Source organism: Enhydra lutris, unplaced genomic scaffold, assembly GCF_002288905.1.
Source record: "Enhydra lutris kenyoni isolate GAN:26980312 unplaced genomic scaffold, ASM228890v2 scaffoldscaffold5, whole genome shotgun sequence".
Classification (NCBI taxonomy): Eukaryota; Metazoa; Chordata; class Mammalia; order Carnivora; family Mustelidae; genus Enhydra; species Enhydra lutris.
The window spans coordinates 36,173,501-36,317,679 of record NW_019154089.1 but is presented as its reverse complement, the minus strand read 5'-3'; the positions used below and the strand labels follow the sequence as shown (position 1 = coordinate 36,317,679).

General features: G+C 39.7%; 3 protein-coding genes across 6 annotated transcripts in view; 2 read left to right on the top strand and 1 right to left on the bottom strand.

Annotated features, from left to right (window-relative positions):
• Window positions 1–10,998, top strand: part of LOC111141137 (small integral membrane protein 3) — a 17,879-nt gene extending 6,881 nt beyond the window's left edge. Inside the window, exon 2 of the mRNA XM_022493485.1 lies at window positions 9,642–10,998. Within this exon, the coding sequence (XP_022349193.1) occupies window positions 9,653–9,835 (183 nt within the window). The 5' untranslated portion in view covers window positions 9,642–9,652 and the 3' untranslated portion in view covers window positions 9,836–10,998. The remainder of the gene's footprint in view (window positions 1–9,641) is intronic.
• Window positions 10,999–64,227: 53,229 nt separating this feature from the next.
• On the bottom strand, window positions 64,228–97,163 carry LOC111141015 (zinc finger protein 300). Of its 4 annotated transcripts, XM_022493332.1 has the most exons (7): window positions 97,149–97,163; window positions 95,619–95,745; window positions 95,147–95,242; window positions 88,104–89,620; window positions 87,468–87,473; window positions 81,892–81,905; window positions 64,228–66,161 (listed from the first exon to the last, which is right to left on the bottom strand). In XM_022493332.1, exons 1-7 carry the CDS (start codon window positions 97,161–97,163, stop codon window positions 64,982–64,984), a joined length of 2,955 nt encoding a protein of 984 aa, XP_022349040.1. In that variant the 3' UTR covers window positions 64,228–64,981. The 4 variants fall into 4 exon arrangements, with proteins under 4 accessions (XP_022349040.1, XP_022349042.1, XP_022349041.1 ...); XM_022493334.1 differs by lacking the exons at window positions 81,892–81,905; window positions 87,468–87,473; window positions 88,104–89,620; ... (1 more) ...; window positions 95,619–95,745; window positions 97,149–97,163 and adding exons at window positions 67,614–67,736; window positions 67,964–68,090; window positions 72,770–72,810; window positions 73,469–73,595; window positions 74,312–74,463 and having other exon boundaries at window positions 64,228–66,540; XM_022493333.1 differs by lacking the exons at window positions 81,892–81,905; window positions 87,468–87,473; window positions 88,104–89,620; ... (1 more) ...; window positions 95,619–95,745; window positions 97,149–97,163 and adding exons at window positions 67,610–67,736; window positions 67,964–68,090; window positions 72,770–72,810; window positions 73,469–73,582 and having other exon boundaries at window positions 64,228–66,536.
• A 1,235-nt stretch (window positions 97,164–98,398) lies between these two features.
• On the top strand, window positions 98,399–119,069 carry LOC111140761 (zinc finger protein 300-like). Its single transcript, XM_022492955.1, has 4 exons — window positions 98,399–98,437; window positions 114,907–115,033; window positions 115,324–115,419; window positions 118,174–119,069. The coding sequence occupies exons 1-4, from the start codon at window positions 98,399–98,401 to the stop codon at window positions 119,067–119,069; spliced, it is 1,158 nt and encodes a 385-aa protein (XP_022348663.1).
• The last annotated feature ends 25,110 nt before the right edge of the window (window positions 119,070–144,179 follow it).

Genomic DNA, 144,179 nt, shown 5'->3' with positions numbered 1-144,179 from the left:
CGTCTTACCTGCAGTCTTTCTCTTTCTCTTTCCACTTCCTTCCTCTTCTCCAAGAGCGTGTGCTTTACACCTTCAAAGTCGGAGTGTTCTGCCTTGTATGGCAACCAGCAGTTTACCAGCGGTGTCTTTTCCCTGCAGAAGAGGGTGAGCTTCTTAGGGACAAACATCTCCATCTCTGCCCCCACTCCTCGATGCCCAGCGTGAATCACGGCACCGTCCGTGTTTACTGAATTGCTGCGCCCTCTGTTTCCTGCTCGGACTGGAGGAATCTGTCAGGTTGATCAAGCACGTCATTGGTTGATTTTTAAAAATCCATTAATACGGACATTAATGGTTGATAAAGGGAAGACATGCACCGAACTGCATTCACCAGAGATTCTGACAGGACTTATTTTTGGTTGAGGGGCGTGTGTGTGTGTGTGTGTGTGTGTGTGTGTGTGTGTCCCTGAAAAACCATCTCACCCGTCCCACCTACTGTGATGTGGCCTAGGGCTCAGGGCATCAAGGCTCCCATGGCTTTTACGCAGTAAAGAGGTAGAATCAAGAAGCCTGGCTGGCTGTCATTCTGCTATCAGTTTGTTCCCTCCTGTTGCTTTCTCCACCTGGACTCCTTACTTTCTCCCAGTAAACATCCTAAACAGGAGAGTGATAGCATTTGAAAAGAGCATGCTGGGGTGCCTGGGTGGCTCAGTTGGTTAAGCAACTGCCTTCAGCTCAGGTGGTGATCCTGGAGTCCCAGGATTGAGTCCCACATTGGACTCCCTGCTCACCGGGGAGTCTGCTTCTCCCCTCTCATGAGTGCGCTCTCTGTTTCATTCTCTCACATATATGAGTAAAATCTTAAAAAAAAAAAAAAAAAAAGAGCATACAGACCAGGAGGCCTGAGTTTTCCCCTCAGTTCTGCCCTTAACTTGCTGTGTGACCTTGGGCAAGTCATTTCCTTCACCTATAAAATGGAAGGGAGGCTGTGTGGTTTAAGCTAGGTAGTATCTAAATTCTATGTAGATTTCTAGAATGCTATGACTCTATAGAGATTTCTTCTCCACAGAATAAACCCATTATGAAATAGTATTGCTGTGTTAGTTTTCTGTTACTGCCATAACAAATTAACACCAATTTGGTGGCTTAAAAATACATTCATGACCTCACAGTTTCCTTGGTGGGTCCTTACAAAACTTCAGTCAAGGTATCAGCCAAGTTGTATTTCCCTCTGGAAGATGAATTAGGAAAGACTCTGCCTGCAGGCTCACTCAGATTGTTGGCAGATTTGTTTCTTATAACTCAAGGCCAGCCGAGCAGTGTCTTTGACCTCAGGGAAAGCTTCAGTCCTTGGCTGAAGGCCGCTCACCTGATTAAGTCAGGCCCACCCAGGATGATCTTTCTGTTTACTTTAAAGTCAGGGGATCTGGAACTTTAACTACATCTGCAAAATCCCTTCATGCTTGTTATGTGACCTAACCCAATCTGAGGGGTGGCACCAGGGAACAGAGATTATGGGGCTCATCTTAGAGTTCTACTTACCACAATCACTTTATAGAAATATCCTCTTTACAGTTCTGAGCATACTAGAACCAACTTTCTGTTTTGTGAGTTAGGTCAAATGACTTAGCATATGAAATCAGTTCTAAAAACCTCTTGTTCTTACACTAAAATTATTCTGCTTTCAACTTGTTTTTTAATGCAGTATTTTGTCCTTCCCTTTTTTCTCATGTACTTATCCTCAAAGTTATTTTCTTCCAATACCATTAAATGAATTTATATTACTACATAATTGGGAATTTTATATACATAAATATAGTATAATGTATATTCCCATTATATATTTTAAATATTAAATTTAATATTATAGTAAATACGTTAATACATAAAAATTATTCCCAAAGATAAAAATTTAAATGTTAACTATTTATATTTAATTAGTTTTAGTACTTTATATTGGAAATCATATATTATAGAAAACTATTAATTTAAGAACTCTTCTCTGTGCTTAGCTGATTTAAAAAAACTTTTTATTCTATCAGTATTCAGAAGAGTTGTGTTGAACTCCCCCAGTGTCACTGTGGCTTAATCTGTTTCTCCTTAGAATTCTGAAATTAGGTACAGAAAAATTAAAAATCATTTTATTTTTTGGTGTCCCTAGTTATACTATTTGCCTAAAACTCTTTCTCTGACAGTAAGATAATTCTACTAGCTTAAACAACTCGTGAATAGATGGTATTTGAGTCCTTTAACTTTTTTTTTTTTTAGATTTTATTTATTTATTTGACAGACAGAGATCACAAGTAGGCAGAGAGGCAGAGAGAGGAAGGGAAGCAGGCTCCCTGCTGAGCAGAGAGCCAATGCAGGGCTTGAGCCCATGCGGGGCTTGATCCCAGGACCCTGGGATCATGACCCGAGCCGAAGGCAGAGAGAGGCCTCAACCCACTGAGCCACCCAGGCACCCCTATAGTCCTTTAACTTTTAATCTTTCTGAATCCCCATGTGTCTCTTATAAAAAATGTGTATTTGTATATATTTTAAAGTTATATATATATGCCAGTGGTTTTTGTTGGTTTAAGTTTAAATCTACTATCTTTCTTTGTGTTTTCTCTTTGTTCAATGTGTTCTATTTTTCCCTCTTTCCCTTTTCTCTGGAAGTTATGTACTCTTTTACTATTTTTTAAATGACTATCCTAGAGATTACAGTATATATCCCTGATTTAACAAAGTCTAATATTATTTGGTTCTTCTGCCCTTTCCAGACAATGCAAGAAATCTGGAAAACTTTAATTCTATTTCTTTTACTATTTATTTACTATTTTAATTCTGTTTTGTCTGAAAATGTCTTATTTCATCTTAACCCTTGCCAGTTATTTTTGTTCAGCGCTTTAAAGATATCATTCTGCTCTTTTCCAGATTCCATTCTGTTGAGAAGTTAGATGTCAGTCTAATTGGTTTTCTTTTTTTTCTTTTTTTCAAAGATTTTATTTATTTATTTGACAGAGAGATCACAAGCAGGCAGAGAGGCAGGCAGAGAGAGGAGGAAGCAGGCTCCCTGCTGAGCAGAGAGCCCGATGCGGGGCTCGATCCCAGGACTCTGAGACCATGACCTGAGCTGAAGGCAGCGGCTTAACCCACTGAGCCACCCAGGCGCCCCTAATTGGTTTTCATTTGAAGATCCTGTTTTTTCTCTTTATGGTTCCCAGCAGACTTACAGTAATGTGCTCTTCTTTCCCTCTGCTTCATTCTAAGTGTTTTTTTTTTTCTTTTTAGTTCACTAATTCTTCTTTCTTCTATGTTGCATCTGCTGTTAAGCCCATTTGTTGAATTTTTATTTCTATTTGTATTTTTCAGTTCTAGAATTTCTATTTGATTCTTTAAAAAAAAAAAATCTGTCATGTTCTTTCTTATTGTTTCCAATTCTCTGTCAAAATTCTCAGTCTCCTTGAACATAGTAAGCAAGGTTATTTAAAGGGTGTGCCTGAGGGACAGCTCCAATATCTGGAGGCCCTGTAGATCTTTTTCTTTTTTCTTTTTTTTTTTTTTAAATATTTTATTTAATTATTTGTCAGAGAGAGAGAGGGAGAGAGAGCAAGCACAGGCAGACAGAATGGCAGGCAGAGGCAGAGGGAGAAGCAGGCTCCCTGATGAGCAAAGAGCCCGATGTGGGACTCGATCCCAGGACGCTGGGATCATGACCTGAGCCTAAGGCAGCTGCTTAACCAACTGAGCCACCCAGGCATCCCTGTAGATCTTTTTCTATTGTCTGTTGTTTCTGATGGTTCTGTTCTTGTCATCTTGTCTTTTTTCAGTCCTGATTATTCTCGGTTTTGCATTAGACATTACGTTTCAATAAAAAAATTTTGAAGCCGACTGTGACGTGCCCTCCTCTGGAGAGGATGCAGGTTTGCTGCTGCCTGGCCCCGGGGAGGAACTGGCAGTGTGAGACAACCTTAATTCAGTTCCAGGGACTGTGAGGATTCAAACCTGGGTCGCAGTCTCTGGGGTTGGAAAGCTTCTAGTTCTCTCTTAGCACTGAGTGCCCTTTGAAGTCCCACCTCAGAATGCAGAGGTTTTATTCTCCCTGTCTTGGCAGTTCTTAGATCCCTGAGTCTGTCAGAAACTCTGCTTAGTCTCCATCCTCCACTAGGGGAAATGCTGCTTCAAATGCCAGGCTCATCTCCCTGGATTTCTGTCTGTTTCTAGATCTTAGCCTGGCAAGTCCTTGTTATTTTATTACTTCTTAGTGCCTTCAGGCAGTTTTTTAGGTTTGTTTGTTTGGTTGGTTGGTTGGTTTTTTTGGGGGGGAGGGGGTCCAATTTTTCCAGTTGTCCTCAGTAGGAGGTTTGGTCAAAATGGCCTAGTTTGCCATCACCAGAAGTGAAAGTCCTGATTTTTGTAGACTGCGTGTCTTTTCTTAATTCTCTAAATTCAGAATGCATTTGGCCAAAAGCAATGCGTCTGACTGAGACTTAGGAAAAAGAGCTGTGGATCTGGCATCTTCGTAGTCCATGCTCTTACTCCTGGGTCTGTGTGGAGGCTGTGGAGATGAATATAGGGACAGGAGACCTGAGTGTGAATGTCACTTTGCTTAGCTTTATGATCACTAGCTGCTTAACCTCTCCTGGCTTTCATTTCCACATCTGTAAAATAATGTATCCAACACAGGATTATTGTGAAGTTTAAGTAAGTTAATGTGTGGGATGAGGCCTTGCACAGTACTTAGCACTTGGTATTTGTTAAATGCTAGCTTTTTTGATCCTGTATTTAAGAAGAGGGGTACTTAACTTCTCTGTGCTTCCTGGAAGTGAGTCATATCTTCTGAGTAAATAACGGTAGTTCCTAAGAGAGTACCTAGTATATAGCAAGTATTTGAATGAATGAATGAATGAATGAATGAATGAACAAACGAACAAACAGACATCCTGGACAGAGTTACTTGTCCTCATGGGGCTTAACCAAAACCAATATTACTTCGTCAGAGGGTGAGAGCTGCTTGCTAGGGAGTGAGTCTCATGATGGAAAGGTGGGTAGATAGCACAGAGTAGTCATCCTGCATTCAGTTATTCTAAAACTATGGACTGCAGGAAATTTTAATATATGAAATTTATATATCTTTTGTCGGCGCTAGAAAATTTGCCATATGGTAGAATTGGCCGGAATGATGATTTTTGTTTTTCCTGCAAAAGATTTTCACTTGCTTATAAAAACTGGCCTCTCACAGGGCTCGTGGTGAAGGGCCCAGATGGCATCAGTGGCTGGTGATGCCAGTGGCCTATTTGCTTGTCAGCGCAGAGTGGTGTTAACACAGCTTCTTAGACAAACTTATATTGAACATATGTCAGTGCTTACTTATTCACTTAATGACGTCATTAGGAGATAAAGTATGCTGGCTTAAATTGACAGGAGTTTAGTCCTAACTGCTGTTTTACCTCCCATGGTCATAAAAACATCACATTTTTATCTGATACGGTTAAATTTGTGATACGAATTGTTTGGGCCACAGTCTGACGTGACCCATTCATCAGAAATAACAAGCAGTGTATCTGCAAAGCAAATGATAAGCAGATTGATCTGTGGTTATTAATTAGATGTGCCAAGAAACAGGGTTTTATGCACTCACAAGGAACCACGCACCCGGATGCCAGATAGAGGTCAAACAGAAGTCAGCTAGCAGAAGCCTAGAGTCCTGCTTTTTCTCAAGGAAAACTTTCCAGTGTGCCATTAAAGATGCTGGGCATCTGCTTTACGTAGTTCTTATTTTGGGGACAAAACTTGTCTTTCACTGTGGGGAGAGGTGTTCCATGGGAAGAAACAGCCCGTTGGAGGGCACGTTTGAAGACTGAGAAGGTTGAAACAAGGAGTGAGAACTCCCTGTGTGCTCGGACACCTGGCCACAGTCATGGCCAGTCTTGGAACCCTGGAACAGTAATGGCCCTGGGAGGGCCGTTGGAGAACATCACAACCTGTGGTTTTCAGACTGTGTTCTGAGGAGCCCAGGGGCTTAAGGGGAAGCCGAACAGCTGTGCTGTACCAAGCAAACAGGCTGTGCTGTAAGCAGGGACACCAAAATAACACCTGGGAAAATTAGTTTTAGGTGTTATGGTTTGGTATTGCTTTTAGTTTGAATTGTATGTGGGAAAGGGGTGAGCAACCTAATCTTCTCTATTGCTTATGGCTCTAAGGATGTTTATCCAGCCCTAAAGGCTGGAACCCCAAACCCCTCCTTTGCCTCCTTCCTGTCATTCTACAGCAGCTCTGCTTTTTTTTTTTTTTAATATATATATATATTTATTTATTTGACAGAGAGATCTCAAGTAGGCAGGGAGGCATGAAGAGAGAGGCGGGGGGGGGGGGGGGGGGAAGCAGGCTCCCTGCTGAGCAGAGAGCCCAATGCGGGGCTCGATCCCAGGACCCTGAGATCATGACCTGAGCCGAAGGCAGAGGCTTAACCCACTGAGCCACCCAGGAGCCCCTAGAGCAGCTCTGCTTTTGTTCTTGTGATCAGGGTTCTAAATAACGCCATGTGCAAAAGAGTATAATCTAGCGTACAGGTGACAGAAAATGTTTCATTTATTTATCTACTTGTTCTCTTCTGCTTTGTGTTGCTCAGGCAGTGATTTGATCGGATTTATGTCTTTGAATGATTATTCTGGAAGAAGGTGGGGTTAAGGCGGGGAAAGACCTCCAGACCTCCGTTTTAGCCTTCTGTGAAATATGGCTGGCTGTAGCTGCTGTGATTCGTGGTGGTGAATGAGCCCTGAAGGCTGAGTTCCTGTAAATGACAGGTTTTCCATATGAAAGTCAGCCAAGGAAATTATTCCTGGCATTTGGAGTCACGGAAACTGTTTGATGTTAATGGGTTTACCAGAAAGGGCTTTTGTGGGGTTCTTTTGGCCCAGGGCAAGCTAGCTGTTGATGTAATCAGGAGACCACAAAGAATGATTTCTGCCGCCTCTGTCCTTCCTTAGTGCACGGCTCCTGTGACTCATGCTTCTGTGTCTTGGACTTGGGAGTAAGTGATCACATTTCTAAGGCTGAGGTATGGCTAGCCTCTGCCTCTCCCTCCTGGGCAGGCCCCAGCCTGATGATAATCCTGGTCTCCCAGGCTTGCCAGAGGCTTCTCCTTCATCCTGGACCTCGCCTACATTTGACTGGCTACAGAGCACCTGGGAATCAGTTGCCAAATCACAGTTCTGAAGAGAGTCACAGCAGCCTTAGAGATCCATGGGTCTAGGGGTTCCCAAAGCTGGCTGCATATTGGGGAAAATGGCCCCCTCCTGTCCCCTCTTGAGTCAAATTCAGTAAGTCTGTAATGAGACCCAGAAATTAGTGTTTTGTTTTGTTTTTTAAATCCTGTCCTAAGATGGTTCTTACTTGACACAGTATAGGACATTTGGTGAGCACTGATCTAGGCTCATACTTGAATTTTTTGGACCATTTTACCCTCAGTCTTGACTTAAGAAAATTAAATGTAAGACATGCTCATGATTAGAAATTTCAAACAGCATGAAAACACGAAGAATAGAAAGCAAAAGCTTCTCCCACTCCTAGTTCAGCCCCCAGGTAAGCATTATCGAACACTTTCTTTAGATTCTGCTCATAAATGATTTTACATTTATGTATCATTCCCTATCTGTCTACTTAATTCTACAAAATCTGAGCCAGAGGAATAACCCTATCCACATTATTCTGCACTGTATCTCCCCCATTCCCTGCTTAAAATATTCAGAACTCACTGTAGATCATTCTTTTTAATAACAACCATTAAATATGTAAACATTTGTGACACACTTGGAACAATACTTGGTGAGTAGTAAGCACTATATATTTGTCAAATGAGTGAATGGGGGCAGCTGCATGGCATACCAATACGTGGATATACGCTGTTTTACTCTTGTGGACACTTGTTGCATTGGTTGCTATAACAAACAAGGTAGAAATGAACATCCTTGTGTGTATATCTTGGGGGCTTTGCCTTGGATATGGCTATTAGCACCTTACTTAGCGGGGCAACAGCAGGCATGGAGCCAAAGGCATTAGAAGGAAAAGGTACTAATTAGAACAAAGCAGGGCATTGGACTGGAATTGGAATTTTGTCTGGACCTAGAATCACAGAAATACAGATCTCAGATCTAGAAGGAACCACAGGAGAATGTTTGGTTCACCCTTGTGCCCTCTGGGTAGGGAATGGGTTCCATCTGTGGTTCCTAGGTTGTACCCTGAGCCCTGGGAGCCACAGTGAACTCACTGGAAAAGTGTGTGTATGGGGGCTGCGGGATCTGTAACATGTTTGCAAAGACACTGTGCAAACAACTAGCTCAAGAAAGTTGACGGTTGTAACGTTAACTTTACTAAGGTCCCTTTGGCGATGCTCTATTTCGTGAAGCTGTTTCTGGAGGGTGCCAGGATACAGCAGCTGGTGTGCATAAATGAACGTGCGACGGGAAGTGGGCGTGGTGTTGTCAAGTCTGACTCCAGAGTCTGCAAAGTTGTGCAGTTCGTAACCACTGCCCACGTCCCATTAGCAAGTAACTGGTGAAGAATGAAATAAAAATATTTTCTTCTTTCAACTTGTGTGCACTATTTTTTTTTTAACAGCTACAAATCTTTAGGACATAAATACTTAGTTGTTTGAAGCTAACTCCGCAAGAAATGGAACTGCTAGGTATTTCTTTGGGCCCACAGAGCTGTGAAAAAATTTCTAAGATACTAAGGGTGCTGTGAATTGGAAAAAGTTTGTGAACAACAGATTTACAGCCTGTCCAGAACTCCTAACTGTTAAGTGGGAGATGCCACGCTGACTTGGTTTAAAGGCAGGGAATTATTCACTTCTGTGTCTGGGTGTCCGGCGTTGCACTTGGCATCAGACTGTGTGGGGTTCAGGTCCTGAAGCCTCCATTTCTCCTTCCATCTCTAAGATGGGCTGTCTGTATGTGGGTGAGACAGCTCCCTGCCCATCCTTTCCAGACTCCCCTCCTTTTGGTTTAGCAATCCGCAGCAGAAAGAATCATCTTTCCCAATAGCTTGTGCATAAAATCTCTGGGAGGACTTTGGCTGCCCCGGCCTGGGTCCCTTGCCCAGCCCCAGAACTGAGGCTTTGATTAGTGATGGCCACGCCTAGAGCACACACCCCGCCGTGCTCAAGTGAGCACCCTCAGTAAACAGCACGGGATGGGTAGGTTCTCCACAGAAAAGAGCAGGTTTTGTTACCAGGAGAATGGGAGAAGGGACCCAGGACCAAAAACAGTCTTCCATTTTAACAGACGAGAGGCCGGACTCGTAATGTGGTAGTGGGAGGGTTAGGCATGAAGGCTCTGGAGTCGCACCCATCTGGCTTCACTTCCTTGGGCAGATTCACTACATCTGTAAAGGCTTTGGAGTCCTTGTCTGTAAAATAGAAATAACTGAAGATAAAGTTCAAGAATACAAAAGGCTGGCAGTAATAGTCCTCACCTCATGGAGGTGGTGCTTGGAAGGCTAAGTGAGTTAATACACAGAAAGTGCCTAGCACTGGGCCTGGCACGTAGGAAGCGCTCTGTAAGTGAGCTCATTATTCTTACTGGTCAGGTAACCTTAAGAGCACAGGTAGTAAGTGACCCAAGCTTCGGGCTCCCGGAGAGGGTGCTAGATAGTGACGTCCTCTTCCCTGTCTGTCACAGAGTGAAGCAGCATGGACGCCGTCAGCCAGGTCCCGATGGAAGCCGCGCTCCCCAAGCACATCCTGGATATCTGGGTCATTGTCCTCATCATCCTGGCCACTATTGTCATCATGACCTCCCTGTTGCTGTGCCCTGCAACGGCAGTCATTATCTATCGCATGCGGACTCATCCTGTCCTCAACGGGGCCGTCTGAGATCAGTCTCCCAAGAGTGATGTGGACGATGTCCCCTCCCCCAACCTCTTCCTTCTCCAGAAAGCAGCAAGAGGGGCTTTGGAGTGTGGACTCTGGAGCCTGCCCTGTGAGAGGAGACCGGGGTTCTTGTTTGGATTCTGCCACCGGCCAGCTGTGTGAGTCCAAGCAAGGGACCTAATTCTGTGGGTTCCAGGTTCCTTCTCTTTTAAATGGGGATCATGATCCCTGCCCTTCCTACCTCATAGGGTTGCAAGGACCAATGACTCGGTGGAGATGAAAGCTGTTTGCGATTGTGAGCAGTAAGGCCGCCACTGTGAGGTGTTACTGCTCAATGCTGAGAAGCTTCGAAGAACCAAAGCACCTAATTGCTGACAATGGCCTTCAAGGAGGTGAAGAAGACGCTGGGGGCAGAACAGCCTTCACCAGCGCCCCCAAGGTCAAACAAAGCAAAGGCATCCTGTCCTCATTCCAAAGGGCCAGCAGCACCTTGGCTCAAAGACATTTTCTTTGTGGTGCCACTCCCTCAAGTTATGTAATTTGGAGGGAATTGAGCGTATTAGGGGGAGGGAGTTGGGTGGAGCTTCCCAGGACCTCCTCTGTGCCAGAACATCTACCCCTGTAACAACCTAAAGGAGGCTCCGCTATTTCTTGGCAATGCCAAGGGATCTGGGGTGATGGGCTTCTTTCTGCATTGGGAGTCTCCTCGCTTTGACACTCAAGCAATGTTGGGAAACACAGGGTGGCTGAGTGGCCTGGGCAGCCTTCAGGATCTCCAGCCCCCCCCCCACTTGTGTGCCCCACATTTGAGGAGCTCTGTACCCCCACCCCGAGCACCCTCTGTAACCAGCTCCATGGTGTAAAGTGTCCACCCTTCATTCCCTCCCACCAGCACTGCAGCCAGTCTAAGCTACAGATTTTAAGAGATGTTCCCAGGATTTTTGGAACTAACTCAAAACAATGGTTATTTTAGATGGTATGATCTATATTTATAGAGAGAGATTTCTGGACCACTCAAGCTTCTTGACCAAAATCAGGAACATCTTGGGATGTATTAAATTATGTAAAAAGATAGCACAGATGTCAGAATATTGTGTGAACTGATGCTTTTATGTGGTCTGATTTCATTGATGTATACAACCAATTTCCAATAAAGTGCTAGAATGAACATGTCTGAGGTCTTTCTTTAGAGAGCACTTATTAAATAAAGCTCAGGAACTCAGGTAAATGATTCCACTGAATTTATGGGCCTTAGAGACAGTTTGAATGTAAGAACTGAAAGGGAAAGAGAAGAATCCAGTCCACTTCTGGGTAGTTGCACAGTTTACATTTACATGGACATAGGATGCAGAGGGAAGGACATGTTTTATAAGTAAGCGATAAGTTTCGTATTAGACATGTCAAGTTCAAGGTGATTGTGATCTTCAGGCAGACATTTTCAGGATGCAACTGGAAACCTGGGGGTGTTCTTTGGCAAAGATTTTATGGCTGGAGTTATGCTTTGGGAGATTATCTGCAGACGGTAGACATGCCCCACAAGTGGACAGGACCACCCAGGCAGAGCACTCAGACTGAGGCGGTAAGGTGCTAAGTGTAGAACTTGGCAAAACTGGTACATAGAAGTGGAAGAGGGATGGATGGGGTGGGGGAGAGAAAAACCAAGGAGATGGAAAAGGTCATGTGCTAAGAGGTGATATGAGGGGGATGCAATCATATTGTGTGAGTTAAGGAATGAGTTGGAGGAGAGGAAGTGGAGACAGAACGGACACCGCATTCCAGGAATAGGACTGTGGTATAGAGGTAAGGGAGGAGGGTTTGGGTCAAGGGGGAATAGGTATATGTGAAAAGATTCTGATTGTTTGCTCAGCATCTCTCCCAACTTTTGCTTTTCTTTTCTTTTCCCTTAATATGCCTTCCTGGGGGACAAAGGCTAGAAAGTGAAAACCTACAATGAACGTGAACAGTGCATTTCCCTAACTAAACTATAGCCAGAGGTTCAGACGTGATTTAGGTTTTGCTAATCATATGCACACACGTGAGGCTTCCGTGTGGGACCTAGTTGGGCGGGGACAGAGACCATAGGGTGCCAAGCATCCACGGTTCCATTGTCAGTCCATAGCTATGGGCATAAGACAGAGCCAAGAATTCTGCGTTTTTAACGGAGCGCCCTGTCCTTTGAGAAGCATAGTACTGAAGTTCCTGGGAACTTTTTCACTGTGACAGCTGTCCAGAACTTACACCTCCTAATTGCTTGCTGGAGAGAAAACTTGGAACATTTGTAACTGATAAGCATAGATCAGTCTCCTGTAGTTCAAGCCTACGAGAAGCAGCTCACTGGGAATTGCTGGACGTGGGATGTAGGCTGTGTGTGCGCTACTTAGCCCTTCCGAGTCTGATTCTGGGTCTGTAAAGTGGAAGGTAACAGAATTAAATGAGAAAATCTTTCTGATTTTAGGGTGGAGTGTAAATAGGCAGTCCACCAGGGTGGCGATACTGCTCTCTCTCGCTTGCTCTCTCTTTTTTTTTTTTTTTCCCAAGTGGAGTAGTTAGCTCACAAGTTTCAGCCATCCTATCACATTCCTAGCAGCTCAGCATTTCATTTTTCTGGTTCTAGTTTCTGAAGGTAACTTAGGATCATCCAGTCCAACCCCCTCTAAAATAAAGTAATCCCCTCTCTAATGAGAGGGTTGCCCCGTGTGGCCTGTTCAGTAATTTCCAGTGTTGTTTTAGATCACCTGCGACAGGTTCGCCCAGGAGAATTCATTTATAAGTGTGGCTCCCAGGGGCAGGCTTTACGCTTACTGAGAATCCCTGGGAAAAGGCCTTGCGTATCCGTTTTGTAACAAGCTCCCTGGGTGATCCGTGAGCAGGTTAAACATGGTGGAGAACCCCATGCTGGTGGAAAGGAATCCACGTCTTGCTGAAACCACCCCTCGACCGCTGTGGTATTAAATTTCTTCCTTCAGTAAGAGAGAAGTCAGGCCTTGGGATGCTAGCTCTGCCCTCTTGGGGCCACCCTGAAGAGATCAACTTCCTTTTCCTGGGGACAACTTCTGAGCATTTTTAAAATATATATATATATTATTTTATTTTAGAGAGAGTGGGGCGGGGAGAGGAAGAGAGAGAGAGACTTAAGCAGACTCCTGCTGAGCGCAGAACCCACCATGGGCCTCCATCTCACAACTCTGAGATCGTGACCTGAGCAGAAATCAAGAGTCTGTCACATAACCGACTGAGCCAGCCAGGTGCCCACTTCTGAGATTCTGAATAAGATCGTTGTCATGACTGACCTCACCCCACCACCTTGCCTAGGTGGGAAATTCACACTTTGCAGTACACGGTGGCTGTCATCCTTCTTTGGCAGGACAGCAAGGGCCTGAAGAATCTTGGCTTCACCATGCATTGGCTTTCTGATTGTGGGCAAATTAACAAACTCCTTGAGTCTTAGCTTCCTCTTCTGTAAACTAGGCATCAAAGTAACTCTAGCTGCCTCACAGGTTTGTTACGAGGATGAAATGTGGCCACAGCTGCAAGGTGAAATGGTAGAATACAGCAAGTGCTCAGTACCCGTGATCTGTTGCTGATGAGTCCCAGTTTCCTCATCTGTAAAATGGTGATAACAATTTCTTCTGAGTGTGGAGAGGATTAAATGAGATCAGAAAGTAGAGAATTTAGCCAGGGCCTGACTCATGGGAGTCTCTCAATACGGGTAGCCAATAACACAAAAATACAAAAAGCCTAATTGGGTTAGATCCTTAAATCGCCAGTTAAAGTAGTGAGATCAGCAGAAAACTTTCTCGCTGACATGCTGTAGGATTGGCACTAAATTCACAGAGGGCCTCAAACAAGTATAAAAGTCCTACCTTTTGTATACTAATCTCCCTTTAGAAATTTTTTTTTTTTTTAAGATTGTATTTATTTGAGAGACAGAGCCCAGAGGGAGAGGCAGAAGGAGAGGGAGAAGCAGACTCACCCCTGAGCAGAGACCATGATATGGGACTTGATCCTGGGATCATGACCTGAGCCAAAGGCAGATTCTTACAGAGCCACCCAGGCACCCCTAGAAATTATTTCATAACTTATTCACCATTATTTAATAAAACACAAAGTTTTCCACTTTTAAGTTTTAACCCTCACAGAAGTTGTTTTCTACAATTTTAAGTGTAAAAAAAAAAAAATTAAAAACCTTTCAGTAAGATAAAACTTTCATCAGGTCTTTATGTAATTCTTGCTAAAGAGAGAGTGGAAAGAGGATTGGGATATGAAATGATGATGATAATAAAATTTCGAAATCCTTAATTCCCAAAGTCAATGCAACTTCTAAATTGTGCAGCTCACACAAAGAATTTAATTGAGGTATACGAGAGGCTCCTCAATTCCCATAGATATTTACATGCTAGAAAAAAGTTTTTGGGGTGCCTGGGTGGCTCACTTGGTTAAGCATCTGCCTTTGGCTCAGGTCATGGTCCCAGGGGTCCTGGGGTGGAGTCCCATATCAGGCTCCTGGCTGGCTCAGCGGGGAGTCTGCTTCTCCCTCTTCCTCGGCACGCAGCCCGCAATGCTTTCTCTCTCGCTCACTCTCTATCTCAAATAAATAAAAGCTTTTTAAAAAAAAGTTTGTGTTAGCAGGTTTCTAATAACATTATTTGTCAACATCCAAAAAGTTCTTATATATATTTAAAGTTGGACGACTACTGTTACATAGTGAATTGTTTATATGTACGAACTTCCGGTCAAGACGACTGAATTCCATGTGGCGCCACCAGCATGTTCTGTTGAAAACAACTGTCTCTGTGAGCCTGGGTGGCTCAGTCATTATGCGGCTACCTGCCTTTGGCCCAGGTCATGATCCTGGGGTCCTGGGATCAAGACCCACATCAGGCTCCCTGCTCGTCGGGAGGCCTGCTTCTCCCTCTCCCACTCCCCCTGCTTGTGTTCCCTTTCTTGCTGTATCTCTCTTTACCAAAACAAGACAAAACAAAAAACCAGCTGTCTCAAAGTCTCACTGCCCTCATTTGTAAAAAGGGAGATCATGCTTATCTCTGTGGTGCCGTTGAGCTTAAGCAAGACCCTGTATCCCAATATTTACAGAGACCCTGGCTTGCAGTAAATACTCAGTGCTTCTATGTTACCTAAAAATGGAGGCTCATGAACTCTATCTTTTCTCTACAGATATGGGTGGGGCAAGTCTGTTGGATTGGTTTCCCTTCTGACACTCTCCACCCAGAGAGAGCATCAGATCCCAGAGGTAAAGGGTTCAGTCCCACAGGACTGATCTCCACTTCACAAGCCAGTCCCAAGCCCCCATTGTTACCTGTGCATCTGACCTGGGGCTACAAATCGGAGGCTCCAACAACCCCTCTCCAACTGCGGGCACCAGTGTCAAGTCCAGGTTGCTACCTGTACTTCTGACTGGCCATAAATCAGAGGTCCCACAACCTCCTCCTTGGCTTCCATTAATTGGCTAGAGCGGCTCACGGAACTCAGACAAACCTGTTTACTCCTTAAGGTACTGACTGATTACAAGGGATATTGTTGGAAATGAATCAATAGCCAGATGGAGGGATCCACAGGGTGAGGTTCAGAGCAGAGGAGCTTTATCCTTCTGGAGGCTGGGCCTGGCACGGGGGGGGGGGCACATGGAAACTCCCTGAACCCCTCCTTTCAGGTTTTTATGAAGGCTTCATTACATAGGCATGACTGATTCAATCACTGGCCATTGGTGATTGATTCAACCTCCAGCCTCTCCCCGACCCCCGCCCTCCGGCGGAAATCAGGGGCGGGGACTGAAAGGTCCGCCCCTGTATTCATGGTTGGTTTCCCTACCCAGCCACGGGGCAACCAGCCCCATCCTCACATGCCTTTCACAAGTCACCTCACTAACTTAAATCCATTTGTGGTAGAAAAGAGCTTGTTATGAATAGCAAGACCTTCATCTCACCTTTATGGCTTTGAAGCAATTTCAGGAGCTGAAGCCAAGAGACCAAATATGATGACAAAAGATGCTCCCATTTCTCTTATCATTCAGGACATTCCAAGGAGCTGTGAGGCAGAAACTGTGGACAATGAACAAATATATATGAGAAATATATGTTGGTTGTCTGACCAAATCTATATATTTTTTTATAAATCACAATATCACAACAACTAAACAGTCTAAGGAGAAATTAGTAAATAACATATAAAGCTAATTCAAATAACAATTATCCTCATATTCTATTTACATATTTTCCTTAAAATTATTTTAATGATCAAGTTTTCCTGCTCAGATTTGTGCCTTAGTGACATTAAAAAAAAAAAAAAACAAACCAAAATTATAATATGACTGTACAGTGAAAATTTAGCAGTGGTCGGAACTCAGTGTTAATGAAATGAAGACACAGATAAAGGCAGAGAGAAAAAAAAAACCAGATAGTTTTCACCAAAAAAATAGTTTTTATAATTTTTCATTTCAACAACAAATTTCATAACAAAACATGAAGAATATATTCATTATGAACTTCAGAATTTCTACCAGTGACTTTAGAATTTCCCCTACTGGAGTTCTGTATACTTCTATTTGCCTTCACTCAAGACTTGTACCTCAGAAAATGTATTTAAAATTTTGTTGTTGTTGTTGTTAGAAAAAAAAAAAAACGAGGCATATTCCTGTCTCATTGTACATAGCAAATGTTTGTGTTGTGTGTAATAATTGCTATTTATTCTAAAAATGAAGACAGTTGTGTTCTAGGAATTGAACAGCAATTGGCCAAAGAATGATTTGTGGACTCTCTGGACATCAGTGTGGTAGATTACTCTTAAGTTTTTTCTTTTTTTCATACTTAGTACTAAATTATTTTAAATTTATGGGAAGCTAAGGTAAATGAGCCATAACTTCTCATTTTGTTGCAAGGGGCCTGACAGTTAAAAGGGACTAATTTCGGGGTGCCTGGGTAGTTCAGTGGGTTGGGGCCTCTGCCTTCGGCTCAGGTCATGATCCCAGGGTCCTGGGATAAAGCCCCGAATCAGGCTCTCTGCTCGGCAGGGACCCTCCCTCCCCCTCTCTCTTTGCCTGCCTCTCTGCCTACTTGTGATTTCTGTCTGTCAAATATATAAGTAAAATCTTAAAAAAAAAAAAAAAGGGACTAATTTGAATGGTGGCCCTGAAAAGATTCCTGCAACCTGTGAATGTGCATTTATTTGAGGAAAAGGTCTTTATTGATGTCACTAAGTTAGGGACTTTGATATGAGAAAAGATCATCTTGGATTATCTGGGTGGATCATAACCCTGAGTTCCAAGGACCCTGGGATCATGACCTGAGCCAAAGGCAGACGCTTAACTGACTGAGCCACCCAGGTGCTCCTTCACTTGAATTTTTAAAATGAAATAGTAATTAACTAGATGGAGACAAGAGGGAGGGACATTCTAGGCAAAAGCAGCAGCAAGGCCGAAGGCACTGAGGTATCCTATATCATGTGTGCTTGAACAAAAAGTTCTTGGTACCTTCAGGCTGAGTTGAAAGAAAGCATGTGAAATGTGTGAGCAGTAAGGATAGAATGTTAGGTAGCATTCATAGTATTGAGTACTCTGTTTCCTAAGTCCCAGAGCTCTGCTTTTAGTCTTTACATCAGAGACCATTTATTAAGTAACATACAAGCTCAGTGAAATCTGGGCTGCCACTCATCAGTCCAGCCCAACGTTGTCATGGAGCAATGAGAGGGCCAGCATGGCCAGGCTACCCAGGTTGTCAAGAGGTGCTTAAATCTCAGACGTAAGTAAACTATAATTTTTAAATATTGGTAACTAATTAAGGAAACATGTCAATTATCAAGAGATCTAAACCAAACTCCATTTCTGTTAGGCGGTAGGGGCCATTGAAAAGCTTAAGTTTTTAGATAATTAATTCTCTAATTATGGGGTACAGCATGGAAGGTACAGTTCTGGGGTGGTCATTGTGGCTGGAGGTCAGTCCGTGAGGAAACTATGCTGTCATGCTGGGAGGCAGTCGGAGCAGTGGGAATGGGGAGGTGGAGACAGTGTATGCCTGGAGATAACTTGTTGGTTTATTGTCCTGAACTGGAGAGAAAAGGGGGCATGTAGAATAGATCCTGGATTATTTAATTAGCTGGGTATAAAGGTATGATAGATACCCTGAGATGAGGAATAAAAGCAGAGTTTGGTGGAAAATAAGTTCAGTTGGGGAAATTTTGAATCTTTAGTGGCTTTCACTAATTTGATTGGAGATGTCCAGGGCAACTTAAGATATATGTGTGAATCTTATAAAAAAGACCTAGACTAAGAATAATATGTTATGTTATATTTTATGTTGTATTATATTTTTAAAAATTTCAACAGGAACTACATATACTTAAGTGTTTATTGGATGAAAAGAAAAGAGAGCCTAGGCCAGAGCTATGTAAAACTTGACTTTTTTGGAGCATGTAGGGTTCCAGAAGCACTACGAGAAACAAAAAAGTGACTAAAAATCATGCATGAAAATCAGGTGAGAGCTGATATACAAAATCCAATGAGGGATTGATCTTTAAGGAGGTATAAATGTCAAATATCTAATAAAGATTAAGCAAATGATTAAGCAAAAGATTAAAGAAAATGACCATTTTTTTTTTTAATTTTATTTGACAGAGAGAGAGATTACAAGTAGGCACAGAGCCAGGCAGAGAGAGGGGGAAGCAGGCTCCCTGCTGAGCAGAGAGCCCGATGCGGGGCTCAATCCCAGGACCTTGAGATCATGACCTGAGCTGAAGGCAGAGGCTTAACCCACTGAGCCACCCAGGTGCCCCTTGACCATTGGTTTTGACACTACTAAGATAATTGGTGAAATTAGAATATTTTTAAGTATTTCAGTTAGGAATGTAAAAGAGTTTTAGGAAATGTGGAATGCTCTAAATCCATAGAACAATGTGAAAATTGCACTTTGAGGAGAAGGGAAATTATCCTAGAAGGATATATGGTCTACAAGAACAGTACATTGGTAAATACGTAGACACATCTAACTGAAAGCTCTGTATGTAACAGTGGTAATATCATCTAAGTACAAGAAACTGAATCTACAGAATGGAAAGGGAAGGGAAACATGGCCAAGTACTGTCCTTAAATTAAATATCTTAAGAATGCGTGTCAAGATTTCAAGCATAACCAGTCAAAATTAGGGTGTATAAATTACAAATCAGAAAGAGAAAGATGTGGGGCACCTGGGTGGTTCAGTGGGTTAAGCCTCTGCCTTCAGCTCAGGTCATGATCTGAGGGTCCTGGGATCGAGCCCTGCATCGGGCTGTCTGCTGGGTAGGGAGCCTGCTTCCCCCCAACCCACTGTCTCTGCCTACTTGTGATCTGTCTCTCTCTCTCTCTGTCAAATAAATAAATAAATAAAAACTTAAAAAAAAGAAAAAGAAAGAGAAAGATGTGAAGTAAGAGAATAAACTAATACAATAAAAAAGAAGTGTACTCACAGCAATAAATGAGAAATGGTTAAATGGTAAAAACTTCAAATATTTAAAAGATACCAAAAGGCCAGTGTATTAAAATTAGTAAGACATGAATGGTCAGATTGGACTTTTAAAACTTGAACTTTATGCCATTTACCATAATGACACCCAAAACATATAGACATAGACAGCTCGAAAATAGGAGGAAATATATGTGTCAGCAAAAAACTAGCCTAAACCAAAATACTGGCGTGATTATATTATATTGTAAAAAAGATTTTAAGATGAAACACATCATTAAGCAGAGGAGGGTAAGTATATAATGAAAAAAATTCAATTCCTTTAGAAGACACAGCACTTCTAAACATATATGTCCCTGACAAAATTGCTCTAAAGTTGATGATGAGCAAAATAACAGAACCACAGAGAGAAACGGAAAAACCCACCATCAAAATGGGATATTTAAGCATGTCTTCCAATTATTGACAAAAGCCAAGAAGATTGGAACTACACAATTGTATTTGAGTCTAGTTAGACATAGAGACAGACCTTGTACCCAGCACAAGAAAAGCTATACAGCACATCCACAAAAATTGCTTCTGTACTAACTAGGTCATGAACTTGTCTTCACACATCTCAAAGAACAGGTATCATTATAGATCATGCTTGTTGGCCGCAACACAATTAGAAGTTGTGTTAGAAGAAAGACAGGTAAAATCCCTAGTATATTTGCAAATTAAAGTCACATTTATAAATAACCCATGAATCAAAGAAAAAGTCATATCCATTAAAATATTAATAAGTGAATGATGGTGAATAAACCATGTACCAAAAGTTTTTGGTTTTGTATGTTTTGATTTATACTTAGAGGTTCTTATATTAGGAATGGAGACTGCAGGATAATAGCAAGTCCAAATAAAGAAGGTAAGAAACAAATAACAAAATTATGCCAGAAAAATTAGTGGGAAGGCACTAACTACAAGAAGAATTGTTAAATTAGAAAACAAAAGTAAAATGGAAAGAACCAAGAAAGTCAAAGGATGGTTCTGGGAAAAGAGAATTAAAATAAGCTCATAAGGGACGCCTGGGTGGCTCAGTGGGTTAAGCCTCTGCCTTTGGCTCAGATCGTGATCTCAGGGTCTTGGGATTGAGCCTCGAATCAGGCTCTCTGCCTGCTTCCCCCCCTCTCTCTGCCTACTGCTCTGCCTACTTGTGATTTTTCTCTCTGTCAAATAAATAAATAAAATCTTTAAATAAAATAAATAAAATAAAATAAGTTCATAACTACCAATAGATTGAAACATAGTAAGAGGATACCATGAAATCATTTATATCAAACACTTGACAGCTTAGATGAAATCAGTGTTTCTAGGAAAATATAACCTACTAAAATCATAAAAAATATAACCTACTAAAATATGTCAAAATACTAAAATATAACCTACGTAAAATACATTATGGGAAATCTACATAATCCCATAATAATTAATGCAATTACGAAAATAGTTATTATTTTCCCTTACAGGAAACACCAAGTAAAGAGAGTTTTATAGGCAATTCTCCAACAATTCCAGCCCTCCTGAAAAATCTCTGAATATTGAAAGAGTAGGAGCTACATCCCAATTTATTCTGTGAAGCTAATTTAACTTGATAACAAAGTCAGATGAAGACAGGATAAGAAAGGCACATTGGAGCATCTTTTTACCCGTGAATGGGGGTATTAAGAATTTAAAACAAAATATTGGCACTATGAATCCAGCAGTCATTAGATTATTTTTTCCTTAGAAAATGTATAAAAGTTTCTCATTACATTAACTAATTAAAGAAGAACAAAATGGGGACGCCTGGGTGGCTCAGTTGGTTAAGCAGCTGCCTTCGGCTCAGGTCATGATCCCAGTGTCCTGGGATCGAGTCCCACATCGGGCTCCCTGCTCGGCAGGGAACCTGCTTCTCCCTCTGCCTCTGCCTGCCACTCTGTCTGCCTGTGCTCACTCTCTCTGACAAATAAATAAATAAAATCTTTAAAAAAAAAAAAAAAGAAGAACAAAATGCATGGACATCTCAATAAATACAGAAAAAGTGTTTGGTAAATTCAGTATCCACTCTAAACAAGAAACCAAAAAATAACTTTTTTAAAAAACTTTTTATTTTTATTTTTTTAATTTTTTATAAACATATAATATATTTTTATCCACAGGGGTACAGGTCTGTGAATCGCCAGGTTTACACACTTCACAGCACTCACCATAGCACATACCCTCCCCAATGTCCATAACCTCACCCCCCCCCCCCACCCTCCTCCCCCCATCAACCCTCAGTTTGTTTTGTGAGATTGAGAGTCACTTATGGTTTGTCTCCCTCCCAATCCCATCTTGTTTCATTTCAAAAAATAACTTTTAATCATTGGAAATGGAAGAGAATAGAATCTCCTTGATCTGTAGATATAATAATATCTACAGAAAAACTTAAGAATCAACGGTATTCAAAATAGGGGAACGATGAAAGCTTTTATTATGAGAGAAATACAAGGGAAAGGATTTGTACTATTTTTTTTCTATTTGACATTTATACTAGAGGTCAAGCCTATTCTACTGGAGACGTAAGGCAAAGATCAGGACAATCGGAAATGCAATTGTCATTATATAGGGATAATGGTGTTCATATAAAACACAAGATAATCTTCATAAAAATTGTTAGAAATATGAATTAGCTATTAAAAAGATTTTATTTATTTTAGAGAGAGAGCGCAAACACAAGTGGAGGAGGGGCAGGGAGGGAGGGAGAGGGACAAGCAGACCCTATGCTGAGCGGGGAGCCCTATGCCAGCTCCATCTCAGCACTCTGAGATCATGACCTGAGCTGAAACCAAGAGCCAGACACTCCACCAACTGAGCCACCCAGGCGCCCCTTATCTAGCTACTTTTTAAAAATCTTCTTTTGTCAACCATGCAGAAAAGGCATGTAATAAATGCACAGTAATTAACTAATATACTGTATATTATATGCATATAAACCATAATTTGCATCTCATAGATACATACCAAGTCAAAACACAGATCAATGTCAGCATCCCAGGATCCCCCTCTCAGCTCCGCCCTTTTCTGAAGACCGCCAGATTTAACAAGAGTATGCACGATCATACAGATGAAGGAAAATCCCTGAAGCAAAATACGAGATTATGAACTATGTTTCCAATATTGAAGCACGGAGAAGGGTGGGGCAGTTCATCCTGAAAGAATCATTAGGTCAAGAATTTATCATTTGTGATGAGGTGATATAGCGGATACTGATTTACAAGAAAAAGGTCAGAATTGATATAAATTGCCATAGCAAGAAGAGTGAGAGAGAACACCAATAATTCTCAGCATCTTTAGCTAAACCTGCACACCGTCCACATGAATAAAATTACTTTATTTCAAAGGAAGCCACTTGCATGAAAAGAAAAAAGGTATTGAAGAAAGTTGTTCAAAATTTTGGAATATGTGGCACCTTACACTATTATAAAACGTAAGACCAGTATAAGCAGATATCAGAGATGATGTCTGTATGCATGCCAAGAAGTTAACTCCTTACTGTTTGTTATAAAAATCACAATATACATATTAACTTTTTTAAGATTTTATTTTATTTTTTTAGCGAACACGTAACTTTTTTCTCCATCAGCTTTTTCGAGATATAATTGACATACAACAATGGGTAAGTTTAGGGGTACAGTGTGATGATTTGATGCGTGTGTATAATGAGAAATGATTCCCGCAATAAGGTTAGGTAACCCTTCCTTTACCTCACATAATTGCCATTTTTGCTGCTGTTATGGTGAGAACATTTAAGATCTACTCTCTCTGTGGCTTTCAAGTACACAACACACCATTGTTAACTATAGTCACCATGCTGTATGTTAGATCTCTGGAACTTATTCCTGTATGGACGGGATGTTTGTACCCGTTGGTTAATACCTCCTCATTTCCTGTCCTCTCAAGCCCTTGGCAATCAGCAATCTACTCTTTGTTTCTAGGAGTTCGGCTTTCTTCGACTCCACATGTAAGTGAGAGCATGTTTTTCTTTCTCTGACTTACTTCACTTAGCATAATGCCCTCAAGGTCCATCCTTGTTGTTGAATATGGCAGGACTTTCTTTTCTTTTTTTTTAATGACTGACTAATTTTCCATTGCATCTCTGTGTATGTGCATGTGTGTATATATAATCACATTTTCTTTTTTCCATAGAAAAGCAATTTTGTTAATAAAGAAAGGATAAATCACAATATTCTAAAACAACAGACCACAAATACTGAAAAGTCACGAAATGCCATACAAAATAACGCTCCCCTGTTTAAGTGTAGACCATATTGATGACACTGTTGAGTCTGTTCCTTTCCTTTGATGTATTTAATATGATCTTCTGAAGAATCATGTTTTCTTTATCCACTCATTTATCGATGAACATGTAGGTCATTTCCATGTCTTGGTTTTTGTGAGTAACACTGCATGAATATGAGGTTGCAAATATTTCTATGAGATGGTGATTTCATTTCCTTTGGATAAATACCCAGAAGTGGGATGGCTGGTAGTTCTATTTTTTATTTTTTTGAATTTCAAAAAATATATATTTTTAAAAATTTGTCCAGGAATCTTCATACTGTTTTCCACAGTGAAAATCCTTCGCATTCCCAGCAACAGTGCGCAAGGGTCCTTCCCTTTGTCTCCCCACCAGCACTTGTTAGTTCTTGCCCTTTTGATGACAACCATTCTACCAGGTATGGGGTGATAGCTCGCTGTGGTTTTGATTTGCATTTCCCTGATGATGAGTGATGTTGAGCAACTGTTCTTGTATCTATTGGCCATTTGTATATTTTCTTGGGGGAAAATGTCTATTCAGTTCCTCTGCCCATTTTTCAATCAAATTATCTGTGCTTTTTTGCCTTTGAGTTCTAGGAGTTCCATATATATTTTGGAAATAAACTCCTTATCAGATATATGGTTTGCAAATATTGCCCCTTTCCATAGGTTTTGCCTTTTCTCTTTGTTGATTATGGTAACTTTTTTCTTTATGTATTGTATACAGTTTCACATTTTTTCTAGTCCATTCTTTACTCCCTCATCTGAAATTAATATTCAGATCCTTCCTGAACACTACTCTCTAAATTCTGTCCAGACTCCTGTCTCTCACTGTTCTTAGAGCTGTGGTCCTGGGTTCAGAAAAACTGTCCCAGAAGGGGAGACCTTCTTCTGCTGCTTTGTGTCCCATGTCCACTGAGGAGTTTTCCAATGAGACAAGTAAGGTTCTGGAGAAATCTGATCCTTTGGTCACCAATATAATAGAACTAGAGTGGGTGAAGAGTCATCTTTTGTTTATTGGTTCAACTGTCCCTGGCAATAAAACAGCTCAGGGGAGAGAGTGACAACCAGGGATATTGAACTTGAGAAATATAAGATATGTGATATGAGTAGATAGAATTAAGTCTTACTCTTTGGCATCATTTACACCAGGACGATCTTGAATGTGAGGAAATTGTTGGGGTGCCTGAGTGGCTGGGTCGGTTGAGCATCCAACTATATTTTGGCTCAGGTCATGATCTCAGGATCCTGAGATCAAGTCTCCTGGGGCTCTGCACTGGGCTTGTAGCCTGCTTAAGATTCTCTCTCTCCCTCTCCTTCTGCCCTTCTCCCACTTGTGCAGGCACATGTGCACACACACTTTCTTTCTTTCAAACAAACAAAAATACTCCCAATGAATGGACTAATAATATTCTACCAAATCAGTTAGATAAATCTTATGTTGAAGGGATAACTTTATAAAAAATTAGGACTCTCTCTTGTGACAATTACCCTAAAAATCATTACAGATTAAAGGACTTTAAATGGAATGGAAGATCTAAGGGTGGGTTTAGATAGGAAACTGGGGGAGAAAATAAGATAACAACTCCCTGAAAATAGAAGGCATTCTCAGATAACTATGAAGTAGAAAAAGTACATAACACCAAAAATTGTAGCCTGGGGACACCAAAGATGATCTTCTTTTCCCTCAACATTTTTGGTGAGATGAACTCTCCTGGTCGCTTTGGGTTCTACCTAAAGTGTATCTAGTCAGGGCTGGGAGTGGAAGAGAAGAGGTAAACTTGGGTAATTACGACATTCAATGTCATTTCGTCAGTTGACAACAAATGTACCTCACTGGCAGGGAAGGTGGAAAATGGCAGAGGCTATGCATGTGTGGGAGCGGGGAGAAATTTCTCTATCTTCCTTTAAATTTTGCTTTGGACATAGAACTACTCTAAAGAACTAAAGTCTCACAAACGACAAATGAAAAACCAAACTACCACTCTTTCCCTCATTTATGTGTTGAGAAGTCTTGAGTCACTGAGGCCTCAGGCACCCCTGCACAGTGGCTCCCCCATGCAGTGTTTGTGAGTGCGAGGCACTGTGGGAGCCAGTTTACTGACATTCTGATGAGGTTCCCACAATGACTTAGGAGCTGAGTGTTATTTTACAGAAAACAGAAGTTTAGTTCTTGCTCACACAAACTGAAAAGCACTTATGTGCCAGGCATGGTGCCATTTGCTTTTCACACTGTGTTATTCAATCCTCGCTACCACTTACGAGGTCATGTAGTCTACTATTTCCCTCACTCGTTGTTGAAAAATTTGAAACTCAGAGTATATAAAGAATGCGCCTAAGTTCATACAACTAGAAAGGAGTGGTATCAGGGTCGCAAAGCCCGAGGCTCTAAGCACCAGCTACAAGCTTGCTTGGAAAATGTGGGAATGGCAGCAAAATACCAAGAGAAAACCAAAACAAGGCAGAAAATGGTACAAGAACAGAAAACTGGAAAAGATAGTAAGATTAAATATGGGAAAAGAGTGCTAGTTATCTTTACCTTTTTTTGAGGTCTGGGCGGGAGAGGAGACATGTTCTATGTGGCACCAGAGAGCACAGTTAGCTGGGGTGAAGGTAAGTAAATATTTGTTTAAATAACTTTTATGTATTTATTTATTTAAGATTTTGTTTTTAAGTGATCTCTGCATTCAACATGAGGGGTCGAACTTACAAGTCTGAGATCAAGAGTTGTATGCTTCACCAACTGAGACAACCGGGCACCCCTTAAGTACTTTAAAGTACAGAGATCCCTAACATCTCTAAGGCGGCTGGGGTAAGAAGAGGTGTTTCAATGTGCAGGGGTTAGCCCTAGTGGATAACGCTCTAGTTAGGTGTGGAAAGGATGTGAGGAGTCAGAACTAGGTAAGTTATCGAATTCCCTTGCAACTCTCAGTTTTGATTCCAGAACTCTGATCATGGAAACCTGAATGCATTTGCTAAGAAAGTTCTAAGGGCAAACCTGGAGCAAATGAGAAAATGTTCCATTTGAGAAAAAGAGCCATATTGCCACCTGGTGATCATAACAATTATTGTCTTTTACTCGCTGGTTTTTGAGTGTTTGAAATAAATCCTCCTAATATCCAGCAGTAATTAAGATAAAAGTTTCCTTAATTTGTTGACAACGTTTTTTCCTCTAGTGCATTTACCTTTATTTATCCAAGTGACAATGTTTTTGTATCTGCATCCTCATAAAATTATCTGGTAATTTCTTTGCAGTAATTTCCTAAGAAAGGAGATGTTGTGTCCCAGAGTATTGTTTGGTTTTTAAGTTTTCAATATGCATTTTCCAGTAGTCCTTCCCAGAAACATTGTGCCAGAACGCCAGTCCACCAGCATTTTCTTTTTTTTTAATTTATTTATTTGACAGAGATCACAAGTAGGCAGAGAGGCAGGCGGGGCGGAGGGGGAAGCAGTCTCCCTGCTGAGCAGAGAGCCCGATACGGGACTCGATCTCAGGACCGTGAGATCATGACCTGAGCTGAAGGCAGAGGCTTAACCCACTGAGCCACCCAGGCACCACCCCCCACCATCATTTTCTAAGGGCATCTTATTCTGTAACCTCACCAACTCTGCAGAAAATCTTTAAGCCATTTCTTTGCCTATTTGAGTTTGTCTGTATGTGGGTTTATATCCTCTTCTGTAAGTTTGTAGTTTTTGAATACTAGTTATGTTGAATATTCAAATATGCATTTCGCAAACTTGGTTTTTCTTTTCTGATTGTCTTTTAGCCTGCCCATCTTTATTTGTGAATTTGTACGTGCTGTTTACAAAATACAAAAGTAATACTCTATTTTAAAAACAATGAACATCCTTATAGGCCAGGCATAGTGCTAGTTAAGCATATATGTAAAAATAGCTCAGATTCTGTAGGGAGTGTTCTTCTCTACCTCTCCTCGACATGCGGTCACTAAAAAATATTAACTCCCTATGTGTTAGGCACTACTCCGGGCTGGTGATGTGTCCGTGCCTTATCACTTGACCGTGCCCTCTTATATACTACAGGAAAGAGCTCTGGTGCCTTTATCAAACTGTGACATTTCATAGTGGTTCCACGAATTGGAGGGACAAGATTTGTACTGGAAGATCAGGACTTCAGTTCAGACTCTCAGACAAAAACTATCTATTTTGGACCCATTATATGCCCATTATTGACCACAGTGAGAAATTCACTTAGGTGAATGAAGAGTCACCCATCTCATTATGGGCTGCCGTCCCTGTGCACGTTGGCAGGTCGAACACAGAAGGCAATAATGGTAGCTCCCACATATGATACAACTGTGAATCAAGTACTGTGCTTGTTCCTTCTTTACTGCAACTCCAAGTTGTGGTTTTTGTTGCCATTTAAGGAATGTAAGGCTGGAGTAGCTCCCAGTGAACTAGGACAGTTTTTGCTAGTAGTGGAGGGGTTCAATTTGGACACAGTAGGGAGGTTTGGTGAGCGTAATAAAAAGAAAATTAAGCCCGAGATGAGTTCTGGCTCCAAAAAAGAGTCTTGAGTGTGACTCTCTCTCCAATGCAAGATGGGGGAGAAAAGTCCAGAATGAGAGCTTCAGAAAATTTCCCTTCAAAAGCCATCAAAGGTGATTTATAGCCTTTATGAAAGACAATCTCTTTGAGGAATTTTTCAATTTTTTCTGCTCAAATTCAGACTAGTTTTAAATAGAACTTATAATTAAATAGGGTACAATAAGCCAATGTTCACCTCTTTTCATGTTCAAAATACCACTGATATGAAATAAATTAAAAAAAGGAATAAATCTTTAGAAGAATAAGAAAACATAGAAAGTGTCCCATAAAGATTACAAAGTTCATATGAAGATATTATGAACTACTTTATGACAATATATTTGACAACTTAGATGAAATGTACTAATATCTAGAAAACACAATTTGCTGAAACTGATCCATGAAGAAACAGAAAATCTGAGCAGATGTATTTACTAAAGTAATTGAGGGGTGCCTGGGTGGCTCAGTCAGTTAAGCATCTGTCTTCGGCTCAGATTATGATCCCAGGGTCCTGAGATCTAGCCCCACATCAGGCTCCCTGCTCAGTGGGGAGCCTTCTTCTCCCTCTCTTTCTCCCCTCCTCCCTGCTCATGCTCTCCCTCTCTCTCTCTCTCTCAAATAAATAAATAAAATAAAATCTTTAGAAAAATAAAGTAATTGAATAAAGAATTTAAAACCATCCCATAAAGAAAGCTACAGGTCCAGATGATTTTCATGAGGAATTCTAAACATTTAAGGAAGAAATAAAATTCCCACAAATTCTTCCAAAGAATATAAAAAGATGGTATACTCCCCACCTCATTTTATAAGGGCTGCATAACTTTGATGCCCAAACCTGGTAAGGACATTATAAGAAATGAAAATTATAGTATACCATGTTAACAAATAGAGTCTTGAACTATGAGAGACTATGGACTCTGAAAAAGAATCTGAGGGTATTGGAGGGGTGGGGGGGGTGGGAGGTTGGGTGAGCCTGGTGGTGGGTATTATGGTGGGCACATATTGCATGGAGCACTGGGTGTGGTACATAAACAATGAATTCTGGAACACTGAAAAGAAATTTTAAAAATAAATAATTTTTAAAAAACCAAAAACAAATAGAGCCTCTTTTCTTTTCTTTTTTTTCCTTTCTTCCTTCCTTCCTCCCTCCCTCCCTTCCTTCCTTCCTCTCTTTCTTTCTTCCTTTCTTTCTTTCTTATCTATCTATCTATCTATCTATCTATCCATCCATCCGTCTATCTACCGAACTTATCTCATCTCACCTTATCTATCTAATGGTATATCACAACTGTATTAACTTTATTTTCAGAAAGCAATGTTAACTAGCTTTTGAAAACAAATTATTGAAAACCACCACACTGTAAGACACAAAGGAGAAAAGGCACATGATAATCTCAGTATGTATAGAAAGCACATTTGAAGGAGTCTGAGTGCATGTATTTACTTGGAAGATGAGCCCAGGAAACACAAGTGAGAATAGCAGGCCAGTAAGACAAGGGTGGAAGGAAAGCTAAGAGGACTGCACTAGTGAGCAGGCTGCCATGAGAAATTGGACAAGCTCGCCAAGGACTCGGAACGATGGGGAGAAAAATGCCTAAGAATCACAAGCAGAGGACAGAGGTGCTAGGACATTGATCCCCTGACTGTCCCTGCCTGCATTTCTGGGATGCTTCTCCCAGCAGCGCAGCAAGCTCCCAGGTGCTTGAGAAAGCTCGCAGACAGGAGAGAGAGATCCAGGCTCGAGGTAGAAAGCTTCCAGGGAAAATATCTATCATGGTTACTACTGAACTCAGGAGGGGGAAGGGGGGTATGGGGCAGGGCATCAAAACCCACGCTACACAATCCAAGAAGATAATGTAAGAGATGGAAAAAAGGCATGCACAAAAATTTGGTTAAAAATTTTAAGACTTGGGGTGCCTGGGTGGCTCAGTCCTTAAGCGTCTGCCTTCTGCTCAGGTCATGATCCCAGGGTCCTGGGATGGAGCCCCACATCAGGCTCCCTGCTTGGCCAGAAGCCTGCTTCTTCCTCTCCCACTCCCCCTGCTTGTGTTCCTGCTTTTGCTGTCTCTTTCTGTCAAATAAGTAAATAAAATCTTTAAAAAAATTTAAGAGTTAACTAATTTTTCCTTGTCAAAAACATGTACAAATGTCAATCTCAATTATTAGAAAACATGGATTTGAAAGGTGGCAAGGGGTAGCAGATGCAGCTCCTACTTTTTGGGTCAGATATGGAAATATATTAGCTTTAGAAATCATGATTTTGTTAATAAAATAGTGGTTAAGATGGATACAAAGCATATTGTATAATATGCTTTTTTTTAACCTGTGATTTTTAAAAACTAATTCTCACAACAGCCCAATCGAATGGTTATGGTTGCTATTATCTTCCCATTTTACAGTTAATGAAACTTAAAAATGTTCAGAAACATGCCCAAGTCATGCCTAGTAAGTAGCGGAACTAGGAAATGCTCCCACACAGCCTGACTCCAGAACTGGTCCTCTTATCCACAATGCTATACTACGGTTTAATGTTCCAAATTAAAACCACAAACAGCTAAGTGAAACAGAAAACAAATATTAAGATAATAGAGCTAAACCAAAATACACCATTGAGTCCACTGACTGTAAACAGATATTCTAATCAGAAGTCAAGAGTGTTGGGGCACGGGGGTTAAATGTCTGACTTTTGATTTGGCTCAGATCATGATCTTATGTGTCTGATCTCAGGGTCGTGAGATCAAGTTCCCATATCAGGCTCCATGCTGGGTGTGGAGCCTGCTTAAGATTTTCACTCTCTCCCTCTGCCCCTCCCTCCCCTTTGGGCTCTCTCTCCTTCTCTATAAAAAGAAGGAAGGAAGGAAGGAAGGAAGGCAGGTAGGTAGGTGTGGAGGCCGAGAAAAATCAAGGCCATCCCACCTCAGGTTTAGCCTTAGCATAAGTACAGCCATCTTAGCTCTGGCAGCCATCTCAGAACCCTGTGCCCAAGGGCTGAACTTTCCCCCACCCTGCTTTAGTAACAGGAATCCCCACCCTGCTTTAGTAAGCCCCACTCTGCTTTAGTTCCAGAGACCCCTACCCTGCTTTGGTTCCAGAAACCCCCACCATGCTTTAGTTACAGGAATCCCCACCCTGCTTTAGTAACAGGAACCCATAAATACCCTCGCCTTAACTAAGCTCAGGGTCCAAGTCCCTACTCCGCTGGCTTTGTCGGGTATACTTGGGCCCAAGCTTCAGCTTGTCAAATAAACCCTCATGTGATTGCATCAGTGCTTGGCTCCTTGGTGGCCTCTCAGACCGGGAAAACTGGGGCATAACAGGAGGGAGGGAGGGAGGAAGGAAGGAAAAGAAGAAAGAAAGAAATCAAGAGTGTTCGACTGGATAGAATACTGAACTACATGCATGTAGTTTAGATTTGACACCAGAAGCAAAGGCAACTCAAGCAAAAATAAACAAGCAGGACTACATCAATTAAAAAGCTTCTGCAGAGCAGAGACCACCAACAAAACAAAAAGGCAATCTACTGACTGGGAGAAAATATTTGCATGTCATGTATCTGATAAGGAGTTAATATGCTACTCACACTTTGTCCTTCTTCTCTCAGGAAACTTTTATCCATGGTTTCTAGTGCAAACTTCCAGAAAATTCTGTTTATGTACTGGTTCATCTGATTCACATCACAGGAAGCAGCATAGTGCAGGGGGAGCATAGGCTCTGCAGTGACATTGCCTGACTTGGAATCCTGACCCTACTACTAATTGTATGAACTTTGGTAAGTACTAGCCCCTCTGGACCTCTCTGTTCCTGTGGTGGACGGGCTCTAAAATGGCCCCCCGTGATTACTACCTCCTGCTCTTCACAGATTATATAATCCCATCCTTTTGTGTAACTTGCTTCTAACCAGCAGAAACAATGATATGGGGAATATCACTTCCATGACTTTTATCTTGCTGGAAAACTAACTCTCTCTCTCTCTCTCTCTCTCTCTCTGGCTTTGATGAAGAGAGTTGATGTGTTGGAGAGGCTCATGTGGCCAGGAACAGAGTGTGTCAGTGGCCAACAGCCAGCAAGGGATAGAGGCCCTCAGTCCAGCAACCCTTAGGGAACAAAATCCACATTAGGTAGACCCTTCCCCAGTCCAATCTTCAGACAAGTCCTTGGAACTGGCTGACGCCTTGATGGCAGCCCTGTGAGAGACCATGAGCCACACCCAGATTCCTGATCCCCTCAACTGGGAAGTAATAAATGTGTCTAAAGCTGGGAAGTTTTGGTAATTTGCCACAGAGCAGTAGATGACTAATACATTTCCCTCTTATGTAGAAAGGAGGCAGCAGTACTCACCTGCCTCATAAACTTATTATAAAGACTAAAGCGTATTTTAGAGGACTTCAAAGGATAAAGAACAGTGTGACCAAAATATAGCAAGCATTATGTTCTTGTTAAATAAATAATTTATATTGACACCAAAAAGAGTAAATAAAAATATGATTTTTCCCCCCTTCATCCAATTCCATGGATTCCCTGAGTTCTACCCACAGACTGCCAAGGGCTCTGTGGGCCCCAGGGTAAAAATTCCTATGTCTAGAACAAATGGAGGACATTAGGTGGAGGCTTCCTCTCTTGTTCTCCCCAAATTGTTTCTGCCCACCCCACCCTTTCCCTCCTCTATCAGAGGAGAAAAGTCCTCTTTGGACCTCACTTTCTCTCTGTTCTGGTTCCCAGGCCATCCCACTTCCCTGGGGACTTTGTGCCTTTGAGCAGTCCCTAATTTCTGTCATACATCTGTGTTCCAACATATAGAGCCATCAAAACCTTTGCAAACAAGAGACACCCAACAGTTTGTGCGTGGACATCACGGAGATACAAGCACTAACGGTGAGCTGAGGGGCGATGGCAGGGGCATCACGCCAGAAGCAACCAACATTACTGAACGATACTGCAGTGGCCTCATCCAGGAAAGAGAGGAAAACAAGGTGGTCCCAAACCCAGGGAGGTAAACCCTGCAACAAGATAACCTATTTTTGTCACTGGTGGATGCCTGCACCCACCTTTGCCCTGGCTCATGCTGACTCTGAGGTGACAGTGGTGAATAGAAAGAGTGAATATGGAAAACATTCCTTGAGCATCCATAATTTCAGTCAACTAGGACACCAGCAAATAGAACAGTTTAAACTTTGAAGAGAGAGGGGAAATATGAGAATGACTCTGGGTAATTACCTAAATGGAAACCATTTGAATAAAAGCATTTGGCATCTGGATGATGCTGTGTGATATGATCCTGGGGTCATTGTGACTTTGGCATTGCCCAAAGGGAAGCCAATTTTTCCAGCCTTTGTATAATCATAACTTTCTTGCTGTACTTATAGGCTGATCACTTCTTCCATCTAGAAACTCCTCCTAGGCTCCATGACAATGTGCACTCCTGGTTTCCCTCACACTTCCTTGACTGTTCCTTCTCTGCCTCCTTCCTGGGTTCCATTTCTTCTCCCACCTCTGGTGAACTCATCCATCTGTGGTTTCACCTGTCTCTGTGCTGAGGACTTCCCAGTTTCTGCCACCAGCCCAGCTTCTCCTTAGAGCTTTAGAATCATCTGCACAGCTGACCACCTCTATGCAATGCACCTTAGCACCACTGACTCAACCTATCCTCTCCTGAACTTGGCCATTGCCCCACAAACCTACTCTTCCACATTGTCTGCCTTGGTTCTTAGTAATACCATCTTCTAAGAGCCCACGCTCTAAGATCCATGTTCTCATTACCCCATCTCATTCACCACCACGTCTTGTTGACTTAATCCCTTCCTGATTCCTGAATCTAGCATCTCAAATCAAGTCACCATCTCTTGCCCAGAGTGTTGGAAAAGCCTCCTAACTGATTCCTCAGATACTCATCTTAAAGTCATCTGCCAAGAAATTTTTGGATACTTTCCCTAAAACCTAAATATCACTTGTCATCACAGACTTGCTTTAAAATGTTTCCAGGGTGCCCTCTGGCCTTTAAAACCCTCTGTGGCTTGACACTTGCTAACTCCATCCTCAACACATCCTCCAGCCTATGAACAATGGTCATTTCTAGGAAAAGCATATAACTTTAGTTTTCCCTCTGATTATACTTTAATTATGTTTATGACTTTGCTTCAGATCCTGGTGGATTTTTAGCTAAACATGTATAATACACATTTTTAACATACCATAGTTATTATTATACTAATAGCAGTTTAAAAACCATACAGAAAATATACTTTCAACGAAACTAGAAGCTGTTTTTTTGAAAAAATCAGTAAGATTGATAAACCACTGGTCAAACTAATCTGAGAGAGAGAGAGAGAGAGGACCCAAATTAATAAAATTATGAAGGAAAAGGGAGCGATCATGACTAACACCAAGGAAATAGAAGCAATCATCGGAAATTATTATCAACAGTTATATGCCAATAAGTTAAGCAACGTAGATGAAATGGATGCATTTCTGGAAACCTATAAACTTCCAAAACTGAATCAGTAAGAAATTGACAACCTGAATAGACCAATATCTAGTAACAAGATTGAACCAGTGATCAAAAACCTCCCCAAAAACAAGAGCCCAGGATGTGACGGATTCCCTGGAGAATTCTACCAAACATTTAAAGAAGAAATAAGCTGTTTCTTCTGAAGCTGTTTCAAAAAATAGAAACAGAAGGAAAACTTGCAGATTCTTTTTATGAAGCCAGCATTACCCTGATCCCCAAACCAGGCAAAGATCCCATCAAAAAGGAGAATTTCAGACCAATATCACTGATGAATATGGATGCCATGATTCTTAACAAGATCCTAGCTAATATGATCCAACAGTACATTAAAAAGATTATCCACCATGACCAGGTGGGATTTATTCATGGGATGCAAGAGTGGTTCAACATTTGCACATCAATCAATATGATAGGACAAATCAATAAGAGAAGAGAGAAGAACCACATGGTCCTCTCAATTGATGCAGAAAAAGCATTTGACAAGATACAGCATCCTTTCCTGATTAAAACCCTTCAAAGTATAGGGATAGAGGGACATTCCTCAACTTCACAAAATCTATCTAGGAAAAACCCACAGCAAATATCATCCTCAATAGGGAAAACCTGACAGCCTTCCCTTTGAGATCAGGAACATGACAAAGATGTCCACTCTCGCCACTGTTAGTACTGGAAGTCCTAGCAACAGCAACCAGACAACAAAAAGAAATAAAATGTATTCAAATTGGCAGAGAAGTCAAACTCTCTCTCTTCACAGATGACATGATACTTTATATGGAAAACCCAAAAGACTCCACTTCCAAACTACTAGAGCTTGTACAGCAATTCAGTAATGTGGCAGGATACAAAATCAAAGTACAGAAATCAGCTGCTTTCTTATACACTAACAATGAAAATATAGAAAGGGAAATTAGAGAATGGATTCCATTTACTATAGTACCAAGAACCATAAGATACCTGGGAATAAACCTAACCAAAGAGGTAAAGGATCTGTACTTGAGGAACTACTCCATGCCCATGGATCAGAAGAATAGACATTAAAATGTCTATACTGCCTAGAGCAATCTATACTTTCGATGCCATCCCAATCAAAACTCCACCAGCATTTTTCAAAGAGCTGAAACAAACAATCCTAAAATGTGTATGGAACCAGAGGAGACCCCGAATTGCTAAGGAAATGTTGAAAAAGAAAAAACTGGGGGCATCACGTTGTCTGATTTCAAGCTTTACTACAAAGCTGTGATCACCAAGACAGCATGCTACTGGCACAGAAACAGACAAATAGACCAGTGGAACAGAGTAGAGAGCCCCGATATGGACCCTCAACTCTATTGTCAAATAATCTTCAACAAAACAGGAAAAAATATACAGTGGAAAAAAGACATTCTCTTCAATAAATGGTGCTGGGAAAATTGGACAGCTATGTATAGAAGAAAGAAACTCGACCATTCTCTTACAACCATACACAAAGATAAACTTGAAATGGATAAAAGACCTCAATGTGAGGCAGGAATCTATCAAAATCCTAGAAAAATACACTTTCAATTACCCCATCCTTGCTTGGTGCCCGTCTTGTCACCCATTTTACTTCTACGTATGTTATAAAACCTACAAATAAAATCTTATTTTATTTTTGCTTTTAGCAGTCAATCATCTTCTTAAGATACTTAAATATTAAGGGATGAAACTCTTACATTTGTCTCTATATTTATCATTTTTCAGATTTCCACCTGCTATCGCTTCCTTGTAATTACAGGACTTCCTTGAACATTTGCAGTGCAGCTCTGTTGGTAATGAATCCCTTCAGCTTTTGTAGGTGAAAGTAATAAGTGAATAATTAAAAATAATAATTTTGCTTCTAAAATTTATTTTTGATGGGTAAATTATAGATTGACAGTTAAAAAAATTTAATGTTTTAAAAATGTACTCTCTTCTATTGCATTTTTTCCCTCTGACAAGTCTGCTGTAATTCTTATTCTTATTATACAATAAGAATAATGTATCTTTTTTTCTTTCTGCTTTTTATATTTTCCCTTTATCACTGGATTTAAACAATTTGATTATGGTGTGACTTTGTATAGTTTTCTTCATGATTCTTATACCTTGGGTTCACTGAGCTTCTTAGACCCGTTGAGTTTGTACTATTCATCACATTTGGGAAATTTTCAACCAGAACTTTTTCACAAAAAATGTTAGCATTTAAAATATCACTTAGATAAATGATAATTTATCTCAATACAATGCATAGTAGTTAATCTACAAGAAAGTCAGAGGTGGATGGGTAATGCTCATGACTACGATGCAATTAATTTACACCCTTAAGTTGGATCACTCAGACTGATGCAACAAGGGATAATTTGTTCCTATGAACTGTAAATTGAGACTACTAACGTCAGGGCTCAAGAGAGTGGCAGTGACTCGAGTGGAAGTGACTAAAGATGGCAGCTAATTTATGTTGTACTCATTTGATGTTAAAATGAGTGTTCTTCAGACCTATTTTTGAGGACTGCTATGTTGGCTTCAGAGTATTCCTCAAAACTTCTGCACCCATTACAGAAAACTGGGAGTTTTTGTATCATGAAAAGGGGTTCCATGGGACACATAACTTTCATAACTAAGCTGGTCTAGTCCCAAACAAATCTGGATGATTTATTACCCTAGGGTCAACATGGTAGAAACTTATTGTACTAAAGTGTCTATAATTTTCCTCTAGTTAAAAAAAAGCACATTCCACAGATTGATGAAGAATAAGAAGACAAAGTTTCTGATCTTCAAACTAAGGTCAACTGTGATGAAAACAGTTTTAGTAAAGACCATGGAATTTCAGAAGACATAAAGAAGGAACGGATGGAAAAAATTCAGCACACAAGTATGAATAATTACTATGTGTCTGCCACTATAATTAACAAAGAAAATGGAACATATGCTTTGAATTCCAGGAAGTGTTCCCAGTCAGTTCCACAGAGAAATTTATTTTGACCATGTCTTAAAAATTATGAGATTGTGAATACAGGTCAAAATGGTGACACTGTTCATGAGGAACAGATGGTTAGGCCATAAATGGTATGTGATGTTTATCCAACTGAGTATGAAGTTGGCTTTTTCATATTCACCCCAGGCTGTGATACCAGAGATGGCTACAGATGACAGGCAGGTTAGAAGAGGAAAGACAAAGAGGGTGGGAGGGAGGGAATGGTTGTTTAATTAGAAACTAACTTTTATATGCACTGGGATACCAAAAAATTCATTTGACTTGCTTTATTGCAGTGGTCTGGAACTGAACATGCAGTATCTCTGAGGTATGTTTGTATTGAACTTTTGGCTTATTGAACTCCACTTTTTATTTTCTATAGTATTTAAAAGACAAATGCATAAAAATTATATATAATAGGTTCACAAAATATAAAGTTTAATTTATAACATCAATAACAAAGGAGAGATAGACCTATAAAGACAAAGAGTTTTTGGATATGACTGAAAGTAAATTGGTATAAATTCAAAACAGATTGTTATAACTTTAGGATGTTTTATGTAATCCCCATGGTAACCACAAAAAAAAGTATGGATAAAATATACACCAAAGGAAGTGAGAAGGGAATAAAAACACATAAATACAAAAAAATTAACTAAATACAAAGAAAAGTAGTAATGAAGGAAGTGAGGTACAAAAGCTATAAGACACAGAAAAAACAAATGACAAGATGGCAGAAGTAAGTCCTATCTTATCAGCAATTACTTTAAATGTAAATGGATTAAAATCCACAATCAAAAGGTAGAGACTGACAAAATGATTTAAAAATGATCCAACTATATGCTGTCTATAAGAGGACTCTCTTTAGATCTAAGGACACCATAATGTTTAAGTGAAAGGATAGGAAAAAGATATTCATGCACATAGCTAAAAGAGAGCAGGGTGGTTACACTAATATCAGATAAAATAGACTTTAAATCAGAAACTGTTATAAGAGGCAAAGAAGGGCATTATATATTGATAAAAGAATCAGTTCACCAAGAAGATATAACAATTATACACATATATGAACCAAACATATCTCCAAACTGTGTGAAGCTAACATGGTTAGAACTGGAGACAGAAATAGATCTACAACAATACTACGACACTTTGATACCCCACTTTCAATAACGTCAGAAACAACCAGACTGGATATCAATAAGGAAAGAGGACTTGAATACCACCAAAGGACCAAATGTACCTAACAGACACATACAAAACATTCCTCCCAACAACAACAGAAAATATTTTTCTTAAGTGCACATGGAACATTCTTCAGGATAGCCATGTGTTAGACCACAAAACAACTGTTAATAAGTTTTAAAAGACTAAAATCACACAAAGTATCTTTCCAATCACAATGGAATGAAAATAAAAATAGCAGAGGGGAAACCAAAAAATTCATAAGTATGTGGAAATTAAACACCACACTTCTAAGCAACTAATAGGCCAAAGAAATTACAAGGGATATTAGAAAATATTTTTTAAAAGATTTTATTTATTTATTTGACAGAAAGAGATCATGAGTAGGCAGAGAGGCAGGCAGAGAGAGTGGAGGAAGCAGACTTCCTGTTGAGCAGAGAGCCCGATGCGGGGCTCCATCCCAGGACCCTGAGATCATGACCTGAGCCGAAGGCAGAGGCTTTAACCCACTGAGCCACACAGGTGCCCCAGAAAATATTTTGGTACAAATGAAAACAAAGCACAACATGCTAAAAATTTATAGAATAGAATAAAAGCAGTACTAAAGAGACAATTTATAGCTGTAAACCTTTACATTAAAAAAGAAAGATTTCTGGGGCACCTGGGTGGCTCAGTGGGGTTAAAGCCTCTGCCTTCGGCTCAGGTCATGATCTCAGGGTCCTGGGATGAAGCCCCGCATTGGGCTCTCTGCTCAACAGGAAGCCTGCTTCCTCCTCTCTCTCTGCCTGCCTCTCTGCCTACTTGTGATCTCTGTCTGTCAAATAAATAAATAAAATCTAAAAAAAGAAAGAAAGAAAGATTTCAATTCAACAACCTAACCGTACACCTTAGAGAACTAGAAAAAACAGCAACATAAACTCAAAGCTGGCAAAAAGAAGAAAATAGTAAAGATCAGAGAATGATATAGTATATTTGGTAAGGTTGCCTAAAAAGTTCAGTATAGGAACTTAGTATCATTTTCCTTTCTGTTAGAAATTCAACAGTATGCATTCAGTTTTAAAACACTCCTACAGCCAATGGGATATAATTATAGACACTAACCTGAAACAGAAATAGTTGTCTCCTTTTGCTGGTTGAGCCTGGAGTTGAGGATGGAACAGAGCACAGTCTTTTTGGGTTCAGTTACCAGGACTGAAGATTCATTGGAGAATAGGCTTTTCCTATTTGGGGTGTCATTTTCAGAGTCTGGCTTTAAGTTATGTCCTTAGAGCTTTCCAGCTTGTCTCAGGCTCTGGGTACCACCCTGCAGCCTTACACACCAGAAGGACTACTTTGACATCAGCGTTCTTGATGAGAACATGAGAGGAATTTGCTATTCCTGCAAAATGAGAGGGGAACAAGCAGCTCAACTAAGAAATCAAGTGTTTTGATTCTAGTTTGAGTGTTTTGAATATGATGAACCAAACAGAAGGACTGTGATCTCTTGTACAACTTAGGGAGGAAACAATGATTTTATGAATAATTATATCAAAATTAATGATTACCCCCAAGGAATCAAACGTAGCAGAAAAAGACAAGAACAAGAACATTTAAAGACCTGAAATAATAAAAAATTGTGAAGAAAGTAAGATAATAATGAGAAGCTGAGCATAAGAATTTATAGCAATTGCAGAAGTACACTAAAAGCTGGTAGAATGGAGCAGTTCCAATTAAAAGTCCTTACACTCTACCCACAGAGGTCAAATTGTCAAAGCAGAGCCTTGTAAAGAATGCACTTTACTTAATAGCTTGTCATCCTCATGCAGGGGCCATGCTAATCTTCTCTGTATTGTTCCAATTTTAGTATATGTGTTGCCCAAGTGAGTTCTGTACTTAAAAGCAAATCTTACTAATAATTAGTGAACGATACAAGCAAAAACTAAGCACAAAGATAGCAATATCTGTCTCTGGAAGGGTCTAAACTATCATCTGTACCTCCAAAAAAATAGGTTTTTGCACTGGGATATATTTTATTTTCAGGCGAAGAGATGAGTGTTCACGGTGTGTGTTGCACATGTTGCCCTAGGAAACTAAGTAAGTTCAGAGCTTTGTTTTTACATCCCATCAGTTACACAGGGAACCTACCTGACTGACTTCTGTTCTCTCAATTGTGCCCCCTGCTCCATAAATTCCAGATTCATTTATAATAAGCAAAGCAAAAATTCTGCTAAGAACATTCTCAGATAAGAACTTCTTTGGTGATCTTCCTACTTGTAAATTCCAACAGAATGTTTACCTGGAGGAGGGAGTTACAGAGCCTTTGTTAATTCTTTTCTTTTTGCAGGGACCTGCAGGAATCACAGTACAAAGCGTGGCAGGGGGTACGAGAGTGAATTAGCATATGCTAGTTTCATCCTGCGCTCCCCAGACACCATACTGTGCATTGTGAAATGTGGCTTCTCCTAAGGCACCTGGTGGAAGACAGTGACCTATTTCTGAGCATGCATGAAAAGGACATTGGGCTCCAAGGAGAATGTTTCTGACCCCCACCTCTCTTAGCCATCCTCTGGGTTCATAATTCTTCATAGTCTAACAATTCTTTTGATAGATTTTCCAGCTTTCCGTCTTTGTCCACAGTGAGGATCCGTGGGGCAGGCCATGGAAAGCAGGGAGCAAGGCTAAAGACAGTAGGATGACAGATGGAATGAATATACTTAGAATAAATTAGAAATAGAAATGGTACATTGATCAGTTTGCATCTGATGAAGTTCAAGCATGTCTCAACACGTGCAGTACATCAGACTTCAGTGAGGCTAGAAGAGCAGGAACAATGGAGATGATTAGAGGAAGGATTCAGAGATATGCAGATGTTCCAAAGGTTCTTGAGATCCAAATTTCCAAACTTGGGTTTTGTATATTACCTTCTCTAAAGAACAAAGCAATAAGCTCCATCGTATACATAAATTTTAAATGTTATAAAGTTGGTGATTAGTATCAGCATAAAAAAAATTGGCCAAAACCATCAAGTAATTATGAACCTTCTTTTCCTCTTCTGTTCATTTCAGGAAATCCCATTATTTACTCAACACTCAAAGTCCGAACAGCCTATGTGTCGAGTATTCTCGGGGTCTGTGTGGTGCCTGGGAAAGATGGGAGTCAAAACTCCTGGTACTTGTTGAATCCAGTATAACTGGAGAGAGGATCAACTGATATTTCCACATTACCACATTACCACATCTCCACATTACCATATGTCAAGCTTCTTTTCCAGTAGCTAGAGCGTAGAAAACATTGTTTTTTAAAAGATTTTATTGATTGATTGATTGATTGATTGATTGATAGAGAGAGAGACACAGAGAGAGAGAGAGAGAGAGAGAGAGAGAGAGAGAGAGAGAGCTTGTTTGAGTGGGAACATGGCCTGGGAGGAGTAGAGAGGGAGGGAGAGACAGTCCTAAGCAGCCTCCACCCTGAGCTCAGAGCCTGAGGTGGGGTGCAGAGCCTGAGCCGGCTGCATCTCAGGACCCTGAAATTACCACCTGAGCCAAAACCAAGAGTCAGAGACTGAACCCACTGGGCCACCCAGGTGCCCCATTTTTAATTTTTGAATCCATGTTTACACAGCTCCAAACATTCAGCTGGACTGGAGTAAACCTAGTAATTATAATGCACACTAAACTTTGAGGATTCTATGTCTAAATGATAATCTCAGCTTTGCAATAACTAGAAGACAAAAATTACTCCATATTATGATTAATCTGGCTCTTGTTTATGAGCCAGATATTTTATTATGAAGCCCATGATACTTGACTTAATTTTCCATGGGGATATAACTTATGCATCAAATATGCTGTGATATTGTTTAGGTTTTGCATTTAAAATCTGAGGGGATTCAGCATTAGAAAGAAAACTATTTGGGATAAAGAAAATAATTCAGTTAGAATGAACCATCTCTATCTACATATACTATACATAATTACAGTGAGTTTGCAAGCATTTTAGATAAATAAATTGTATATTTCTATCCTATGTGAATACTTTAAAAAAAACACATATCCAGAAAATTAACCCAAATGTAGAAGAAAGAGTTGTCAAGTAGGTCACTTATACTGTTACTTAAATGTTTCCTTCCAGTCTTTAACTTTAAGCCACAGGGTTTAAGTGATGATTTTGAGAGCTTTGATGTTTCTTTGTTTTTCAAAGCATTTCCCAGTGTCTTAATCATGGCAATGGCAACTTAAGAACTTATCTGGACTTTTCTCTACAGACTCTGTCATTTGAATCAGATGCCGAAAATATACTGCGACCAATGTCACAAAAGCCACCATGCTCAGGCCAGAAATAGCAGATGTAATTCATGGACCTTCCTGGTCCATAAGGGGTGTAGGTACCATGAACACAAAGAAGTCATCATCCATATGAAGTAACCTGTCCTAATTACTGAGTGATTTAGTCTTTAACCAATTGCTGCTAGCTTATCATAGAGTCTACCTCATTTCTCACAATCTCAGCTGATGCTCACTGACTCTTACATTATCATCTCTAAGCTCCCAGGGCTACCCTTCCTCCAACAACCACATTTTCAGCTAAAGGCAATCCTAGGTCATATGTTCTCTATCCCTACAAAATATGTATTAAATAACACTTAGTAAGCTAAAGAGATGCAGTTACTTAAGCCTCTATTTTCCCATGCACAGAGTCAAGAAATTTTTTATTCAGCTCACTGAGCAAATATTTACGGGATACCTACTCTGTGACAGACCTTGTTCTAAGCTTTTTCCAGGATATTTCCAGGAAGAGCAATGAGGCCAGAGTAGCTGGAGCTGTGGGATCAAAACTAGGCTAGTGATTGGTACTTCTACTACTTTTCCTTCATATAACAAAAATTACTATTTGTGTTCTTTGAAGTACAGATGAGACACAACTGCAGGGCGCTCTGAGCATCATGTTAAATATCAAAATTCTCTTAAGGAAATACGATTTCATAAAATGCATCAACATAAAAACTAACTGAAAGACTATCAAAGAAAATCATATTTGTCCTACAAATGAAAAATTCTTATCATAAAACAAAAATAATTGAGTAAATAGGAGTGTGTACAACATATATTGTATTATGTGAGGGCCCACTACAAAATGAACATACAGGGACCCTTGTTCAAAAATCTAAAAGAGGGACGCCTGGGTGGCTCAGTTGGTTAGGCAGCTGCCTTCGGCTCAGGTCATGATCCCAGCATCCTGGGATCGAGTCCCACATCGGGCTCCTTGTTCATCAGGGAGCCTGCTTCTCCCTCTGCCTCTGCCTGCCACTCTGTCTGCATGTACTCACTCTCTCTGACAAATAAATAAGTAAAAATCTTTTAAAAAAAAAAAAATCTAAAAGAAAGGACTACTAAGGATACTAAAATATATAGATATTATCTTTAAAAATATTTTACTACTTATAAATATAATAGAGATAGTAGTGATATATCAGAATATAAATTTTAAAATTGTGAAAAATATTTTGGCATCGTGATTTATATAAAATAAGGGATAAAACCCTTTATTATTGTGATAACTTGATTGATCAGATATTTTTGGCTTGCCTTTATGTCTTCAAAATTCATACTTCTAGTAACTTCATTATCAAATTAATATAACTGAAAGCAAAATGAGTTGCTCTTGGCAAACCCAAAACTGCAACTAATTTTTAATAATTTTTAATTTTGAGAAGACTATTTCCATTGATGAACAACATGTTACTGGAGCTGTTAAGAGTATTTTATAGACTGTGACAATACTGGGACGTATTTCTGATAAGTTATCTTGAAGTATAAATTATAGTACATTTACAGTTGATGAGTTTTACAACACCTTTTCTAAAAAGATTTAGCTCTTCATATACCTGAGTTTCCTGTCTGAATTTAACTTTAAAGGTTATGCAATGGCAACTTAATGTTTGCTATAACATTTTCTGTAATTTGTGGTCACGCAAGAAACCAAAAGTGCCTTCATGAAATAGTACAAAACACCTATTTATGTACTGTCTCTCCGTATGTTCAATTAAAAGGAAACATTAATTTTCCAATTGTCTTGTTGATAACTGGTTTATGCAAAGCTTCATATAAAAACCAGTGGAGTTTTTTTCTGTCAAATTGGGTGGTCTTTAAATGTAATTGGTATTTCTAAGCTTGTGGGTATTTGCATTGACCCAGCAATTTTCAAATTTTCAGAGACTCTGAACTCTGAAGAATTCTAACAACTTTTTATATGCTTTATTGCAATGTTCATGGGTATGCTGTTATTTTATAATAATTTGCTGACAAAGTTTACTGCCTGGGCATCTACAGTAACTGTCCTAGTCTCAGGCCAGAGAGTTAACAATTATAGTCACTATAGTGGTGGGGTCTGGGAATGGTCAGGAAGCCAGTCAGGTCCCTATGCTTGCTGTTCCATGCAGAGCCCCTCTTCTCTCCTGGGGCTGTACCCACTATTGTCACCACTATCGCTTCTGTGGCTCCCACCTTAGTGATCCCTGTGCACATTCAGACACAGCCATGAGGCCTGTTGCTCAGGGCCTGGACCACATGCCTTCTTACTGGTTTCACTCAACAGCAATGATCGCTGCTCACAGTCTGTGGGGTAGCTGGGTTCACCTGGGTAGTTCTCTAAGTGGTACGTACTGTGACAGCAGTCATCTGAAGGGTCAGTAGGTTCAGGATGTCCAAGATGGTTCACTGGAGGTTCAGCTGATTCAGAATGTCCACAATGGTGGCAGCTGGGCCTTTGCTGAAGGCTGAGATCTCCCGTGGGGCTATCATCTAGAGCACTTTGGTTCTCCTCCATGGGGCCTCTCCAGCTGGCTCACTTAGGCTTCCTTAAAAGCCTATCGTGGTTTCATTGATAATCACACTCTTCTCTAGGGTGGTTGGATCCTTGGAGTACAAAATTGGAAGCTCCTTCCAATTTGTGTAACTCCTTCTTATGTGGCAAGACCTGTGACTTACCTCTAACCTACAGACTATGACAAAGGTGTCACCTCTGTTATTACATAACAAAAGATGAAAAGGCAGTACTAGTGGATGTTCTTCCTTATAAAATAATATACATATACAAATACAGAAACATGAGAACATAAATTGGAAGGGAGTAAATAGAGTCAAATTGTTCTAAGTATCTGCATTTGACTAGAAAGTGGTAGCAGTATTGATATATATTAGATCTGAATAAATATAAATTACATGTTCTTTTGTGTAGGGTAACCAGAAAAGGATCAGTAGAGGAATGCATAACTAATGAGATAAGAGGAAGGAAAAATAGAATATTAAAAAATATTCAGGCTATTTAAATGTATATAAAAATTAAAGTGTATAAAAATATATACAAAACAGAAACAGGAGAAATGGACAACATATTGTAAGATGTTACATGTATACCCAAATATATCAAAATCTAATTAATTGTAACTAGAATACATATTATGCAAAAAGGCAAAGATGAATAGAGTGAGTTTTTTTAAGGAACTACATGCTCCTATTAGACATATTTTAAGATACAGAGATATTGAAGGCATAGGAATGAAGAAATGTGTATCATTCAAACACTAATAAAGAGAAAGCTGCTATATCACTCTACACTGGACAAAACAGACTTCCTTAAAAGGGAGGGGAGGTTACTAGCAATAAAGAGGGGAAATTGATCAGAATATATAACAATTATTTCAATTTAAATATGAGCAACCAAGATATATTAGCATGTTTGTTATCTACATGAAATGGTGAGATGTACATTACTCTCCGTTTTCTAAACTAAGGGTCTGTGTAAGGCAAAATATTCTCCGTTATCGGAAAAGGATGTCTTTTCAACCTCAAAGTAAGAAATTACACCATGTGAGCTCTCTTGTGCACTCAGTTCCAAGATTATCTGTTTCAAAAAAAAAAAAAAAAAGATTATCTGTTTCAATGATTCTGAGTTTCCATGGTCTTATCTTATGGAGAAGATAAAGCCATTTTCACTGTTCTAAATGGAAAATCCTGTGGCAGGTGTTTTGGTTAGACTGGTATGGGGCATGGCAGAGAAAAGAATGTGACTTCAAAGTAGCAAGCAGCATACCTAAAAGGTATTAAAGTGACCAAATTTAGGAAAAACAGAAAAGCCAATGCAATTGTTTAGTTCAGCCATCAGCACATTCTAATTTAAAACTGAATTGAAACAGCCTGTGGGAAGTTACTGGACATGGGGGAGTTCATCTGCTGGTTGACTTTTTTTTTTTTTTTTTAAGTGTGGTTGATACCCAAGGTTACGTTAGTCTCAGGTATACAGCATAGCTATTCAACAATTCTATACACTATGCCATGCTCACCACAAGTAGAGCTCCCAAGTGTCCCCATACATCACTGGTACAGTACAACTGACTACTGTTCTCTACGCTGTAACTTTTATTCCCACGACTGTAGTGATCTTATCTTGAATGAGAATGTCATTGTTGAAGAGTATCAATAAAGATGGATGAGACAATCTGAAATTATGAAGACAGGGGAAAAACCATTGTCTTTCTTGGTAATGATATATAATTCAAAGAACCTCTCTGATGCAAACTAATAAAAAGGGGACTATAAATTTGAAAACATAAGTCAAAATTGTATACAGGAGAAAAATAGAAATATCTGCATAAATATATTAAAGCAAGATATAACCCCACCAGCTATTATTTCCAAATAATTCTGTTGCTTTGAACTATAATCGTTAATATGAATCATCATTAATCACATTCTTTTATCATTTTCTAAGAGGAAGCATATTAGGGGGAACACTTTGAACTGTCCTTTAGAAATATGGAATAGTTGAGCCTTTCTATTATCTTTTCTCACTGGAATAATTTCCATTACTGGTGATACTTTTAAAATTTTTGCTTTTTCTCTATAATATGATTTTTGTTGCTTCTTATTTCTCTCACTGACATATAATTAACACACAGTGAAATATGAAAATCTTACGTGTACTCATTTGAGGCACTAATATTTCACTTTGGAGTAATATATTTTTACAAAATAGAACTATGATCAGAATATGAAATTATTCTTCTCCAGTGTAATAGTCCTTTTCTAAATAGCCATAAACTAAAGAATAATAAATGGTCCTCACTAATAGTTTTCTTCTTTCCCTTCCTGGAGGATTATTTCTCTGGGGCACTTGTCTTCTGTGCGGGATTCCCAGATGACAGAACCATGGAAAGCTGCACGTACTCTTAGACCCTGTTCTCTGCCTGGCCTGTGGCCCAGCAACGTACTCTCTGCTGAGGGGCCCTGTCTGCCTTCCTGCAGGAGTCCATACACTGCGCCCAAACTGGCCCAAATTGTTCATCAACAATTGGAACTTCCGGTTCCCATCTCATGGGAGATTTGAATCAGGAATCAAGAAAATTTAGAAGACTCTTCTCCCACAGGCCCCCAGGAGTATTTCTAGCACTAAACAATCAGTCCATCCTCTTCCGGTAAGAGAAGCCTGAGTCTGGAAAACTGCTTGGAGTTCTCTGCATGATGGCTCCTCTCCTCCGCTCTCATGTCTAAAATTAGCACCTGGGTTTACTTCCAGCATGAAAGGAATCTATTCAAAGAACCACCGCTCCCCAGTCACTTTCATACAAAACTCACAAGTGTCTTTACTTGGCCCTATCTCTTTGTTTTTCTAACCCCAGCCACAAAACCTTTTCTTTTCTAGCCTGACTACAACCCACATCCCAGACGAGCCCCAGACAGAGTCCTGTCAAAAAACCTGCTGCCTTCTGGTTGACCTGGCCAAACATTGACCCCCACCCCACACCTAGCCATGGGTGCAGCTGTAACCCTCTCCCACCCTTAAAACCCTTTAAACCCCTTAAAAGGCCCAGCTTGGGGCAGACATTTCTCTAGATGTCTGGTCCCCCTCCTCCATGGAAAGTGAACTCTCTCCTGCTTGTGGCTCTACTCTTTGCAATTCTTTGCCCCCAATCTCACGGGGCCACCCTAACCCAGCAGAAAACCCATCCCTTCCTTGGGCCCATGATTGAGAAGGGGGAGATAGAGAAGGCTACATATTGAGAATGTGATTCTCTAGAAATGGAGATTTTTCTCATTCTAAGCTAATCCTAACCAGAGGTTAGCTCAAGTGGTAAGTCCAAATTTTATCTCTGAACTCTTTAAAGCCCATCCTGAACCATGGTTTTTACTACTAATTCTCAGACTTTGATGATCTTGATTCCAGAAGTTCTGATTTTAATTTCTAGGTCAGGCCCAGAAATCAATTTTTTTCCTCAAGGACTCTTAGTGATTTTGCTTAGGAAATAGCAGGAGCACACAGTTGGAAAATACTACTTTAAACTCAACTCACTTCTTTGAAGCTTTTAATTTCCTTAAACATAAATCTTTTAACCATTCTACATACATCATCTACACATCATTATGCCATGTGAGTGAACACAAAGACAACCAGTTCTTCACCCCTTAAAACTCTCCAGAAAAGAAATATACAAGATCATTAGTAACATTTATTGTTTGGGGATTATTAGAAGTCTGGAGAAGGAATATCTCACTAGAGAAAGACAATGTTATATTCTGTATAAGTAATTCTATTTTGTAAAGATGAATTACTCCAAAGTGAGACATTAGTAACTCAGACAAGTAATAAATACCAAAAAGAAATTGAAAGTGTAAATATAGACATTGCTGTACCTGAAGAACCAGCTCTATGAATGGAATTTGATTAGAAAATTTAGAAAATAGTGTGTGCAAAAGGAATCCATACATTGCAGATAAATGTTAATATTTAACCAGTTAGCTTGAAAAATAGATTGTAAAGCCTTAAAATAAATAATTTAATTCAGTAATTTCTGGTATCATGGTTACTATAAAATTATCATTATAAAATGTATTTATTCAGGATGTATATTTGGGGGCATGTGAGTGGCTCAGTTGGTTAAATAATCTTGATCTCTTGATCTCAGCTCAGGTCTTGATCTCAAGGTCATGAGTTCAAGCCCCGTGTTGGACTCCACTCTGGGCATGGAGCCTACTTAAAAAAAAAAAAAAAGAATGTTTATTTGGGAAATAGTCTTTTTTTTTGAAGAGAGAATTCTAATAGATACAGAAAACAGCATATGTATTTTGCTTCACAATTTTTAATATAAGTTTTTTTTTCTGGTGTACAAAATTTGCATAGCTAGGTAGTCAGAAGAACATTTTAATACTTAACTTTCAAAATTCATTTTTATGATTTAATTGTACCTTTTAACCTGTATTGATAAGTTGTATGTAAAGATTACTTTTGGACAACAGATCAATGTCTTAATTCAAAGGACATTAAGAAAATATATATTGTGGGGTACCTGGGTGGCTTAGTTAAGTGTCCAACTCTTGGTTTCGGCTCAGGTCATGGTCTCATGGGTCATGAGATAGAGCCCCAGGCCGGGCTCCATGCTCAGTGGAGAGGCTGCTTGAGGATTCTCTCCCTCTGTTCTTCCTCCACTCATGCGCTCTCTAAAATAAGTATTCAAAAAAAGATAAAATACATACTGTGTCAATATAACTCCGTTGAACAGATGTGTCAACTTTTAAAAAATTCACATGAAACCACCATCTGAATTGCTTATCTTACATGAAATTATAATGTTGCTTAGTAGAATTGTGATAATTTGACTTAATATTTTAACTGTGGCTAAAATTCTCCTGAAATATATAACATAGGAAAAGAAAGAAGAAAATAATTGGTTCTGAGCAGGGTCAATGATGAAGGACAAGACACCAAAATAAATAGAGGAAGATGTGAAGTTAACAATCATTATTTAATATTATTGTTTTAGTACCTTTTTAAATTTCCTCTTTTGCCTCTTGGTTTGTTTTTTTTTTTTTTTTTTCCAGTAAGTTCATACTAATCAGGATACAAATAAGGTCCACACCTTATTTTTGGTTATGTCTCTTAATTTTATGGCACAAAATGTGATTTGTCTTTGTAAATGTTACATGCACACATGAGAAAAAATGGTATGTTGCCGTTGTTTGGTAGAGTGACCTGTCGATTAGGTCAAGATAGTTGAATGTTTTTAATTCTGCTACATTTTCACAGAATTTCTTTCTACTTGTTTTGTCAATTACTAAGAGATTGGTATTAAACTTTCTCACTGTAATTGTGGATTTGTCTATTTCTTCTTTCAGATCTATCAGTTTTACATCATGTATTTGGATGCTCTGTTATTTGGTGCATAAATATTCAGTATTGTTTTTTCTTCTCGATAAATTGGCCCCATTATCATTATGAAATGGCCCTTTTTATCCTTGGTTGTATTTTACACTCTAATCTAATTTGCCTGATAGTAACATAGCTACTCATGCTTTAAATTAGTTTTTGCATGGCATAATTTTTTTCATTTTGTTGCTTTTAGTCAATTTTTTCTTTTTTATATTTGTAATGTTGGGTGTGGTTTTTATATTCAATTTGGAAATCTCTGGCTTTTAATTCAGTCATTTGGACTGTTACTAATGATACATTTGTATTTAAATCTACCAGCCTGCTATATTTTTTTTGGCCTTTTTGGGAGGTCTTGTTTGGTCTTATTTTGGAATAATTCAGTAGGTTTCATAATTCTGTTTTATTTCTTGATGTATGCTTAGTCAAACATTTATAGTGTACATCTTTACTTGTTTCAAACTATATTTAAGAAATATACCATTTTAGGTACAGATTAAGAATCATACAGTAGTATACTTCCATTTAATAGCTCTTCCTTCCCTTTGTACTATTCTTGTTATGCATATTACTTACACATATGCTAAGAAACCCTCATACATCTTATGTTGTACTGACTTCATGTCATTATTTTTGCTACATGTTATTACTTTTGCCAATTATTATTTTTGCAATTATCTTCTGAAGAGATTTTTTTAAAGATTTTTATTTATTTATTTACTTGACAGATCACAAGTAGGCAGAGAGGCAGGCAGAGAGAGAGAGAGAGAGGAGGAAGCAGGCTCCCTGCTGAGCAGAGAGCCCGACGCAGGACTCAGTCCCAGGACCCTGAGATCATGACCTGAGCCGAAGGCAGAGGCTTTAACCCACTGAGCCACCCAGGCACCCTTCTGAAGAGATTTTTAAGTGAAAGGAGAAAGCATTATATTTATATGCTTTTCATTCCTCAAATAGATCCAGATTCGAATCTGCTGCATTTCCTTTGTGATCGTAAGACCTTTTCAGCCTTTCTTGTAGTGCACATCTGTTGGTGATAAAATCTTACAGCTTTTGTAGGTCTGAAGACATCTTCATCTCACTTTTGTTTCTTTTTTTTTTTTTTTTAAGATTTTATTTATTTATTTGAGAGCGAGACAGTGAGAGAGAGCATAAGCGAGGAGAAGGTCAGAGGGAGAAGCAGACTCCCCATGGAGCTGGGAGCCCGATGCGGGACTCGATCCCGGGACCCCAGGACCATGACCTGAGCCAAAGGCAGTCGTCCAACCAACTGAGCCACCCAGGTGTCCTTCACTTTTGTTTCTTAAATATTTTTTGCTGAATGAAGAATTCTAGATGAACAGTTCCTTTCTCGCGCTTTCTTTTCCTTCCTTCCTTCCTTCCTTCCTTCCTTCCTTCCTTCCTTCCCCTCCTTCCCTCCCTCTCTCTCTCCTTTCTTTCTATCTTTCTTTTCTTTCTCCTTCCCTCCTTCCCTCCCTCCCTTCCTTCCTTCTTTCTCTCCTTCCTCCCTTCCTTTCTTCCTTCCTTCCCATCTCTCCCTTTCCCCCTCCCTTTCTCCTTCCTTCCTTCCTCCCCTCCCTCCCTCCCTCTCTCTCTTCTTTTTTTCTTTTTCCTTCCTTCCTTCCTTCCTTCCTTCCTTCCTTCCTTCCTTCCTCCCCCCTCCTTTCCTTTATCCCTCCCTTCCTTCTTTCTTTCCTCCCTTCCTACCTTCCTTCCTTCCTTCCCATGTCTCCTTTCTTCCTCCCTTTTCCCCTTCCTTCCTCCCTTCCTTCCTCTTTCTTCCTTTTCTTTTCAAATTTCACTACTGTAAAGAAGTTACACCACTATCTTCTGGCTGGCATTATTTCCATTGACAAGTTTCCTGTCATTCTTTTCCTTGCTCAGCTGTACATAACACATCTTCTTCTCTTTCACAGTGTTCTCTGTATATCCAGTGTTTTTTTCTCCCCACTCAATATATCTAAATTAGGCCTTGTTGCCAGTCATTTCTAAGATTGATGAAAACACCCAACACTAAGAAGACATTAAAGATGGGGTACCAGGGTGACTCAATGGGTTGGGCATCTGACTCTTGGTTTCAGCTCAGGTCATGACCTGATGGGTTGTGAGATCGAGCTCCACATTGGGGTACGCACTCAGAAGGGGGTCTACTTGAAGATTTTCTTCTTCTGTCCCTCCCCCAATTCACACATGCACTCTCTCTTTCTAATAAGGAAATCTTAAAAAAGAAAAGACATTAAAGAAAGCCTTATTATTATCTCCAAACTCATCAAGTTGTATACATTAAATGTGTACAATTTTTGTACGTCAATCATACCTCAATAAAGTGGTCTTTAAAAAAAACAAACATTATTTTTCACTTCATTTCTCTTTTGCAAGGGAGTAAGATGTCATCAATACTTACCCTAAATCAGTATCAAGGGAAGAGAGTTCAACAAAGACAGGACATGGGGAAGAGAAACAAAATGTACTGATGGCATCTTTTGTGCCACCTATAAGGTAAATAACAGATGACCATATTTAATCCAACTGTCATGTTAGTGAGCAGTCATACTATCAACACTACTTTAAAAACGAAGAAAGCAGGACCCTGAGGTATGGAATGATCCATCCAGGATATACGACTAGTGACTTGCAGAGCTAGGATGTCAGTCCAGGTGTGCTGATGGAAACCCCAATGCCCCACAGCCTTAAGTAGTTACTGTTCACTCCTTTCCAAAAGTGGCTGTGGCTATAAAGACAGGCCAAGTGCCCGCAAGTCACTCCTACTGGATCCCCAAATTCACAGAGATGCTATGTCCTTCTCACCCTCTGCCTTCTTTATATCCCTAATTCTCCTTTCATCTTTCTGCAGTATCTGTGTGGACAGGGAGAAAAATCTATTATCTGCATAAATGCTGTCAAGAACCCAGATTTCCCCAATGGTCAAGCTTCATCTAAATATTCAGTACAGACACCAGGGCTAAGTAGGACTTTATACGAGTTTAGCAACAACCACATGCAGAGTGCTGAGCTGGACAAGTTAGAGACAGGGCACTATCACTCCTTCAACCTCTTTTGGCCTCAGTTTGCTCCTGTCCTCTGAGAAATGGAGAAGAAAATAATGCACCCTAGTCTATTGAGGGCTCAGATCTGTCCGCTCTTTAACAATTGTGACCCTTCGGCAAGTCCCTTTCTCAGAGTCTCATGTTTCCCACAGTATCCTGAGCCACAAGTCTAACTGTGTCAATTAAGAGTGTGTTTGAGGGGCACCCATGTGGCTCAGTAGGTTAAGCACTCGACTCTTCATTTTGACTTGGGTCATGATCTCAGGGTCGTGGAGCCCTGCACTGGGCTCCTTGCTCAGCGGGGAGTCTACTGGAGATTCTCTCTCACTCTCTCTCTGTCCCTCCCTTACCTCTCTCAGATAAATAAATCTTTTTTTTTAAGAGTGTGCCTGGCAAAAGTACTGGTTAATCTTTTTAAAAAAGAGTATGTTTGAAATCATGGGCTAGGTGCTAAATGGAGGTAAGTGGTAAATCTTCAACACATCCAATTACACTGATGTGGACTCTTGATCCCGCCTGCAGGATAGGTTACATGACACAGCTTGGTGGTAAAGAACTTGACCCTGGAGCCAGAGTTCCCAGATTAGATACTGACTCTGCTATTTACTACATGTGTAATCTTGGCAAATAGCTTAAATCCTATGCTCCCTAGTTTCCTCATATGTAATATGAGGACAATAATAATATTTAAATCCTATGGTTATTGTAAAGATTAGACGAGTAAATATACATGAAGGGCATAAGAGTGTGCCTGGCAAAAGTACTGGTTATGTTAGAATGCTCAGTAGGGGTCACCTTCAGCACACAAGAGGAGAGGTGAGAAAGGGAGCACAAGGGAGGATTTCAGGTCCTGAAAGAAAAAAATCTGTCTTTTAATATAGGTGCTAGTTTTACAGTATATTTAGTGTGTGAAGATTCATTGTACTGCCTGCTGAATATATTTTCAGTTTCTGTGCATTATATTTCTTAAAAATATATTTTTAAAAATAGAGCCTGGAAATTAGTAAAAAGTCCCAGGAGGTCTGCAGACCTCCAAAGGCTGTGGAATTAGTAAGGTCCAAGCCTATATGTCCAGGGAGGAAACAGAAACCACTAATATCTGGGTTAGAGACGGGAGTAAAGAGAAACTTGTTCTAAGGTGTATATAAACATACATAGGATATGCCAAATTTTAGGTAGAAAATAAAATTGTAGGTTGTAGGTAGAAAATGGAAAGAACCAGGAGGGATCTAGTGGCCAGGAAGGTTCTGCTGGATTGGATCTTGGGGGATAAGGATTAGGTTCACCTCCCACATTTCTGGCCCTCTCACATTCCAGAACACTTTGTCACTGTCACTAATGAGTCTTAAGAAATGCATACCCAATTATACTGGTATTGTGCATACCAGCACATTTTCATCAAATGGAAATGTTCCTTCATGTCCCTTCCCAGTTAATCTACTCACTGAGGTAACCCCTATGGTCACTTTTTTTTTTTTTTTTTTTGAATTCCAGTAAGGTTAACATACAGTGATCTATTAGTTTCAGATGTACAATTCTGATATCTTATACAATAGATTAACTTAGCCTATTCCACGGCCTTATTGAAGTGGGGTCATACATAGCTTACTAACTTTAAACTAGTACCATGCTGTCTTCATACTGTAATTTTGTAATTTTACACAAAGTATTGAACTTGTGTAGTAAGCTCTCCAAATTTATATTTCCTTTTCAATAATTTTTTGGCTATTTTAGGTTTTTCATGTTTCCATATGAATTTTAGAATCAGTCCATCAAATTCTACAAAAACGAACAAAAATTGCCTGTTAAGATATTGACATATCTTATATATGTCAATATATAGATCAATTAAAGGAGAATTGATATCTTGAGTCTACTGCCCAACCTACCAGATACGTTTTCCATTTATTTTGGTTCTTTTTCTTTCAGCAATGTTCTACAGTATTTGGTGTATAGATTTTGCATATATTTTATTAGATATATCTATGCTATTATTATTACTGTTTTTTAATTTCAGTTTTATGATTGTTGTTAGTATGTGGATGTACATTTGATTTTTGTATTTTGATCTTTCGAGGGAATTGTCCATTTAATCTAAGTTATCAAGTTTTCTGGCATTAAGATATCCATAATATTTTCTTATTATTATCTGGATGTCTGCAAATCCTGTAGTTATGTCATTTCTCTCATTCTGATTCTGATTATTTGTCTTCTCTCTTGTATCCTGATGAGACTGTGACTCACATCAGTCTCCCCAAAAAGCCTGCTTTTGTGTTCCGTTACAGGTGATCCTTTAACAGCATGGATTTGAACTGTGTGGGTCTCCTTATACATTTATTTTTTTCAATGAATGCAGTATAGCACTCTAGTTATATTTTCTGTTCCTTGTGATTTTCTTAATAATATTTCCTTTTCCCTAACTTACTTTATTGGAAGAATACAGTATATAATACATATACAAAATATGTGTTAAAAATATGTGTTAATTGACTACGTTATCAGTAAGGTTTTCAGTCAACAGCAGGCTATTAGTGGTTAAGTTTTGGGGGAGTCAAAAGTTATCTGCAGATTTTCAGCTGCATGGGGGATTGGCACCTCTGACCCCCATGATTTTCAACAGTCAACTATATATTCTCTATTTTTTTTCCATTTGCTTTCTTCTCTGAATGATTGTTTCCTTTCTTATGTTTACCATGAGTTTTTTTTTTCCTTTCCTTTTTCTAGTTTCTTAAGATGGAAAGTGAGTTATTGACTTATGGCCTTTCATCCTTTCCAATAAATTATTTAGTGCCTCATATTTCCCTCTAAGTACTATTTTAGAGGCAATCCACAAATTTAGGTATGTTATATTTTCATTTTCATTCAGTTCATAATACTTTATTTCCCTTTTGATTTTTTTCTTTGATCAGTGGATTATTTAAAGGATGTATTTCCAAATATTGGGGGATTGTCCAGATACTTTTGTTACTAATTTCTAATTTAGTGCTGTTGTGCTCAGAAAACACAACTTTATCTTTTAAATTTATTAAGACTTGTTTTATGACCCCTGAATATGACCTTCCTTGGTAAATATTTTGCATGCACTTAGAAAGAATATGTCCTGGGGCGCCTGGGTGGCTCAGTGGGTTAAGCCGCTGCCTTCGGCTCAGGTCATGATCTCAGGGTCCTGGGATCGAGTCCCGCATCGGGCTCTCTGCTCGGCCAGGAGCCTGCTTCTCTCTCTCTCTCTCTCTCTCTCTCTCTCTGTCTGCCTCTCTGCCTACTTGTGATCTCTGTCAAATAAATAAATAAAATATTAAAAAAAAAGAATATGTCCTGTCATCTTTGGGTGGAATGTTCTACAAATGCTAAATAGGTTAAGTTGGTTGGTAGTGATGATGTTCAAATCTATCTAGTATATCCTGGCTGATTGCTTATGTCCTTATTCAATTAATTACTAAGAGACAGGACTGAAATTTCCAACTACAATTGTGAATTTGTCTAGTTCTCCTTATAGTTCTATCAGTTTTTGCTTCATACATTTTGAAGTTCAGCTACTGGGTGTGTAAACTTTTAGGATTACATCCTCTTAATGACTCCTTTAGCATTATGAAGTGTTTTTCTTTATTCCTTGTAATTATTCTTAGTTCTGAAATATATTTTGTCTAATATTATTATAGTTCCTTCAGTTTCATTTTTAATTGTGTTAGCCTGCTATATCTTTTTTCATTCTCTTAACCTATTTATGTTTTTATATTTAAAGCATGTTTCTTGTAGGTAGTATAAAGTTGGGCTGTGCTTTTTTATCCAATATGACAACCTATTCTTTTAATTGGTGTTTAGATCATTTATAGTTAATATGATTGTTTACATTGTTAAATTAAGCCTATCATCTCAATTTTGTTTTCCATGTGTTCTATCTATTTTTTGTTATCTTTTCCCTTTTTCTGCTTTTAGTTGGGTTAATTGTATATTTGTTGTGATTCCATTTTATCCTTTTTTTGGACCATAAGTGAGAACTGTTTTGTTATTTTAGTGGTTTATTTAACATTTCTACTCTATACTTTTAGTTTGTCCCAATATACCTGCAAGTAATATAACACTTCATGTACAGTATGAGAGCCTTACAATATATTCATTATTATGAAAAATATTATTTTTAATATCTTAATATTATATTTTACTATTATAGTAATAATATTATATTTTAATATTATATATATTATATTTTAATATTTTAATATTATGCCTTATGGTCCTTCCAGTGACTGGCTTGGCCTACCTTTCACAAGTATAATTATGGATGGTATGACCTTCTTCAAACAGCCATATCCAGGAGCTCACCAAGGATTTCCTTAGATAAGGAATCTCAAAGCAATATAAGACATTTGATCAGGCTTCCTCTTGGTCACATCAACAAAATCCAGAGCCAGTGTCTGCTGGTAATTTTTTGGCACCCCCTGAAACAAAAAGAGTATCATTAATTAGGACATACCTCCCAAAGGACTATATTTCTATATGGTCCAGTCTTCAAAGCCCAAGCTTAAGGGGGTTCACTGAATATGCAGCATCAATGGCTTCCCCAATGTTCTTTACGCACTGATTCTCTTAGCTTATTTAAAAATCCAGCCTGATTTCCATGTTTATATGTTTCCAATCAGCTCTCATTGCCAGGACATAGGATAGGTCCTTTTGAACACCCAAACTTAAGGGTTAAGATAAAATTTTGATTTGTTTAAAATAGTGATTTAAAAAGTTAGCTTTTTTTTTTAGTGCAGACTTTTTTTTTTTTTTTTGGTCAAAAATGAACGTTGGCCCAATAGACGACAATGATATGCTGCCTTTGTGCAGGCATCACAAATCATGAACTAGCTCAAAGAACTGAGAAGAGAGAGCCAAGCAGGATGGGCAGCACAACACAGTGGTTTTAAGTGTGGACTCTGAAATCAGAATACCTGGGCTTGAGTTATGACTTCTGATGAACAAAAACTAAGTAGCTCTTTTGTTTGTTTGTTAGATATTTTGATTTTCTTTTAGGTATAAAAGAAAGGAGTTAAAAACACCTTTTTGTTTGTTTTGAGGATAGCAAAATGTGTGCTTCAAAATAGCTCTCCTGCTTTAAAATATTGATATCAGCCTTTATATGAAGATGCTGTCTTATTTAGTCAGTGAAAAGAGTCGAAGAGGGTGTGGTGACATGGCATGCATCGATGCGGTGAAGGTGTAAGTCATGACGGGTGTGTAGTCTATTGTCAACAAAATTATGAAACTCCTCGTGGAGTGAAAGAGGTATAGTCCTTCAGGAAACTGGAGAAGATTCCAGATAACCCTCTCAGGGATTACCTGAGATCTCTCACAAATCCAGATTTGCATGATAAGTGTTGGATGGTAACTGAATGAATTCCTAGAGAAATCTGTGATTTTTAGTCCCATCAACTCAGAAAAACATGATTTTCCTGTGGCAGAAAGTATTAGAACCTCTCTAATCCATTTAAAGCACAAGTTATCATTATAATGAACTCTAATTTACCAATTTTTAATTTAATGCCTTTTTGTGTCTTGCCTGAAAAACCTTTGCATAACGAAAATCAGTAATCTTCTGTTCCTTCTAGAACTTTATAGTTTCTACTTTTACATGTATGTCCATGACCTATTTCAAGTTGATTTTTGTATATGGTGTGAACTATGGATTAAAGTTGTTGTTGTTGTTTGCATATGGATTTCCAATTATTCCAGTTATTTGTTGAAAAGACTACCATTTGTCCATTGAGTTACCTTGACTTTGTTGAAAATCTGTTGCCCATATATGCATAGTTTGGTTTCTAGACTCTCTATCCTGTTCCGTTGACATATCTATTCCTATACCAATACCACAGGCTTGATTATTCTAACTTTATAAGCCTTGAAATAAGGTAATATGAATCTTCCTCTTCTTCTTTTCCCTAAAGGTTTTTTGTTTATTCTAGGTCTTTTGCATTTCCATATAAATTTTTGAGTCAGCTTGTCAATTTCTACAAAAATTCCTCCTGGAATTTTTTGTGGGTGATTAGATTGAATATACACATCAATTTGAGGGGAATTAATGTTTTAACACTGAATCTTTCCATCCATAAACACAGTGTCTCTTTCCATTTACTTAGATATTTTGCAAGAGCCACTTTTTAACAAGTTTTTTTTTTATTATTATTAATTCCAGTTAGTTAACATACAGTTTAACATTAGTTTCAAGTGTACAATATAGTGATTCGGCATTTCCATACATCACTTGGTGCTCATCACAAGTGCCCTCCTTAATCTCCATCACCCATTTCACCCATTTCCACCCCTCACCCCTCTTTGGGTTTATTTTTTCAGTTAGGAGTCTGTTTTTTAGTTTGCCTCTCTCTTTTTTTCATCCTTTGCTCATTTCTTAAATTCCCCACAAAGGCCACTTACAAAGTCTATTAGGTTTTCTGTAGTTTTTGAGATCTTATGTGTAAAAGACCATGTTGTCTGCAAATGAGACAATTCTATTTCTTCCTTTCCCAAATGTATGCACTACTCCCTCACCACTTCCTTTTTTGTTTTCCCTACTGCAGTAGCTAAGATCACCAGCAGGGCGTTCACTAGGAAGAACAAAGCATACAGCTTTGACTTTCAGAAAAAAGAAAAAATGCTTGGGGGCATTTAGTCTTTCACCATTAAATATGATGACTAGATTTTTTTTTTACAGACACCTTGTAGCAATAGGAGGAAGCTGTTCTTTATTTATAGCTTGCTGAGTTTTTGTTCTAAGTAGATGTGGAATTTTGTCAAATAATTTTCCTGGATCAATTGAAATGATCATATAGTTATTTATTTATTTATTTTTTTTAGGCTACTGACATGATGAAGTACACCAGTTGGTTTCATATATCGGACCAAACTTGCATTCTTGAATTAAACCCTACTTGGCTATGATGTACTTTCTTTTGACATATTGGTAAATTTGGTGCTGATATTCTGTTAAGGATGGCTGTGGTCTGTGTTCAAGAGAAACATTGGTCACCAATTGTTTTTCTGTATGTCACTGGCTTTAGCATCATGGTCATGCTAGCCTCATAATATATGACTGAGATCCTTGCTCTTCCCTTCTGGAATAGACACTGTAGAATTGGCATTATTTTTTAAATATTTAGTTGTATTCAAATCTTTTTAAGATCTTTCAATTATCTGTAGATTCTGAAGCGATGCTATTTCCTTTCATTGTTTATTACGGATATGTATGGCTTATTTTTCTTTGTTTTGCCATGGGATTAATGATCTTTTTCATCAACAATGTTGTTTTGTCCTTCCTATCTTATGGGTTTTTTTCCCCCTCTATTTTTTTTTTAAGATTTTGTTTATTTGACAGACAGAGATCACAAGTAGGTGGAGAGACAGGCAGAGAGAGAGAGGAGGAAGCAGGCTCCCTGCTGAGCAGAGAGCCCGATGTGGAGCTCAATCCTGGGACCCTGGGATCATGACCTGAGCCAAAGGCAGAGGCTTTAACCCACTGAGCCACCCAGGTGCCTCTCCCTCTCTATTTTTATCTTCTTTTTTTCACTTCCTTTTTTACTTTCTTGGAGTTTAGTTCACAATGTTTTTATTCTAACCTATTGAGTGGCTTTCTTCTTGCCTGATCTATACTTATTGTAATATATTTCCTTCTATCACTGGTTTGGGTGGAACTGATTTTGTGAATAGCATGCAGTAATTTAAGTTTTCATTTTTTGTTTTACCTGTATGAATAACTTAACCAGAAACATTTATTGAGGTACCACTTTTCTCTTACTATTCTACATTGCCACCTTTGTCCTAACTCAAGACCTACAGGTAACTGTCTGTTTCTGGATTCTCTTACCATTGGTCTATTTGACTACCCATTTGTAATACCACATTGTCTTAATTATTATTAGTTTATGGGAAGTCTTATTCTGGTAAATTCTCCAAATTTGCTCTTCAAAAGTATCTTGGCTATTCTGGCCTTTCAGCATCTCCACATGTGATTTTATAATTAAATTGTAAAACCTCCCAAAAAAGGTTTTGATATGAAATGCATTGAATATTGTGGGAAATTGATCTTTATTAAGTAATGCCAAAGGATACGAATAATCACATGTGCTACATCCAGTGCCATGGGCAACCAATAGGAAGAGGTACCATTAAAATTATGAAGAATAGACTATCAGAATAAGCCTGATACAGAATTGTAACTACTGGTAAAAATGGAATATCTGCCATTTACTAACAGTAGGATGATTCATAACAACTGTAGCTTTAATTCCATATAATAGAGCTAAAAATCCACACAGAAATTTGTAGCCAGTTGCTGGTTACCTGCATGCTATATGGTATATATTGCTGCTCAATGATAAAACAAGCTAACTCTGTGTTTATGATAGGCTTATTCCTTTGGATTTTAATTCTTTTCCTTGCCTCCCCAATATATAAAGCACTTTGAGGGAAAATAGACATCTTTAATATTGAGGCTTTCAGCCTTGATGAATCTCTCAATTGATTTAAGCCTTAATTTATTCAGTAATATTTTATAATTTGTATATAGTGGTCCTAGATCCTACACTACATTAGATTTCAGGTGTTTCACATTTTTGATGCTAGTGTAAAAGGTATCTTTAAATTTTCAGTCTGCTGCTAGTATGTAGAATTAGTTTATTTTTCAGTATTAAAACTGTATAAAGCAACTAAACTCCTTTATTTCTAATACTTAATCAATATATTTTTGCTTTTCTTATAATTCCATAACCTACAATGTCCATAGTACCATTTCCTTTCTAATCCTCATGCCCATTTTCCTATTCTTGCTTCATTGCACTGACCATCTCCTTTAATAAAATGCTCAAAAAAGAAGTGAAGTATCGGGTGCCTGGGTGGCTCAGTGGGTTAAGCCGCTGCCTTCAGCTCGGGTCATGATCTCGGGGTCCTGGGATCGAGTCCCGCATCGGGCTCTCTGCTCAGCGGAGAACCTGCTTCCCTCTCTGTCTCTCTCTGCCTGCCTCTCTGCCTACTTGTGATCTCTCTCTGTCAAATAAATAAATAAAATCTTTAAAAAAAAAAAAAAAGAAGTGAAGTATTAAATCAGTAGGTGATAAGTCTAAACTGGGATCCTTATAGAAGCCCATCATCAGATCAAGGTTGCCTGGAGGTTTGTGACAGTGGAAAACCAAATGGGAGGCCTGTAAAGTAGGAATTATGAATCTTTGTTATATCTACATTAGTTCCATAGCTGTCACTACATAGAACTCACTCTTCCCTAAATTTCTGTGTGTTCACACAATTATCTTTTTTTTTTCCTTTTCCTATTTGTCCTTCTCATACCTTCATCAGGATCAGTTGGGACATCTTCCATAAGAAAACCTCAGAGTAGCTCAACCTCAAAGATGTACACCTAGGCCTCCTTTCCCAGGTCTGAATGGTCAATTTACATCTGATGTCAGTGTTCTCAGCTCACTGTTCATAATGAAACCAAGAATTCGTCCACACAGGCTAAGAATTTCCCACATCCCTGTTAGGCATGCCCTCTCCCCTACAGAGGTTCTCACCAGAGGGTCCCCATCTTTTCACCAGAGACAGGTCAGCCATTCAGGAAGAGGATCCGGTGGGCAGGAAATGTGAAGGAACCAAGTGGGAACTATATGAAGAACTATGTGAACACAAGTATACAGACTCCCCCTCATTCTTGTCAAGTATTGCTCTTCTGCAGACACCTCCAACAAGGGTCCTCATCTAAAGCTGCTCATGGAGCAACAGGCAGAAGCACGGGAGGAGAGCAGGAGATATTTCAGCGATATCAAGTTCTCAAACCTGTGGCAGGCATAATTTCTCATGCCAGGAGTTTTGCTCTGCAAGTGTCCTTTGTTCCCAGGGAAAACAGTTGGGGCTACAGGGTGGGAGTCAGAAAAGAACTGAAGAAACATTAGACAGACTCTATATGTGTAATGACCACAGTTTATATAAATGTATGTAAAAAATAATAAAAGTATCATAAAATGTCACTTTAACATACCAAGAATCAAGGCCACCAGGGTCAAATGAAGTCGTGGGAATGGGATATCAAAAGCAGAGTATCTGAAATGCAAAGCAAGTTTAGATGCAGCTTTTACACATTAGTCTTAGCATCCAGTTGCAGGAGGATAGAAAGTTAAAAAGAACTAATATTAACTGAAAACGTGCTCTACATTGTACTTTTTTTTTTTTTAATAATAAGAAAAAAATATTCAGATGGGTGAAACAGGATTGCCTGAAGTCACACAATCTGTGAATAGCTGAGCCAGGATTAAAACACAAGGCCATCTGGCTCAGTACCTATTTAACATTAGTTTCACCATTTCCACAATACCAAACTCAGGGAGGAAGAATAAAACGGAGATCTGGTCAAGGCGCATCAATTTCAAGGTCCAGGATCCTTCCAGAGAGACAGGTCAACTTATATGCTTGAAATGGGAAAATGCATAAACATCACCTGTATTGAATCTGACCCACCCATATTTCCATCTTTGTACAAGAATTTTACATATATCTTTAGGGGTCATGCTAAGCCCCTCCTTATGATGTAGTTTCTAGGAATGGTTTGTTTTTGTTTTGTTTTTTAACTCAAGCTTTCTTCGTGTCCTTTGTTGGGACTTACTGTATGGCCAAAATTATGCCAAGCTAATATAAGCAATTTCACAATGTCTGGTTATTGTTAATGTGGTATAATAAAGAATATGTCACTTGACAATATACATAATTTGTCTATATACATAATTTGTTCTACAGACCATGACTTTAAAAATTTTTACATACCATATTGAAAATGTTCTTCATTTAAGATTATTTTCCATCATCTTTGCTGAGCTAGGTATCATCTCACTATAGACATGAATTCTCTTATTAAATTTTATCTATAAAGATGTCCCATAAGTATCAATCAGGTTCCTAGTATTTATTAAGGCTTGAGCTAATACTGAGAAGGCTTTTCTGTGTTCAGTTCATTATAATTTTACCACTGTTATGAATTCTCTGGTGTACAGTGAGTTGTGACTTCTGGATGAATGCTTTACCACATACAGCACACCGATAAGGTCTTTCCCCAGTATGAATTCTCCGATGTAAAACAAGGTCTGACTTCTGCGAAAAGCCCTTTCCACATTCAGCACACACGTAAGGTTTCTCTCCTGTATGAATGCGCTGATGCCCTGGGAGGTGGGACTTCTGAGAGAAGGCTTTCCCACATTCACTGCATATATAAGGTTTTTCACCTGTGTGAATTCTCTGATGTCCAATGAGATGTGATTTCTGACAGAAGGCTTTTCCGCATTCACTGCATTTATAGGGTTTCTCTCCAGTATGTGTTCTCTGGTGTATGATGAGCTGTGACTTCCGGGAGAAGGTCTTCCCACATTCAGTACATTCATAAGGTTTCTCCCCAGTATGAATTAACTGATGTGTAATGAGTTCTGTCTTCCTGCTGAAGGCTTCCTCACATTGAGCGCATTTGTAGGGTTTCTCCCCAGTGTGAATTCTTTTATGTATAATGAGGTGGGACTTCTCACAGAAGGCTTTCCCACATTCAGTACATTCATATGGCTTCTCTCCAGTATGAGCTCTATGATGTATAATCAGCTGTGACTTCTGGGAGAAGGCCTTCCCACACTCTCTACATTCGTAAGGTTTCTCTCCAGTGTGAATTCTCTGATGTATAATGAGGGGGGATTTCTGGGAGAAGGCTTTCCCACATTCACTACACTGATAGGGTTTTTCCCCAGTGTGAACTCTCTGATGTATAATGAGGGATGATTTTTGAGAGAAAGCTTTTCCACATTCAGAACATTCATAAGGTTTCTCCCCAGTATGAGTTCTCTGATGTACAACGAGATGAAACTTCTCACTGAAGGCTTTCCCACATGCACCACAATCATATGGTTTCTTTCCAGTATGAATTCGTTGATGTACAATGAGCTGTGACTTCTTAGCAAAGGCTTTTCCACAGGTAATACATACACAGGTTTTCTCCTTAGTTTCAACATTGTGATATTGAATAAGGGATTGTTTACTATTAAAAATGTTTCCACACTGATTATTATTACAGGGCATTACTCCATTGTGAATTATTTCAAGATTAGAATCAGATGCACCATGGCTAGATGATTTTCCACATCCAAAACTCTCATCAGGGTTTTTTCTTGAATTGCTCTTATTACAGCTGCGTAGGTCAACATTGTATTTCAAGTTCTTTTTAAATACATCATAGTTATGGGATCTTTGCCTTAAAGTATCTGGCTCTATGCACTCGTGAAATATTTTTCCCAGTGGATTATATTTATGGCCTGACTCCACAGTGTCGGTTTTGTTGTTGATGACTGCTACTTGCCTGAAAAGTCTGTCTTGGTTTTCCTGACATCTCTGCAGCTGGCCACCATCTTGACTGACTTTTAAGATGGAGTAAAATGAACCATCCTTTGTGACTCCTTTCAGGATATTATTACGGAAGGAAACAGACCCCAAAATACATGATTTGGGGTTGTCAAGGTTACTTTTCCTGTCTAAAAAAAAAGAAAGAAAAAAATAAAACAACTGTAAAGAACAATGAACAGAATGCAGAAGAACAGAACAAATGACTAATTCAATGTAGCTGATGAACTCAGAACACAGGGATGGTGACAGGCCATCTCGTAGGACAGTACAGCATAGAGTACGATCAGATGAATGGATGGGAAAGGATGTTAAAGAGAAAAAAATTCATGGGAAAATTAGAACTGAAGGACACAGAAAAGTATCTGTGTTACCACTCTAATCTGGATTATTCTTTTAGAATCTTTCCATTTTCTCTGCTTTCTAAATGGAAACCTTTTTGACCTTTTGAATTCATTTTTCTTATCCTTTTATCCTGCCACCAGTATCCACAGAAACAAGGTCCCTCTGTACTCAAAATATTTAAACTCTCCTCAGTCTAGTTTCCTAATTAAAAACTAATACAAGCAACAGAAAAATCCAAGATCCTGCTATGGATTCAGAATCAGATTCACACTTAGAACCCAAGATTATATTCCACTACTTGTCATAAATACCTTCTATATGAACCAAGGGAAACTAGCAAAGTTCTCTCAGAAAAGCCTTAATTCTCTAACTTCAGGTTTTGTTCACATATGCTCTCCCCACCACAATCTGCCTTTAACCTCCTCCTTCAGCATCATCAACATTTTATATACTTTCAAAGAAGCTACAGCTGCATGCTCTGGAAAATGCTTTCTCAAATTATTGTATCTTTAGATTCTCATTTTCTCTAATTTTTAAAACAGCAACTATATTTGACATATAATTGTGTAGAGCCATGTACCTGAAGGTCTTACTATCTAAAATATGACCTATGTTCTTGGAAGGAATTTGCCTTTCTATTGCCCTCTCATAAAAGGTGTTAAAGATATACATATATGCAGAGAGAAAGATCAATAAGAAATAGCTCCCCCTTATAAAAGCTCACAATTATTTAATTATTTGTTTAATGCCTACTAAATTCTCAGCACAGGGACAAAGAATAGAGATTTCAGTAGGAACAGAATGTAAACCTCAGGCATCAATCAATTAAGAAAACAAGACAAACTGATATTTCACTTCCCTTGTCTCCCATCTGCCTGATTTTCATCTGGATAGATCCAATTTGGTATGTCTCTCTTTATGATCCATGGATCTTCTCCTTGTTCCAACTTAGAGATGACATCTGGTTTGGAAACTGGATATCCTATTAAATGGAAATCACAGAGGAATTGGGAAAAAGTGGAGGTGTAGTTTCAGGAAGGCTACAAGGAAGCAATCCAGGTGGCCCTTAGCAAAAACAGTGACCTCCATATGGGAAGGTCTGAAGATCATTAAAGTCATTATATATGTCAGGAACTACAAGCCATAGCACCTGATGAGGAAAGGCGCTTGGATGAGCAAGTCTGAGTTAGGCAGGGAAGCCATCCTTACCCATTGAGACCAGGTGGCTGAAGTTCTCCAGCATCACATCCCTGTACAGGGTCCTCTGGGCAGGGTCCAGTTGCTGCCACTCCTCTTGGGTAAAATCCACAGCCACATCCTTGAATGATACTAAGGCCTGTAATAGTATATTCCTGTTCAATCTGAAGTGACCATTCTCATCATTTCTACTGCAGTATATAAAACTAAACTACACCTAGTTTTGCATCACGGTATTTGGGAGGAATAAAACAAAATCCTGGCTTTACAAGAAGAGCCAGACACAGATCAGGAAAACAGAAAATGCTTACTTGATGCAAATGGTAACTTAATAAATGATAAGGGCAGCATGCAAATAACTGAGAGGAAGACAGATTATTCAAAGAATAATACTGAAACAACTGGATAGTCAACAGAACAAGAATTAACATTGAATCCATATGTTAAAGGTAGAATTGTAATTCACATATTAAAGTGCTAACCACCAGTTTCTCAGAATGTGACCTTATTTGGAAACAGGGCCATTGCAGATGTAATTCTATGAGGTATAATCTCATGAGTCTACAATCCAAATGACTGATGTGTGCATCAAAAGGACAGATTTGAACAGACACACATAGAAGAAAGATGATACGAAGAGACACAAGATGGTCATCTACAAGCCAAGGAGAGAGGCCTAGAATCGACTGTTCCCTCACAGCCTTCAGAAGGAACCAACGCTGCTGACAACTTGAGTTTTGACTTCTAGCTTCCAGAACTATGAGACAATAAGTTTCTGTTGTTTAGTCCACCAAGTGTGTGGTACTTTACCACAGTAACCCTGGCAAACGAATACACCATATCTTACGTCTTGGATAACAGGAAACATACATTCTGGATGAGCAAAAATTTAAACTCTAAAAAGACAGCCAAGAGCATTAAAGTAACAAAACAAAACATGGGAAGACTTTTAGTAATAATTATAGAGCAGAGAAAGCAAAACATTAAAAAAATAATTATAGAGCAGAAAAAGTAAAACATTAAAAGATAAAATACACATATGGAGAATCACAGGATGTCAGAGTTCTGGAAAATCATAATCTAATCCCCTCATTTTATAGGAAAATAATCATAGCTTCTCCTCAATGAATAGTTTCCTTACATATGCAATACTTAATAACATAATGAAGTACATCAATTACAATACTGAAAACAGATATAATGACAAATACGCAGAAAAAGTGATGAAAAAAAAAGTAACAGATTATTGATGTGACATTAAAATAAGAGACGTGGGTAAGAGTAGTCATAAGGTATTTTTGGAGGGAAAAGTGACTATTTTAATTATGTCACCAGCATGTTCACAACAGTTGTCATCTAATAGCAGAACCTGAGTGATCTCTATTATTTTAAACTGTTTTTCAGCTTTTCCCCCTAAAAATTTCATTATTATCAAATGTTGCTTTCAGAAAAAGAAAAATTAAACACTGTTTCAAATAGCAACATTGCCCTGCTTAAAAGCATCCTTAGGTTCCAACCTTGCATACACAATCAGTCTCATCTCAGCCATCTCAACCTTAAGGGACCTCTGATCCCACACCAAGTCCCATATTCACACCATCAAGCTGCCAGGCATTTAGTTTGTCCTTTAAACAGCCTTCTTAATTTTCTCATTTTACATATATGAGAAAAACTGCAGATGAGTGGTTAAGTACTTGGCAGAGACTATATACACTGAATGTATGATTAACTCGCAGATTTAAAAGCAGGTGTTCTGAATCGAGAGCTTGAGTTCTTGACCACTGCACTCCACACTGCCTCCTTGATATTGTAAATAAGATCTTTTGTATCTTACTGTTTTAATAACACCCTTGGGCAAACTTCCCATGAAACACCCTATTTTTCAGTTTTCCTCAAATTCTCAGCCTTCCTAAAACCACTCTACTTTTTCTACTTTCGCAAATGTTTCTCATCCTTATCCTACTTCTCTCATGATCCAAAGTTCAATAATCTTCGATGCCTATTTTCTACTTCCTTGGAAAGCTGGTTGCTCCCCAGCTCTGCCTTAGCAGTTCCTGGCTCCCATGTCTATTACAGAACTTTTATTTGTCAAGACTGGTTTCCATATCTGTTTACCCAAGTTTCCTCTGCATTTCTCCCAGAAAAAAACCATACCTAAATCTTCTTGAGATACTCCACAACCAGCCAGTGCATATGACACACATTAGGTACTCAATAAACTGTTTGCTAAAAAGGAATGAATGACGATTATAGAGAATAAAAGGAAGTTCATGTTTAGTTAAAAATACTTTTGTGCATTAATCAGTTATAGTCTTTTGATCTGAAGAAAAGTGACATGAGGAAAAAAAATACATGTGGAATGTAGAGCAAAACCATTCTGACAGGAAGATTAATAGATGTAATTCTAATGTTCAGATTTTGCTTTATTAATTTTACTCAAATGCTTTGGGGTGCCTGGGTGGCTCAGTTGGTTAAGTGTCTGCCTTTGGCTCAGGTCATAATCTCAGGGTCCTGGGATCAAGCCCTGTGTGGGGTTCTCCTGCTCCCTTTCCCTTTGCTCCTACCCCCAACACTTGTGCATGCTCTCTCTCCCAAATAAATAAAGTCTTAAAAAAATTATACTCAAATGCGTCAATAAACTAAATATGTATAAATTTTGTGAATTGTGAGAAAAATATAGTACACAATCAGTGGAAAATTGTACTTTTATAATCTATAAACACTTTTTTGTGGCCTGGATGACTGGGAGAATGGAGTTGGAGGAGAGCAGGTGTTAGAAAGAGAAAAGAAGAATAGACATGTGTGCAAACAATGACTTCACTTCTGGACACTCTGGAAAAAATAAATCCCTCTTCCAACAGGGAGAGGATTATAATCAATTAATTAGCTCTGGCAGCTGGATGTATTAGGCTAATAACAAATCCATTTTCCTTCTCTAAAGCTGCTCTAACAGAAATACAAGACTAACCAGATAGGTGATTTTAAACTTTCCAGTAGCCACAATCAAAAACCAATTTTCAAATATATATATATGTATATCTCCCAATATATTCAAAATATCATTTCGAAGTGTAACCAATCTTTAAAAATTATTAGTGAGCTTTTTGGAACTAGATCTTTAAACTCAGTGTGTATTTTACACTTACGGCACAACTCAATTCAGACTAGCCAATTTCAAGTGTTTAGTGACCACATGTGGCTGGTGGCTCTGTGCTGGACAGCACGATCGGAAGCTGCTGACATCCAAAAGAAAACAACCCCATCTTTTTGCAATAGAAGTCACTTGGTAAGCTTTACCGTAAAATATACATGAGATTTCTAGATTTGACAATAACAGTGATGATGACACAATACTAAAAATAACAACAGCTAACACTTAATGTGGAACAAACCCTCCCCAGATACACTTCCAGGCATGGTTTGATTTGCGTAACTCTCACAACACCCTATAAGGATTCCAATCTCCATTTTAAAGAGAAAAAAAACAGTCCCAGTTCAACCAGGCTGCAAAGAAATATTATGCATCTGCCAAGAAAATAAGGAAACTTGGGTACTGTCATGGGAAGACATTCAAAAACCTTTACACGAGACAGTAAAATTAAAAAACCAGTTGCAGCATGGAATGTTTACTGTAACATTATTTTCCAAAGGAAAAACACAAAAAAGAGACACTCGGATATTTGTACTTTCATACATACACACTGATCACAGTTACACTCATACTGAAAATGTCTGGAAGATTACAAACAAATGGTGAACACTGATAATCCCAGGGGGATGAGAGTTTAAGTTAAAAAGTCAGTTTTTAAATTTTTATCATTTATATAGTTTAAAATTTATATACTCTGCATATAGCCAATGTTGGCAAGGAGAAAAAGTAAGACAGACTGTTAAAAATGGAAGCGCAGAGGAGGAACTGGTCTTGAGTTGGACAGTGATCCTACATAATCTGAAGTCACAGCAAAGGGTATGAGCACCAGGGGCCTGTGCTCTACAAAGCTTTGCCAGATAATTATAATTTAAGAACTGCCCTTTGGGAGGAAAATATATTTTGGAAGACCATTCAAAATGTACCCATTCTGTGTTATTTAGACAATAGGACAATAGGAAGCCTCTGTAATCAATTCGGTTCTCTAAACCAGAAATCTAACACATTTTTTCCATAAAGTTTGTATTTTCAGCACTGCAGGCCATACGGTCTCTGTTGTACTTACCCACGATGTCATTGTGGCAAGGCAACAGCCATAGACAACAATATGTGAACAAAGGTTATGGCTGTGCTGCCAGTGAAACTGTTCATAAAAATAGAGAACTGGATTTGGCCTACAGGCCGGAGTCTGATGAGCCTAGCTCTGAAGATTAAGGTTCAAGGCATTTGGCTATGGCATTATGATACCCTCCCTCTAAAAGAGATCATTTGATGATACAGCTATAAGAAAGCTACTGTTGCATTTACCCCAGGAGTGTTGGTGAGAACACTGTGTACTCCATCACCTACAGAAAGACCCAGAATGGAAATCTGTTTTAGTCTTATGCAGCAAGAAATAAAATGGAGAGAAATGTATCTGTTTTCTCTTTAGAAGACTGCAAATCAGGACACTGATGATGTCTGCAAGATCAGAAAACTTGTTACATCCATTTTAAAAAATGTTTTCAGGCCAGGTTATCCATATGTTACCTAGAAACCCTTTCTAGGTCTTGATCTTTATTTTGGCTACCTTTTCCCTACTCCAAATTTTAGCTGTCTGTACTTTCCCATTTGACTGGGAAAGAAAATGAAAGAGGAAATTTTAAAAATTAAAGATAAAAGCAACTCACCTGGGACTTCATTTTCTGCTCTCTTCTAAAAGGGCAGATGCCTGAAAGAGCAAAACTGGTGATGAAAAGGACATTTTCACAGACTAGACTTGGTCTGCAGCTTCCCCATTCACCAACCCAGAAACATTCACCACTAGACATCAGGTGGATGATGGACAACAAGGCACAAGGCTGTTTGGTCCTTGTAGAAGGGTCAGGAAGCACTAGGTGAAGGAGTCCTCTTATGACTACACTATAATAAACAGAACTTGATTAAGATGATTTAATTGTATAGATATGTTTCATATTGACTCACTAACAGCTTATTATTCCCCTATGAACCAGTAATTCTATTGGTAGAATATTTTTATAAGGCAATAAACATGAATAGATTTACAGTAAGATTAGCAGATGGACTTCCTTGGCAATAAGAATGGAAATGACCAAATGGAAAACTGAGAAATGTATTCCCTTATTCCCCGGAAAGAATCAACACTTGAATTCCAATAATCTACCAAAAGGTCTTTCATATTTTCCCTCAACTCAGGACAAATTCTCCTGCCAATCAATATTCATGGACTAAAATGTTAATTTTAAGATGTTTTCTGTTTAAACTGTAATTGCAGGTTTTCGACAGTGCAGTCATCTGCGTATAAAAATGGTGATAGGTTGGAACCACTTATACAAAGAGAATATACTGCAATGCAGGATGGTATATACCTGGTCGATTTTTCTCAGCCCCAGGAGGAGTCATGCAGACAAGACTGAACTGGTTCAGAGGCACTGAATGCTCCCATGACAGAGAGACTGTTTTACGTGTTGTTTTCTAGGCGTTGTCAAAACTGATCTGGAAGGAAACAACCAAAATAGCGATGCTCATGTCTGGGTACCCGGCAGGTGTTCAGTTAAGTGTTTCTTGAATAAAATATAAAATGACTTCAACAAGCTTAGGAAAAGGCCGAAAGTCACACTTTTGGTAATAATGCATCCTTTTTTATTTGTTCGGTCTTGTTTCAAACTGATCATGGGGGTGGGGGGGCGGGGAGGCACCAGGCTCTGGGTGCAATGGTGAACCGAGAAGGGGTCTGACATTTAAGAAATCAAGGGATGCCTAAAACCTGTGGCAATTTTAACTGTATGTAAAAGTCTTTCCCAGTAAATTGGGGCTGATCATCGTGACTGATCGCATTATTGCTCCGTCCAAATTTCTGAATCCTAGGGCCTAGCAATGACACACCCACAGAACTTCCCCATGACCACCACATCACCGACCACGAAAGGGATATCCCGGTCATTTAGTCCAAGCCCCCTCCCCACTCACTGATTCTCCAGAGTCCCCTAAATCACTGACCCCAGTCAGTCCCCTTACACACCATTTCTGATCCCACAGACAACCCCATCACTGACACATCATTGCCCAATTACTAATCTCATCCCTCACTCCAACCCTGACTCCCCCCAAAACCCGACACTGATGGCACAAACCTCCCCACCCCTGACTTCATAAACCTCCACTGATCCTCACGAACCCCTCCCCTCCTGTTACCAATTAAACGGACTCACCGCACATGCCCGCCTTCTGCCTTGCGGCTCTGTTATCATGCCCCGAGCCGCCCACGACCATTCTAGCAGGGACGGCTGTCACAGCCATACTGGCGAACTCTCCAGCTTCCTGTCTGGGAGAGTGCAGCGCGGGGCTCCCGAGCCTGCGCTGTTCCGTACTGGGCGGTTTTGCCCACTCGGCAGCCTCGGCCGCTTTGTTCAGGAGGCAAGATGGCGGCTCCCAGGCTTGTGCCTCATGGTGGGAGCCGCCACCTTGGGAGTCCGGTTGGGTCCGTACGGCGGAAGAATTCGATTTATTCCTAAATTTGGACTGTGCCACGAGAGCAGCGAAGGCAGGAGGCAAGATGACGGAAGGGAGGATAATACAAACCACTGAGGTGCGAAGTTTTGCAGAGAGCTTTTACAGGAGAATTGGGGAAGAAGTTTGAGTGCTCCGACCTCTATTAAAAGATTGTATTTGGTGAAGGAGGAGGAATTGGGGATGTTAAAGTACTCTCACTGACGACTCTGAACGTGTTTTTAAATGGTACAGCCGCACCCCCGGAGGTTGTACTTGCTGAGAGGGGTGAACCGTGGACTGGTACAGTCCCCTCCGCGGAGATGCTCGGTGGGAAAGAGGAGCCGAAATGGTGGAGGGGGTGGCTGGGGCGGGGCGGAGGAGGGGAATAAATCGCAGAAACAAACTTTAAAAACGGTTGTAAGGAATCCTCTAGGGGAAATTACTACTGGAGGAGGGAGGAAGAAAGGAAAACAGAGACAGGGAAGAGACTGAGGCCCCGAGCGATGGCGCCGAGAAGCGGGAGGAAATCGGGGCCGCGATAGAGGGGCAAAGGGGAGCCTGTGTGGGCGGCGATGGCAGCCTGGAAGGCTGCAGACGGGGCGCAGAGGAACCGAAGTGGGACGCTAAAGGACACAACGCGGGAGACTCCGAGGCAGAGGGAGATTGAGATAGGCAAAAGGGAGACTGAGAAACAAGGGGAAAAAATGGAGAGGAAGCGAGCGAGGTTAGATTTCAGGAAAACACCACGTGAAAAAATAACGAACCTACTGTAACGTTTAGGTCTTACGCCAGGCTTTTATATATTTATAAAATATAAATGAATATGTGTGTGTGTGTGTGTGTGTTCTGTGTGTTAACATGTTTCATGGGCTGAAATAGATCCGATTTTGAATCATAGTTTTCAAAGGAGCCATTATTTTTGGCTTATGTAATTAAATGAGCAGCAATTTTACATTGAGCACTTTAATTTTTCATGTCAAGTAAGAACAAATCTGGACTTAGGGAGAGATTTTATTCAGAAAGATGATTGCCGGGACACCTGGGTGGCTCAGGTCCTGATCTCTGGGTCCTGCATCTGGCTCCCTGCTGAGCGAGGACTCTGCTTCTCCCTCTCCCTTTCCGTGCTCTAGCTCTCAAATAAATAAAATCTTAAAAAAAATAAATATAAAAAGGTTGCAATAGGGAGAACACTTCAATCTGAGAAATCTGCAAGCATCTCAAAATCAAATTGACCCCGCCCTCTACTCCGGGTTTTTTTTTTGCCCCCCCCCCTTTTTTTAAACATAGGGTTAAGACAGGTTAGTAGGAACATTGAAGGGGTAGAAGTGTGCATGTGGCAAAAACAGGGCACTTTAAAATGTTTCTGGGAGTCCTCAGATTTTGAGAAAAAGCTGTTAAGGGAGGATGTTCTGCATATACATATTGCTTTGGTTTGTGTTTAAACTTAGGGAGGAGCCAAAGTTTAGATGACTGTGGGAAGAGAGAGGCCTAACTTTTGGTCAAGACAAAGAAGAGGATAAGAAGTGGGCAGCTGATTCCCTTCATTTTAAACTCCCAGTAACATCAATATTTATCGCATGCCTCAGGCTTAAGACACTGTAGCTACTGCGTTAGGCACTAAGGGTACAGTGATGATTAATTCAGGATCCCCAAGGAGTGATGCCAGTGGAAGCTGTAGATACCAGAAGGGGCCAAACCACGGAGAACCTTGTAGGAATTGTAAAAACTGCAGCTCTCCATCCAAAGGGTGATGAGAAGCCGTCCTTAATGTATCTCATTAAACAAGAAACTGAAGGAGAAGATTCCTTCATAATGAAATAAATACAAATTAAAGCTGCAGTAAGATACTAGTTCTCATTTATTAGCTTGTTTTTTAAAAAGTATTCTAATTCTGGAAATATATGGTGTTGATCAGGCCATAGGACTCAGAAATTCTCATGTATTATTGGTAGGACAGAAAAACGATACAACCCCTGTATAAGTGGTTTTGCAATAGCTAGCAAAAATACATGTATTAGTTATCTGTTGTTGTGTGATCAATTACCTGAAACTTAGCAGTTTGCAACCATAAATGTTTGTTGTCACACATTTCTGTGACTCAGTCTGGGAACCACTTAGCTGAATCGTTCAGATTCGGTCTCATGGGGTTTTACCGGGGCTGCAGTCATTTCAAGACTCAAATGGAGAAAGATATGCTTTCCGAGTCAATCAAATGGCTGATGATAAGTCTCAGAATATAATTTCCCAGCTCAGTTCCTTACTATGTGGACCTTCCTATAGGCTACTTGATTATCCTGACATGGTAGTGGTCTTCCCCCTCCTCATGCCTACCTCATAACGTGATAGCTGGCTTCTACCAAGCCCAAGTGAATCAAAGGAGAGAGAAAAAGAGAGCATACACGTGCACATAAGATAGAAGCCACAGTCTTTTTTTTTTTTTTTTTAAGATTTTATTTATTTATTTGACAGGGAGATAAAGAACACAAGTAGGCAGAGCGGCAGGCAGAGGGAGAGGGAGAAACAGGCTCTCTGCTGAGCAGGGAGCCCAAGGTGGGACTTGATCCCAGAACCCTGAGATCATGACCTGAGCCAAGGGCAGCTGATTAACCGACTAAGCCACCCAGTCACCCAGAAGCCACAGTCTTTCTAAAACCTAAATTGGAAATGATATCTCCTTACTGCTTCTGTATTCTGTTTGCTAAAAGTGATTCAGTAAGGCCTGCCCACTGACAATCAAATGGGAATTGAGCCCCACCTCTTAAGGGGAGAAGTGTCAAGTTATTGTCATAACTTTTACCCTTTGATTCAGAAACCCCACTTCCAAGAATATATTTCAAAGATGAATAAGCAAAAAAAAGGACCAAGAAAAGGTCAAAAGATTATTCAATACAATACTGTTTTTAATATTGTAATATTGTAAATACTAAAATAAGCTAAAAATACTATTTTTAGTATTGCAATGAGTAATCTTTTGGCCATGTTTTTAAAAGACAAACATCTACTAACAGAGGTCTGGTTGTATAAATAATGGTATACACATAAAACGTGTTATTCATCAGTAAGAAAAATCTCATAACTATATGGAGTGAAATTTAGGATATAATGTTATGGGGAAAAATAAAAATGGTTTATTACCACTTAGTTTTATAAAATATGAAAATGAATGAATATGTATACAGTCAAGTCCCATTATTCATTATAGTCATGTTCTATATAAAGTTGCTGCAAACAGAATTAGTGAATGCTGAAACATTGCTCCTAGGCAAAATATATAAATATATATTCACACACATATACATAAGACACATACACACATAATACATATGTATTACAGGGATTATAATCTTAAATTGCAATTTTGTAAATTTTACAACTTGTACAACTTTTACAACAACCTTAAAATCAATTCATCCTGGTAGATTCTACTTTCTTTATTTTACAAAAGAGAAAATGAAGTTCCGAAGTATTAAGTGACTTACCTGAGGTCACTCCACTTACAGGTGCCAGAATTGGATTTACCAGAGTGGCCCCAGCGCTGGAGTTTCTAACACTATATTACACTGCCCATGTTGTCTCCATCCTCTTGAAAGCTGGAACAAGAGAAGGAACATCCTCTCAGTTCAGCCTCACACGGAAATGTGTGCATGAGGCAACTCAAATGTTTCACTGTTCTGTGCATGTCTGCTATGACTACAAAAGTACCACATTGGTCTGGGGGTTATAGGTCAATTTTAGAAATTAGGTAAATTTGAAGATATGGCAAAATGAAGATCAACTGTATATATATTTACCCCAAAAATAAAAAGCAAATAATGGAAGAATAAATGATCAAAATAGTATCTGTAAAGAGTGCTGTTACTTATCTACTAATATGTGAACTTAACCCAAAACTTAGTGGCTTAAAACAATACATATTTTTTGTCTCTGTGTGTTGGGAATCTGGACATGGATTATCTGGGTCCTCTGCTTCAGGGTCTCCCATAAATCTATCATCAAGGTATTGGCCTAGGCTGGGGTCTCATCTGAAGGATCAAATGAGGAAAGATCCACTTCCAAGCTCAATGACATGATTGTTGGCAGAATGCACTGTCTCAAGGATTGTTGAATGAAGGGCATTCACATCCTTGCTGGCTGTTGGATGGAAGCTACACACAGTACTTTGCCATGCGTGACTCTCCAACCTGTGACTTATATATCTAATGAGGCAGGAGAAAGAGTCTGTAAGCAAGATGGAAGTCACAGTCTTTTAAAACCTAATCACAGAAGTAACACTCACCTTATGTTGCCATATTTTATTGGTTCAATGTTACTTATTCATATGGAGGGTATTGCAAAGGCTGTGAATATCAGGAGGTGGGAATCATTGCCCATAAAAGATACTGCCTACCACATGGAAGAAGAAAATAAGATAGAGGGGACAGAGATAGTATATAATATTCTTTGAATGTACATGTTCTGTTGATTTCACTTTAGAACCTCAAAAAAATTACAACATTCTGAAACAAAATTAGTTATAAAACAGCCCCAAAGTTCTACTTCTGGCCAAAGTGAAGTCACAAGGATTGGACTATACTTTCACCTGAAATAATGGAAAACCCAAATAAATGTATGAAACAATGGTTTTTAAGACATTGGATATCAGGCATTTAAGGACAGTGATCCTTAAAGATGGGAAACACATGAGGTAATCCCTTTTGATTGCTCAGTTTACTGCCTTGAGAAAATTTCTAGGACACAACACAGGGAAGGGGAGCACAGGCAAAGTTCAGCAGACTCTCAGAGTTGAGGAGAAAGAACCAACAGTAGAGACAGACCAAGGACGCTAGAGTCACAGAGTAGAAGACCAAAGAGAAAGCTGCCCCCAAAAGAAAACTCCAGAGACTTCCAGAGGGTCTACTTCTTATCAGAATATTGGTCAATGTATGTATATAAGGAAACTATCAAAGTTTGGGAAAATAAACACATGAAACGAAAGAGGAAACAGTAACTAGATCTCACAAAAAGACAAGATCAATGTCTGTTTCTACCAGCCAGACTGGAAAACTTTGCTATTCATGGAGCATTGGGAAGAGCACTCAAAATGTTCTGCCTCAGTACTGAAAGTAGTTAGCTCTACACTAAAATATTGCTCTGATGCCACCTAACAAATCAGATTTGAAAGAATCAAACTGTTTCCAAGCAACAATCATAGAGAAAGGTTTACAAAAAATGAGAATAAAAAGTAGCACCCAACATGGTAAAATTCACAATGTCTTGTGTCAAAACAATAATTATCAGACATGTAGGGATGCCTAGGTGGCTCAGTCAGTTAAGCATCTGCCTTCAGCTCAGGTCATGATCCTAGGGTTCTGGGATCGAGTCTCATATGGGACTCCCTGCTCAGAGGGGAGCCTGCTTCTCCCTCTGCCTTGCTACTCCCCCTGCTTGTGCTCTCTCTGACTCTCTCCCTCTGACAAATAAATAAATAAAACCTTAAAAAATAAATCAGACATGTATAGAAACTGGAAAATAATACTCATAATTAGGAAAAATTCCAAGGAAAAGAGATCAGAAATGAAAAACATATTGCAAATGTGTTAACAAGTTATTACAAGATCTTGCAGTCATTAAACGGATAATATTAAAATATTATTAACAACTTTAGCCTCATAAATCTGACCAGGTAGAAGAGATGGGCCACTTTCTCAGACACCAAAACTCAACCAAGATGAAATAGATAATCTGCATAGTCCAAATTAAAATTGACTCTTAAAGACCTTGCAAAAAGAAAAGACAGTTTTATTGGAGAATTCATCTAAATCTAAATAGCATCAATTTTACATAAACTCTTCCACAAAACAGAAGGGAATACAAGCCAAATCATTTTATCAGGAAATTATTACCAAAACCATACCAAGAGAGAAAACTACAGACCAATATGTCTCATGAACTTAGGCACAAAAATCCTTAACAAAATATTAGCAAACCAAATACAACAATCCATTAAAAGAATTATGCACTATGACAAAGTGGAATGTATTCCAGGTATGCAAAGCTGGCTCAAATTTGAAAATTAACCAATCACTGTAACCCATTTATCAACAAGATACAAAGAAAAAGTATGTAATTATATCAATCAACACAGAAAAATCATTTGACAAAAATCCAACACCATTCATAATAAACACTCAGCAAACTAATAACAGAAGGGAATTTCTTCAATTTGATAAAGAGCATGATAAAGAGCAACAAAAAAGAAGAAAAAAAACCCCACAGCAAATAATATTTAATGCACATTTCCCTTCTTAGATCAGGAACAAGGCAATAATGTTTCATCACACTACCCTAGTTCAACATAGTATTGGAAATTCTCCCCATTAAAATAACACAAGACAAAATTTGTAGTGATCAGAAAGAATAGAAATAAAACTGAAGTGAATGATGTTGGTCCTTTATAGAAAATCCAAAGGGATGTACCAAAATTAAGCCTAAAACTTAATATGTGAGTTCAGCAATAATAATATGTACAAGATACAAGAACATCAGTGTATAAAAATCAATCACATTTTGGGGGTGCCTGGGTGGCTCAGTCATTAAGTGCCTGCCTTCAGCTCAGGTCATGATCCCAGGGTCATGGGATCAAGTCCCACACTGGGCTCCCTGCTCAGCAAGGAGCTGAGCTCCCTCTCTAGCTGTCTCTGTCAAATAAATAAATAAAATCTTAAAAAAAAATCAATCACATTTCTATTCGCTAACAATAAGCATATGGAAATAGAAACATAGTATTTCAATCAGTACAAAGGGATCAAAATACTTGGTCTTGCACTTAACAAAACAAGTAAAGGATTTTTAGAAAGAAAATTACAAAATGTTGTTGAAAGAAATCAAATAAATGTAGAGATAAATTGTGTCCATTGAATTGAGGATTTATAAACTATAAAGAAGTTACTTCTTGGGGCGCCTGGGTGGCTCAGTGGGTTAAAGCCTCTGCCTTTGACTCAGGTCATGATCCCAGGGTCCTGGGATTGAGCCCCACATCAGGCTCTCTGCTCCCTGGGGAGCCTGCTTCCTCCTCTCTCTGCCTGCTTCTCTGCCTACTTGTGATCTCTGTCTGTCAAATAAATAAATAAATAAAAAAAAAAAAAAAAAAAAAGTTACTTCTCCAAACCGATGTATAGGTTTAATGCAATTTCTATTAAAATCACAGCAAGTTTTTGTTGTTTGTAAACTTAGACAAAGTTATTCTAAAATTTGATGGTAAAGAACAAGCTGTAGAATACTAAGACAATCTTAACAAAATAAAGAATAAAGTGGAAGGAACCATTCCCACAGTTTCTGTTCATCACTAGACTGGAAGTTTTAATCAGTGCAATAAAGCAAAAAGAAATGGAAGATGCCCAATTTGGAAAAGAAAAGGTAAACAATCTTTATTTATAGATGCATGATCTTTTATATAGAAAATCTGATGTATTTTACCACCAACAACAAAATGGCTACTATTACAATTAATTAGTAAGTTTAGAAATGTTGTAGTATACTAGATCAATAAACAGTGGTACTTCCATATACTATCAACAAATGATCAGACTAAAATTTAAAACATCTACAGAATTTCTTTTAAATAGGAAAGGCTTGGGGTAAGTCTGACAAAAAACATGAAACATCTGTACATTGAAAACAACTGAACATTGCAAATGGAAATGAAAGAATGATGTGCTTAAATAAAAGGACGATGTGCTCTTTATGTGTCATAACCCTCATTATTGTAAACCTCAAACTGACTTATAGATTCAGTGTAATCAATTTAAATAATGCAGCAAGCTTTTGAAAGGAAATTGACGAGATGATTCTTAAAATTCATATGGAAATGAAAAGGTCTAAGAATAGCCAAAATCCTTTACAAAACAAAAACAAAAACAAAAACTTGTCTGAAGATCTAATACTACCTGACCTCAAGATTTATTTTATACACAGCCACAATAATCAAGACAGTGTGGTGTTGCTGTAAAGATAGAAAAATAGATAGATGAAACAAAATGGACCAGAAATAGAGCCAACTGATATAATGACAAATTTCCAACAAAGGCATTTAGGTGGGAGGAAAAAGAGTGTTTTCAACAAATAATTAGGTATCTATATTTTATTTATTTTTAAAGATTTTATTTATTTAAACAACATACATTATAAAAATAATGAAAATCAATGAATCCAAGAATTGGTTCTTCAAAAAGCTCAACAAAATTGATAAACTTTAAGCTAGACTGACTTAGGAAAAAAGAGAAAAGATTCAAATAAAATCAGAAATTTTAAAAAGGCAATATAATGATTTTACAGAAATAAAAAAGATTATGAGAGTCCTATGAACAAATGTATACAAAAAAACTGGATAATCTAAATGAAATGGACAAATTCTTACAAACCCAAAACTTACCACTGCTGAATGAAAGAGAAGTAGAAAATCTGAATAGAACTAAAACTAGTAAGGAGATTGAATTAGTAATCAAAAACCTCCAAACAAATAACACTAACTATAACTACTGCTGGCACTGCTTCCCCCACATCAGAGGCCAAAGAGAGATATACATCATACCTCACTTGTCTTAAAGATAAAGAATTTGAATCCCAAAGAAAAGCAAGATCTAGAAAATCAAAACAGTCTAGAAGATCAATGCAGGGGGTGACACTGAAGAGGCTGAAAAACATTAAGAAGTTGTTCTACCAGAACCAGAGAACAAGAATGAAGAAAAACGGGATAAAGAGAATCAAGGAGAAAAGGAGTCAGGAAGGTCCAGAGAAGATGAATATAAACAAAGGTACTTCTGAACATATGAGGAGACTTATGCGTTACAGACCGGATTCAACTTCAAGTTCAACCATTCTGTCCTCTTCATAGTCTACCATGAACAGCTCACTCTGTGCTTCAAGTCAACTAAACAAGCCAAACAGTCCTGTAAGTGTAACTTCTGCTTACTCCAGAGTATTAATAAGGGAAAATTGAAAGAGAGGGAGAAAAAAAAAAAAAAAGGAAAAAGGAGAAGATAAATTACAACCTAAATCATTCACAGAATAATGGTGACAAGGAGAAATAAGATCTATGGAAGCTTCATATTGTAAATAAGACAGCAATGAAAATGAACAAGAACAATAATCATATAGAAAAGGGATCCAAATAAAAAAAAAACTGAGATTCCATTTGTAGATAAGAAACCCATCCCGCATCAGCTAGGTGATCAGTATGATGCCTTGCTGGGATGCTTTGGAGCAAACAGTTTCTCAAAAGAAAGAAAATCTTAGAGTAGCAGGTTAAAAAAGGATTGATTCCAGACTATAAGAACCCTTGTGAACAAATTCTAGCTGAAAAGAAAAAGCTTAAAACATAGCTACATGAGGCAAATATGGAATCTTGAATAGGATCAACGTGACAAGATGAAAAAAGATATTCCAAGCAAATGGAAACCAAAAGTGATCAAAAGTAGCTATACTTATATCAGACAAAATACACTTTTAAGTTAAAAACTGTAACAGAGCCCAAAAAAATCACTATGTATTGATAAAGGGATCAAGTCTTAAAGAATATATAACAGTTATATATATACATCCAATACCAGAGCACTTAAATGTATTAAGCAAATACAGGTCTGAAATACAATCATAACAGAAGACTTTGGCGCCCTATTTGCAACAACAGATTGATCAGGAAGACAGAAAAATCAATAAGGGACCACTACACTTTAGATCCATTGGACCTAGCAGACATATGCAAAACATTGCATCCAACAGCAGCAAAATACCCTTCTCAAGGGCACACAGAACATTCTCCAGGATAGATCATATGGTAGATCACAAACAAGTCTGAGCAAATTTAAGAACACTGAAATCATACCAAGTATGTTTTCTGACCACAATGGTATGAAACTAGAAAATAACAAAGAAAACTGAAAGCTCACAAATATGTGGAAATTTAACATATACCTGAACAACCAAGATATTTTAAAAGTACCTTGAAAACAAATGAAAATGGAAACACAACTTACCAAACCCTACTGGATGTAGCAAAAGCAGTTCTAAGCAGGTAGTTTACAGTGATAAATGCCTACACTAAGAAACAAAGATCTCAAATAAACAACCAAATTTACACCTCAAAGCCATAGAAAAAGAAAAATAAGCCAAAAGTTAGCAGAATAAAGAAAATAATAAAGATCAGAGCAGAAATAAATGAAATAGAGACCAGAAAAACAACAGAAAAAGGTAATGAAACTAAAAAGCTGTTTTTTTTTTTTTAAAAGATGAGCAAAATTAACACACCATCAGTCACACTAAGGAAAAAGGAGAGAGGAATCAAGTAAAATTAGAAATGAAAGAGGAGATATTACAACTGATACCACAGAAATACAATGATCATAACGTGACTTTGAACAATTATGCTAACAAACTGGATACTCGAGAAGAAATAAATTCCTAGAAACATACAACATATGAAACTGAAATCATTCATAGAAAATCTTTTTTTTTTAAGATTTTATTTATTTATTTGACAAACAGAGATCACAAGTAGGCAGAGAGGCAGACAGAGGGAGAGGGAGAGGAAGCAGGCTCCCCGCTGAGCAGAGAGCCCGACTCGGGGCTCGATCCCAGGACCCCGGGACCCCGGGACCACGACCCGAGCTGAAGGCAGAGGCTTCAACCCACTGAGCCACCCAGGCGCCCCCATTCATAGAAAATCTTAACAGACCAATAATGAGTAAGAGGCTGAATCAGTAATCAAAAACATCTCAACAAAGAAAAGCCCAGGATCAGATAGTTTGATTGGTGAATTCCACCAAGTATTTAAAGAATTAACAACAATCCTACTTAAACTCCAAAAATACTGAAGAAGGGAACACTCCAAATTCATTTTACAAGGCCAGCATTACTTTGACACCAAAGCCAGATAAGGGCACTACAGGAAAAGTCCAACATTATTGATGAATATAAATGCAAAATTCTCAAAAAAATGCAAGCCCACAGAATTCAACAGCACATTTAAAGGGTCATACACCATGACCACCTGGGATGCAAGGACGTTTCAACATATACAAATTAATAGGAGTAATTCACCATATTAACAGAATAAAGGATAAAAAAATCATCTCAACACATTGCAGAAAAATCAAGTATCAAAAATTCAATGCCCTTTCATGATAAAAATTCTCAACAAATTAGTCACAGAAAGAACGTACCTCCACATAATGAAGGCAACATATGGCACGCTCGCAGCTAACATCATAATCAGTGGTGAAGAAAGCTCTTCCTCTAAGATCAAGAACAATACAAGGATGCCCATTATTGCCCCTTCTCTTCAACACTGTACTGGAAATACATGTTTCTAGACATGATGTATTTTTCATGATACTGTAACTGATAGCTTTACATTTTCATTTTATATCTAATGCATAAACTTTATTTTTAAAAACTTTATTTTTAGAAACATTGCTACTTCCTATTTCTAATAATAACCTATACATTTTCATCTCTACGCATATAATTTTACCAACAAATAATGCGTTTTATTGCTTTCCAATCATTATACCAACTTTTTTTCTTCCCTGCTTTCCCTGACTAGGTCTTTCAATGCAATGTTGAATAAAACTGGTGAGAATGAACATTATCTTTTTTCCAGACTATAGAGGGAAATTTTCCGATACACTAATAGGTATTAAATTTTGCTATATTTTATGGCAATATATAGTACGTATTATATCCTATCAGATCAGTGAGGTTCCCTGGAAGGTGAAAAGGCAAAATGGAAGGCTCATGAGAAGATAAGAACTCTTGAATCTTTATTTTCCTCACACAATTTCCATAACTGTTACTATATTATCATTTCCTTCTCACAACATTTCTGTATGTTCCTGAGACCCTGATTTTCCAATGCTTCCGTAAGGGCCAGGTGGGACCAACAGCCATCAAGACCTCTCAAAGCAGATCACTCCATGGTACATGCCTGAATGTTTTATTTCCCAGGTCCAAATGGCCAATCATATCCAATATCAATCACTGTTATTTATAATGACACAGAGAATTTTCTCATACACATTCGCACATCTTTTTAAGCATGCCATGTCCTCTGCAGAGGTTCCCATACAGAGTCTTAAACTTCTCATAGTAAACACCGGGGTCCTGCGGAGAAAGAGCAGCTAAGCAGGACATATGAAGGAATCAAGTAGGAACTTTCTTGCAGAAATCATATTTAGCCACACATCCTTGCTACATAGGACTTTTCCTCATCAAGATGCTTTCCTAAAGATTCTTATGAGAGAAGAGTTGGGCCCACAACAAAGAATGAGAAACATTTTAGAGATAGCAGGTGGGATTTTTATGTCCTGATTCATACCTGCCCATGTAGGCTACCCCAGGCATGTCTTCCACATTCCCTGTGGATTTTTCCCTGAGGGCCATTCAATTCTTAGGAAAAAGAACGGTTGCTTCTGAGAAAGGGTAAAACAGGATCTGTGATGGTATCACACAGGATCTTTATGTGCAAACACCATAACTTACATGTATTTGCAAAATAAAATAAAAAGTGAGGTCTCTACAACAGTATGAGTTAGGCCACCAGACACAAGAGCAGTGTTAATGGAAAAAAGACGGAAAAAGAAATCAGGGAATCAAAAACACAGTGTCTGGAATGCAAATCAAATTTAAAGGTATATACCTGGGTATTAGCAACCTCCTGCAAAAGAACAGACAGGGAAGATAAGGGGACAAATACAAACTAAAAACATGTTCTCTGCCAGAATATTATACATAGATGAGGGAACGGATACTGCGGCTGAAAAAAGGTTTCCCTGAAGTTACACAATCGGTGAATAGTGGAATAAGCATTAAAACCCATGACCATCTATGTCTTTCCAACACGCCAAGCTCCTAGACAGGAAGAGTAAAAGAAAGAAATAGCAAGAAGTGTCAATTCCAAGATCCTGGGTCCATCCATGGACACAGATCAACTTATATTCTTGAAATGAAACAAACAACCAAAGAGACTACGTTTATTAGACCTTATCAACCCGTCTTTCCATCCATCTACAAGAATAATTTTACAGGTACCTTTAGAAATGACAATCAAATTCTTCCCCCAGGCTCAGTTTCAAGGTCATGGCTTCTTCTGACTCAAGCTTTCTTCATGTCCTCTGTGGGGAATTACTGCACAGCCATAATTATGCTAAGTTAACATTAACAATATTATCACATATCCAATTCTTATTATATAACATAAATACGTAACTTCAAAATAAACTATATATGTAACTTGTGATATTAATCATTCAGTTCACAAGTTCAAAAGTCTTCCATGTCATAGTGAAAATACCCATTATTTATATAACTGAGATGTCTGTATTATTGCTGATAAAAAAATTAAATACATTAGGAACTTTATCAGTAAAGATGTTCCCAAACTCATTGAAATCCATGGGTTTTGTGTCATTTTTAAGGCTTGAGAAAATACTGAAGAAGATTTTATCTGTGCTTAATACATTCTTATGATTTTACCACTGTATGAATTCTCTGGTGTACAGTGAGTTGTGACTTCTGGATGAATGCTTTACCACAGATAGTACACTGATAGGGTTTCTCCCCAGTATGAATTCTCCGATGTACAACAAGGTCTGATTTTTGGGAAAAGGCCTTTCCACACTCAGCACACACGTAAGGTTTCTCTCCCGTATGAATGCGCTGATGCCCCGGGAGGTGGGACTTCTGAGAGAAGGCTTTCCCACATTCACTGCATATATAAGGTTTTTCACCTGTGTGAATTCTCTGATGTCCAATGAGATGTGACTGCTGACAGAAGGCTTTTCCACACTCGCTGCATTTGTAGGGTTTCTCTCCAGTATGTGTTCTCTGATGTATAATGAGCTGTGACTTCCGGGAGAAGGTCTTCCCACATTCAGTACATTCATAAGGTTTCTCCCCAGTATGAATTATCTGATGTATAATGAGTTCTGACTTTCTGCTGAAGGCTTCCTCACATTGAGCACATTTGTAGGGTTTCTCCCCAGTGTGAATTCTTTTATGTATAATGAGGTGGGATTTCTCACAGAAGGCTTTCCCACATTCAGTACATTCATATGGCTTCTCTCCAGTATGAGCTCTATGATGTATAATCAGCTGTGACTTCTGGGAGAAGGCCTTCCCACATTGATTACATTCATAAGGTTTCTCTCCAGTGTGAATTCTCTGATGTATAATGAGGGGGGATTTCTGGGAGAAGGCTTTCCCACAGTCATTACATTCATATGGTTTTTCCCCAGAATGAACTCTCTGATGTATAATGAGGGATGATTTTTGAGAGAAAGCTTTTCCACATTCAGAACATTCATAAGGCTTCTCCCCAGTATGAGTTCTCTGATGTACAATGAGATGTGACTTCTCACTGAAGGCTTTCCCACATGCACCACAATCATATGGTTTCTCTCCAGTATGAATTCTTTGATGTATTATGAGTTGTGACTTTTTTAGAAAAGATTTTCCACATTCAATGCATACACAGGTCTTCTCTCCAGTTTCAACATTCAAATATTGAATAAGAGATTGTTTATTGCTGATAATCTTTCCACATTGACGATCTTCACAGTGTTTCACCCCATTATGAATTTTTTCATGCTTAGAATAGGAAGAAATAGGTGTACTCCCACACCCAAAATTCTCACTTGCATAACCCCTATTACAACTGAATAACTTTACATTAGGTTCCAAGCTCTTTTCAAATGAGTCACGGTCATACCGTCCTTGTCTTGAAGCATCTAGGTCTGCGTAGTCATGAAATATTTTTCCTAACGTCTTATATGAATAGCCTGACTCTTCAGAAACTGTTTTGTTTTTGATGACCATGACTTGCCTGAGAAGTCTGTCTTGATTTTCCGCATCTCTCTCCAGATGGTCATCACCCTGCCAGACCTTAAAAATGGAGTACAATGAATGCTCCCTTGTCACATTTGCCAATATCTCCTTATGGAAGGAAACACCTCCAGGTATATCCAACTGAGGATTTTCAAGTCTAGTCTCCCTCTCTGAAAGAATAAAAAAAAAAAAAAAATCAAACAGATAAAAAGATTTAGTAGAGGACAAAAGATGTAAAAACAAATGGATGATATATGATGGTCCAGAAGACAGAGAACTGGGAGGGCAATAGGCCATTTGAAAATGTAAATTTATCACTAGTAATTAAAGATGGACTTTACTTCCAGTAGTGATGGCTGAGGTAGTTGAGGAATTCTGCTCCCAAAAAAACCAAGTACAAAAACAAATAAAATAAAAAAGCAACTAATTTAGGGCACTGAAAAACTATTAGCAGGAGGTAATAAGCTGAAAAATGCTTACTCACCAGAAACTTCTACTTCATTATGTAAGAATGGGGAGCTAGCATTCTTTCTCAGGGTTTTCCCATCTCCCATCCCTAGTTTATGGGGCATTAAAAGATAGCACAAATCCACAGGATACAGCTTAATGCTGTTAGTAAGAGTAGCAAGAAATATAACAGGAATTTGGAACCAAAAGAGTCATAAAAGGTTGAGATAATACCATCCATATACCTCCACCTGACCACTAAAAGATCTGTAAAAAGATATTCTAGAGAGCCCAACAGTAATTGAAAATTTGGAGAGTCTTGCAAATTTGCTATACTTGTAAAGTGTTCTGAAACATGCACTACTCGGGCAGCAAACAGTGAAAGCCACGCTTGTGTTTGATGTCTCATACAACCTCTGCCCAAATCACTAGCTTACCTCTACCTTATCCAAAGGTGGAGGGGAGTCTCTTAGAGAGCCAGACTTAAACAACCAAGAACTAAAGAGAGCCATCAGCAATGACACTCTATAGGACAAAAAGATTTCAGTTTAAGCCTAAGCAAGTTAAATGCCTCTAAGACAAAACAGAAACCCTTAAAAGGATCAGAAGAATCCACACTACAACATATCATCTACAATGTAGCATTTTCAACCAAAAATTACTAGACATATAAAGAAACAGAAAACTGGTCTAAACTAAGGAATAAAATCAGTCAATAGAAAATGACTCTATGTGGGTACAAATGCTATATTTTGTAAATAAAGATCCCAAAGAAGCTATTATAAACATATTAAAGAACTTAAAGGAAAAGATTGCTAGGCAATGAGTGAACAAATATGTAATTTTAGAAGAGGAAAAAAGCATATAAAGAAACTAGTTTCTATAAAGAGTCAGGAAGAGGAAATTTTGACTATTAGAACTCTTTTGTATCATGATTGTGGTAGTAGTTAACTTACTCTATGCCCAACATTTATTTTGTGTAAGTTAAAACATAAAAGAACCAAATGAAAATTCTAAGGCTGAAATTAAAATTTCACCAGATGGGCTTATTAGATTTGAGAAAGCAGAAAGCAAAAAAAGAGAACTACAGGCCAATATCTCTGGTGAACATAGATGAGAAAATCCTCAACAAAATATTAGCAAACCAAATCCAACAATACATTAAAAAATTTATTCACTATGATCAAGTAGGATTTATTCCATATGCAAGATGGTTTAATATTTGCCAAAAAGTTAATTGATATGTCATATCAGTAAGAAAAAGGATAAAGCCAAGTGATCATTTCAATAGATGTAGAAAAAGCATTTGACAAAGTATAACATATATTCATGATAAAAACCCTCAAAAAATTAGGTGCAGAGGGCACATACCTCAATATAATAAAGTCCATATATGAAAAACCCATAGCTAACATCATACTCAATGAGCAAAAGCTCTCAGGTCAGGAACAAGACAAGGATGCCCGCTTTTATTCCATATTACTGGAAGTCCTAGCCACAGCAATAGGACAAGAAGAAATAAAAGGCATCCAAACTGGTAAGGAAGAAGTAAGACCTCCACTATTTGCAGATGACATGATACCACATTTAGAAAACCCTAAAGATGCCACCAAAAAACTGCTGGAACTGATAAATTAATTCAGCAAGGTCACAGAATACAACATCAATGTACAGAAATTTATTACATTTCTATACATTAATAATGAAGCAGCTAAAAGAAAAATTAACAATCTCATTTACAACTGTACCAAAAATAATAAAATACCTAAGAATAAACTTAACCAAAGAGGTAAAAGACCTGTATTCTGAAAACTATAAAACACTGATGAAAGAAATTATAGATAACACAAACAGAAAGACATTCCATGCTCATTGATTGGAAGAACAAATATTGTTAAAATGTCTATATTACCCAAAGCCATCCACTCATTTAAGGCAATCCCTACCAAAATGCCAACAGCATTTTTCACAGAACTAGAACAAATAATCCTAAAATTTGTATGGAACCACAAAAGATCCAGAATAGCCAAAGAAATCTTGAAAAAGAAAAACAAAACCAGAGGCATCACAATTCCAGACTTCATTTATACTACAAAACTGCAGTAATCAAAACAATATGGTCCTGGTACAAAAACAGACACATGGATCAAAAGAACAGAATAGGGAGCTCAGATATAAACCCACAGTTCTACGGTCAATTAATCTTCAACAAAAGAGGCAAGAATATGCAATGGGAAAGACATCATTCCAACAAATGGTGTTGGGAAAACTGGACACCTATATGCAAAAGAATGAAAAAGGACCACTTTCTTACACCTTACGTAAAAGTAAACTCAAAATGGATTAAGGACCTAAATGAGAACTGAAACCATAAAAATCCTAAAAGAGAGTATAGGGAATAATTTCTCTGACATCAGCCCTAACAACATCTTTTTAGATGTGTCTCTTGAGGCAAGGCAATCAAAAAGCAAAAATAAACTATTGAGACTGCATCAAAATAAAAAGCTTTTGCACAGCAAAGAAAACCAGTAAAACTAAAAGACCACCTTGGAATGGGAGAAGATATTTGCAAATGACACATCTGGTAGATGGTTAGTATCCAAAATATATAAGGAACTTATACAACTCAATACCCAAAAATCAAATAATATAATTAAAAATGGGCAGAAGACATGAACAGACATATCTCCAAAGAAGACATCCAGATGGCCAATAGACACAGAAAACATGCTCAACATCACTCATCATCAGGGAAATGCAAATCAAAACCAAAATGAGATAGCACCTCACACATGTCACAATGGCTAAAATCAAAAACTCAAGAAACAACAAGTGTTGGTGAGGATGTGGAGAAAAGAGAGCACTTGCGCACTGTTGGTGGGAATGCAAACTGGTGCAGCCACTGTGGAAGTCAGTATGGAGGTTCCTCAAAAAATTAAAAGCAGAACTACCCAATGATCCAGTAATCATATTACTGGGTATTTACCCCCAAAATACAAAAACACTAACTCAAAGGGATACATGCACCCCTATGTTTATTGCAGCATTATTTACAATAGCCAAATTATGGAAGTGTCCATCAACAGATGAATGGATAAAGATGTGGTATACATATACACATATATTATTCGGCCATCAGAATATTGAATTCTTAGGAATTTTATCATTCATCCATAAGAAAGAATGAAATCTTGCCATTTGCAACAACAAGGATGGATCTAGAGAGTAGAATACTAAATGAAATAAGCCAGTCAGAGAAATACCATTTGATTTCACTCCTATGTAGAATTTAAGAAACAAAACAAATGAACAAAGGAAGAAACTAACAAAAAAGAGACAAACCAAAAAACAGACTCAACTACAGAGAACAAACAGAGGGGAGGTGGGTGAGGGGGTAGGTGAGGGGATGGGTGACTCAGGTGAAGGGGATTAAGAGCTCACTTATCTTGATGAGCACTGAGAAATATACAGAATTGCTGAACTGCTATACTGTACACCTGAAACTAATACAACACTGTATTTACATATAGTGGTATTAAAGAAAATAAATTAAAACTCATGTCCTAATCAAAATAAAAGTCAATCAATAGTGCTGGAACACATGGACTGCCACAAGCAAAAGAAGGGAGTTGGACACTTACTTCACACCATGTGCAAAAATTAACTCAAAGACCTAAATGTAAGAGCACTGACAGTATAAAACTTCTCGAAAACAAACTTGGGGTAAATCTTCATGACCTTGGATTTGGCAACAGATTCTTGGATACGATACCAAAGCACAGGAAAACAAAAGAAAAATAGAAAAACCGGACTTTCTGGAGTTCCATGTAAGTTCTGCGTAAGAATTTTACCTCTATAAAGAATTCTTACAATTCTATAATAAAAAGACAAATAATTCAAAATAGACAAAGTCTCTCAATAGACTATTTTCTGAAGAAGATACATAATGGCCAACAAGCAGATAAAAATACACTCAACATAATTAGTCATTACAGATGATTTTAGTTAAACCCAGAGTTCCCATATGACCCAGCAGTTCCACTTCTACCAAAGAAGAAGTAAAACATACACCTACACAAGAACTTGCACATGAATGCTTATAGCAGCATTATTCATGTTTCCAAAAGGTGGACACAAGCCAAATATCCACTAACTGATGAATGGATACTAAATGTAGTGTATCCACACAATGGAGTATTATTCAGCCAAAAAAGAAACAAAGTATGGATACATACTATAACGTGATAACCCTCAGAAACAGCATGCTAACTGAAAGAAGCCAGTCACAAAAGATCACAAAGATCACATATTTTACAATTTCGTTTAAATAAAATATCAAGAGTAGGTAAATCAATAGTGAAAGCAGATTAGTGGTTGCTTAGGGCTGGAGATGCGGAGCAGGGGTGTGGTAGCAAAAGGGTACGGGATTTCTTTTGTAGGTGATAAAATGTTTTAAAATTGACTGTAGCAATCGTTTCACATATCTGCAAATATGATAAAACCACTACATTGTTAACTTTGAATGGGTGAATTGTAAGGCATGTGAGTTAGATCTCAAAGTTGTATAAATAAAATAGTAGAAAATTCAGAGTACAGCTACAGTATGGACTTTAACTATCCATATTCACACTGTGTATCCATGCTTATATCCCTTTAGTCCCCAAATAAATAGTTTTTATTGAAGGCAAGCCTAGCAAATTTCTGCAGAAAAGCCACAATGATTCCTAACTCCAAGAATTTGTACACACCATTGCCTGAGCTTGCCTTCACCCTCCTCTTGCCTAACCCACACTTCAAATATACTTCAGAGTAGCTGGTTCTTGTTTGGAAAACATGCCTTCTTAAGTTATGCCACATCTCTTTAGGCTATAATTTTCAGGAAATCCTAAAACATTAATTATATTGGTGGTACGATTTTATGCAGCCATGAACTCTGATGTCTTGTCTTTCCATGTAAAACCTGTGGTCCTGAAAAGCATCTGACTTCTATTGCCTTTGAATTTCTTCCAGAAAGCCACTAAAGATATAATTGTTGAGTGAATCAGAAAGAAATTTTTCTTCTCTTTATGGCTCACTATTACTTAATTAATAAGTTGTTGAATACTTACTACATACTCAGCACAGGAGCAAGAAGGAACAGGAGCAGCCAATCTGGTTGGAAGCATAAATCTCAGCCACCCACCAATTAAAATCAAAAACAAAGAAACTGAGATTTCACTTCCCTTGACTCCTACCTGCCAGCTTTTTACCTGGATAGATCCAACTTGGTATATCTCTTTTTACAATCCATGGCTCTTGTCCTTGTTCCAACTTGGAGATGACATCTGGTTTGGACATTGGATGCCCTATTATGGAGAAATCAGAGAGGAACTCGGTTGACTACACGGAAGAAAAAAAAGAAAGGGCTCTAGGCACCTGGGTGGTTCAGTCGGTCAATGTGCCCGACTCTGGATCTCAGCTCAGCTCAGCTCAGCTCTTGATCTCAGGGTCCTGAGTCAAGCCCTACATTTAAAAAAAAAAAAAAAAAAGTGCTATTTTAGGAGCCCCACAATGAAGCTGTCCAGCTGGCTCTCGGCGGCAGAGCACAGACCTTCTGCTGGAGAAAAAAAGAGAGCACAAAGTCAGTCATTACCTATGCCAGGAACCCACCCAACTTGATCAAAGGAGAAGAGAGAGGCACTGGATTGGGAATTGTTGTGATATGGGGGAAGCCATCCTTACCCAATGAGACCAGGTGGCTGAAGTTCTCCAGCATCACATCTCTATACAGGGTCCTCTGAGCGCGGTCCAGTTGCTGCCACTCCTCCTTGGTGAAAGCGATAGCCACATCCTCAAATGACAACGGACCCTATAACAGCACGTTCCTGTTCAATCTGAAGTGATCGTTCTTATTTTTACTATAGCATGCCAAATCATATGCCCAGTTCTACACCATGCCTATTCAGAAAAATGACGTAAAATTCTGTCTTTAGCAAGAGGAATCAAACACATTTGAAGAATAGAAGAGCAAAGAGGCTTAATCACAAATGGGAATTCAATAAAGGCAGCATTTCAAATAAATGTATTCAACAAGTGGTTCTGGGAACACTGGACAGTCAATCAGTTCAGTAATAAAGTTGAAACTTCATGTTTTAAAAACAAGAGAATCAATGACTTCCAGAGGGAGAAAAAAAAATCTAAGCATCACAAATTATTAATACTGGTTATCCCAGGAGAAAGGGAATGCTGAGGGTTCCTTTCACTTTATAATTTTTATTTTTTGTATTTTTCAATGTTTTTTTTTAATGCTTTTACCAAGTAGGGATAATTCAAGCCAAGACAAAATATAGCAAAATGATTTTATAAATTGAAAAAAATGAACCAAACTGGCATTCAGTTGCGGAGTACCTTCACAAACCGTGGGACCATAGCAAAGGCTACACAGAATCAGAGACCCCGGCACTCCCAAGTGTTTGCCACTGAATTTTAAGTAAAGAACTGACTACTTGAAAGAAAGAAATCATTCCCCCTTTTCTAGGTTTTATCTCTGGATAAACTATACGTTAGTTCCCCCAAAGAATAATGCTTATAGAATTCAGCTCTAACTTTATGCTGACTGCCTTCTAAAAAAAATTTTTTTTAAAGACACAACCACAAAAAATCTGACACACTTATGCAGAAGTATAGGTCAGGACATCATCTACAGAAGATCCCCCAAAATAAATTTCTTTTTGTCTTAATGGCAAGAAATATTTTCATTGAAAATTCAGTTGATTTTATTTGTGGAGAATGCCAAATCATGTATATGATATCCTCTATCTCTCCACTGTGGCTGCTACATAAGACTGAATAAATTTGACTTTATTTTTTTCAAATTTGCACTTTAATTTTTACACACTTATATAAAATACATAATATAGATATGGATTATATTTATATAAAACATACATATAACAAACATATACATGAACTATAATAGTTGCTTTATGTGGCTTAAAACCACATAAATGTACATAGTACATAGCAACTCATTCCAAGTCTTTGCTCTACCTTTTCCCTAATTCTGATTTCTAGCTTTCTGCACTTTTCCATTTGACTATATGGAAATCAAGTACAAAATAAGCAAGCAACTTACGTGAGACTTGGTCATTTTCTGCTTCTCTTCCAAAAAAGCAGAGGTCTGAGGAATCAGGATTGAAAGACTAAGTCTCCAGGAGCCATTTACCAGTCTAGAAACAACCACCACCAGAAGTCAGATGGAAATCAGGTCACCTTGTAGAAGGTCATTTGATCCTTATAGAAGGGTCTATAAGCACCACGTGAAAAAGTCCTCTTGTAATATGATTACATAGATCTTGTACAAGGTGTATTTTTTTTTAATTTTTTATTTTTTAAAAGATTTTATTTATTTATTTAACAGACAGAGATCACAAGTAGGCAGAGCAGCAGGCAGAGAGAGACGGGGAAGCAGGCTCCCCACTGAGCAGAGAGCCCGATGCGGGGCTCAATTCCAGGACACTGAGACCATGACCTAAGCCAAAGGCAGAGGCTTAACCCACTGAGCTACCCAGGCTTCCCTACAAGGTGTATTTTTAATTGGATGAATGCAGATATTTCTGTTAATACACAAACACCTTATTGTTCCCCTTTGAACCAGCAGTTCTATTTGTAATTCTATCTGTAAGACTCTACCATAAGACAATAATCATGTATACATATGTATGGAAGATTTAACTACAGATGGGGCAGTTCCCTGACAATAAGAATAGGAATGATCAAGTAGAAAACTGAGAACCATATTCCCTAGACACAAGCAGCTGGCAAAATCCTAAGAGCTCTTTTACATTTTCCCCTAATCTAGCAAATTCTCTTGCTAAGTCAATATTCATAGATTAAAACTGTTGACTTTGTTGATTTTAACATGTTTTTGTTTAAGTTTGTATTGCTGATATTCAACAGTGCAGTCATCTATGTAAGAAAATAGTGTCACAGAACCATAGATGAACAGGAATATACGACAATGCAGAAAGATACTTACCTGGTAAATTCTTCTCAGTCCCAGAATGGGTCATGCAGAGAAGGCTGAACTCATTCACAGGAAGTGAGTACTCCCATGAAAGGCAGACCGTTTCCTATGGGGTTATCCCAGGCTGTGTCAAAATAAACCTGGAAGGAAACAATCCAATAGTCATACTCCTCTTTGGACACCAAGCTCTGAAACAAGTAAAAAGCAGGGGTTTAATAAATGTCTGCAGAACACTTTCAATAAACAGGAAGACACGGGACTGAAATTACACCTCATATAAGAAAAGAGGAAGAAAAAAAGCAGCCCTCACATTTCAGAGCTGGCCTGACCCTCAAATTTTCCTCTTTAAGTTAATTACACAGAACATCAGACAAGGTCACTCTGTGACCGTGATAGAATAAGACAAAAACAAGACCTCCCTGAAATCATGTCTGAACACAGACAGACGAAGCATCAACATTGTCCAATACACAGAACAACCCCTCTCCGAGTTAATATGAGTGACTACGACTTCCTCACCTATTACAGCTTTACCGTCAGGATAGTCTCCTCACCCTAGATATTTGAAATCCCCCATCACTGAATTACCCCACTTCTCTCAATATCTAATTCAGAGCAAGGTCCACCCCCTTAGGCCCTCCTCAAAATCACCTAACACAAGGATAAGTCCTATAAGAAGTTCTAACGCTGTCTTACCAGAAGCTCCCCTCCCCCGCCCCGCCCCGCCGTTTTCTCCATGGTGTACCGGTTCCCAGCTAGGTGCTAGAGCCATAAACCCAACTTAATCAACTACAGGGTGTTCCGAGGGAATTGACAATAATAAGGTTAATCCTTTAGATTTGTTTGGTCTTATATCTAAAGAATGTTTTCTTCTATAAGGACGTGAGTGATGGAGGGAGATGGAGGTTTGAGAAAACATCTGAGGAGGTGCTTCAACGTGGGGGCGGCCTCTGACCTGCAGAAATTGTAAAGTGAGGTGTTTCCTACTAAACTAGAGCTGACCCTTACCAGTCTCTGGCTGCATTATCGACTCCCAACAAATCACTGAATCACCAGGTGCAGAAATCACAAATCCCAAAGAGCACCTCCACGGAACCCCGATCACAAGACTGGCCATACAGGTCCACAAATCACTGGCACACGGGATACTCCAACACCTGCATCCCCGACCCACAGATCATACTGCTCTCCCTATTACTGACCCCTTGTACGTACCCAACATTCACCCCACAGACTTCACATCAGTCTGCATAGACCTCCAATTACAGACCCTCACAGACCCCCGCCCAACCCCGACTTCCTAATGACTTAATCCATAAATCCCCCTTCTGACCCCCAGCTCGATTATCAGGTCCCGAAACGTCAGTCCCAGCATAACCCCCGACAGCTGTCACAGATTAACATGGATCGAAGAACTCTCCCGCTTCCTGTCTGGGAGAGGGCGGCACGGGATCCCGAGCATGCGCCGAGTCCAGTAGAGCGATTTTGCCCACTTGGCGTCCTCGGTGGCTTTGTTCAGGAAGCAAGATGGCGACTCCCACGCGCTGTGTCTCCTAGTGGGAGTCGCCATATTGAGAGTCCTGTAGGGTCCGTACACGAGGAGGAATTCGGTTTATTCTTTTTTTTTTTTAAAGATTTTATTTATTATTTATTTGACAGACAGAGATCACAAGTAGGCAGAGAGGCAGACAGATAGAGAGAGAGGTGGAAGCAGGCTCCCTGCAGAGCAGAGAGCCCGGTGTGGGGCTCGATCCCAGGACACTGGGACCAAGACCTGAGCGGAAGGCAGAGGCTTTAACCCACTGAGCCACCCAGGTGCCCCGGAATTCGGTTTATTCTTAACCTGAGTTTGGACTGTGCCACCGTGGCAGCGAGGGGAGGAGGCAAGATGACGGAAAGTATTACACAAACCAATGAGAGCTTTAACAGGAGGATTGGGGAAGAAGTAGCAGTAGTACAGTCCTTTACTGGGAAAGAGGAATTTGGAATGGTACAATCCACTGGAGGCGATTCTACTTAAAAGTACTGATAATGGTTCAGCCCTACACCGGATGATTCCACTGTGGGACCGAGGGGGCACAACTGATGTTCCAGGGAGCGAAGGGGTGTTATAAACCGCTAATTATGCTAAAAACAATAAGAAGGAATCCGCCTAAGGGAAATTACAACCACAGTAATATGTTGCAGGGACCGACTGATGAAAAAAGGAAAATTGATACAGGAAAGAGGAGACTGAGTCACAAAATAATGGAGAATCTGAGAAACAGAATGGAGGGAGACTAAGGGACAAAAGAGGAGAGAGAGGGGGAATGAGAGTAAGAGACCAAGGTCTGAGACTAGGAGATAATGAAGGTAAGGGGGACACTGAAAAAGAAAACTGAAACGAGTGGGAGAGAGAGACGGGGGAAGGGTGACTGACCGTCCAGGTTTGTCTGGAATGTCCCAGGAAATCCTTCGTCTGTACTGAAAAGGTCCAGGTTTGAGGAGATCGGTGGGAAAAGTTGAGGCAAAGTGTGAAACCTGTAAAGTGAATCAAAAAGTAAGGCGGTGAGCAACACTGTTTTTAAACTCAAGTGGATAAGGCACAGATTTTGGGCCTTTCTTAGTCGCTGTAGCCCCCCCCCCCCCCGCCCCCCACCCCGGCCGGTTTCTAATGTTGGCAACCATGACTGTGGTTTGCAGTAATGAATTACCTATCCATCGTTGCATCACTCAGGAGTGATGCGTTTTAAGTATGTAACTTAAATGCATGGCACTCATAAGCATTTACAGTCTTTGGCTTTGTGGATTAACTGTTGTGCTTTGTACGGACATAGCTCTAGTTTAGTTCTTAATATTGTAAATGTTGTGATCGTGTTTTCTAAGAGTTCAGAAATGAAAATGAGAATTACAGTACCAATGACAGCATGACCCATACATCACCAAAAAAAGCCTCTTATTTTAATGACAGATATAAAGATACATCGACACCTGGATTACAGAGGTAAATAAACAGCAAATTGCCTAATATGTAAAAGAGAATTCAGGCTTGGACATAGTGGTGAAGGGGCAGTGAAAGCACATATAACACTAAAACAAATCTAGGATGACAGGCAATTACTTCTAAATAAATAAAAAGGTTTTTGTCTCCCCAAAAGACATAGATAATGAGTTGAAAATAGTGATTGCCCAATTATATTAGACAGCATAAACATGTATTATTGTATAGTTTTATTCACTGATATATAAAACTGAATAACATTACATTTCCAAACTCAAATGTTGCAGCTAGAATGGCCTGTGGACACACAAAAGGAGAAATTTTGGTAACAGATGTGTTGGCCCCTTACAGTGTAGAGCCAATCCTGCTTTCAACAGTATGTCAGATGATACATCAAATCAGGACAAGAAAAAAAATCCCCTAGCTCTTCACTCTTGGACTGAAAAGTGGAGGTCAAACTATCATCTTCATTTTAAAAAGATTTTCATGAAACTAAAGACAATATAAAATTGTTGGTATCTTGTCCAATTGTAAGCTAGGCTTTGCTCATCTATAAAAAATGTTCAGCAGACACTGCAAATGTAAATCTAGGCCAGTTCAATTCACTCTATAAATTTATCAAAGAAAATGAAAACATCTTATGTGCTGAGACAGCATATAGTTGGAGATAACATATGGCTGGAGCATTTTTTCCCCCATCCATTAATTTAATCTATTTACATTAAAGTGACTACTATTAAGAATTTATGTCATTTTGCTATTTGTTTCTATGTGTCTTACTATATTTGTGCCTCAATTCCCTCAATACTGCCTTCTTTTTATTTTTTTTACTGTATACTATTTTTATTCCCTGCTTATTTTTTCTTTGAATATGTCTTATTTAGTATTTAGTAATTATTATGGTTATAATTAACATCCTAAATGTATAACAAACTACTTTGAATCATTACCAACGTAATTTTAACAGCACACAAAGCACTGACCCTTTACAACTCTGCCCTCCCCTTTCATCTTTATGATATTATTGTAGACAAAACTAACATAAGGTCAGAAGTTGTTACAAGAGACAAAAGGTCTTTATATATTGACAAAAGGGTCAATCTATCAAGAAGATTAACAATTATAAATCTTTATGTGCTAAAAAAGAAAGACCAAAAATATTGAGGCAAATAATGACATTATTAAAGGGAGAAATGCACAGTTCTATAACAGTGGGAGACTTCAGCATCCCACTTTGCATAATGGATTGAACATAGAGACATAAAATCAGTAAGGAAATAAAGAACTTGATTAAAACTTAAACTAGCCCTAAGTGACATATAGGACACTATAGCCAACAATAGCAGAATACCAATTTTTTCAAGTTCACATGGAACATACTTCAGGATGTACCATATTTTAGGCTACAAAACAAGTATCAGTACATTTTAAAACACTGACATTGGGGCCCCTGGGTGGCTCAGTGGGTTAAGCTTCTGCCTTCAGCTCAGGTCATGATCCCAGGGTCCTGAGATCGAGCCCCGCATCGGGTTCTCTGCTCAGTGGTGAGCCTGCTTCCTCCTCCCTCTCTGCCTGTCTCTCTGCCTACTTGTGATCTCTGTCTGTCAAATAAATAAATAAAATCTTTTGAAAAAAAATAAAACACTGACATCATATATATTATGTTCTCCAACCCCAAGGGAATGAAATTGGAAATTTATGAGAAGAAAAGCTGGAAAGTCGACAAATATGTAGACACTAAACAGGACGCTCTTAAACAAGCAATGGGTAAACTAAGAAATCACAAGGTAAATTTAAAAATACTTGGAGACATGGGGCACCTGGGTGGCTCAGTGGGTTAGGGCCTCTGCCTTCGGCTCAGGTCATGGTCCCGGTGTCCTGGGATCGAGCCCCACATCGGGCTCTGTGCTCTGCAGGGAGCCTGCTTCCACCTCTCTCTCTATCTGTCTGCCTCTCTGCCTACTTGTGATCTCTGTCTGTCAAATAAATAAATAAAATCTTTAAAAAAAAATAAATAAAAAATAATAAAAAATAATAAAAATACTTGGAGACAAATGAAATAAACACACCATGCCAAACTTATGGGATACAGCAAAGGCAGTGTATGGATGCCAAGTTTGGAGTTGTAAATGCCTCCATTAAAAAAAGAGAGAGAGAGACGGGCGCCTGGGTGGCTCAGCGGGTTAAGCTGCTGCCTTCGGCTCAGGTCATGATCTCAGGGTCCTGGGATCGAGTCCCGCATCGGGCTCTCTGCTCAGCAGGGAGCCTGCTTCCCTCTCTCTCTCTGCTTGCCTCTCTGTCTACTTGTGATCTCTGTCTGTCAAATAAATAAATAAAATCTTTAAAAAAAAAAGAGAGAGAGAGAGAAGCAATACTGCAAGCAATTACCTCACTTTACAACTTAAGTAACTAGAAAGACATGAAAACTAAACCCTGAGCTAGCAGAAGGAAGGAGATAATAAAGATTTGAGTGGAAATAACAAAATAGAGAACAAAAACAATGGAAATCATCAACAAAACCAAAAGTTGGTTCTTTGAAAGATCAACAACATTCACACAACTCTAACTAGACTAAGAAACAAAGACCCAAATTACTAAAATCATACACAGTTGACCATTGAACAACATGGGTTTGAACTGCATGGGTCCACTTACATGAAGGTTTTTTTTCAGTAAATACAGTATGCTACTGTAAATGTATTTTTATTATGATTTTCTTAGTAACACTTTCTTTTCTCTAGCTAGAATACAGTATATTCTCTAGTATACAGTATATAACACATGCAACATACAAAATATGTGTTAATCAACTGTTATTGGTAAGGCTTCTAGTTAACAGTAGGCTATTATTTACATATTGAAGGAGTGAAAAGTGATACATGGATTTCCAACTGCATGGGGGGTGGGTAATTGCCCCTAAACCCCAAGTTGTTCAAAGGTTAACTGTATGATGGTGGCAACATTAATACAGAACTGTAGATGAGTAAGATTATAAAGATACTATGAACAACTCCATACCAACAAATTAGATAACCTGGAAAAAAGACAAATTCCTAGAAGCACACAGACTACTGAAATGGATTCAAAAAGAAATAGAACAGTCCTATAGCAGACTTACAACAAATAGACTGAATCAGTAAGCAAAAAAAGAGAAAAGTTCCGAACTAGATGGCTTAACTGGCAAATTCTACAAAACACATAAAGAATTAATGAAAATTATTCTCAGACCTTCCAAGATTATCTGACTTTTTGATGCTATCCATCTTAGTGGGTGTGAAGTGATAGTCATACAAAGACATCACAAGAAAACTACAAACCCACATCTCTTATGAATATATACGAGAAAATCCTCAACAAAATGTCATCAAACCAAATACAACATATTAAAAGGATTATACACCTTAAACAAAGTGGGATTTATCCTAGAAATAAAAGAGTCATTCATCATTTAAAAATCTATCAATGTACATTAAGAACCAAGGGGGATGAAATCATGATCATCTGGTCATCTCAATTAATGCAGAAATAGTATTTTACAAAGTCCAGCACCCTTTCATGATGAAAACACAACAAACTAGGAGCAGAAAGAAACTTGCTAAACATGATAAAGACCACTTATGAATAACTCACAAATAACATCATATTCATCGTAAAAGACTAAAAGTTTTTCCTCTAAGATCAAGCACAGAACAAGGATGTTTTCTTTCAGGCCTTTATTCAACACTGTGTTGAAATTCCAGCCAGAGAAATTAGCCAAGGAAAAGAAAAGAAGGGCATCCAAATTAGAAAGAGAGATGCAAAACTGTATCTATTCACAGGTAACACAATCTTAGTTAAAAAAAAAAAAATCCTCCTCCTGCTTCACATACAAACTATTAAAAGCTATTAAAGGAATTCATTGAAGTTGTAGGACACAACAAGATCAGCATAGAAAGTAAGTGGTATTTCTATACGATATCAATGAACAATTCAAAAAGGGCATTAAGTTAACAACTGTATTTATAATAGTTTCCAAAGGAATACAATACCAAGGAATAAGTTAAGCCAAACAACTACAACACTTTTACATTGAAAACTACAAAAACATTCCTGGGGAAAAAAAATTAAAGACCTAAGGAAAAGTAAAGGCAGTATGCAATCATTGATTGGAAAACTTGATATTTTTAAGATGCAATATTCCCCAAAGGCATCTACAGATTCAATGGAATTCCTATCAAAATTCAGTGGCTTCTTTCACAGAAATGGAAAAGATGATCCTTAAATGCATGTGGAATTACAAGAGACCCAGAATAGCTAAAACAACCTTGAGAAAAAACTAAGTTGGAGGGCTCACACTTCCTCATTTCAAAAGTTATTACAAAATCATGGTAATAAAAGTAATGTGGTACTAGCATATGGGTAAACACACAGATCAAGAGAATAGAATGGAGAGTCCAGAAATAAACCCATGCACCTATATTCAAGTGGTGTTTGACATGGGTGACAAGATGATTCAACGAGGAAAGGACTGTTCTTTCAACGAATGGTCCTGGGAAAATCTGCTAAGCACATGACAAAGAATGAAACTGAGTCCTTCCCTTACACTATATGCAAATAGCCAACAAACACATGAAAAATGTTTGACATTATTAGTCACCAGGGAAATACAAATCAAAACCACAATGAGATACCACTTCACACCCACTAGGATGGCTCGCATCAAAAAGTCAGACAATAACAAATGTTAGTGGTTAATGACGATGTGGTGAAATCAGAACCCTCGTACACTGCTGGTGGGAATGTAAAATTGGACAGCCAGTTGGCAGTTCCTCAAATGGTTAAACATAGAATTACTATTGGACCCAGGAATTCCCCTGCCAGGAATCTATTTTTAAAAAATATTTTATTTATTTATTTATTTGACAGAGAGAGAGATCACAAGTAGGCAGATAGGCAGGCAGAGAGAGAGGGGGAAGCAGGCTCCCCACTGAGGGGCTCAATCCCAGGACCCTGGGATCATGACCTGAGCTAAAGGCAGAGGCTTAACCCACTGAGCCACCCAGGCGCCCCCCCCAACCCCCACCAGGAATCTAACCAAAACAACTGAAAGTGGTTTGTCCACACCAAAATGTATACACCGTTTACATAACTAATCATAAAAGTCAAAAGGTACAGACAAGCCAACATCCATCAATGCTAAATGGATAAGAAAAGATGGTACATGCTTATGCAATGGAATATTACTCAGCCATAAAAATAATGAAGCACTGATAAATGCTGCCATATGGGTGAACCTTGACTATATTACATTAAGTGAAAGAAGCCAATCACAAAAGAGTTCATGTTATATGATTCCATTTAAATGAAAATATAAATAGAATAGGTACATCTATAGAGACTGAAAGTAGACTACTGGTTGCTTAGGGCTGGGAATGTGGTGAATAGTGGAGTGAAAGCTGAAGAGTATGGAGTTTCATTCTGATGTGATAACAATGTTCTAAAATTGAGTGCGGCAATGGTTGCATGTATCTGTGACTATACTAAAAGCCACTAAATTAGACACTTTAAGTGGGTGAAGTATATCTCAATGAAGATGTTCTTTAAAAAGCTGAAAGTCTTAAAAGTAGTCAGAGGAAAACAGACATATTCCTTTTGAAGACTAAGATTATCAATTGACTCTTAATAGAAACTAAGAAAGCCAGGGGCGCTCGGGGGGCTCAGTTGGTTAAGCAACTACCTTCAGCTCAGGTCATGATCCCAGAGTCCCCAGGATCGAGTATCAGATCGAGCTCCCAGCTCCATGGAGAGTCTGGTTCTCCCTCTGACTTTCTCCCCTCTCATGCTTTCTCTTATTTGCTCTCTCTCTCAAATAAATAAATAAAATCTTAAAAACAAACAAACAAACAAACAAACAAAAAACTAAGAAAGACAGAAAACAATGCAGTCCCAGAAGATGTATAGAATTCTGAGTTATTCCTTAGTGGAAGCACTAGGGAAAACTGTATCTACTCCATCTGCCTAGAAGTGGAAATACCTTTATAATTGTTCTTTACCATAAAGTTTTAATATTTTCCATTTTAATCTTTTTTCCTTATAGTAACATGTTAAAGAGTCTCCCCACCCAAAGATTTAGTACATATAATCTTATATTTTTTTAAATGTTCATAATTTTACAGTTTCATTTCATTTATTTATTTATTTATTTTTAAAGATTTTGGTTATTCATTTGACAGACAGATCACAAGTAGGCAGAGAAGCAGGCAGAGAGCGGGGGCTGGGGGGGGAAGCAGGCTTCTCACTGAGCAGAGAGACCGATGCGGGGCTCGATCCCAGGACCCTGGGATCACGACCCGAGCTGAAGGCAGAGTCTTCAACCCACTGAGCCACCCAGGCGCCCCTACAGTTTCATTTTAGTGCAGTATTTCACACAGAGTAAGGGCATTTACTACAGAGCAGAGGCTGACAAATTTTTTTAATAAAAGGCTGAATAGTAAACAATTGAGGTTTTGTAGGCCATATGGCCTCTCTCATAAATCAATTCCTCCATTGCAGAGTAGCAGCAGCCATAGACAATAGTAAATAAATAAATGCTGCTGTGTTCCAATAAAACTTCATTTATAGACACTAAAATTAGAATTTCACATAATGTTCATGTACCTTGAGATACTATTTTATATTAAGCATATTTTTAATTTTCTCTATGTTATGATGTTTTGACCTCCTGGGATGGAGGTCATTGCTGGCTGGGGAAACTCCTAGAACTAGTTCATTCCTACTGTGATAACTTGCCTGACAGCACTCCTCTCATAGGTAAACCAGCCAATCCCAAGTCCATGCTCTTAACCACCTCCTTTATCTAACAGTCACACACCAAGCTAATATTCTCCGGCCCTAAATCAATCCAGGCCCAGGTAATAGAAAATTAAGGACAGTCCCAATATTCCAAAGCCCACCAGAATTATTCAAACCAGCCATCCTAAACTGTTTGCTCTGTTCTGCCTATCCTTTCCTATGAAAACGTCAGTAAAGGCTATGGTCTATGGTGCATTTATTGTGATGAGCACTCAGTGATGCATGGAATTGTTGAATCACATATTGTACACCTGAAACTAATATAACACTATATGTTAACTATACTAGAATTTTTTAAAAGCATTCATATCTTAAAAAAAAAAAAAAGAAAGGGCTATGCCTTTACTCCTACCTCTTAACACTGGTGCTTCTCCCTATGGCCCTGTGTGATATTATAATCTATAAGAAAAACATACCTGGTCACTCAGATGACCAAAATCTATTTCTCTATACCTTTGGTATTGTCAGTGGTTCCTGGATCACAGCTTCCAAAACACTTGGAATTTCCCGAATGATAAGAGCAATGGGAGCATATTTTGTCATCCTATTGGTCTCCTGCCCTCAATTTCTGAAATTGCTTTAGAGCCATAAAGGTGAAATTGGTGTCTTATTACTCATAATAGCCCTTTTCCACCGTAACTGGGTTTACATTACTGATGTGACTTGTGGAAAGCACCTAAACATTGTGGCTGGTTGCCAGGGCAACCAACCAAGAACACAGGGATGAAACTTTCAGTCCCACTCCCTGATCTTCAGGGATGGGATAGGGGCTGGAAGTTGAATCAAAAACCAATGGCCAATGACTTAATCAATCATGCCTATGTAATGAAACTCCCATAAAAACCCAATAGGACAGGGTCTGAAGAGCTTCCAGGTTGGTGAACATGTGGGGATATGGGGAGAGTGGCTTGTTCCGTGAGCGTGGAGGCTCCACACCCTCTCCCCATTACTGCCCTCCATATGTCTTCCATTTAGCATTCCTGAGTCATATATTTTTTAATTTTTTTAAAGATTTTATCCATTCACTTGACAGACAGAGATCACAAGCAGGCAGAGAGGCAGGCAGAGAGAGAAAGAGGGAAGCAGGCTCCCCGCTGAGCAAAGAGCCCGATGTGGGGCTTGATCCCAGGACCCTGAAATCATGACCTGAGCGAAGGCAGAGGCTTAACCCACTGAGCCACCCAGGCACCCCTGAGTCATATATTTTTATAATAAATCAGTAATCTAGTAAGCAAAATGTTTGAGTTCTAAGTGGTTCGACCAAATTAATTGAACCCGAGGAAGGGGTGGCGGGAACCTCTGATTTATAGTCAGTCAGAACTACAAGTAACAACTAGACTTGTGACTGGCATCTGTAGTTGAAGAAAGAGGCGTGGGAACTCCACTCAGTAGCTGGTGGGTCAGAAGCATATAATAACCTGGGCTTGCTTGTGGCTAGGGTCTGAAGTGGGAAGGGGTGTCAGTCTTGTAGGACTGAACCCTTAACCTGTGAGATCTGATGCTATCTCCCGGGGGATGTGGCAGAATTGAATTAGGTCATAGGACACCTGGCTGATGTCAGAGAATTGCTTATTGTTGGTGTGAGGAACGCCCTCAGTGGAATTGGGACCCAGAAACTTTGACCCTGTGTTCCATTTCTAGGCAAACTTTGAGTAATATCAAACTTTTCTTTCAATGAAAAGACCTTTCTGTGTCATCACAAGTCACTTATATAAACTAAGACCCAAATAAACCTCTATTCTTTTATTTTTTTTTCTGGTCATTTACAAATGTAAAAAACATTCTGTGGTCACAGAGAGTGCAAAAACAGGCAGCTGGTTGATGTGGCCAGAGAGTGGCAGTTGACAACCTATGCTCTACAGCCATTTTGCCTTGCTCTCCCACTAACTAGCTCTGTACCCCAATAAGTGGATTAATCTGTGTGTCTCAGTTCTTTCATGCCTAAAATGGGGTTAATAATAGAATCTGTTTCATAGAGTTGTTAGGCAGCATTAAATTAGTTAATATATTTAGAGCACCTAGAATCATGCATAATACATAGTCTCAGTGATTTCTGACACCAACTAGCTGGAACTGGGCCAAACTTTACAAGTTAAGGGCACAATCCTCCATAAGTCTGCCCTCACTTCAGTCCCCAGCCAGAAGCCCAGGAGTTCTCTGACCACCCTGTGGGCACCTCTGGCTAGTGGGCTAAAAATTCAGGGATTCTCAGTACCCCTATGATACTTCAATAATTTACTTCAATGACTCACAGAACTCAGGAAAGCACTATACTCATGATTGCAGTTCTATTATAGCATTAGGATATGAAGGAGAACTAGCCAAAGGGAGAAACTCATAGTGTGAGGTCGGAAAGGGTTACAAAAATGAAACATCTGTTGTCCTCTCTGTGTTGAGTCAGGATGTCATACCCTCTGAACACCTCAATATATGACGATATATATAATATTGCCAACAAGGGAAGTTCACTTGAGCTCAATGTCCAGAGTTTTTATTGAGGTCTTGTTACCTAGGCATGAATGATTGAATCACTGACCTTCAAACTGAACACAATCTCCAACCCTGGTTCGCTCCTCAGAGGTTGAGAGGTCCACCAAATGCTATCTTGTGATTCAAAACCCCAACTCTCTAGGCATACATCTTTGTGGAGTGGCCAGCCCCTACCGTGAGTCATCTTCTTACTGTTAACTATCCAAGGGCCCACCATGAATCATCTAGGTAGGATGAATGATTAGGGCCCAGGAGGGACATTACTAGGGAAATTCCAAGCATCTAGAGGCTACCTTTCAGTAACCAAGGACAAATCTTTATTTTGCTAGTCATATTCTTTACTCCAAGTAAATGCTATTTAGGTATTTCTTTTTGTTGTAACTTTTAAGTCAGGAACCTGGCACAACACGGAGTGATCATCCAAAAATTATTTTTTTTTTTGCCAAATAACATTTCTCTAGAACTACAGATACCTATCAGGGCACTGATTCACATGGCACTAGATCAATGTGGAGCCACAGCATCTTCATAACATCGAACTGCCCTGTAGAGGAAAACTGTTTCTAGGTTTTCTCGAGTTTTTCTTTTTCTTTCTTTCTTTTTTTTTTTTTTAAGATTTTATTTATTTATTCGACAGACAGAGATCACAAGTAGGCAGAGAGGCAGGCAAAGAGGTGGAAGGGAAGCCGGCTCCCTGCTGAACAGAGAGCCCGATGTGGGGCTCCATCCCAGGACCCTGGGATCATGACCTGAGCCGAAGGCAGAGGCTTTACCCCACTGAGCCACCAGGTGCCCCTCTGAGTTTTTTCTTTTTACTGTTACTCAGACGAGTTAGCTATTGGTCTTCATATTTGTGCAATCAAAATTAATTTGTGTGTGTTCTTAGAAAATATGCCATTGTTAACTTTGATTTACAGGCATTTTAATGAAATCTCTGAGACGTATTTCCCCTTTCGTCAAAACTCTGTACTCACAGGTCCATTCACGAAAGCAGAAAGGCTGACCACAAAAATTTGAAAGGCTTTGGGCTCAAACTCAAATTCCAGAGTTAAGTCCTCAAACTTTTAAAGAAACGTGCTCACGACTGGTAGAATTCTCGAAACGTTGGAGGTCTTGCCGATGTCACTGGACTCCTAGCTCAGTGCGCCCATTAGACCCTCCATCTGGGTCTATTTGGAGCAAGAGCTTGGAGACCTCCGGAGGGGACGTAGTGCGGGCATAAGTTGCAAAGTGCCGCGACACCACACGCTCTCCCGGACTCTCGCTGCGCATGTGCAGGCCGCAGCGCAGGCATTCTGGGAGATGTATTTCGCAGTCGAAAGGACCCGGCTCCCTTGAGACCCGCGCGAGGCGCCCTCTTCCGCGCATGTGTGCCCTCCTGATTCTCACGGCAGTGTCCCAGGGGAGGGGGCGAGTACGGAGGCGCTGAGCACCGTGTCTGGTTGGTCTTGGTCGGGGCTGGAGGTGCGGGCTCGTGGAGGATAGGAAAGAACAATAGGGTTCAGCAAGACTTTGGGGTACGCGTGGATCGGGGTGGTGTCAAAAGCTACAGCGACCCTTCTCAATCTGGGTCTGTGAGCCCGGGGTGGGCGAGGTCCCGGGACTGAATTCTTGCTGGTGTAGCGCTGCAGGTGTCGTGCCTGGAGCGCGTCCGGCGGTGCCAGTGCGCGCCTAGTAGTGGACACTAAGGTGAGAAGCGCCCTCCCGGGTGCAGAAACAGAACCAAGCTTTACTGAAGGTCTGAAATGTTCTAGGTGGAGTGCTGCCTGCTTTTCCAAAGGCATCTAACCTTTAACCCTTACAGCAGCCCTCTAAGTCAGTTTTTCAGACCATCGGCTGCAACCCACTAGTGAGTATGAGTGGTGAAATCTGTTTCATGAGCCAAGACTAGTATTTTTATTTGCCAGTACTTTTAGGTCCGGTATAATTTACACAGAATGATTTGCATATAATTTACAGAGAACAAAAGTGTAAAGTGTGTTGATGCACCCGTGTAACTACCACCCCCATCAAAATACGGGACATTTTAATTCCTCAGAAAGTTCTGCTGCTTTTTAGTCAGCCCTTCCTCCCATCTCCTTAAAAACCAACCAGTTTTACAATTTCTATCTCTATAGGTTAATTTTGCCTTTGTAGAATATCATATAAATGGAATCCTACAGTAAGCAGGCACATTTAAAAAATAGGTAAAATACTGTAAAATACTGCATATGTATACCCTTGTGATAAGGCTTATTTTATGAAATTTACTACATATAACTGTATTTTTAAAAATGACTATTTATTGGGCATCCATGAACCAGGCACTGTTTCTGGTGCTGGGGATAAAGTACTGAATATACAGTACTGAATGAAGTAGACAAAAATCCCTGCTGTTATGAAATTTTACTTTTAGTAAGTAGAGACAGCCAATTAATAATAAGCATAATCATATAGTATATTAGATAGTAAATGATATATTAGAATTTATACACAAAGTAGATCAGGGTAAGGGAAATGGGGGGAATTAAGTTCAAATTAGGTAGACAGCAGAGGCCTCCTTGGTGATTTTTGAGCAAAGACTTGAAGAAATAGAAGAGTGGGGGTACCTGGTTGACTCAATCTGGTTAAGCATCTGACTCTTTTTTCTGCTCAGGTCATGATCTCAGGGTCATGAGATGGAGCCGTGTGTCTGGCTCCATGCTCAGCTGGGGGGTGTGCTTGAGATTCTCTTCATCTCCCTTTGCTCCTTCCTCCCTGACTCTCTGTCTCTCTGATAAATAAATCTTTAAAAAAAGAAAGAAAGAGAAGAGTGTGCTGGGTAGAGGGAACAGTCAGCATGGACACACACACACACACACACACACACACACACACTAACATACTAACATTAGGTTGTTTTGTAAAATATGTTTGTGTTACCTTAATCAATGATTCTTACCTTAATCACTGATAAAACACTGATATTATTTCTAATTTTACTGATCCTGGAGAGGTGACATTGACTCACTTGCCCAAGGTCAAATAGCCAGCAGGTAAATTCAAGCCCAAATATTTTCCTCCAGATCTTCTACTCTATATATGTCTCCCAATCTAAAACATAGCATTTAACTGATCTCTACTCTCCCTTAGCTTAAAACACAGGGATCTCACCTCCCCTGGGAAAAATTCCAGAAAGACTGTTGCACGAATCTCACCATGTAGACATTATATTTCCCGGGTCTGTTGGTGTCTCTTCCGCAGTTCCTGGGCCCCACTGAGAACCTGTTGCTGGTATATTCTACCTTCAGACTCCAACCTGTCTGTGTTCCTACAGCCCGGGTTAGGATCCACAGGAATGCCTGAATAAATGGTCAGAGAAGGATGGGCACCAACTACCATTACATGCAGTTAAATATTTGGCAGCATCATTTTTTAAAAAATTTATTTATTCGACAGAGAGAGAGATCACAAGTAGGCAGAGAGGCAGGCAGAGAGAGAGGGGGGGAAGCAGGCTCTCCACCAAGCAGAGAGCCTGATGTGGGGCTCGATCCCAGGACCCTGGGATCATGACCTGAGCTGAAGGCAGAGGCTTTAACCCACTGAGCCACCCAGGCGCCCTGGCAGCATCATTTTTGATGACCATAAATTACTTTACCTTTGGAGTGTGTATTTGTTTGTTTTACCAGTTACTTAGGTTGTTCCAACTTTTCAGTGTGTTAAAAAGTGCTGCAACAGATATTCTTGCAGACAAATCTTAGTGCAAATCTGTGATTTTTCTCACAATGAATTCTGGAGGGCCCAGGAGACATTCTCCCACAGAGTGGCTTCCTCAACCCAACAGCTGAGGCACCCCTGTGTGGCTTTGAAAAATATGCTCCCAGTGATTCTGGGATCTTCAAGTCATACCTGGTCTGTCATGGCTCCATTCCTTCCCCTTACCTCTGTATTCATAGATCTCTGTCTTCACCCAAAGGCTGCAGAGAATGACCAAGTCCCAAGAGAGTTAGTTTTTTCCATTATATAGGAACAGTAATGGAAGACTAAAAATGACCATGTGAGCTAAAACCATGCAAAGCAATCTTAATAATCTGGGATTTTTTTTAATAATGGTTATAGTTGTTCTATGACCTTTAAAAATTTTGGTTACAACATTAAATCCTCTTACTGTTGATCATACAAGTATAGGAAAATGAAAAGTAGCAAAACAAATATTTAGTACATTGTTATTTTGAAGCATTGACAATTAAAATATTTTATTTCTTTGTTAAAACAACTTATCAAGAGCGTTTGATGTGGTGCCTTCTTCTCTTTGTATAACTTGGTACCAAGTGAGTATCTTTTCTGTGCCATGCCAATTGGATCAGATTCAATATTTGGTCCTTGTATCTAGGACAATCTGTTCTAGATATTTATGGAGTGTTCAGTAAATGTTTGCTTGATGATTTAGTGAATGAATGGCCTAATGAATAATGAACAAACAGTGTAAAGTATCTCAAATATGATGTTTGTGTTACCCACAAAATGAAACATAAAACTAGAAAAATGGGCATCAAAGCATAGTGCTAGAGAAACAGAATGAGACCAAATTAGTATAATATCACCCAAAATGAAATGGGGCTAAAGTTCAGCAAACATTATCAAATAATGAACATGCTTTAAACGAGTTGCCATGCTTTTTTTTTTTTTTTTCCATTTGGTGCAATATTGATGACTTTAGTTGGAATAGGAATGTGTTGTTGCAGGGACCGGTATCATTCAAGGACGTGGCTGTGGATTTCACCCAGGAGGAGTGGCAGTATCTGGACCTTCCCCAGAGGGATCTATACAGGGATGTAATGCTAGAGAACTATATCAACCTCATCTCAGTGGGTAAGGACCACTTCCCAGTGTTGATGGCATGTGCCTAGTTAACTACTTTTCCTTTCTCAGTTGCTCCAAATAATCAGCCCTTTGAAGTACTTTTACAAGTATGGCTCTGGGTCTTATTAGATTTAAGATTGACTGTCTTTGGGAGGTATGGCTACAGGTTTGCTTAAAGACCTCTCTTTTTCAGGTACAAATGGGTACCTTCATCAGGCAGTCCCTGAAAAAGTTCAGGGTTCGAAGGACCTGAAGCCCAGGTAGCTAGGTCCAAATCCCATATCATTTCCCATTGACAGGATATCAAACCACAAAGCCATCTGTGATCCACAAGTTGGAACAAGGTGAAGAACCATGGATGATGGAGAGAGAAATCCCAAGTTGGAGCCATGCAGGTGAGTTAGCTAAAGGGCTCTGTGGCTGGAAGGGAATGAAATTAAGATCACAGTTGACCCGATGTTTACCAGAGGTTAGGTGAAACAGGGGAAAGAAATTAAGAGTATACTTGTCACGATGAGCACTGTAATACACGGAACTGTTAAATCACTCTGTTGTACCTGAAACTAATACAACACTATATATTTACTGGAATTTAAAAGGAATTTTTTAAAAAAGATCACAGTTGATCAGTAAGGGTTGGCATCTTTGAAAAATATGCTTCAGGACTCTCTTCTTGAAGCCCTTGGACCTTTGAAAATAGCTGGGACGGTTGGCATAATTTCCTTATTTACCTGAATGCTATTTCCACAGATCAGCTTTCTATATTTGTGCCCTCTTTGCATGGCTATTAGAGAGCCACATTTTCCCTTCCAGGTATATTCTGCCTGTGGTTCTTACCAACTTCATTTAAGACTTTGAGGAGTTTTTTTTTTTTTTTTTTTTTGCAAAATAAACATCACATAGAATTTACTGTTTTTAAGTGTGCATTTCAGTGGCATTAAGTACATTCACACTGATGTGGTACCATTGCCACCATCCACCTCCAAAGCTGTTTCAACATCACCATCAACTCCACATGCTACCTCCCTGCTGGCTACGCTAACCACTACTCTATTTGCTTTGCTAGGAATCTGACTATCCTGGATACCTCATATAAACGAAACCAAACCGTATCTGCCCTTTTATGTCTGATTTATTTTACTTCGTATACTATCTTTGAGGTTCATCCATGTTGTAGCATGTGATAGAATTCGATTAATTTTCAGGGCTGTATAGTACTCTCTTGTGTGTATATGCCACATTTTGCTTATCCGTTCATTTGCAATGAACATTTGAGTTGTTTCCACCTTAGGGCTACTGTGAATAATGCTTCTAAGACCATTGATGTCCAAATATCTGTTTGAGCCCCTGTTTTCAATTCTTTTAGGTATACTCCCAGGAGTGAATTTGCTGGACCATGTGGTAACTCTGTGTTTTCATTTTTAAGGAATTGCTGTGACCTTTCCCACAGCTACCATACACAATTTTACATTCCTACCAGCAGTGCACAAAGGTTCCAGTTTTTCTGCATCCTCACCAACACTTGTTATTTTTTTTTTTGTTTTTCTAGCAGTGGTCCTGATGGGTATGAAGTGGTATCTTTTTGTGGTTTTGATTTGCACTGAATGACTAGTGATGTTGAGCACATTTTCATGTGTTTTTCGCCATCTGTGTATCTTCCTATGAGAGGTGTCTAGTCTAACCTCTGGGGAACCAGTGCTGGATAAAGAATGGAAATCTACTCACTGTCTTTAAAGACTGATAGCTTATATGTCAGGAAGTGGATTAGGAAGTTCCGGAGAATTTTTGAATTCTGAGCCAAGGAATGACTTTATTGCTCTGGATGTAGGTAGCATAAGTTGAACAGTAGTCACATACTGTCAGAGGTTTACAAAATAGATGAAAGTGAAGACAGATAGGATTTTAGATCCAGAGTGAGAAATCTGCTGCTTAGCGTCTCCACATTAACAGAATCCAGAAATTTGAAAAACATGATGTAAAGCAAAAGTGGCAAGCACATAGTTGTCAGTAATAATACACATAATAATGGTGTCTCACGAACAAAACGTATTATGTGTGAGGCAGTATTCTGAGTACCTTACATCTGTTGACTCCTTTAATTCTCATGACATTGCTACGAGGTAGGTACTGTTGTTATCCTTTTCTATAGAAGGGGAAGTCGACTCCCAAAGACATCAAGGAACTTGACCTGTGTTACATGTCTAATTAGTGATGGAGCTAGGATTGAAACCCTGGTAATCTGGACTCAGTACCTGTGTTCTTTTTTTTTTTTTTTTTTTAGTACCGGTGTTCTTAACTGTGATTCCTCTTCCATATATAGTAAGTAGAGAAGAAGGTGGGGAGAGTATTGAAAAGTCAGGATTAATGCAGTGTCTGTGAACTATTTTAGACTAAGATGATACACTCAGCAGTGAGAATTCGATGGTTCATCTAACCCTGAGGCAGGTAGTATTTGGCTTATCCTGTGGCTTATTTCTCTCTCACTGGACACACAAGTTCCTGGGCCCTCAAACCCATATAAGAACGAATTACTGTTACAGCTTTTCGAAGCACTGGCTACAAAGGTGTTCCTGCTTGCAAGCGGGCTTGATGGCTTTGTCAAATCAGCTTCACGTTGATGGATGAATAGACAAGAGCTCAGAGACACTGGAAGCAAAGAGATGTGTGAGGATTAAACTGGAGCAATCCAATGAGTCGATGAGGCACCAGCTCAGATCTCTCTGTTCCTCCTCCAGTGTCTCCTTTACTTCCTCTAATCACCATTTCACCCAGTCATTGTAATTCTCTAGATGGGCTCTTCCTGTGGACCCCATAAGAGCTGTCCTCCTTTTCCCCTTTTTATTGCACCTTGTAATCATTTTCATTTCTCTTCCTGGTTTGCGAAGTCCTATTTGCATATAGCAAGATATATTTGTGTTTTTGGTCATATTCTCTGTTTCTGTTTCTGCAAATGTAGTGGTTTTTTTTTTTAAGTTGTGGTTTTCTTACAAAGCTCAAGGGTATAGATTCCATTAAACTTGGTATTTCTATTTGTTAGGGATACTAGCCTTAAGGTAAAGATTCATTCTCACAATCGGGTGAAAAGTTATGAGCCATAATACATTAGCAGAAATATTCACAAACATATAGCTAATTATGCTTCCTTATAGAAGAAGTCTGGCATCTTGATGACCACTTGGAAAGGCAGCAAGAGAACCAAGAAACACTTTTGAAGTATGTTGCATTCATCGACCAGGAAACTGTGACAGAGAAAAAGGGGAACAAGTATAATGCACTTAGAAATATATTTCCTCCGAGCATAGACTTTGTTTCTTCCAAACAAAGACCCCAAAAATATGACTCCTGTGACAGGAGTTTGAATTATTTGGGTTCATTTAATGGTAACAGAACATATGCAAGAAAGAAGGAATGTAGCGAATGTGGGAAAGTCTTCTTCCAGAAGTCAGACCTCATTATGCATAAGAGAACTCATACAGGAGAAAAGCCCTTTGTGTGTACGGAGTGTGGGAAGGCCTTCAGCAAGAAATACAATCTTGTTATCCATCTGAGGATCCATACGCACGAGAGACCTTATGGGTGTACTGAACATAGAAAAGCTTTCGCCCATAAATCACACCTCATCGAACACCAGAGAATCCACACTGGGGAGAAACCCTATGAATGCCATAAGTGTGGGAAGGCCTTTTTTCAAAAATCACACCTCAACATTCATCAGAGAACTCATACTGGAGAGAAACCCTATGGGTGCGATAAATGTGGGAGAGCCTTCAGCATGAAGTCACACCTCTTTGTACATCAGAGAATACACACAAGAGAGAAACCTTATGTGTGTACCAGGTGTGAGAGAGCTTTCAGTGAAGTGTCCTGCCTTATGAGACATCAGAAAGTCCATACTGGGAAGAAGCCTTATGAATGTAATGAGTGTAAAAAAACCTTTTCTGAGAAGTCTGACCTCAGTATACATCACAGAACTCACAAAGGAGAAAAGCCCTATGAGTGCAATCAATGTGGGAAAGCCTTCAGACATAGCTCAGCCTTCTGTTGACATAAAAGGACTCATAAAGAAAAAATTCCTTAAAAGAGAAACTAATATGGGAATATCCTCAAACAAAAGCCTCAGGAGAAATCAAATCTTATATGTATCGAGAAGTCAACCCTATTAATTCAATATATTTTTAAAGCATGCAGCTTTATTTTTGTTTCAGATGTTACCCATGTTAAAGTATAAATGCTCACTGTGGCCTATAAAGACCGTTGGAGTATTCGTAAGTGGACTAATCAGAACGTAATTAGAAAAGCATACACGGACAATCTGCAAAGTATGAAAACACTATAGTTCTAGTTGTATTATAATATGTTATGCACCACAGAACATAAATCATATATTGGAATTCTACATGTGAAGTTAACATAAATATGAATATAAAGTAAGTATTGCAAGTACAATGACATCGACCAAGGTCTTCCACATTAAATAATACTATTTTCTTCTACTTAACACAAAATATGTCATTCAAGAATTTAAAACTAATATTATATGTCAACCATACTTCAATTAAAAAATTTCAGAAGTCTAAAATAAAAACTTCTTTCTGTTGATTGCTATACATATGTGTGTGTATATATATACACACATATATATGTATGTATATATGTATGTGTGTATATATACACATATATTTGTATGTGTGTATATATACACATATATTTGTATGTGTGTATATATACACATATATTTGTATGTGTATATATACACACATATATTTTACTTCTGATTTTTGATCAATGAAAGAATATGACAATGTATTATTATTGTTCGTACATACATATGATATAGGTATACGAGAATGAGTGGAAGAAAATAGCCACATCTTCTTACAACATTCACTCTGGTTTAAATAATTGTTTTCAGTGACTAAATTACCCTCTTCTTACATACTGTTATTGTCTTCCCTAATTAAAGACCTAATGCTCAGTATCAGGGTGCAACTCTATTTGGAGATAGGGCTTCTAAAGTGCAGTGACATTAAAATGAGGCCACGAGGTTGGCCCTACTCCAATCTGACTGGTGTCCTTATAAGAGGAGATTAGGACACTAGGGATTCAGGTGCATAGAGGAAAGACCCTGTGAAGAGACAGCAGGAGGGTGACCTCAGAGGGAACCAGCCGTTCTGGCACCTTGATCTTGGGCTTCTATTCTCCAGAAGTGTTTGAAAACAAATTTCTGTTTCTTAAGCTACCCAGTTTTTGGCATTTTGTTATGGCAGCCCTAGCAAACTAATACACATGCTACTGCTTTTTTTCATTGGATTACTTCATAAAGTGGGAGATACAAATTATAAGTACTCCATAACCCAACAATATGATGTGGGTTCATTGTACTGTGCACCTTTTCTGTCTATTTGGCATTTCCTAATTCACCTTTTGATAGAATAGTAAGAAATACTTTAATAAGGATTTTAGAATTCAGAAATGTAGGGATTTTTTTCCAGAGAGAATCATTCATTTTTATTTTATTTTTTAAAGATTTTATTTTTTTGACAGAGAGAGAGAGAGAGAGCACAAGAGGGGAAGGAGCAGCTAGAGGGAGAGGGAGAAGCAGGCCTCCTGCTGAGCAGAGAGCCCAATGAGGGGCTTGATTCCAGGACCCTGAGATCATGACCTGAGCCGAAGGCAGATGCTTAACTGACTGAGCCACTCAGGCACCCCAGAGAATCATTCATTTTTAAAAATTAAACTTGTGGAGATATCCTGCAAATTCACATATGACTATCTATGGTATTAGAAATCTACTTGTTCCTTATTTATTAATTAAAGATGGAGCTTCATTCTTTGGAAGTGAGTTTTAACAGAGATTTAGGAGTACAGACAGGAAACATACAGAAGGTGTTGGGAGAGCTCTCGTTCCGGAGCCAGCTAGATCTAGATTCTGGATTTGTTTCGAGCCTCATATTCTCTTTGGTGAATTAGAATAGTGTCATGATTTCTTGGGCCAGTGCAAGGATTATACATGTATGTATGGTGCTCACAAGATGTTAGCTATTTTTGTATTTTCCAAGGGTATAATTAGAGTTCCTATTGTAATTAAACAGATAAGGAAACGATTCACTGTGATCAGGGCTTTGATGGAAGGGATAGGTCTGTGGCGGGGGTGCATGTATCATTCTGTTTCATTCTCACAAGGGTGTGCCACTGGAATGACTGCCCTGCCTCCTTCCTGTATTAAGCCACTTTGTTTAGGGGTCGCTTCTAGAAGTGTACTGCTAATGTAACAAAAACTAAGTTAGGTAACATTGGCCTAATACTGGGGCAGAGAGAAAACTGATGTCAGAGCCTGGAAAGATGGTGACCAACTGGCAAAACATACGATAAAATTGCCTTCCTCTACTTAAGCCTACTGTGCTGACACCTCAATATTAGAAAACAGAATATTGGTAAGATTTGCTGACTGATATTAGCTGCCTTTGGCAAACGATTACAAGAAAGAGATCATCTCGGGCAAAATATTATGAAATGAAAGCAAATAGAGTTCAGACATTTGGAGTCTTACAGAGTTAAAAAAAAAAAAACAAACAAACCAACTATCCTAGACTTCAAGTAATAAGAGAGTGATTTAAAATACTTTATTTTCTTTATTTTTTCTTTAATATTCTTTAAATAGTCTTCACACCCAGCGTGGAGCCCAACATGGGGCTTGAACTCGCAACACTGAGATCAAGACCTGAGCTGAGATCAAGAGTTGGACACCCAACGGATTGAGCCAACCACACACCCCTAAAAGACTTTAAATATCAACAACCTGATAAATCTTTTCAGTGAAATAAAGGGACTCAGAAAAAAGATCCTATTAAGGGTCTGAAATCTCCTCCAAGTCTGATATCCTCAAAGGAGAGCCACATATACCAATCTGGCTCCATGTTACAGTAGCTCAATTTTAGTTAGCTGCAGCTGAGAAGACTGGGGCTTCCATGCCCAACCTATACCCTGCTTGTACAGCAGAGGCTCTGCCTAAGGCAAGGAAAGCCAAGGACACTGGGATCCTGATTCCATCCCAACCAACATGCTTTAGTTTGTAGGGCCGATGTTTCATGCCAGGGAGCAAGATGAAAGGATAGCAAGCTATCATTCTCCCAGGTCCCACTTACAGAGCAGAGGTTCTGTCCTGGAAGGAGTGACTTAAAAAGACCTTGGGCTCCCATTTCTCCTCCCAAATCCCACTGGTTGGGTGGAGTTTCCATGCCAAGAGGAGAAGCCAAGAAGTCTCCACAGCTCCACTTGTAGGGTAGATGTGTCACTCCGGGAAAAATTGGCTGCTCCTTCCAGCTCTTCTATTGCACTGGAGCCATGAGACATCTGTCCAAAGGGAGAGACAAGAAGGGAGGGCGGCAGCTCCACAGAAGGAGCTGCCTTTATTTGGTACAAAGTGGGAGGAATGTGTGACTTAGACATTGGTGAAAATAGATACCTTATTTGTAAACAATTATAACTCTACTAGTTCTATAAAACAAGTAACAACAAATGAAATGGCAGGCCATCCAGAAGTTTAACAGAAAGAACCAGGGAAATAGCTAAAAAGTGCCCTGCACAGTCGTAGTTACAGTAATCCATCTGGAAGGCTGTACGCCTGTCTAGGTATCACGTACACATCAAGGACAGACCAGACAGGCACTTGGAAAGGTGCTAGTCACTGTTAGACATGGGGCAGGCTTGAGAGAATTCCCCAAGTCATACACAGATCTATGAACATGGAGTGGAAGCCTTACTGGCTCATGGGGCTTAAGCACAACCTCTGATTGATCAGTGGCTGGACACTACAGTTTTTGAGCCGGGGTGACTTCTAGGAAGCCCGTGGGGAAACTGAGCACTGACCTCAGACATGACACACTGTTGGGGAAAACGGATTCCACAGAAACTAGTCCAGGGAAGCCAGGAAGCCAACTAACAAAATTAACAAAACAGAGTGACATCGATGAGCCCTGAGAGGGATGTATCAGAATCCAAAGTTGCCACACCAACCTTTGTTATCTCAAAAACTGAGATGCACAGAAACAGAGTACTGTCACTCTCGATACAGGAGAAACAATGGCAATTGAAACTACTTTGAGGAGGCCCAAACTTTGAACTTACATGGCAAAGACTCCAAAGAAGCTCTTAAGAGTTCCAAAAAGCTAAAGGAAATTATGTTTATGACAGGAATGCATCAAATAGAGAATATCAGTAGGTAAACATCATTTGAAAGAGCCAAGTAGAAGTTCTGGCATTGAGGGGCGCCTGGGTGGCTCAGTACAGTGACTGCCTTCAGCTCAGGTCATGATCCTGGAGTCCCGGGATCGAGTCCCACATCGGGCTCCCAGCTCCACAGGGAGTCTGCTTCTCCCTCTGACCTTCTCCTCGCTCATGCTCTCTCTCACTGTCTGTATCTCAAATAAATAAAAAAAATATTAAAAAAAAAAAAAAAAAAAAAAGATCAGCCCGCTGCCGGAAATGCTTCTTCCGGCGGTCAACAGCCTTTAAAAAAAAAAAAAAAAGAAGTTCTGGCATTGAAAGGTAACAGTACCTGAAATGGAGATTCACTCTAAGGGCTCAACAGTCAATTTAAGCTGGCAGAAGAATCAGTAAGTTTGAAGCTAGATCGTTAGTATACATTCTGAGAACAGAAGGGGAAAAAAGAACAAAGAATAATTAACCGAGCAGCCTTCTGGTTTCTTGTCTGACATAGAAAACTCTGGGAAGTTGTCAGTCCCAGTTTTTTACAACAAGGAAAACAGTCTCAACAAACTGGAAATCAGCAATTCCTCTTGATCTTGCAAAGAATTGAGGTCACAGACAAAGGACTGCTGTGAATACTAGCCAGGAAGGCAGATACTGGGAGGTTATACGGGGGTGGGGGATGGCTAAGGAGTATAGTATAACTTTCTGAGGGGATGGTGACCCATGTCTGTGCATGCATTGAAACCCTTGAATTATATAGTTTGAATGGGTGAATTGTATGATATATGAACTGTATCTCCATAAATCTGCTTTTAAAAATTGAGCTGCTGGGTCTTTAACATAAAGAGATGTATTTTACAATACAAAGTAGAAGCAAAGAAAAGTTATGAGAAAGTAAGGAAGTATTTGTGTGTCCTTTCTTCTCTTGGTTTCTTCAAAAGATGTGAAATTATGTAAAGCAACAATTACAACACTATGTTGTTGGGTTTTAACATATAGAGACATGTGAAAACAATAGCATAAAGTGGGTCAAGTGTGGCAAATTTTCCATATATCTTGGAATTAATATCAATCTGAAGGATATTATGACAAATTAAGAGATACTGTCCAAGCCCTAGAGCAAACACTGAGGAAATAACAAATAGTTTAAAAATCAATAGAAACTCTGCCCCCAAGAATGGAGAGCATAACTTTTTAGTCCTTAGGTGTGTGCTGGGCATAGTGACCTCCAAAGTGGATAGTGTAGAAAGAGAGGGGAAAAGAATAATTTACAGTGGAGAAGCATGACAAACACTACCTCAGACACATGATCAGTGTTGATAACAACACTGCTAAGTCATGTTGATACCAGGTACCCTTGCTATAAGATGATGAAATGGCTCTTAGCCTCTGTCATCTTCCTCCCTAAAACACAGAACTGCAATCTAAGCATGAGATAAGTATCAGAAAAATCTCAAGAGGGACATTCTACAAAGTACCTGACCAGTCCTTCTCAAATCTGTCAAGGTTATAAAAACAAGGAAAGTCAGAGAAACTGCCTCAGCCAAGAGGAGCTTAAGTAGACATGATGACTAAATGTAATGTAGTATCCTAGAGGGAATCCCAGAACAGAAAAAGGACATCCGATAAAAGCTAAAGAAATTTGAGTAAAGCATGGACTTTAGTTCATTATAATGTATCAGCTTTCATTCATTTATTATAACAAATGTTCCATAGAATGTAATATGTTAATAAGAATGTAATTTGAACCTAGTGGCCAATAGATTATTTCTCTTTCTAAACTACTTCAGATAATGGAATCAACAGAATGTAACATCCTGACTATCATCCTACATACTAGAGAATCCACAAATGCTACCCACATTTGATTCCACAAATGGAATATCCATTTCCAATATCCAATATCCATATATCCATGATTCCACAAATGGAATCATCCACTAGAAGTTCTTGAGAAAGCCCTGTGATGTGGAACAAAATTTAGAACCAACATGGTAGAGTAAGAGGTTTCCGCCTCCTTCTTTTTTCTTTAATAGAAATTACTTGGGGAGCATCCTGACACCTCCCCCTACCAGGGCATGATGGGAAAAGACAGAGTTGGGAGGATTGGAAAACTTCCTGTGTATGAAGATTTGAGTGCAGTCTACCTGGAGAAGAAGATGGCGAGAAGAATGACATGAATGACATGAAGTCTGAGTAACGCTCTGAAGGAGGGATGTCCAAAGTGTAGGATGATGTGTCTAGGTGAGATGCATGAGGGAAAAGGGCTTTCTACAATGTATTTCTGTTGGGTTCACAGATGGAATACATATGTGAATGGGGGGAGGGTAGGGGAAATGGGCAGGATGGGTACCATACGTCTGGGATGAGAGTGATTTTAGAAACATTTTGAAGCCCTGAGTCTTATCCTCTGTTCACCTCACAAAACAGCAAATTCCTTTGGGTAAGAAACCCTGATGAAAGACCCAGACCTCCATCTCATTCTCTCCCAGGTGACTGGTTTTTCCTTCTGTCCCTGGTTGGCTGCAAGACAGAATTCTTTTGGGTTCTCTCCTCTTTTGGGGAGTTAGACCATCATCCAGCATTGGTCCTTGAGAAGAGTTACTATCTTGTATGCTGATATGGGTTCCTTGTAAGGACATGTTGACCACTCCATCCATATTTGCATCTTTCTCCACAAACACATCTGAGCCTAGTGGCCAATAGACTATTTCTCTTTCTTAAAAAAACGTATCCAGGGTATTTTTCAGTGTTGTCTCTCCTCACTGGAACTTTCCTGCCTTATTGAGCATAAGGATGGTTTTTGTGGCTGTCTTCTTCTTACAAGGTAGGTCACATAGACCCACAGGTGGCCTGTGTTTACTTTCTTTAAGAAGATATCACTTGACTTGGGGGTGCCTGTGTGGCTCAGTGGGTTAAGCCTCTGCCTTCAGCTCAGGTATGATCTCAGGCTCCTGGGATTGAGCCCTGCATTGGACTCTCTGCTCAGCAGGGATCCTGCTTCCCCCCACCCTCTCTGCCTGCCTCTCTGCCTACTTGTGATCTCTCTGTGTCAAATAAATAAATAAAATCATTTTTTTAAAAAAGAAGAAGAGGAAGATATCACTTGGCTTGGGAATACCAGCTAGCCATGTCTGAAATCCCAAACACAGGAGATCAGAGAAGAGGGTGAGCCTGCCTATAACTACCTTGACCACTAAACAACCAATGGATTAAAATTTTAAAACCATAGAACCATGGGAACAGAGTCACAGAATTTTGGATCCAGTGGTACTAAAAAGTTCATGTAATCTAACAATTTAACAAGAAAAAAAATTATCATTTACTGAGTAGAAGTTTTTGGCCATATGGCTTTTTTTTTTTTTTTTGAACCTAAACACACAAGACAAGTATAGTCATACCTTCTTGGTTGCCTGATAAAAGCGTAAAATAAACCCAAAACCCTGATGTACCAGAGGCTATGGGGAAAAGGAAGATTATTTGATCAGGAGAGTCAGAAGCGTTTACTGGATCAGGGTTTGAAGGTGATGGAAGTGAAAAATGGAAGGTGCATGAGGTGGAGTGGGGAGATCGAGACTACTACTTCCTTTATTTTTTCTCCTGAAATTCTTCATTATTAAGACTTGCATTCACCTGCCTTTGGTTTTAACATATAAGTTACAAAATTTAACACAGATATAAAAGCTGCTACTTCTGAAATCAAGTTCTTATAATGCCCAGTCAATGACAGCTCACCTGGCATATCTTCATAACCTTGCATAAGACAATAGATGCTTAAATATGACACCAAAAGCATAAGCAACAAAGTTAAAAAAAAAAAAAAGATGAGTTGGATATCATAAAAAAAAAAAAACTTTATCCTTCAGAGGACACTATCAAGAAACCAAGTAAATATGGAACAAAATTTTGGAAAATTATGTAGATGATAAAGGACTTATAATTAGAATATATAGAGTTCCTACTGAAAAGAAAAATAACCCAACTTAAAAGTAGACATTTCTCCAAAGAAGACATACAAATGGCTAACAGACAAATGAAAAAGTGTTCATCATCATTAGCCATCAGGGAGATTTAATTCAAAACCACATTGAGATACCACCTTACACCAGTTAGAATCTAACACCAGTTAGAATGGCCAAAATCAACAAGGCAGTAAACAACAAGTGTTGGAGGATGTGGAGAAAGGGGATCCCTCTTACACTGTTGGTGGGAATGTAAGTTGGTGCAGTCACTTTGGAAAACAGTGTGGAGATTCCTTAAGATTTTAAAAATAGAACTACTCTATGACCCAGCAATTGCACTACTAGGTATTTACCCCAAAGATACAGATGTAGTGAAAAGAAGGGCCATCTGTACCCCAATGTTCATAGCAGCAATGGCCATAGTCACCAAACTATGGAAGGAGACAAGATGCCCTTCAACAGACGATGGATAAAGAAGATAGGGTCCATATATACAATGGAATATTATGCCTCCATTAGAAAGGATGAATACCCAACTTTTGTATCAACATGGACAGGACTGGAGGAGATTATGCTGAGTGAAATAGGTCAAGCAGAGAGAGTCAATTATCATATGGTTTCACTTGTGGAGCGTAAGAAATAACATGGAGGACATTGGGAGAAGGAGAGAAGTGAGTTGGGAGAAATTGGAGAGGGAGATGAACCGAGAAACTGTGAACTCTGAGAAACAAACTGAGGGTTTTGGAGGGGAGAGGGTTGGGGGGTTGGGTGAGCCTGGTGGTGGGTATTAAGGAGGGCACGTATTGTATGGAGCACTGGGAGTGGTGCATAAACAATGAATCTTGGAACAATGAAAGAATAAAATAAAAGTTTTTAAAAAGTAGATATAAGAGGGACACCCGGAAAAAAAAAAAGAGGGGCACCCAGATGGCTCAGTTTGTTAAGCTTCCAACTCTTGATTTCGGCTCAGGTCATGATCTCAGGGTTGTGAGATCAATCCCGGCATCAGGCTCTGCACTGGGCATGGATCCTGCCTAAGATTCTCTCTCTCCCTCTCCGTCTTCTTGCATCCCCTCAACTCACGTGTATGCTCTCTTTCTCTTAAAAAAAAAAAAAAAAGTAGACACAGGATCTGAATAGATGTTCTTCCAGAGAAGGTATACAGATGGCCAATAAGCTCCCCAAAAGATCCTGTACACGATTAGCCGTCAGGAAAATACAAGGCAACACCACAGTGAGATACCACCTTACACCACTAGTGTGTCCGTAGTTGAAAAAATAGACAAGAGCAAATGTTGGTGGGGATGTACAGAAACTGGTACCCTCATATACTTCTTTGCCGATGGAACTGTATAAAAGCAGCTGCTGTGGAAAACAGTACAATAGTTCCTCAAAAGATTAATTGCACTCCTAGGTATCTACCCAAGAAAAATGGTAACATATGCCCACTCAAAAATTGTCCACAAATGTTCATAGCAGCATTATACATAATAGCCAAAAAGTGGAAAGAGCCTAACTGTCCACATGATAAAGAAAAGCTGGCAAAACCCAAATAATGGAATATCATTTGGCCATGAAAAGAGGTAAGTTACGAATACACAATACTACAAGCATGAACCTTGAAAATACTATGCCAAGTGAAACAAGGACCATGCATTGCAATATTCCATTAATATGAAATGTCTAGATTAGGAAAATTCAGGGTCAAAGTATATTGGTGATGGTCTAGAGATGGGAAGGTTAGGGAGATATGGGGAGTGACTGCTAATGGGTACAGAGTTTTGGGGGGAGGCGACGAAAATATTCTAAAAATGATTATGGTGTTGGCTGTACCACAATAAAACCATGTAAATATAACTTTATATGGGTAATTGTATGTATGTGAATTATATCTCAAACTGTTATATATAAAAATGAAACCCAGATCTGGGACCAGGAATGCTTGCTGCTGCTGGAGCATCACAGCTTCTAGGCCCTGTCCGCTGAGAGAGGAAAGAGATACGTTTATAGTAACTCCCATATATCCACGTACCTATACACATCTCTGTATGTATCTATCTCCATCCACAAGTCGCTAAACATGATTTCGCACTGTCTCCAGCTCTACTCCAATATCGTGTAGACCATCCTAAGCTTCCCCACATGCTTGTCTGTAACCTGTTGCTCCAACAGTGAGACACCAGGCTTCTCCATTTGCCACCCATCTATTTAATTGTTCGATTCCAGTATACATGTGTAGTGGTTCGGGATTATTATCCTGTACCTCTGTGCAAAATAACATTAGCAACTAGGGTACGGTGCTTACATTTGTTTGCCTCTAGTCTTACTGTTCCACTAATTTCCCAAGTTAATTTAGGCCAATAACTTTCCCCTCGCCCCCTGCAGGCAGGTTGCTTCATACATGTGTCCTACAGTTAGAGTCTTTTTTGTCAAAGTCTAAACTCCAGCCTGAGATCCTCCTACTGCCCAAGTTCTGCTTTTAATTGATTTCATTCAAGTTCATGGTTTGTGCTTTAAAGTTCTATGGGTTTTGACAATTTCACAGTGTCGTGTATATTCTTCATTATGGTGTCATACAGAATAGTTTCACACCCTAAAAACACCTGGGCTTCCCCTGTTCAACTCCCTTCTCCTCTCTGAATTCCTGAAAACCACTGATACTTTCACTGCCTGTGTAGTTTTCTTTTCCATGGTCTCGTCAGTGGACTCATACAGTACACGGCCTTTTCATTTGGTTTCTTTCACTTAGCAGTATGCACTGAGGAGTCATCCATGTTTTTGTGAGACTTGATAACTCGTTTCTTTTTGTCACTGGATAATATTCCATCGTATGGATGTACCAGTTATTTTTAACAGATTTTATTCCTTATTTATGTTATTTTTATTTTTGACTGAGGTTCAAAAGAGGAACAAGATTGAAGACTAGGAGAAGCAACCGTCCCACCAGGTGAATACAAAACAGCATCCGTAAAGCACTAGGAATCGGGGCTCCTGCTGTTGAGAGTGAAGGGGTGCAGGAGAGTCACAAGAGCCGCGACGTGAGAATGTAATGGGAAGAGAGCAGGTGGACGGAGATAGATAGGGCTTGATGTCCTTCTGACCCCTGAAAGGAAACCTCAAGTTGTGTCCATTTTGATGATCATCTAACAGGTTCCAAAATTCAGGCTTTAGAGGCATGTGGGGGGAAGAGCCTGGAAGGATACCCACCAGGTATCGTTAGTGTCTCCTCGGATGAGTGTTCTGAGGGCCTCATGGTCCATTTGTCATCTACCCCAAGAACCTCTCTGCCATGCTGCAGGGAACCCACATGCACTTCCCCCACAGGGTTTACTCACCTTCTGAACCCAGGTGAAGGATACCAAACAAGCACTGTATTTCCCCAGATTTCGCCCCCATCTGGAGATGGTCAGACAATAGCCTGGTCTAAGCTATGTCTGTAGTGACCTTGTCCACCCTCTAACTCTTCCACACAGTGCTCAAGTGGCTTGGGGATCCCCCCCACAGGAAAGCTCACCGCTTTCCTGTGCTCAGGGAGGTATTGTACTCCTGCCCCCTTCAGAACACTTGAGAAGGAGCACAAGGAGAGCCTCGTTTCCATTAACCAGGGAGTGTGATCTCAGAATTCTGAGTCACAGACTTGTGTAAGCAGCAGACTTGACCTACACTCCAGAGTTTGTGCCGCAGTGTCCTCCTGCCCTTCTTCTGTTCAGAACCTTGAAGAGTAAAGATACTAACTGTAGGCCATGGAAGTCTTGTAAATTCATAATGATGTTTGCACCAAAGGTGCCAAGCTTGCCCGACGTGTTCATGACTCTCTAAATGGTTATTCTCCCCAGAGCCACTGCCTGGAAAGGTCATTTAGATTTTTAGTTGCCCTCTGGTACTAATGGGGTCAGTTTTTGTCACGTAAGTTTTTTTTTTTTTTTAAGATTTTTATTTAAGGATGCTTATTTAAAGATATTTATTTATTCATCAGAGAGAGAGAGAACGAGAGCACAAGCAGGCAGAGAGAGAGAAGCAGGCTCCCCAATGAGCAAGGAGCCCGATGCGGGACTCGGTCCCAGAACCCTGGGATCATGACCTGAACTGAAGGCAGCAGCTTAACGGACTGAGCCACCCAGGCATCCCTGCCACATGAGTTTTAAAAACTCTCTAGGACTTGGGGAAGTAATATAGCTCAGTGGTTAAGAGCACACGTTTTGAGTCCCTGGTTCCAGTTTGGTTAGGTATGTACCTAGAAGTGGAGTTGTCTGGTCGTATGGTAATTCTGTGTTTAATTTTTTGAAGAGCCACCATACTGTTTTCTGTAGTGACTTCTGGGGTACAATTTTAACTTCAGACTTTCTAAAATGGTAAAAAGAAAAAGAAAAAAACCTGGAAGCAGAATGGGCCTTCCCTCACAGAGGCAGATGTACAGGCCCTGGTTAAAGTCGAAAACGGTACCATCATCCTTCCTGCGGATATGAGAGCATTACTTTTTTTATTATTTAAATTTTGTCTTAAGTCAGGATTATTAAAAACTTAAACTATAGAGTCTTCATATGTTCTGGATGTCCGTGAAGTGGCCCTTGGGTGCAGAGTCTGACAAATGCTGAGTAAACACAGAGCCAACGTCTGTTTAACTTATTTGCCACCTCCCCCAGGAACTTTTCCAACCCTCTGCCCAGGAGGTTCTTCCTGTCCCCTGAGCTCCTGGAGCAGGCCCAAGGAGCTGATAAACGACTGTGGAAGCAGCTGCTCTCAGAGGCCCATGTGTCTCGGGGTGACTCCGGCGTTAGATTACGGTGCATTATGTGTTGTTCTGGAGCATGGAATCTTCTTTCAAAAAACTATGACTCACAATACTCCCCGAATCAGCGTGGCTTATCACAGCAGGTAACTCATAGGCATCTGATTTTACTGACAGGTTCCCCCATGATTAAAGGAGCTGTATTTTTCTTTTTTTTTAATTTTAAGATTTTATTTATGTATTTGACACACAGAGGGAGAGATCACAAGTAAGCATGGCAGCAGGCAGAGGCAGAGGGAGACGCAGACCCCTTGCTGAGTAGGGATCCTGATGCAGGGCTCAATCCCAGGACCCGGGATCATGACCTGAGCCGAAGGCAGACGCCTAACCAACTGAGCCACCCAGGTGCCGCAAAGGAGCTATATTTTTCTAATAACAATAATTTGTGCTCATTGTGAGAATCAGACATATGACTGTAAAGAAGGAAGTGAAAAGCAGCTGAATTCTGCCACCCAGTGTAAACACTATTAATATTCAATGGGGTATCCTTTCATGTATGTACAGATATTTACAAAAAACAGGATGTAGTGTTTACGTTTATAACTACAGTTTTACTTGGCAGTACACCATCGACATCTATGTCATTATGTTAAAATGGCTTGATAATAATCCTCTTTGTGGGTGTGCCACAATATACTTAGCCAAACTCCTGTTTGGAGGCCTGGTTTGTTTTCAGTTTTTCAGTAATCTAAACAATGCCGAGAGAAACCTCTGGTTTCTAGATGGATGATGAGCTTAAGATGCAGTTTGAATTTTATCCACAAGGGGGAAGCAGGCTACTGTGAGAAGACAAGCTAAGCGTTAAAGGCAAAAAACAACTAGAAAGTTCTTTGGCATACATAAGCTCACCCCAAGCTTGGGGGGTGGATATTAATATTTTCCCTATTTTCTACATAAGGAAACTGGGTGTTAGGAGAGCAAGTGACATGTACAGATTCTCACCAACCACCGAGTGCTGAGGTGGGATTCAAACCTGCCTTCTGATTCCATTCAGCTGGCTTGCTTCATTTCCCTGTGCTTCCAAAGTTGACAGCAGGAAAACGTTCTCCCCACATTCAGTTCAGTTCTAGGCACTGTGCTGGCAAACTATGCAGAAATAAATAGGAGGATCCCTTCCCCTCAGAGGGTATTGTCAGGTATGAGGACAGACTTACACATAAATAAATGAATGACTAACTCACCAGAATAGTGAGAGCCCAAGTACGCTGGAAAGTCACTTTGCAGTGAGACTAGGCATGGCTTCATAAAAGAGACTTGGTAAGAGTAAGAGCTAAGGTTTATTTAGCATTTACTCTGTAAAAAAGCGCTAAGGGCTTTATATGCACTTATTAGAAATTCCCCCACGTAGGGCGCCTGGGTGGTTCAGTCAGTTGAATGTCTGCCTTCAGCTCAGGTCATGATCTCAGGGTCCTTGGATCGAGCACCTCCTGCCCACACCCCCGCCCCATTATTGGGCTCCCTGCCCAGTGGGAGGGTCTGCTTCTCCTTCTCCCTCTACCCTTCTCCTTGCTTGTGTGCTCTTGCTCTCTCTCTCTCTCTCTCAAATAAATAAAAATCTTTAAAAACAAAAAAAAGAGAGAAAAAAGTGGGGGCACCTGGGTGGCTCAGTCGTTAAGCATCTGCCTTCGGTTCAGGTCATGATCCCAGGGTCCTGGGATCGAGCCCCACATCTGGCTCCCTGCACAGCAGGAAGCCTGCTTCTCCCTCTCCCACTCCCTCTGCTTGTGTTCCCTCTTCTTTCCCCTTCAAATAAATAAAATCTTTTTAAAAAAAAGAAAGAAAGAAAGAAAAAAGAAAAAGTTCCCCCATAGACCTGGAAGGTATTATATCCTTTTTATAGGAAAGAAAATCAATGGTCAGAGAGTTAAGAAACGGGTAGAACACTGGAATCCACATCCTTCACGTCAGTTTGACAGGACCTAATCGGGATGGTAGACCTTCAACAGGCAGAGCTCGAAAAGAGACTTCTAGGAGAGGAAACATGGAAATAAAGTCTTGGAGTCAAGAAATACCAGTACATTTGCAAATGCAAGGGGATCAGTGTTCCTGGAGGGTGAGAGAGGAGGAATCTGAAGAGATCAAAACTGAAAAAGACTGAGCCAGATTGGAGAAGTCTGGGAATGGCAGGCCAAGGAGATCCTACTGGATTTTGTATTCGGAGGGAACCAACCAAAGAGAATAACATGACTTGTGCTTTATGAAGATGAAGTTGTCGCGTTGCATAAGGGAACAAGGAGACTAGTTAGGGGATTGTTAAAATAATCCTGGCCAAAGATAACCAGAGAGGGAACGAGAATTGAAAGACATTTCTGAGAGAAAATCCATAGGATTTGACATCTCGTCAGATGCTGGGGAGAGAGAAGGGAAAGCTATGGTTAAGTTTCCACGTTTGGGTAACAGGGAGAATGTGAATGTGTATTCCAGAGGAAAGGCCGAGGGGAGGGAAAGAGAGATGACGTCACTTTTCTTATGTGAGATTGGGGGGCCTGAGGGAGCTCTGTGTGGAGATGTTCCCTGGGGAGCTGGAAGTAGGAAGCTGGTGCTTTAGATATGGTACCTGGGAATCATAAGAAATGGCCCCAGGAACTGGCTAGGGAGAATCTATACTTAAGATTCAACAGGGGATGTTCATACCCTGATTACCTATAATTCTGTCCTAGAGAAATAAAATCACATGTGACAAGATGTGTGAAGGATGTTCAGGCAGCATTGTCTGTGGCAGTGAAAAGACAGGTGAGGGGGGGAGTCAGCAAACAAACCATTAAACATCCACGTTGTGTAGTGGTTAATAATTAAGTAGACTTAAAATGCTCACATGGACGAGTTTCGAAAACATACAGTGGATGAGGAAGGCAAGTTGTAGCACAATAATAATGTGTCATGAAAAAGAAAAAAGCCAAACAATAAAAATGCTGTCACACATATATATTTTAAGTGCGTGTGTGCACAGAGAATATTCTGGAGGAATAAACAGTCTGCTAACTACGCTAGAGGAGAAAAGTTGTGACTCTTCTCACAAGGCGAATGGGATTTTCACCTTAGTTATCAAGTTTTAATTTTACAAGAAGAATGTAATCATATAGAGTGTGAATGAAAATTCTCAAACTATTAAATGTAGGTCCAATGAGAATAAGAGAGATTGGAAGAGACAGAGACACATTCCAAGACTCAAGGTAAGGCACTATTAATGGGAATACTGGGAGAAGTTTCTGGAAGTGCAAGATGAGGGGTGGGGGGTCCTCTGCGCTCACTAGCTCTACGGGGACAACCAGCAGGATGAGCCCTGTGAGCTCAGCTAGTTTTCAACACCTTTCAATTATAGCCACAGCTCCTGTGTCCTTGAAAGGTCACCATGTCCTACCACTTGCCTTGGAACGAGATTGTGTTTTTCTGTCCTTTTTGAGCTGTAAATGTCCTAAGACATTTCATCCAGTTCTTGTGTTTGGACATCCCCACTCTCCCAGAAATTTCACAGGGTTCTTGGTGTTCTCATTCCAGTCTTTCAGACTGTCTATGAAAACCCAGTAAACACCTGCCACGTCTCTTTTCCCCGTTCAAAAATATTTCTATTCCTATTGCTGTGGGAGGTTTCTAATGGGATTTCTCAAGGGACACCCGGCACAGATGTAGCTAACTCTTGAGCCCATGGAGGTGCCGCACATGGGGCTAAACTTCATGTAAGTATCTTATTTAATCCTTCCAACAACCTAGTAGGTGAGTACTATTATAACCCTCATTTCAGGAATGCCTGGGTGGCTCAGTCGTTGGGTGTCTGCCTTTGGCTCAGGTCATGATCCCAGGGTCCTTGGATTGAGTCCCACATCAGGCTCCCTACTCAGCTGGGAGTCTGCTTCTTCCTTGTCTCCCCCGACCCCCGCTGGCCCCTGTGTTCTCTCTTTCTTGCAAAAATAAGTAAATAAAATCTTAGAAAAAATAATAACCCTCATTTCACAGCTGAGACCTGATGTGTGGTGGTCGGTGAGAGAGAGAGAGAGAGTGTGTGTGTGTGTGTGTGTGTGTGTGTCTCCCTGTGTTAGTTGTCCTAAGGGATTAAGTGTGTGTGGGGGGTGGTAATTGGGGAGGCACGAGGGACTGGACTGGGAACAAATTCTCAAGGGCTCAGGGGGGTTCAGTTTGCCAAGTGCCTTTATAACCATTATTTCATTTGATTTCACCACCATTTCATTTGATTTCAGCATTAGAGCTCTAATGATGGTGGTCATTAGGAAGAATAATGAGATGAGTCAAACTTTAATTCCCTTAAAGTGGCAACCATTGGGTCAAGGGTTTTTAGGGCCCATTAACCCACCATGCAGCCTTGGACAGTTCTGCAAGGGGGTGGAGGTAGACAGAATGTATGCTCTATGTGGCTTTTTTTGACCCCGCTCTTTAAGGATCACTGGGTTTCCAGTAGCCTCTCCTCCTCTTGGCCAGGCACCCCCTGCTCTTCAAGCCCGCCCATCCCGGGAGATAAAGCTAAGTGGTAAAGGAGCCAGTCTCCTGGGGCTAATAAACAGGCTGTTTATAGCCAGGAGCAGTCACGGGGCAGGAACAGGCAGGCTGGGAGGTCATGCTCCTTCTGAATGTTGAGATTTCTCATAAACATCCCCCATCAGCCTTCTGGGATGCAAGAACAACTCTGGGCCCCTTGCCCTTGCCTGGCAGCATGCCAGGGCCCCCACACCTTACTTCCTGCTCCTTTCTCCCCACCATGGCTCTCCTCCTCTTCCTTTTCTCTTCTCCTATCCCCTTCTATACCCCTTCGTCCATAATGGAGAGAGGATCCATTTCCATATTTGACACATTTAATAACTTTGGGCAGGTACTTCATCCCTCGGAGTCTGTTTCCTCCCTTGTAAAATGGGGGTAATAATGAGGCTCTCCTCAAAGAATATCTGAGAGGTGCCTAGCACTGTGTTTCGCGCCCGCGAGCACACACAATGGCTATTTAAAACATGTTTGCCTTTCCCTTTTCCCCCTCCACTCCATCCCCTCTCCCTAATCCTGGTCCCACCCCCTGTTGTTTACATTCGAGTTGGAAGAAGAGGATAGACCTTAGATAGGTAGATAAATTAAAAAATAGGTAAATAGATAAAAAAAAGAACGAGATCACTTAAAATTGTGAAAAGTAGTAAAAGAATAACAAAACAAAGTGATGTGGGGAAAGAGGCTGCTTCTGTCTGCTGTCCTCAGGATAAAGTCCAAGGTCATCAAAGCCCATCTCCCTCTGCCCTTGTTTACCTCTCCAGGCTTACCTCTTGTCACTTTTCACCTTGAACTCTCTGCTTCAGCCATGAAGAATGCAGAGTATTAAAACTGGAAGAGGCCACTTAGCCTTTGATGGAGTTGTTTCTTCGGCTCCAAACATCTCCAAACGTCTCTCCGTAAAGGACTCTACTCCTTCCCAGATTGCCAGTTACTTCCACCTGGAAGCCGGCCCTGCAGCCACTGAGCTAAGCTAGGTTTCCTGCTCCGCATTGCCATTTCCCCTCCGAGAGTAACCGTCACCCTGTGTAGCCGGTTTATAGTCACCTCCCTACCAGACTGCAAGCCTCTTGTGGGCAGGACTCACTCCTTATCCACTCTGAGTCCCTGAACCCTCAGCAGCTGGGACAGCGCGTAGCACCAGTAGGCTTAGTAAGTTTAAGACCTCAGTAACATGAGGAAAAGGCACTGACAAGGCATGGCTTTGGAGAGAAAGAATGAATTGGAAGGGGGAAAATATCCTCAGTTCTTGTTGAAGTTCATTTTCTAGCGTCTTTCTGCTCCAACACTCTATCAGAGCCCTCTAAAAGGCTTCCTGAGCCAGCAGGGCAGAAGGCCATTGACCCTATTTAACACCTCCCACTGGGAGGGTCATGGCCCAGAGGGATGAATCTGCTTTGGCTGAAGCTACCCAGGCAGGCGGTGGTAGAGTGTCTGAATAAGGTTAGGGCCCCAGAGAGGTCAGCCCAGCCTCTTGACCTCGTGGGGAATGTGCATGGGCATGATAATATGCAGACTCTGAACTTCATGTCCTTGCTCATTTCAAACCAAAACAGCCATCTGAAGAGTGACAAGAGCCATGAAGGAGGAAACCATATGATTTACTATGATTTGCCTTCATTCCCCCCTCACCCTTAACCCAACCCAGATTCTCCTGGGCATAACCCCATTAGTCCTCATGGACTCCCCCCCGGGGTTGGTTCATGAGAATCTGCGCCCTCTCAGACTGGCCAGAATTCTGATTTCCTCATTTCTGAATTGGAGAGACTGCAAAAGGGACTAGGCTATGGCACATACTGAGTTAGGACCAGGACTCCAAAACCTTCTCAAGGAGACTTCTCAAGCCCGGTTGACATGAACCTTCTGAGTCAAGGAAGGGGTAGGAGTGATATGGACCTGACCTGGCTATTTGTTAGCTGTGGTGGTGTTGGGAGAAGCCAGTGGGGGATGGGCAGTGATAAGGTACCTACCCCATCTTGTTCTTCTGCTCTAGAGTTTACCAGTTCCTTCTAGTCCTCATTGGTTTGATGCAGTTTGATGCATTGTTAGTTAACTCACTGGAAGTAGGATGTGGGTTGTTCATTGTTAAGTGATGATTTATGAAGGTTGTTACATAGTGCTCCTCCAGCACTATAATCTTCCAGCCCAACAATAACCTAGAAAGGATGGAGGTGGGGGGCAGATTGAGGTCAGAAGAGACATAGAGCTCCCTACTACTAAGAAATGGGGAAAAGATTTTGGGGTTCTAGCAACATATAAGGGCATCCAAGAGAACAGAAGGGGCATTTTGTCTGAAAGCTTGCCACTGCCTTTACTCTACGTGTCATCCTTATAGATGCCTGTATTTGCTGCGGGACCTTACATCACTCAGCTTCTCAGATGAGAGGGTTGAATGAGATAGTCTCTTAGAGGGGCCCTTCCACTTTTTATAAGTCTCCTCTCACTAAGCAGGCAAGTGGGATTCATTAACTTCATGTCAGGTAAACTCAACAAACCTGGTCCAATTTGCCAGGCCAGATCCTGGTGAAGTTTAATTGGGAGATCTGCAGAAAAAAACAAACATAGGGGACCTCTATGCTTGGAAAGATCAACTTGCAGTTGGCCCTTGTTTGGCATTTGGGAACTTCAGTTTCAGGAAAATTTCCACCATTCCCAGAACTGATAAGAGTGGGTCACTGTGCCCAAACTGTTGATACAGATAATGTGGTTTATGCTGAACACCTGCTCACCTTCTGGAAGTCCAGAATTTTGGTACATGCAAAACAGAGGATGCCTACTTGGCTAGCTCCCAGGAAAAGCCCTGGGCACTGAGTTTCTCCTGAGCCTCCCTGGCAGATGGCATTTTACATGTGTTGTCACAGTTCGTTGGTAGAGGAATTAAACACATCCTATGTGACTCAGCTGGGAGAGGACTCTTGGAAGCTTGCTCCTGGTTTCCTCCAGACCTTGTCCCATCCACCTTTTCCCTTTGCTGACTTTGCTTTGTGAGCTTTCACTATAAGAAGTCATAGCATGAGGATGACTATATGCTGAGATCTAGGAGTCCTCCTTGTGAATCACTGAACCCAGAAACGGTCTTGGGGACCTCAGGCGATAAGCCGAGATATCACATGCAACGATAATCCTTTACCAATGTCTTAAGATTATATAGCTTAAACTAGTGCTGTCCAGTAGAAATAGAACATCAGTCACATACGTAATTTTAAATTTTCTTGCAGTCACATTTTGAAATGTAAAAAGAAACAAGTGAAATTAATTTCAAGAATAATTGACTGACTCTTGATTTCAGCTTGGGTCATGATCCCAGGGTCGTGGATCAGTCCCCACGTTGGACTCTGCATTCAGCGCAGAGTCTGCTTGTTCCTCTCCTTCTGCTCCTCCCACCACTCGTAGGCTCTCTCTCTCTCTCTCTAGCTCCAAAGTAAATAAATAAAGTCTTTAAAAAAAATAATATATTTTTAAACTCAATATATAAACTATGAACATTTCAACATGTAATGATATCAATATTTATTGGGATATTTTACGTTCTCTTTTTCATACTAAGTCTTCAAAAACCAGTGTGGATTTTACACAAGTGGCACATCTCAATTTGGACTAGGAACGTTCCAAATGCTCACTAGCCACACAGCTGGCTCATAGCTGCCACTTGGACAACACGGGCTTAGAGATTAATGGCAAGGGCTCTGGAGACAGAGCATCCAGATGAGAATTCTGGTTCTACCATCTACCAACTGCATGACCTTAACCTCTCTATGTGTTAGTTTCTTTACCTACAAAATGGGAAGAGTAATGTTAGCTACTTCATAAGTTTGCAGGGGTTTTCCAAAAATGAATAAATCTAAAGCAATATCTGGTCCATATAGGATTTTGGGTGAATGCTGGCTGTTACTCTTACTGTCCAACAGTTTTGCCCTTGAGATCAACTTGTCCAACTCCTCATTCCACAGATAGGAAACTAAGGCCCAGAGTTTGAAAGGTCCTGGTTTCGAAAGTAGAGGCTCTAGCTACGTCTCCTTTTGATGGACTCCCTGTCTCCTGGCTGACTCTCAGATTGGATTGGCCGATTGGTCAGAAAACCAGCAGCAACAGGCTGCCCCTGGGTTCTGCAATCCCTTCTTGATTGCAAAATAGGGCTACTGTTTGAGATTGGCACTGCGCTGATGGGGGCTGGGCCTCCCTTCTCCTGCCCCCATCTGAACCCATCAGTTGGGCTGGCTGACCCCATCGTCAAGTCCAGCGCTTACTCAGCAGTGATAGGGCTGGCTTCCATTGTTCTGGCTTTTTACAGCCCTCCTTGTTTATTACCTCATGTTCTATCTTCCTCAAAGACACAGAGCATCAGCACTTTTTAGAAAACCTTCTTTAAGTCATCAGTAGTCCCTACCTACCCACCAAACAGGTAAGTAGTAAGCTCCCTAAAAAATGGTGAAGAGGCATTGAGTGCCCACTTACCTGGGACTCTGTAGAGCACAGCCTCAGGCTGGAAGCACACTGGCTTCTGATTCCCCTACACCGTCTGTCTCTACCCTTCCTTTCTTGAAACCCAATGCAAATCATTTACTCTCCTGTGATAAGCTCACTTAGCATCGTGCACATGTCTCAGATCTTACTAGCTGCTAGAATCAGACCAGTTTTGTGGGCTTAAACTGTTAGTATATGCTGACCTGAAGCTCCCCTTATTCTAGATGTTAAATAGTGTTTTATTTGACATTTATTTATTTAATATCTACTGAGCATCTTCTATGTATCAAGTCCTGGGCAAAGTTTTGGGAATGAAGCCTTTGTGGACCCTGTGACTTGATGTAGAAAGTAAACAAGAAATGATGATGAAGGAAAACAAAGGGTTGATATAGAAACCATCAGACATTCTAGAAACAATACTAAAGCAAGGGGACCTGAACAGAAGTGGAGACCTGAAACAGGGTAGAAGTGAATGAGTTAAGGAGAGAATGTGGAGTGCTCCCAGCAGAGGGAACACAGCTGAGACAAAAACCTGGAGGTAAGAGAGAATGGCATGTTGGAAGAAAGGAAAAAAGACCCAGTACAGCTGGGGTAGAGAGAATGAGAAGAGTGTGGCTGGACTTTGAGGACATTGTCTAAAGCACTAAGGAATTTGGACTTCAACCTGAGGCCGAGAGGAAAAAGCCTGGTGGAGAATAACATCTTTCAAAACACAGGGTTCTGGGAACAAATCAACTAAATGAGCTCAAGAGGTGGGTGGTGAAAAGACTGGGGCATGCTGTTTCCATGTTTGCCTTCATGTTCCCGGTGTGAAGGCTCAGCCCTCTTGAAAGTAGTGCATAGGTGGTACGCGGTGTCCACCACGCTCCACCGACCACAGCCACTGTCCGTGATGCCAGCACTCCCGAGTTTCTGGAAGCACATGCTTTCCTTAGACCCTTGGAACTGGAGAGCCACAGAGACCATCACCGAGAGACTGCCAAAGACTCTTGTTCAACCATTGGACCAGTTGAGACCCAGAGAAGGAAAGTGACATGTGTGTGGCCCCACAGCAAGCCTTAGGCTTCTGACTCCTCCTTATTTCCCCCAAAGAAACTGAACACCAGGGCTGGGACCAAGAAGAGGCAAGTCAGGCACAGAAGGCGCCAAACTGAAGGAGGCCCTCACGCTTGGGGCTTGGCTGTGCACTTGTTAGACCCTAGGGGCTTACTGGCCTCATTCTACTCCTGGCTCTGTAGGACACACATTGAGGACAGAGAATGAAACTTTCAGAAAACTCTCTGATGTCTCTCATAGTGTTTACATGGTGCCAGACACATATTTTGAGGGTCACTAGATGCCTACTGATAATGAACAATGGATTTCTGACAGACTGATAGGTGTACAGACATTTGTATCTGTGGGTAAACACAACCTTCAAAAGACAAGGAGCAAAGCGAGGACTGCCCGAGATTAAAGTCTAGAGATCTTGATTCTGGTCCCCACTATGCCACCGATTTACTGTGGGAACGTGGCAGACCGTTCTCCATCTCTAAGCCTCAGTGAAATGGGTGGTTAAATAACATTTATTGAAGGGGCACCTGGGTGGCTCAGTGGGTTAAAGCCTTTGCCTTCGGCTCAGGTCATGATCTCAGGGTCCTGGGATAGAGCCCCACATCGGGCTCTCTGCTCAGCAGGAAGCCTGCTTCCCCCTCTCTCTCTGCCTACCTCTCTGCCTACTTGTGATCTCTGTCTGTCAAATAAATAAATAAAATCTTCAAATAACACTTATTGAAAACATACTTTGTGTCAGCCGCTGTTCAAATACTTCTGCACTTTAACTCATTTAAAGACTTTCTGGACTTCAATGTTCCCTTCAACAGGCTGTGGTTTTTTGTTTTGTTTTTTTTAAGATTTTATTTATTTATTTGACAGAGAGAAAGAGATCATGAGTAGGCAGAGAGGCAGAGAGAGGGGGGAATCAGGCTCACTGCTGAGCAGAGAGCCCAATGCGGGGCTCGATCCCAGGACCCTGAGATCATGACCTGAGCCGAAGGCAGAAGTTTAACCCACTGCGCCACCCAGGCGCCCCCAGGCTGTGGTTTGAAGTAAGAAAGGCTTTATGGAGAATATGGGACTTGAAACAGAACTTCCAAACTCCCACAAGGACAAAATCCCCAATCAGAGGAAAGGCATGCTATCTCAAGGCACTTCTGTGCCAGAAGACAGGATCGCCTGCCTCAGAATCACCTTTGGGACATACTTGAAAGCAGATTCTCAGCCTCTGCCCCCCGAGATTCTAATGCAGTGATTCTGGACTGGGGTCTGGGAATCGACTAGAAGCTTCCCAGGTGACTCTGGTAGTTGGGCAGTTTTGGGAAGTACTGATCCCAATACATTCCCCTCTCTATGAACACGATTGTACCAAGACAGCCCAGACCTAGAGCTGCCTACCTAATCAACGGTATCTCCAAGCAGAGAAATGAATTTTTTGGTTGATTAATGCAACAAGTATTTAACACCTGTGCTCTAGGCTCTGGGCCAGGTGATGATTATGGTCCCTACTCTCAAGGAACTTCTGTTCTAGGTCTTTCTCTTATTTTAGAAGCAAGTCATCTAGCCCGAACCAGAAGGGCTTCAGGAGGTCATCAGCTAATCCATCATTACACAGTTGGGGGAAACCAAGACCCAGAGGGGGAAAGCAACACATTCAAGACAACACAGTGAGCAATGTATTTTCTGCTCACAAATGGGCTGAGATATCCCAGTGTTCTCTCCAGGAGGGGGCTGCTTTCAAAATCTGTGGGCATCCACTTTTTGCTTCCCCCCCACCTTTTTTTTTTTTTTTTTAAGGATTTTATTTATTTATTTTAGAGAGCATGCATGCACAGGGAGAGGGGAAGAGGGGGTGAGAATCCAAAGCATTTGTCTCCCTGAGCTCGGAGATCATGACCTGAGCGGAAAACAAGAGTCCCACCTTCAAATGACTGAGCCACCCAGGTGCCCCCACTCTTTGCTTCTTAAGCGGTAAACCTGCGTGGAGCAAATGTTCCTAGCAGTCTCACCGCAGATCTTGCTGTCATTTTCAATCCTTAACATCCCTTCAACTGGAATGAAGGAAGGAGGAAAGAGGAAGGAGGGAGTACCACAGGGTGTTTTAAAACCTAGGAGTAAGAAATGTCTCCTAGGATTGAGCCTTCCATCGGTTCTTCAGTTAGAGTTTAAAGCCCTCTCCCCTGGCTGTGCTGGAGGACATTGTGCGTGC

What these genes read in the sequence shown, in the direction of transcription:
- LOC111141015 (XM_022493332.1), bottom strand. An exon ending in CAGCCACCTGGTCTCATTGG is followed by an intron (nt 95,243 to 95,618) that starts GTAAGGATGGCT and finishes TCTCCATAATAG; the next exon opens with GGCATCCAATGTCCAAACCA. An exon ending in ACCAAGTTGGATCTATCCAG is followed by an intron (nt 89,621 to 95,146) that starts GTAAAAAGCTGG and finishes TTATTCTTTCAG; the next exon opens with AGAGGGAGACTAGACTTGAA.
- LOC111140761 (XM_022492955.1), top strand. Translation starts at nt 98,399, where the DNA reads ATGAGTGACTACGACTTCCTCACCTATTACAGCTTTACC. An exon ending in TATCAACCTCATCTCAGTGG is followed by an intron (nt 115,034 to 115,323) that starts GTAAGGACCACT and finishes TCCCATTGACAG; the next exon opens with GATATCAAACCACAAAGCCA. An exon ending in CCCAAGTTGGAGCCATGCAG is followed by an intron (nt 115,420 to 118,173) that starts GTGAGTTAGCTA and finishes GCTTCCTTATAG; the next exon opens with AAGAAGTCTGGCATCTTGAT.